Genomic DNA, 144,179 nt, shown 5'->3' with positions numbered 1-144,179 from the left:
ACGAACCAGTAACCTTTATGAATCAGGTTTTTTCCCACCTTGCCATCTCAAGGATACGAACCAGTAACCTTTTGATTACTGTCCAACACCCTACAAGGTAGCCAAATAGTCTTCCATAGGAAACCTAACAGTCTAATTTAAATCAAAGAATCTTCCCACAACTCATTCTCTGACATTCTCCAACCATAATAAAAAAAAAATGTGGGGTAGATCAGCTTTAATATTGCTGATTGATTGTAGCTTCCATCATATACATATACATACAGTGCCTTTGGAAAGTATTCAGACCACTTCACTTTTTCCACATTTTGTTATGTTACAACCTTATTCTAAAATTGATTACATAGTTTAATAAGGGGACAAATCTACACACAATAACCCATAATGACAAAGCAAACACTGATTTTTAGAAATGTTTGCAAATGTATGAACATTTACATAAGTATTCAGATCCTTTACTCAGTCCTTTGTTGAAGCACCTTTGGGAGAGATTACAGCCGACTCTTCTTGGGTATGACGCTACAAGTTTGGCACGCCTACAGTGAGGCAAGAAAGTATTTAGTCAGCCACCAATTGTGCAAGTTCTCCCACTTAAAAAGATGAGAGAGGCCTGTAATTGTATGACTATGACAGACAACTATGACAATTATGACAGACAAAATGAGAAAAAAATCCAGAAAATCACATTGTAGGATTTTTAATGAATTTATTTGCAAAATATGGTGGAAAATAAGTATTTGGTCACCTACAAACAAGCAAGATTTCTGGCTCTCACAGACCTGTAACTTCTTCTTTAAGAGGCTCCTCTGTCCTCCACTCGTTACCTGTATTAATGGCACCTGTTTGAACTTGTTATCAGTATAAAAGACACATGTCCCCAACCTCAAACAGTCACACTCCAAACTCCACTATGGCCAAGACCAAAGAGCTGTCAAAGGACACCAGAAACAAAATTGTAGACCTGCACCAGGCTGGGAAGACTGAATCTGCAATAGGTAAGCAGCTTGGTTTGAAGAAATCAACTGTGGGAGCAATAATTAGGAAATGGAAGACATACAAGATCACTGATAATCTCCCTCGATCTGGGGCTCCACGCAAGATCTCACCCCGTGGGGTCAAAATGATCACAAGAACAGTGAGCAAAAATTCAAGAACCACACGGGGGGACCTAATGAATGACCTGCAGAGAGCTGGGACCAAAGTAACAAAGTAACACTGGGACCAAAGTAACACAAAGTAACACACTACGCAGCCAAGGACTCAAATCCTGCAGTGCATGACGTGTCCCCCTGCTTAAGCCAGTACATGTCCAGGCCCGTCTGAAGTTTGCTACAGAACATTTGGATGATCCAGAAGAAGATTGGGAGAATGTCATATGGTCAGATGAAACCAAAATATAACTTCTTGGTAAAAACTCAACTCGTCGTGTTTGGAGGACAAAGAATGCTGAGTTGCATCCAAAGAATACCATACCTACTGCGAAGCATGGGGGTGGAAACATCATGCTTTGAGGCTGTTTTTCTGCAAAGGGACCAGGACGACTGATCCGTGTAAAGGAAAGAATGAATGGGTCCATGTATCATGAGATTTTGAGTGAAAACCTTCCATCAGCAAGGGTATTGAAGATGAAACGTGGCTGGGTCTTTCAGCATGACAATGATCCCAAACACACCGCCCGGGCAATGAAGGAGTGGCTTCGTAAGAAGCATTTCAAGGTCCTGGAGTGGCCTAGCAAGTCTCCAGATCTCAACCCCATAGAACATCTTTTAAGGGAGTTGAAAGTCCGTGTTGCCCAGCAACAGCCCCAAAACATCACTACTCTAGAGGAGATCTGCATGGAGGAATGGGCCAAAATACCAGCAACAGTGTGTGAAAACCTTGTGAAGACTTACAGAAAACGTTTGACCTCTGTCATTACCAACAAAGGGTATATAACAAAGTATTGAGATAAACTTGTGTTATTGACCAAATACTTATTTTCCACCATAATTTGCAAATAAATTAATAAAAAATCCTACAATGTGGTTTTCTGGATTTTTTTCTCATTTTGTCTGTCATAGTTGAAATGTACCTATGATGAAAATTACAGGCCTCTCTCACCTTTTTAAGTGGGATAACTTGCACAATTGGTGGCTGACTAAATACTTTTTTGCCCCACTGTATATTAGGGTAGTTTCTTTCTTTCTTCTCTGCAGATCCTCTCAAGAACTGTCAGGTTGGATGGGGAGCGTCGCTGCACAGCTATTTTCAGGTCTCTCCAGAGATGTTCGATCGGTTTCAAGTCCGGGCTGTGGCTAGGCCACTCAAGGACATTCAGAGACTTGCCACTCTTGCGTTGTCTTGGCTGTGTGCTTAGGGTCGTGGTCCTGTTGGAAGGTGCACCTTTGTGCCAGACTAAGGTCCTGAGCCCTCTGGAGCAGGTTTTCATCAAAGAACTCTCTGTGCCTTTCTCAGTTTATCTTTCCCTCGATCCTGACTAGTCTCGCAGTCCCTACCGCTGAAAAACAGCGTGATGCTGCCACCACCATGCTTCGCCGTAGGGATGGTGCCAGGTTTCCTCCAGATGTGAGACTTGGCATTCAGGACAAAGAATTATTGGTTTCATCAGACCAGAGAATCTAGTTTCTCATGGTCTGAGAGTCTTAAGGTGCCTTTTGATAAACTCCAAGAGGGCTGTCATGTGCCTTTTAGTGAGGAGTGGCTTCCGTCTGGCCACTATACCATAAAGGCTTGATTGGTGGAGTGATGAAGAGATGGTTGTCCTTCTGAAAGGCTCGACCATCTCCACAGATTGCTCAATTTGGCCGTGAGGCCAGCTCTAGTAAAAGTCTTGGTGGTTCCAAATTTCATTCATTTAAGAATGATGGAGGCCACTGTGTTCTTGGGGACCTTCAATGCTGCAGAAATGTTTTGGTACCCTTTCCCAGATCTGTGCCTCGACACAATCCTGTTTCGGAGCTCTATGGACAATTCCTTTGACCCGATGGCTTGGTTTTTGCTCTGACATGCACTGCCAACTGTGGGACCTTATATAGACAGGTGTGTGCCTTTCTAAATCATGCCCCAATAAATTGAATTTAGCACAGGTAGACCCCAATCAAGTTGTAGAAACATCTCAAGGATGATCAATGGAAACAGGATGCACCTGAGCTCAATTTTGAGTTTCATAACAAAGGGTCTGAATACTTATTTACATAAGGTATTTTATTTATTCTAAAAACTTGTTTTCACTTTGTCAGTATGGGTTATTGTGTGTAGATTGATGAGGGGAAAAATGATTTACTTCATTTTAAAACAAGGCTGTAACGTAACAAAATGTGGAAAAAGTGAAGGGGTCTGAATACTTTCTGAATGCACTGTACATACATATATATTCCAGTGGGTCAGTAGTTTACATGCACTAAGTTGACTGTGCCTTTAAACAGCTTGGAAAAGTCCAGAAAATTATGTCATGGCTTTAGAAGCTTCTAATAGGCTAATGGACATCATTTGAGTCAATTGGAGCTGTACCTGTGGATGTATTTCAAGGCCTACCTTCAAGCTCAGTGCCTCTTTGCTTGACATCATGGGAAAATCATAAGAAATCAGCCAAGACCTCAGAAAAAAAAATTGTCGACCTCCACAAGTCTGGTTCATCCTTGGGAGCAATTTCCAAACACTCAAAGGTACCACGTTCATCTGTACAAACAATAGTATGCAAATATAAACACCATGGGACTACGCAGCCATCATATCGCTCAGGAAGGAGACGCGTTCTGTCTCCTAGAGATGAACGTGCTTTGGTGCGAAAAGTGCAAATAAATCCCAGATTTAGCAAAGGACCTTGTGAAGATGTTGGAGGAAACAGGTACAAAAGTATCAATATCCACAGTAAAACAAGTCCTATATCGACATAACCTGAAAGGCCGGTCAGCAAGGAAGAAGCCACTGCTCCAAACCACCATAAAAATCTAGACTACGGTTTGCAACTGCACAAGGGGACAAAGATCATACTTTTTGGAGAAATGTCCTCTGGTCTGCTGAGGCAAAAAAAGAATGGTTTGGCCATATATTGAAGCAACATATCAAGACATCAGTCAGGAAGTTAAAGCTGGGTTGCAAAATGCGTCTTCCAAATGGACAATGACCCCAAGCATACTTCCAAAGTTGTGGCAAAATGGCTTAAGGACAACAAAGTCAAGGTATTAGAGTGGCCATCACAAAGCACTGACCTCAATCCTATAGAAAATTTGTGGACGGAACTGAAAAAGAGTGTGCGAGCAAGGAGGCCTACAAACCTGACTCAGTTACACCAGCTCTGTCAGGAGGAATGGGCAAAATTCACCCAACTTATTGTGGGAAGCTTGTGGAAGGCTACCCAAATCATTTGACCCAAGTTAAACAATTTAAAGGCAATGCTACCAAATACTAATTGAGTGTATGTAAACTTCTGACCCACTGGGAATGTGATAAAAGAAATAAAAGCTGAAATTAATCATTCTCTCTGCTATTATTCTGGCATGTCACATTCTTAAAATAAAATGGTGATCCTAACTGACCTAAGACAGGGAATTTTTACTAGGATTAAATGTCAGGAATTGTGATAAACTGAGTTTAGATGTATTTGGCTAAGGTGTATGTAAACTTCCGACTTCAACTGTACGTATATATACAGTACCAGTCAAAAGTTTGGACACACTTACTCATTCAAGGGTTTTTATTAATTGTACTATTTTCTACATTGTATAATAATAGTGAAGACATCTAAACTATGAAATAACACATATGGAATCATGTGGTAACAAATAGATCTTAGATTGTAGATTCTTCAAAGTAGCCACCCTTTTCCTTGATGACAGCTTTGCACACGCATGTTATTCTCTCAACCAGCTTCACCTGAAATGCTTTTCCAACCGTCTTGAAGGAGTTCCCACATATGCTGAGCACTTGTTGGCAGTATTTTGTTCACTCTGCGGTCCGAATCATCCCAAACCATCTTCATTTGGTTGAGGTTGGGGGATTGTGGAGGCCAGGTCATCTGATGCAGCACTCCATCACTCTCCTTCTTGGTCAAATAGCCCTTGCACAGCCTGGAGGTGTGTTGGATCATTGTCCTGTTGAAAAACAAATGATAATCCCACTAAGTGCAAACCTGATGGGATGGCGTATCGCTGCAGAATGCTGTGGTAGCCATGCTGGTTAAGTGTGCCTTGAATTCTGAATAAATCACTGACAGTGTCACCAGAAAAGCAACCCCACACCATCACACCTTCTCCTCCGTGCTTCATGGTGGGAACCACATGCGGAGATCATCCGTTCACCTACTCTGCGTCTCACAAAGACACAGCAGTTGGAACCAAAAATCTCAAATTTGGACTTCCACCTGTCTTCCACAGATTTCCACCTGTCTAATGTCCATTGCTTGTGTTTCTTGGACTAAGCAAGTCACTGCTTTTTATTGGTGACTTTAGTAGTGGTTTCTTTGCAGCAATTTGAGCATGAAGGCCTGATTCACACAGTCTCCTCTGAGCAGTTGGTGTTGAGATGTGTCTCTTACTTGAACTCCTTGAAGCATTTATTTGAGCTGCAATTTCTGAGGCTGGTAACTCTAATGAACGTATCCTCTGCAGCAGAGGTAACTCTGGGTCTTCCTTTCCTGTGGCGATCCTCATGAGAGCCATTTTCATCATAGCGCTTGATGTTTTTTGCGACTGCACTTGAAGAAACTTTCAAATTTCTTGAAATGTTCCGCATTGACTGACCATCATGTCTTAAAGTAATGATGGACTGTCGTTTCTCTTTGCTTATTTGAGCTGTTCTTCCCATAATATGGACTTGGTCTTTCACCAAATAGGGCTATCTTCTGTAAACCACCCCTACCTTGTCACAACACAACTGATTGGCTCAAACGCATTAATAAGGAAAGAAAATCCATAAATTAACTTTTACCAAGGCACACCTGTCAATTGAAATGCATTCAAGGTGACTACCTCATGAAGCTGGTTGAGAGAATGCCAAGAGTGTGCATCTTTTAAAAATATATTTTACCACCCCTCCCCTAATTGGAGTAAACTAATGAACATCAACACTTCAGCTTATACTTTCAGTTTATACATTTTACGGACACAATCTCTTTTACAATAGTAATCTTTTGTTTGTTTTTTCTCCTGTCCTTCCTCTACTCTCTGACCCTCCCATCTATTTCTGATGTCCTTCCTCTACCCTCTAACCCTCCCATCTATTACTGATGTCCTTCCTCTACCCTCTAACCCTCCCATCTATTACTGATGTCCTCCTCTACCCTCTAACCCTCCCATCTATTACTGATGTCCTTCCTCTACCCTCTGACCCTCCCATCTATTATGTCCTTCCTCTACCCTCTGACCCTCCCATCTATTTCTGATGTCCTTCCTCTACCCTCTAACCCTCCAATCTATTACTGATGTCCTTCCTCTACCCTCTAACCCTCCCATCTATTTCTGATGTCCTTCCTCTACCCTCTAACCCTCCCATCTATTACTGATGTCCTTCCTCTACCCTCTAACCCTCCCATCTATTTATGATGTCCTTCCTCTACCCTCTAACCCTCCCATCTATTTCTGATGTCCTTCCTCTACCCTCTAACCCTCCCATCTATTTCTGATGTCCTTCCTCTACCCTCTAACCCTCCCATCTATTACTGATGTCCTTCCTCTACCCTCTAACCCTCCCATCTATTTCTGATGTCCTTCCTCTACCCTCTAACCCTCCCATCTATTACCGATGTCCTTCCTCTACCCTCTAACCCTCCCATCTATTACTGATGTCCTTCCTCTACCCTCTGACCCTCCCATCTATTTCTGATGTCCTTCCTCTACCCTCTAACCCTCCCATCTATTTCTGATGTCCTTCCTCTACCCTCTAACCCTCCCATCTATTACTGATGTCCTTCCTCTACCCTCTAACCCTTCCATCTATTACTGATGTCCTTCCTCTACCCTCTAACCCTCCCATCTATTTCTGAAGACCATCCAGTTTCATTTCTATTTGCCATATAGTTTTAACTGTGCTCTTTCACAATAGTTCTGAACCTATATACATTTTACATACACAGTATATTTGACATGAGTTATCTTGTTGTTATTTGTCCCACCCTTCAGCTCCACTCAACCCCTCCCATCTATCTCTTAACACCATCCATATTGGATTTCTATTTGCCATGTATTTTTCATCTGTGCTGTGCTGTTTTACAACAGATCTGAACCTTTCTATTCTCATGGTTTCTACAGATTGTAAATAAAGATAACATTTGTTGCTAAAAGTATTATTATATTATTGATTGACTGACAATGACTTTTCAAATCACCCAGTAGTGCTATCTGCAGTTAGCTTCAGGTAAATGTTGCAATTCTTCAGCCATTCCTGGACCTACAACCAAAAACAAGCTACTGTACATATCCAAGGATTCTGTCTCTGCAGCAAAATCTGTAGAGCTGGGATGATTGTATCCCCCATATATATAACATTCAATGAGTTACAATAATTTTGTATAATAACTTACATTTAAAAAATTCAAAGTTTTGAATCCGGCATTGTTTTGCGTGTTTGTTCTACAATCATCTTTGTGTTACCAAATGAAAGTTAAAATGTACATTATATTCACATTTTAGTACATTTATCAGTGGTGTAAAGTACTTAAGTAAAAATAACTACTTAAGTAGTTTTTGGGGGTACCTGTTCTTATTTTACTATTTACGTTTTTGCCAACTTTTACTTAAACTTCACTACTTTCCTAAAGAAAATAATGTACTTTTTACTTGATACATTTTCCCTGATCCCCAAGAGTACTTGTTACATTTTGACGGGAAAATTGTCCACTTCACGCATTTATCAAGAGAACATCCCTGGTCGTCCCTACTGCCTCTGATCTGGCAGATTCACTATACACAAATGCTTATTTGTAAATTATGTCAGAGTGTTGGAGTGGCCCCTTGCTATCCGTCAATTTAAAAAAACAAGAAAATTGTGCCGTCTGGTTTAATATAAGGAATTTGAAATGATTTATACTTTTAATACTTCAGTATATTTTAGCAATCCCATACACTTTTCATAATTAAGTATATTTAAAACCAAATACTTTTAGACTTTTACTCAAGTATTATTTCACTGGGTGACTTTCACTTTTACTTGAGTCATTTTCTATTAAGGTATCTTTACTTTAACTCAAGTATGACAAGTGGGTACTGTTTCCACCACTGACATTTATCAGCCTTGACATGACACCCACCTGTATTCAAAAGTATGCCGCGTCTGAAGACAGGCACAACACAAACACCTCAGATGATGTCAAACAGGGTCCTAACTACAACATATATGAACATAATTTTTTTGCTGAATTTATGCGTTTTTTATATTTCCCGAAAGGTAAAAAAAATTACGCAATTTTATTTAAAAACGTATTTTTCAATACATTTTTTAATAGTTTGACAATCCGGTTGGTAAGCTTTCAAATGATGTCAAATGCCATTATTTATATGTTTAATTGATAAAGACATTGATTTTGTTTTTATTTAACTTAGGCAAGTCAGTTAAGAACAAATTCTTATTTACGATAGCCTACCCTGACACCCCAAAGTACTTGTTACATTCCAAATTCTTAGCAGGAGAGGAAAATCGTCCAAATCACACACTTTTCAAGAGAACATCCCTGGTCCTCCCTACTGCCTTTGATCTGAAGGGCTCACTAAACACAAATGCTGCATTTGTAAATTATTGTCTCAGTGTTGGAGTGTGCCTATGGCTATCCATAAATAAATACAAATCAATAAAATCAATTACATTTACTTTTGATACTTAAGTATACTTAAAAACAAATAATTTTAGACTTTTTCTCAAGTAGTATTTTTCATGTACTGGATACTATTTAACACCACTGTATCACCTGAATGTTTTGGCATTTAGATGAAAAAGAATCACTTTCTGACCACTTCTATGGAAGGTTTCGTTCAAATCAAAAGGGGTACAGTCAGAAAGTGGTTGAAATCATATGGAATGTGTGGGGGGGAGGGGACAACTTTGTTATCCTTCAAATACCTTAAATTGAAGATCATTGTAAGCCTACATAAGAATAAGCCCCTAACAAAACTCAGTGCAGACAGGCTATACATGACACGGCATTGGGCTGCCCGTTATTTTTACTGTTGAAAGTAGCTGCAAGAGATATACACAGCGAGTACAGCTCTACTGCAGGCTATTTGCGTTAATAAAACCCATTTGATAAAATGCTAAATCAATACATTGCTATGCATTTACTTACCGGTCTTTCTGCTTCTCTGTGGTCACCGCGGTCCCGTTGTTTCTCTCCGGGTCCTCTTGCTGGTCAGCATCACTCCATCCCACTTCTGTCTCCTTCTTCCGTTGTTAACCCCGCTCGGGTTTTTACCGTTAAAGGACGGACCCTGTTCTCCTCAGTGCCTATTTACCCACGCGCGCGCGCGCAATACGGACGGTGCAGAGCGTGCGCGTGCGTTGACACACACACACACACACACACACACACACACACACACACACACACACACACACGCACACACACACACACACACACACACACACACTGTTGCTCATCTCTGATTGAATCGCTCCCTTTTACTGTAAGGATAACTATAATGACTGACGAGGATTCATTGACAGGGAAGACATTATGTCAATAAATAATACTATTCTTATTCATTCAGAATAATGCTTATTCATTCAGTATTAGCGTATTGTATGGATTACATTGTGGCTTTGAAGTTATACAGGTATAGTCCTCAGTAAATTGCGCAAAGATTAACATACTGTGTGTGTCTGTTACTGATCTAGAATCAATCCTACATATCCATCCCTACATGTCACCATTGTAAACCATACTGCCCCTGGACCAGTTGCTGTGGTGGACATAATTTGCTGTCTGTTCTGTGTCCAGGCAATTGGCTCTGACCATAGCCCATAACTCAATATAATGGCTGATTGAGCCAGGAGAGAGCAGATCATCTGAGTCTGTCTGTCTGCCTCTCCTCAACAGGTCACAGTCAGACACAGGGGGAGAATATTCATTTAATTTCCTTTATTTCTCATGTCCTCTCTCCTTGCCTCCTCAAAACCCATTAGATGAGAAGGTTAGAGGGAAGAGATCTTTGACCTTCTCATCCAATGGTTTTTGAGCGGGAGGCGAGCAGAGAAGATTTGAGGAATCAATTAAATGCTATTCTCCCATGTACATTCGTACATCAGTTTCAACACTGGCAAAAGGAAAGCAGTGGCTACATCACAGTCTAAAACGGCTCCCTCTTCTCTAACTGCACTTGCTACAGGTCTATTCGGTATGGAACATGCCTGCCTGGAACGTGTTCTCACTGACCTTTACTAAGTCTGGATAGTCTGAGTTACTGTGAAGGAACCATGGTAACAGGTACAGTATGTTGGCACTGGCAGGTGTTGCACCTGTTATGATTGTTATGATTGCATTGATGTAACTTTGAGTTTTAACCTAGCCTCGTGGCATTTCGTTAGATTTGGGACGTACATTTGTATCCCTCCATTTAGTGTCATATGTTACATTACATTACGCTACCTTACGAATGGAATAGCGGCTGTAGATGAATGTGGTCAGGCTGTGAGTATAGATCATGTGTATAAGACATTATTCATCATTTAGTAACAGATAATGACACACAGACAACAGGTCACTTCAAAATATAGCACATTGAATCAAAGTTTATACACTAACTGATTAATGTGAGCAAAATACATATCATGGCTAAGATAATCGATTTTATCTTCTGTGTACATTGATTATAGATTTCTATCCCCATTGATTGGGTTTGTCTTGAAGGAAAAAATATTGATTGCAGAATTGAGGACAGCATGCCTGTACCTTGATACAAACAAGACAAAGCCTTTTGCCAAATAATCAGAAACAATTTATTTGTTCTTCCTGACTTTCCTCTACATGTTGAATTCAAAAATGCTAAATGTAGGCCTACTTCACTTTTTATTCATCTTTGTCACCATCTAGAGACAAAGTCAGGTATTGCTGAGGTTTTCTCTCACTACCGACTATAACTCAGTTCCCTCCTATACACATAGCATACAACAACACAAATATTTGTTTGTTGAATATAAAGGTTTATAAATCCATGTTAAGGTGAGGCTACTGGTCCGTCTTCTTTGAAAGACTCTCAGCATCTCTCTTTCTGATGGAGGGAAACACACTGTACTTGTTGAGGGAGCTGCAGGATACTCGAGGTACAAGGAGGGGATGTGTAGACAAGGAGTATGACTGCATCCTATTTGTATTGGACTCCACCATATCTGTGGCTGCTTGATTATGACCGGGATAAACATGACTGCCTGGCCGCTCTATACTCTTTGCGTCTGGAGCATGGTCCTCCTGACTTTGAGTTAGTACTGGGTACCGATGGTGTCCCTGTCCTTGAGTGTCGTGTGTGTTCCAAGGTTGGTCCTCCTGACTTTGAGGTTGTGGTTGTACTGGGTATCGCTGCCGTCCCTTCGATGACTTGGGGCTGATTCTCTGACCTTTCACCTCTGGGTCGTCTTGGTCAAAGGAACTGCTACTCTTCCCTCTGTTCAGGTCATCCTGAGACACATAGGGGGTCTCAGCCCCAGCTCCAGAGCAGTTGACAGAGGCTATCTTCGATGCCTGGTTCATGCGAGGTTGACTCAGAGGCAGGTCATGTGGACGATGGGTTTCCACTTAAGATTGGTTCCTCTCTGCATCTGGTGTGGGATGGGCGGGTTGTTGTTGTCGTCGGCACCCCCTGGCGGACATGGGCCTACCTACAGGGGAGGCCATGATGCCTAGGTTCCTGAGTGGAGCAAAGCTGTCTCTCTGCTGGTCCCTCTGGTGATGCCTAGATGGCACCACAGCACCAGTAGCAGCTGTGATAGTAAAGGTATTCAAGTTTGCACAATACATGCATTGTGGAGTCTGAGAGCGGTGCTGGCGCATTGACACTGACACTACCTCTGCATGTTGTTGGGTAACCACATTTACAGACGGGTCTGGGTCAGGTGGAGGATACCGTTATCTGGCCTTGGCTGATTTGGGCCTCCTGGTCAGAGCCCTGCTGACTGCGTCCTCCAAGCGATCTCTGGGACCACGCTTCATGAGCTACAGATAGAGAAAGTACTTAAGAGAGGAGACACGTGGTCAGGTTCTTCACATGCTGCTCAAATAAAGCACTGATAAGATATCCATCACGAGCATCTAACGCCACTATTATTCTCACTCCATAGAGGTGTGGCTCAAAGCCTTAATGCAAACCTCTCCGTATGCATTTGATATAAAACTGAGATTTTTTATTTCACAGCTCCAAAAATATTATGAAAGGGAATTCTTATTGAAATGTTGTGCATATCTCTATTCAAAATATGGACTATTATTGCTGTTGCATGTAATATTACAATAGCAACAGAACTTCAAATGCTGTGTAGTATAGACTTCATGTGTCTGTGAATGAACCTATGCCTGTTAGTTCTTATGGGAATGAGCTGAATACCCAGTCTGACTTTAAATCTTGTAAGGGGCTTGGGCTAATGCACCTACATTTGCAAAGTATGATTTAAAAAATGGACACAATTGACATATGGGTACAGGACTCGTGTCCAGACATTCTGGTCTTCTCAGAAACATGGTTAAATGATTATGTACATGACAAAGACATTGAAGTTAATGATTATAATGTATTTAGATGTGACAGATTACAGAAAGGGGGAGGAGTGGCCAAATACTTTATGTAAAATATAATTTCATTGCGTCCCAATCTTTAAATATTTCTGTTCGCAAGAAAGTTAAGCTCCTGGTTGTAGATATGTCCATAAACCAGAATACACATTTATTTGTTGCTGGGATTTACCGATGCCATGGCGGATGCTATTGGTGCTATATCAGAGTGTTTAACCCCTTTTTTTGTCCTTGGTGTTGGTCATATTAGGGGATTTTGATCTGGATTGGATATCCCCGACCTCAGCTCAATGTAAGAGTATATGCAATGACTTTAATCTGGCTCAATTGATCTCAAAACCCACACGGCTAAATGTGAAAAACCCTGTTAATTCCTCATTGATCGATTTCATTCTTACTAATAACCCCCATAAATATTTGTCTGGTGTAGTATTTGCATATGATCTCAGTTGTCATTGTCCCATATTATGTATTAGAGATTTGAAACACCAAAATACTAATCCTTGTTTAATTAAGAAGAGACATTTTAAGAAGTTCTCCTCAAGGGTTTCTACGTGACATGTTCTACTCTGATTTAACCACTATCTCCTGTATTCCTGACCCTGAGTTGGCTCTAGAACATTTCTCCTCCATATTTATTCCTCTGGCAGATAAACACACCTCTTTTAAACAATTCAGAGTCAAAGATAAATCTAGCGCTTGGTTTTCTTCAGCGCTATCTGAGCTCATTCAGATGAGAAATCAGGCCTGGGCCAGAGCAAGGAAAAACAGACTCTGTAGAGGACTGGCAATCTTTCAGTCAAATGAAAAACAGATGTACTATCTCAATTAAGAAAGCTAAATCATTTAGGAAAACAGTCAATGCACTGAAGTGTACAAATTCCTCTTCTTCCCTGCCGAAGCAAGTTCTGTCTGATTCTGGCATCAAAACTGAGAAGAATGGAATAAATGATGCTCTTAATCATAATTTTATCTCAGCAGGCTTTTTATTTGAGAGAAACAGTGGTTTAATTGACCCTGGTCAGTCAATCGACTGCTCTTCCCTCTGCCAACCTCTAGCTGACTCTATGGTTAACCCGTTAACTTCTGCTGAATCTGTTTTCATTTCAATAATTTCTTGTCTGTGATGTGCTAGACTCGTTGCTTAAGATTGATGTAAAATTTATTTTTTATTTTTGCTGCACTCTTTGTCCCACTGATTGCTGAATCATTTACACCTATTTTTAGCCTGCCGGTTATATCTGGTACTATCCCCAAGGTTTGGAAAGTGGCCCATGTACTCCCCCTTCACAAAGGTGGCGACCCTTGTGACCTAAATAATTATCGCCCTATTTCTAAACTTTCTTGCCTAGCTAAAATATTTGAATCCTCGATTCAGATAAAAAAATCCAATAAATGATCAGCTAAGATCATTTTTATCTTTGAAATCTATTCTAAATGTACATCAGTCAGGTTTTAGACCAGGTAATAGCACTATCTCTGCTGATAAAAAGCAACGTGCTGCCCTCTTCACTGACCTGTCAAAGGCTTTCAATACTGTTGATCACTCACTTCTAATTCAGAGGATTTCCTCAATTGGCCTAGACCAGGCTGCATGTAACTGGTTGAGACATTACTTGACATATTTACTGATGGTGTTCAATCAGGTTTCCTGGATATTACGGCAGGTCTCCTGCATGGGGCGATTCTGGGTCCTGTTTACATTAACAATATCGACTCGTCTGTAAACAACTGTAACCTGCACGCCGATGATACTGTTTGTATGCTATTGCCCTCATGGTTGACAGGCTCTATCTGAACTACAGTCTGCCTTTATCTTGTTACAGAAAAACGTTATTGACCTGAAATTAGTACTGAATGCAGATAAAACTGAGTTTGTTGTTTTCTAGAGCGTATAAAAATAACTGATTTAAGCATATGTACTTTGGATGGTGTCCATATTGAACGTGTCCCGCTTACAAATCTCTGGGCATCTGGACAGATGAAAAGCTGTCTCTTAAAAAGCATATTGATAAGTTAGTGACAATGGGCTTCTTCTATAGAAATTGGTCCTGCCTCTCGCTAAATAGTAGATAGCAGATTATTCAGTCGACGTTCCAAGGCTATGGTGACGTCATTTCCTGTACATGAACACAGCTGCCACTTCATTAAAGCCATTAGATGCAGTTGATCATGACACACTGTGGTTGATTATTTAACCTTTATACAACTAGGCAAGTAAGTTAAGCACACATTCTTATTTACAGTTTTTGATTTGTTAAAAAAGTTTGAAATATCCAATAAATGTCGTTCCACTTCATGATTGTGTCCCACTTGTTGTTGATTCTTCACAAAAAAATACAGTTTTATATCTTTATGTTTGAAGCCTGAAATGTGGCAAAAGGTCGCAAAGTTCAAGGGGGCCGAATACTTTCGCAAGGCACTGTACTATAGTATTTTTCTTTCTTTTAACCTCGAGACGGAAAAGTCTTGTTTTATTAAGTTGAAAATGTGCTCTTTATGACAAAATAAGGGCAAATAAAACATTGGCAGTCAGACCAATACACGCAGTCAGTCAGGAAAGCTAAGGCCAGCTTCTTCAGGCAGAAATGTGCATCTTGTAGCTCCAACTCCAAAAAGTTCTGGGACACTGTGAAGTCCATGGAGAACAAGAGCACCTCCTCCCAGCTGCCCACTGCACTGAGGCTAGGTAACACGGTCACCACCGATAAATCCATGATTATCGAAAACTTCAACAAGCATTTCTCAACGGCTGGCCATGACTTCCGCCTGGCTACTCCAACCTCGGCCAACAGCTCCCCCCCCCCGCAGCTACTTGCCCAAGCCTCTCCAGGTTCTCCTTTACCCAAATCCAGATAGAGAAAGAGCTGCAAAACCTGGACCCGTACAAATCAGCTGGGCTTGACAATCTGGACCCTCTATTTCTGAAACTATCCGCCGCCATTGTCGCAACCCCTATTACCAGCCTGTTCAACCTCTCTTTCATATCGTCTGAGATCCCCAAGGATTGGAAAGCTGCCGCAGTCATCCCCCTCTTCAAAGGGGGAGACACCCTGGACCCAAACTGTTACAGACCTATATCCATCCTGCCCAGCCTATCTAAGGTCTTCGAAAGCCAAGTCAACAAACAGGTCACTGACCATCTCGAATCCCACCGTACCTTCTCCGCTGTGCAATCTGGTTTCCGAGCCGGTCACGGGTGCACCTCAGCCACGCTCAAGGTACTAAACGATATCATAACCGCCATCGATAAAAGACAGTACTGTGCAGCCGTCTTCATAGACCTTGCCAAGGGTTTCGACTCTGTCAATCACCATATTCTTATCGGCAGACTCAGTAGCCTCGGTTTTTCTGATGACTGCCTTGCCTGGTTCACCAACTACTTTGCAGACAGAGTTCAGTGTGTCAAATCGGAGGGCATGCTGTCCGGTCCTCTGGCAGTCTCTATGGGGGTGCCACAGGGTTAAATTCTCGGGCCGACTCTTTTCTCTGTATATATCAATGATGTTGCTCTTGCTGCGGGCGATTCCCTGATCCACCTCTACGCAGACGACACCATTCTATATACTTCCGGCCCGTCCTTGGACACTGTGCTATCTAACCTCCAAACGAGCTTCAATGCCATACAACACTCCTTCCGTGGCCTCCAACTGCTCTTAAACGCTAGTAAAACCAAATGCATGCTTTTCAACCGTTCGCTGCCTGCACCCGCACGCCTGACTAGCATCACCACCCTGGATGGTTCCGACCTTGAATATGTGGACATCTATAAGTACCTAGGTGTCTGGCTAGACTGTAAACTCTTCTTCCAGACTCATATCAAACATCTCCAATCGAAAATCAAATCTAGAGTCGGCTTTCTATTCCGCAACAAAGCCTCCTTCACTCACGCCGCCAAACTTACCCTAGTAAAACTGACTATCCTACCGATCCTCGACTTCGACGATGTCATCTACAAAATTGCTTCCAACACTCTACTCAGCAAACTGGATGCAGTTTATCACAGTGCCATCCGTTTTGTCACTAAAGCACCTTATACCACCCACCACTGCGACCTGTATGCTCTAGTCGGCTGGCCCTCGCTACATGTTCGTCGCCAGACCCACTGGCTCCAGGTCATCTACAAGTCCATGCTAGGTAAAGCTCCGCCTTATCTCAGTTCACTGGTCACGATGGCAACACCCACCCGTAACACACGCTCCAGCAGGTGTATCTCACTGATCATCCCTAAAGCCAACACCTCATTTGGCCGCCTTTCGTTCCAGTTCTCTGCTGCCTGTGACTGGAACGAATTGCAAAAATCTCTGAAATTGGAGACTTTTATCTCCCTCACCAACTTCAAACATCTGCTATCTGAGCAGCTAACCGATCACTGCAGCTGTACATAGTCTATCGGTAAATAGCCCACCCATTTTTACCTACCTCATCCCCATACTGTTTTTATTTCTTTAATTTTCTGCTCTTTTGCACACCATGACCATCTGATCATTTATCACTCCAGTGTTAATCTGCAAAATTGTAATTATTCGCCTACCTCCTCATGCCTTTTGCACACAATGTATATAGACTCTCCTCTCTTTTTTCTACTGTATTATTGACTTGTTAATTGTTTACTCCATGTGTAACTCTGTGTTGTCTGTTCACACTGCTATGCTTTATCTTGGCCAGGTCTCAGTTGCAAATGAGAACTTGTTCTCAACTAGCCTACCTGGTTAAATAAAGGTGAAAAAAAGAAAAAAAAAGAAAAAAAAAAAAAAAAAAAAAAAAGGCAAGAAAGTGTGATTTCAAGGCCATCTTGGGGGGCCTGTAAGAGCTTTAGATGTCAGCATCCAGCCGGAAGGCGCTGTCCATGGTGCCAGACATCACGCCCATTCTCTGGTACTTCCCTACACACTTCTCAAAGAAGTTAGTCTTGCCCTCCAGTGAGATGTTCTCCATCAAGACCAAAAATGTCAAAGTTGGTCAACAAAGAAATTGACAAAACGTCTGTTTAGAGTATCAAATAGGCTGGCTTTAGGATTATGCGGAGCATCGCTTGGAGAGAAGCTGCCAGCCTGTGCCTTTCTCGCACTTTAAAGAAAGCAGAGACAGAGCCAGGCAGCTTGCTTTGCCGGTCCGCGGTTTAGGCGGTGCGCCAATTGCTTTGTGCCTCCAATAGGCTAGGGGAAGACAAGCTTTAGTAAATTGAATAGTAAATGGAAATTAGCTATAGCCTATAACTACTTGTGTCTATACAGAAATAATTCATTCAACATACTTCACAAGAGAGCATGATTTGGCCATTGATAGGTGGGAATTGTTGGTTAATTGAATGATTAGAATATTCCACCCTGAAATATATAATTTTATGGAATAGATTAGAATGTATAAAATCATAAACAATAAATGTGTAGTCCTAGTCAGAATTAGGGTAAAACAATATGTCTTTATGGTATTTTAAACACAGACTGTCTGAGCTCGGTGCCGACCTGACTAGAGATTTGGGAGAGAACGGGGAGTACGTCTCGAGGACAAGGTCACTATCTCTGTCGGCTGGGTAGTGAGACAGACAGGACAAGGTCACTATCTCTGTCGGCTGGGTAGTGAGACAGACAGTGTGTGTAGCAGGACAACGTCACAATCTCTGTCGGCTGGGAAGTGAGACAGACAGTGTGTGTAGCAGGACAAGGTCACTATCTCTGTCGGCTGGGAAGTGAGACAGACAGTGTAGCAGGACAAGGTCACTATCTCTGTCGGCTGGGTAGTGAGACAGACAGTGTAGCAGGACAAGGTCACTATCTCTGTCGGCTGGATAGTGAGAAAGACAGGACAAGGTCACCATCTCTGTCGGCTTGGTAGTGAGACAGACAGGACAAGGTCACCATCTCTGTCGGCTGGGTAGTGCGACAGACAGGACAAAGTCACCATCTCTGTCGGCTGGGTAGTGAGACAGACAGGACAAGGTCACTATCTCTGTCGGCTGGGTAGTGAGACAGACAGTGTAGCAGGACAAGGTCACTATCTCTGTCGGCTGGGTAGTGAGACAGACAGTGTAGCAGGACAAGGTCACTATCTCTGTCGGCTGGGTAGTGAGACAGACAGTGTAGCAGGACAACGTCACTATCTCTGTCGGCTGGGAAGTGAGACAGACAGTGTGTGTAGCAGGACAAGGTCACTATCTCTGTCGGCTGGGAAGTGAGACAGACAGTGTAGCAGGACAAGGTCACTATCTCTGTCGGCTGGGTAGTGAGACAGACAGTGTAGCAGGACAAGGTCACTATCTCTGTCGGCTGGGTAGTGAGACAGATAGTGTAGCAGGACAAGGTCACTATCTCTGTCGGCTGGGTAGTGACACAGACAGTGTGTGTAGCAGGACAGGGTCACTATCTCTGTCGGCTGGGTAGTGAGACAGACAGTGTAGCAGGACAAGGTCACTATCTCTGTCGGCTGGGTAGTGAGACAGACAGTGTAGCAGGACAAGGTCACTATCTCTGTCGGCTGGGTAGTGAGACAGACAGTGTGTGTAGCAGGACATGTGTATGCGTCTGTTTGTTTGCATGTGTGTGTGGGTATGTGTGTATGTGCGTCTGTTTGTGTGTGTGCGTATGGCTGTGTATGTGGGTGTGAGAAGTCAGTATAAAATGAATTGATTTGTATTATTGACTTCAGAACGTCCCGTGAATAAACCTTTTTGACCATGTAGCTGGGCCTCCGTCTGTTTCAATCGACCAGGATCTTAAAAATTCTGGTTTGCAGACTGAGAGTAATATAATTAAATTGGGTGATGTACCTACAGAACATAATTCTCTTATCAGCCATAGCTTCTTTTTAAAATGAGCTATGGATTGTTTTCAGCACACAATTTGGGCAGTGCATGGCTAATAGCCTACCATGGCTAATAGCCTACCATGTTTAATAGCCTACCAAATAGCTGATTGTTCTGTCGCAGCAGTCAGTGAAAAGCAGTTCAATCTCAATTAAAACATTTTTAAAAGTTAGTATCTCAAAAAATATGTATATATATTTTTAGAAAAACATTGTTTAGAAAGCAAATGGCTATTGCTGAAAAGAAAAGACAAAGAAAATACTTGAATCTGTCTTAAGTTATCAAAATTCTCATCCCCCAATTGTGCGACCAGTAGCCTATTTCACTGGCCATATCGTGGATGAGTGTGCTCATATTCACTCTTTATCATTGGATCAGTACCACTTTAAAGTGTTTCTGGGGACAATCACTTCCTCCTCCAGGCTAGATGGATGTCATACTGTACACAACTCCCCTTTTCGCAGGCCTAAATTAGATGGTTGCGGACAAGGTCATTTTTACTGATCTGTTTGTCAGTGTCAGCAGAGTAAGCTACTAATTTGTGTCGTATGAAAAAAGATGTTGCTTGTGTCTTCAGTCATATAAAGTGTACTAGAATTGCATGAAATGTGTTTAGAAATGGCCACATTTTTCCCATGCAAAGAAAAGAGAAGAAACGTCTCTGATTAGCCCTGCTATATGTCACGTCACTACGCGATCAGTCATGAATTGTTCAGCACTGTCTGTTTTGCTAACAGTGATTGAGTTATATTATCAGCCTAAATTATGACTACGCAATCTACTCATCACAATCGGAATAGTAGCCCAGCTAAAAAGAAACGTCCCTTTCCCGGTGCCACGAAAGGTTAAAGACGTCCTCCAGCAATTTTTGAACAATTCCTGTTGAAAAGTGATATCCCAAATATACAAATACAGTAAAGAACACTGGAATATGTTCCGGGCGCCTCTGTGGATAACATCAATGAATACACCGATTCAGTCACCGGATAAAAAAAAAAAAATGTATAGATGACGTGATGGTGATGGTGTCTTTCAAAACATACCCAAATCAAAAAGCGTGGAATGATGGCAGCATGGTTGGGAAACTGAAGGAGAGAGATGCTGCTTATGAACATGGCATGGAGACTGGGGAAAATAGTAGGAATAAACACTGCAAATACGACCTACGCAGATCCATCAAGATGGCGAGACACAAGTATAGAGACAAAGTGGAGGAGCAATTCAGCGGGTCGGACATGAGGTGTATGTGGAAGGGGCTTCTAACGATCACTTATTACAAAAAGAAAGCCAATCACGTTGCAGACTCCAATGCCTCCCTACCAGACGACACATTTCGAGCATAGCGACTCTAAGTTGCCGAGGTGCGCCCCTGAGGACAACCAGGGCTAGGTGCTTATGGTCTCCACGGAGGACGTATGGAAGTCATTCAAGGGTGTTAACTCTCTCAAGGCTGCCGGCTCAGATGGCATCCCTAGCTGCGCCCTCGCAGCATGTGCAGACCTAGCGGTTGTATTTTCAGACATTTTCATATCTCTCTCTGGCTCAGGACATTATCCCCACCTGCTTCAAGATGTCCACTATCATCCCCATGCCCAAGAAAGGGAAAGTAACTGAACTGAATATACTACCGACCAGTAGCACTCACTTCCATCATCATCAAGTGCTTGGAGAGGCTAGTCAAAGACCACATCACCACGTCCCTCTCCGACACACTCGACCCTCTCTAATTCGCCTACCACCCCGACACATCCATGGACGACGCAATCGTCATTGCCTTCCCCCACCTGGAGAAAAGGAATGACCTCATCTTCACTAGAGGCTGTTGGCTTATTAATCTCACTGCAACCCCCTCTCCGTGTCTCTGGTCACTACTTTGTTTCCCTTTCTATCCATCTCCCCTCCAACCCTACCCACTCAGCCCCAAGCCAGATTGTAATGCGCCACCGCAAACTTCGCTCTCTCCTGCTACTCTCCCCTCTTCTGTCACATCCTCTCTTTCTTCTGCTAAATCCTTCTCCCTTCTGTCTACTGACTCGTCGACCCTACTCTTCTACCTTTCTGCATCATTTGACTCTCACTTTCCCTATTCCTCCTGTCCGGTCCGACCTTCCCCTTCGGTAACCCTTCTTTCTTTGCTTTCTAAAACACTTGAGCGTACTCGGAACCAACTCTCTCGTTATCTCTCTCAGAACAATCTTCTTGACCCTAGTCAGTAGGGCTTCAAGGCAGCTCACTCAACTTATACTGCTCTTCTCTGTGTCACGGAGGCTCGCCGCTCTTCCAAAGCTGAATCTCTCTCCTCTGTTCTCATCCTCCTAGATCTATCTGCTGCCTTCAACACTGTGAACCATCAGATCCTCCTCTCCACCTCTCAGGGCTGGGTGTCTCAGGCTCTGCCTCCTCTCCACCTCTCAGAGCTGGGTGTCTCAGGCTCTATCAGATCCTCCTCTCCACCTCTCAGGGCTGGGTGTCTCAGGCTCTATCAGATCCTCCTCACCACCCTCTCAGGGCTGGGTGTCTCAGGCTCTGCCTCCTCTCCACCTCTCAGGGCTGGGTGTCTCAGGCTCTGCCTCCTCTCCACCTCTCAGGGCTGGGTGTCTCAGTCTCTACACACTCCTGAATTGCATCCTACCTGGCAGGTCACTCCTACAGGGTGGCGTGGAGAGTATCTGTGTCTGCACTTGACTCTGTCGGCTCTGTCATATCCTCACCGGGGCGGCAGGGTAGCCTAGTGGTTAGAGCGTTGGACTAGTAACCGCAAGGTTGTGAGTTCAAACCCCCGAGCTGACAAGGTACAAATCTGTCGTTCTGCCCCTGTCGTTCTGCCCCTGAACACCCACTGTTCCCAGGCCGTCATTGAAAATAAGAATTTGTTCTTAACTGACTTGCCTGGTTAAATAAAGGTAAAAAAAAAAAAAAAAAACATGGTCTCTCCTATCATTGCTATGCGGATGACACTCATCTACTGTTGTCCTTCCTCCCTTCTGACACTCAGGTGGCGACATGCATCTCTGAGTGCCTGGCAGACATCTCAGCTTGGATGAACCCAGGACCTCTGCATCTTACCAGTCAGGTCATTCCTACAATGAGCTGACCTGGCTCGTTCAATTGGCTCATTCATCCACCCTCCTATCCCCCATCAAGCTCGAGACCCTGGGTCTCGACCCCGCCCTGTGCAGCTGGGTACTGGACTTCCTGACGGGCCGCCCCCAGGTGGTGAGGGTAGGTAACAACATCTCCCACCCCGCTGATCCTCAACACTGGGGCCCCACATGGGTGCGTTCTGAGCCCTCTCCTGTACTCCCTGTTCACCCACGACTGCATGGCCATGCACGCCTCCAACTCAATCATCAAGTTTGCGGACGACACTACAGTGATAGGCTTGATTACCAACAACGACGAGACGGCCTACAGGGAGGAGGTGAGGGCCCTCGGAGTGTGGTGTCAGGAAAATAACCTCGATGATGATTGTGGACTTCAGGAAACAGCAGAGGGAGCACCCCCCTATCCACATCGATGGGACAGTAGTGGAGAGGGTAGTAAGTTTTAAGTTCCTCTGCGTACACATCACAGACAAACTGAATTGGTCCACCCACACAGACAGCATCGTGAAGAAGGTGCAGCAGCGCCTCTTCAACCTCAGGAGGCTGAAGAATGAATAATTTTGCACGCCCAATTTTTCAGTTTTTGATTTGTTAAAAAAGTTTGAAATATCCAATAAATGTCGTTCCACTTCATGATTGTGTCCCACTTGTTGTTGATTCTTCACAAAAAAATACAGTTTTATATCTTTATGTTTGAAGCCTGAAATGTGGCAAAAGGTCGCAAAGTTCAAGGGGGCCGAATACTTTCGCAAGGCACTGTATGTATATCAAAAGAATAAACTGAAATATCACATTTACATAAGTGTTCAGGGCCTTTACTCAGTACTTTGTACTGAGCCCCGAGTCTTCTTGGGTATGACACTACAAGCTTGGCACACCTGTATTTGGGGAGTTTCTCACATTCTTCTCTGCAGATCCTCTCAACCTCTGTCAGGTTGGATGGGGAGTGTCGCTGATACTGCCACCCTCATGCTTTATCGTAGGGATGGTGCCAGGTTTCCTCCAGATGTGACGCTTGTCACAGATCTGGGGAAGGGTACCAAAACATTTCTGCAGCATTGAAGGTCCCAAAGAACACAGTGGCCTCCATCATTCATAAATGGAAGAAGTTTGGAACCACCAAGACTCTTCCTAGAGCTGGCAGCCCAGCCAAACTGAGCAATCTGGGGAGAAGGGCCTTGGTCAGGGAGGTGACCAAGAACCCAATGGTCACTCTGACAGAGCTCCAGAGTTTCTCTGTGGAGATGGAAGAACCTTCCAGAAGGACAACCATCTCTGCAGCACTCCACCAATCAGGCCTTTATGGTAGAGTGGCCACTCCTCAGTAAAATGCACATGACAGCCCGCTTGGAGTTTTCCAAAAGGCACCTACAGACTCTCAGACCACGAGAAACAAGATTCTCTGGTCTGATGAAACCAAGATTGAACTCTTTGGCCTGAATGCCAAGCGTCAAGTCTGGAGAAAACCTGGCACCATCCCTACGGTGAAGCATGGTGGGGGAAGCATCAGGCTGTAGGTACATTTTTCAGCGGCAGGGGCTAGTCAGGATCGAGGGAAAGATGAACGGAGCAAAGTACAGAGAGATCCCTGTTGTAAACCTGCTCCAGAGCGCTCAGGACCTCAGACTGGCGCAAAGGTTTGTCTTCCAACAGGACAACGACCCCTGAAAATAACATAAGTTTCACTCAATAATCATTGTTTTATAATTATTTGAAGAAATAAATGAACCTTTGATGTCTTTAGAAAATCTAAATATATCTGTATACATGCATTAACACTTTGAGATATTTATGTGTATGTCCCTAACAGGGTGGAAATATCTGATGGTATTAGTATTTAAGTCAGGGCCGGCTCCAGGCAGAGGTGACATAAGCGGTCACTTAGGAACCCTGGCCGCTAGGGTCTCAACTCACTGTTGAGAGTTAGAATAGTAGAATACACAAGGTGCCATTTCAAAATGTGGTTGTGCATCAGCAGTTTTTATCTTGTGATGTCAGTCACTGACAGTCGCTCAATTAGCCATGTCAGCTAACAATTTTTTGATTGGTAAATTAGTCAAGCCAGCTATCTAAACTTGTAGTAATCATCAATGAATACCAACCAGGCACGCAGGGCACGTGGCCAGGGACACTGACCTCCAGGAAGCCCCCATTGATTTTGTAATTCACTCTCACTCAGATATCTTTAACCCCCTTTAGAGTCGATTGACGCACCGGTGTGTCAATCTACAATAAATGATATTACAAAAAAATCACCATCAATATGTATCAGTTTAAGCTAGAGGTACTGTATCTTTGTTTTGTAATGATCATGGTGTTTAATCAGCTTCTTGATATGCCACACCTGTCAGTCAGGTGGATGGATTATCTTGGCAAAGGAGAAATACTCACTAACGGCGATGAAAACACATTTCTGCTCAAAATTGGCTAGAAATAAGATTTGTGTGTGTATAGAACATTTCTGGGATTTTATATTTCAGCTCATGAAACATGGGACCAACACTACATGTTGCATTCATGTTTTTGTTCAGTGTTTATATATATATATATATATATATATATATATATATATATATATATATATATATATATATATTCCGTTTTTTTTATCCCCTAGATTTACTACAGACACTTTAAAACTTTGTTTCTTATGATGTTTTTTCCACTGTCCTGTTTTCCATGTATGAATGTGTTATTGTGTCCCCCAATGTCTTAGACTCTAAAGAATTAACATGGCATAAGTCATGGCAAACTGTGTAGAATTTATCTTGGTGTCCAAAAATCGTCTGTTCTTTCGATCAATCTGGAAATGTTAAACGTGTATTTTTCCATATATAGACACACCCTATGTGTTTTAATAAAATTAACTATATGCATTGAGCTTGTCTGATTCTTAAAGCTTATGGTTTGATGAAATAAGACAATTGCCTCCGGATGGCGCCAGAGATCTAGATAACCAGAAACATTGTATCAACTATTAAATTGGGTCCACCACCGAGCTTGCGCTAGCGAACTTGCAACATTGTATAAAATGTTCTGGACACACAGAGTTTCCACGCCAGTGAGGACCGGACAGACACAGCTGTAGCCTATTTGTGCAAGGGATAAGAAGCAGTGTTTTACTTGGGCAGTAGCTGAGTGCCGGTCCTTCAAATGTTCTACTTCTTGATTTCCTGTTCCTCTTGAGTGATGGAAAGATTTTTCAGGTCGCTTATTATATAGGCTTACTTCTATGCGTGCGCCTCCCTTCTCAACATTGACAGGAGAGCTCCACACAAAAGACAATGACTAAATTGACAAAACTCGTAAATGTAATGAAATAAATTAAAACTTGTTTCTCACAAGTGTAGGATAGGTTGTGCACTCTGCCAACAATGTGTCCACTCAGACAATGAGAACGGGAAGACAGGAATAATAATATTGAATGCATTAAAATAATTACAACAACTAAACGTTAGAATATAGAAAGTATAGGAATTAACGGTAAATGTAGTCTACTACTGGTGATATATGTAATGGGAAATTGATATACACTAACAATTCATACAATGAAGTTATGAAACAATGAATGTGCACAAATTGGTGGGAGAGAGCAAATTCTGGAGAAAGAAGTGCATTAAGCATCTGGGACATGGTCAATCCGACTTCTGCATTCGTCATGCAGCATTTACGGTGATACGAGAATCAGGTTATTCATACTCTTTGCGCATCACGGAGCAGTGCCGCGTTGTTGTCAAGGGAGTGTTTGCGTTTATACAGGATGTACCGCCCCACCTACCGTCAACCAATCATGTCAATGAAGAGCCCACCGCATTGTTACAACATTTGGGAGGCGCATGGCGTTATGGTAGAGCTCGATTTGGCCTCTGGAGGCTCCGCAATTGCTTCACCCCCATCATTTGGAGCCTCCGACCACATTTTCGGATCAAGCATAAATGGTCTTTTAGTCTAGGCCTCCGCAATGGATTAATTAGTTCACTGAGATGGGCGCAAATATACACAGTACCAGTCAAACGTTTGGACACGCCTACTCATTCAAGGATTTTTAAAATAAAAACAAACAAACAATTTTCTACAATAATAGTGAAGACATCAAAACTATGAAATAACACATGGAATCATTTGTCCAATGAGAGTGGTGAAGTGCTGCATCAGATGACCTGGTCTCCATAATCACCTGATCTCAACCCAATTGAGATGGTTTGGGATGAGAGAGATGGACCGCAGAGTGAAAGAAATGCATCCAACAAGTGTTCACCATATGTGGGAACTCCTTCAGGACTGTTAGAAAAGCATTGAGAGAATGCCAAGAGTGTGCAAATCTGTTTTCAAGGCAAAGGGTGGCTACTTTGAAGAATGTCAAATATAAAATATATGATTCCATATGTGTTATTTCATAGTGTTGATGTCTTGACTATTATTCTACAATATAGACAATAGTAAAAATAAAGAAAAACCCTTGAATGAGTAGGTGTCCAAAATGTTGACTGGTACTGTATATATATTTGTAACTGCTTGACTAAAACAATCTTGGTCGACCAACAGCCTAACGACCAACCAATCCACCAGTCGACTAATTGGGGTCTGTTTCTCAAACTATACACTCTAATGTACTTGTCATCTTGCTCAGTTGTGCATCAGGACCTCCCACTCCTCTTTCTATTCTGTTTAGAGACAGTTTGAGCTGTTCTGTGAAGGGAGTAGTACACAGAATTGTACCAGATCTTCACTTTCTTACAGTTTCTCGCATGGAATAGCCTTCATTTCTCAGAACAAGAATAGACTGACGAGTTTCAGAAGTAGGTTCTTTGTTTCTAGACATTTTGAGCCTGTAATTGAACCCACAAATGCTGATGCTCCAGATACTCAACTAGTCTAAAGAAGGACAGTTAGATTGCTTCTTTAAATCAGCACAACCGTTTTCAGCTGTGCTAACATAATCGCAAAAGGATTTTCTAATGATTAATTCGCCTTTTAAAATGATAAACTTGGATTAGCTAACACAACGTGCCATTGGTACACAGGAGGGATGGTTGCCGATAATGGGCATCTGTATGTGTATGTAGATATTCCATAAATAATTTGCCATTTCCAGCTACAATAGTCATTTACAACATTAACAATATCTACACTGTATTTCATGTTATTTTAATGGTCAAAAAAGGTTATCTTTAACATTTTCTTTCAAAAACATTAACATTTTCAAGTCACCCCAAACTTTTGAACGGCCCCATGGCAATATGAGTAAAATTGCATGAAATGTGTTAGAAAATTGCTACATTTTCTCTCCACCCATGGCAAAGTGTGTAGATTTGCAGAAAACGGCTTTAAAACTACAACATTTTATCTAAGCCCCATGGCAAAATGTGTAGAATTGCAGGAAATTTACTTAAAAACTCTCCACCATCAAGAGGGGGACCACTAAAATGTTTTGCCTGCGAGGTGCTTAGGGCCCCAAAAGGCTAGGACCGGCCCTGATTTAAGTGCCTGAACTTGACCAATATTTTCTTCTGAAAGTCAATCATGTCATTTTTCTGATAGAATAAAATATATATATATAATTTTCCTCTAAAAAGTTATGAGGTCCAAAAGGCCCAACATTGTAGGAATGACCCAGTTGGTCGGCCAACGGTGCAAGTGGCGACACTTCAGGCTGAGGAGTAAATTGCACACTTCCCGATGACCATAGACTGCTGACAGAGTAAGGAAACCAACACATCATTTTGTAATGTTGATGAAATATCCCTTTAATGTCTCCTGTAAAAGCGTGTGTCATTTGCCTAGACACGCCCCCATATCTTTCTCATGAAAACAAGTTGGCATTTAGTCAAGCAGCTCGAAACAATATTTATGACAAGATAAACAAAACCAATGTGAGTATTACAGTAGCAAATTTCGGTAACTGCCTGGGAGCAAAATTAACTTGCTAGTCAACTTTATTGCCTTGCTGTGGTTTAATATATAAGCCAGTTTGCTAGTCAGCTAAAATGACATCGCTAACGTTAGCTAGCTAGCTCTGGCTAGCTCCTCTCAGTTTTTCCTCAGATGGCTGGAGAGCCGAAACACAATAACCAGCTGGAGCAGTTCATATTGCTGGCCAAAAATACGAAAGGACCCGCTTTGATTACCCTCATAAAACAATTACTGGAAGCTCCGGGGGTATATGTCTTCGGAGAGTTCCTAGAACTGCCCTGCATTCAACAGGTAACCTAGCTAACCAGCTTCTTTTTCTTCTCAAGTGGAGTGACTTGTGTATGAATGTGGAGGGCATTCATTTTTCACTCAAATGTAGTGGCTAACTCCACAACACTAGATGTCACTGGTTTCAAGGTATATGATAAATTTTCCCCCAACTCACTGCTCTCTCTTTGTAGATGTCAAAAGGTCCCAATGAAGGCTACAGTCAACTGCTCAACATGTTTGCCTATGGCACATACCATGATTATAAAGGTAGTTGATCCTTTCATGCTTTTTTCTGCTTGTGTTATTCATTTTACACGGTAATGGTGCTACAGTATCCACGGGTTGATTTATTTACATTTGTACATTTTAGTCAATTTAGCAGACACTTCTCCAGAGCGAATAACAATTAGTGCATTCATCTTAAAAATCCTTAAAGCTGCAATATGTAACTTTTTGGGTGACTGACCAAATTCACATAGAAATGTTTTGAACAGTCTATAGATCTGTCATTCTCATTGAAATCATGTCAAATAAGAGGTAGATCTGTATAATGTGTGCTATTTCTATGCTTCCTGTTCATAAGTTTGGGTTTTGCATCTATTTAATTTCTGTTTTGTGTGCCAGCTTAAAACAGCTGAAAATGAAATATTTTTGGTTATGAAAAATATTTCACAGCAGTTTAGATGGTACAATTATTATCTACACCAGGGGTCTCCAACCTTTTCTAGCATGAGAGCTACATTTTTAAGCTGCTCATTTTTGAGCTACTAATTTTTTTCTAGCTTTCCAATAGACACAATCTTCTCTCCCCTGCGACTCTTCCCCAGGTCCTTAGTTTACAATAAAGTAGTGCACAATATTTTCAATCTTCTCTCCACTGCGACTCTTCCCCAGGTCCTTAGTGTACAATAGAAAGTAGTGCACAATATTTTCAATCTTCTCTCCACTGCGACTCTTCCCCAGGTCCTTAGTGTACAATAGAAAGTAGTGCACAATATTTTCTGGATTATATTTTTCCAGATTGTTTTCTCAGTAAAAAAAATCATTTTCAGTCTCAATTACAATTGTTCATAGAGAAAAAATGAAATTGGATGTTCTGAGTACATGTTTAAAAAAAAATAATTATAATAATTCAGGTCTGGTAGAAAACATTTTGTTGCGTAATTCTCCTTTAGTTGTGCATCTGGCCCTTTAATTATGCATCTAGCAAGCAAGGAATATGCCATCAAATGTGGGTGTCTAGTGATGGTTCTGTACAGCTGTTGCTCATTTCACAGCAAATTTTGCAATAACAAATAATAGATACTAATGAGATATTTATTCATTATATACTTCTGCAGGGTAAGCCTTACCATTTAATTGAGAAGATTTTGGGGAAAGTATTTCTGTCAACCCACAAGATGGTTATTGCATCAACTGGCTACACACCGAGTGACAGAAAAACGCATGCACCACAGAGATAGACAGGCAATATTGCTGGAATTTAATCGGCAGATATTGTGTTAGGTTTGGCTTTTTGAGCCAATAGTGGCTAACCAGGGGTGGGATAATGTCCATGTTGCATTGATTAGATAGTATCTTGGAGCTTGCAGTATCTAATACATGTCAAATTGCATGTACATTCAGAATTGTTTAGCGATTTACTCGTATGTGAGCCTACGAGCTACTGGTAGCTCGCGATCAACCTGTTGAAGACCCCTGCTCTACACTATACTTGCTTGTTTTACAGCATAAACTGAAATGATGTGAACTATTAGAATTTTAGCAAACAGAAAATGGCAGAGTGATTTCTGCACAGTGCATCTCTAAGTCTATTGCTTCAATCTAAGTAACATTATTTAAAAAATTGCCATCAAAATCAATCAGTTTAACCTCTACAGGATCGGTGTGAAAATGAAAAAAGGAGCAGATCCTTATTAAGCTAGTTGACAGTCTTTTTTTTGCCATTTATGAATGTGGTATTCAATGTGTTTCTATGGGCTATAGTAGTATAGGCCAAATTCAATATTTTTTCAAATGTTTTATATTTGCTTTTTTTAAATTATACCTAAAGGGGTCCTACAATTCACAGTCGTAGCAAGTACATCATCCCTCAATAATTATTTATCAGCTAAATCTATGCTAGTAGGAAAATACAATTATTTTTGGTCCTATTTGTCTTTTCAGCATTCAAGGATACTCTACCCCCCTTGACTGAGACCCAGAAGAACAAACTAAGGCATCTGACCATTGTCAACCTGGCTGCAAACATGCAGGTCCGTACAGGACTGTCTACTGCAACAGACCCGAAGCAACCCTAAATATTGTTTGTGTATTGTATTTGTGCAGTCAGTTTGATCAAAGAAACCGAGAGCAGTAGGCTTTCTTCTTATTCATGGTGTTCATTATTGGTCCAGCACCAGTTTGCAAATGAGTAATGTGCAGTATCACTCTCACACACTTCTGTTCATTATCATGGTGAGTGCAGGTGATCCCGTACTCAGTGCTGCTGAAGGACCTGGAGGTGGGCAGTGTGCGTGAGCTAGAGGACTTGGTGATAGAGGCTGTGTATGCTGACGTGATCCGGGGGAAGCTGGACCAGTGCAGGCAGCAACTGGAGGTGGACGCCTGCATCGGCCGGGACATCCGCTCCCAGGGCATGGGCCGCATCGCCAGCATACTGACACAGTGGTGTGGGGGGGTGTCTATGTATAGAAGAGTTCTGCATATTAATGTTTGAGATTATAGACCCGGTTATGAGTAGTTTTTTCCCCAACAAAAGCCATGTTAGAATGTCATTGTCTGTATCTGATGAATCATTAATATTGTATCATTAGTCCTGCTTTTCTACTGTATGTTTTATGCCTGTTTCTCTGTCCACATATAGATTCTGCTGATCTTTATGCGTGTCCACAGGTGTAGTGACTGTGAGAGCATGTCTGCGTCCATAGAGCAGGAGGTGGGCAGGGTGAGCCACTGCAGAGAGAGCCACCTCAAAGCTCTGCAGCACATCGAGACCGAGGTGAGGGAAACATTCAGAGAGGGTTGAGGTGGATGGTCAGAAAGAATAAGGGCTCCATTTTCAAGTGTGCTCTGTGGTGCATGCTTTTTTGTGTTGTCTCCCTGTCACTTCTCTGTCCTTCCTCCTCTTTCAATTTAAAGGGCTTTATTGGCATGGGAAACATGTTTACATTGCCAAAGCAAGTGAAATAGATATTTTTTACTTTTTTTTTTACTCACAAATGTTATGTCTATGTCCTATTATGTCTATATACAGTGTTGTGAAAATAGTTCAAGTACAAAAGGGAAAATAAATATTGGTTGTATTTACAATGGTTGCCCTTTTCTTGTGGCAACGGGTCACAAATCTTGCTGCTGTGATTGTACACTGTGGTGTTTCACCCAATAGATATGGGAGTTCATCAAAATTGGATTTGTTTTTCAAATTCTTTGTGGGTCTGTGTAATCTGAGGATAATATGTGTCTCTAATATGGTCTCTGTCTCTCTCCTGTCTCGGTCAGGTGGGTAACATCCGCAGGTTGATGTCAGCAACCACGTCTACGTCCTCTCAGGACATGGACCCTCTGGGGGAGCAGGAGGGGGAAGGGGCCATGGCAGGCTCCGGGGCCGAGCGCAGGCAGACCCCCCTACAGATAATCTCCAAGGCCAAGAGCCTCAACAACCAGAGACACTGACCACTGTAGCCTGAGATGGGCATGTACTGTTTTATTAAGACATAGGCTGCTCAATGGTCTGAAGGTGCTTCCACGCCTTGTCTCCTTCCCTCAGTCTGCACTGCCTTCAAACAACTGAAAGGGAGGAGACAAGGAGAGTAAGACACTTTTGAGATTTATTCCATGGGTTTGTGGCCTGGACTAGGAGTCTTTTGTTTAAGGCACTATCCTTTCCCCTGTTTATAAAAAGGTTGTTTCTAATTTGTCTTTAAAAAAAATTGGGATAAAGAGAGAATGTATTTCCTGTTGAATGTGCTGATATTTGTCATTTTATTTGCTAATAGCAAATATTAAAAGCTATGTTTTCAGATTTTGAACTGAACTTCATTATCACAAATGCAACATCACTTGAATAAGCACACAAGTTTCATCAGCATACTGCTATGTAGTGTAGGAAATATTGCTGATCTTATCAGTGTTATCCTGTCCCCCATCTAAATCTGTGATTATTCAAATGAAAACATTTTCCGGTTATGTTTAAGAGTTCTACTAAATGTTCAAGAATGAAAGACCCGCTCCAGCCCTACACAGACGAGATGCTTTTGCTTGAGTTATTGTCTGGGGGCTGAAGTGTATGTTTTTAGGTCTGTCTGTGCTGCCTTGTTGGGAACCCCTTCTCTCCCCTGCCCAGCCCTGCGTACCCCGCTGACCTAGTTTTCAATTGTTTTCTGCCTGAGACAATGGGAGAAAATGGTTTCATAACCACACACAATACCTGGGTGTTATTCAACAGGATTGTTGTTAAGGGTTCTCATTGTGGCGTGATTGTGTGTAGAGCGTTGTGCGCTTCCTTTATGTAACCAACTCATGCAGCCCCCCCCCATCGAGCAGTTTCAGTACCCAACGCCCTTCCACACACACACTTTGTCCTCACCCTGGGGTCTCAAAGTGATTCTTATAGAGAGATCTCAAATGTCCCTGTTGACAGCCTTTACAAAACCTTTCCTTTCTCACGCCACTTACTAACTAATTCACGTTGTGCCACTTACTAACTCATTCATGTTGTGCCACTTACTAACTCATTCACGTTGCGCCACTTACTAACTCATTCACGTTGCGCCACTTACTAACTCCTTCACTTTGTGCCACTTACTAAATCATTCACGTTGCGCCACTTACTAACTCATTCACGTTGCGCCACTTACTAACTCATTCACGTTGCGGCACTTACCAACTCATTCACTTTGTGCCACTTACCAACTCATTCACTTTGTGCCACTTACCAACTCATTCACGTTGCGCCACTTACTAACTCATTCACGTTGCGCCACTTACCAACTCATTCACTTTGTGCCACTTACCAACTCATTCACGTTGCGCCACTTACTAACTCATTCACTTTGTGCCACTTACTAACTCATTCACGTTGTGCCACTTACTAACTCATTCACTTTGTGCCACTTACTAACTCATTCACGTTGCGCCACTTACTAACTCATTCACTTTGCGCCACTTACTAACTCATTCACGTTGCGCCACTTACTAACTCATTCACGTTGCGCCACTTACTAACTCATTCACTTTGTGCCACTTACCAACTCATTCACTTTGTGCCACTTACTAACTCATTCACTTTGTGCCACTTACTAACTCATTCACGTTGCGCCACTTACTAACTCATACACGTTGCGCCACCCACTAACTCATTCACGTTGCGCCACTTACTAACTCATTCACTTTGCGCCACTTACTGATTCATTCACTTTGCGCCACTTACTAACTCATTCACGTTGTGCCACTTACTAACTCATTCACTTTGTGCCACTTACCAACTCATTCACTTTGCGCCACTTACTAACTCATTCACGTTGTTGGTCTTTTTTCCAAAATCCAGCATGCGTTTAGCAGAAAGGTTATGACCCTTATTAGACCCTTGCCTAGTGTCTTTGTAGGGCTTGTGTGTGTTATGTCAGCACCATGTGTAACCTCCGTTGATCCCTAGGGCAGGAACCACCACACACACACACCCTAAACCCAATTCTCCAAATACTGGGTTTCTTGTCTCAATGGAGATATGGACTGACAAAAGCAAATCCTGTCTAGGCTTCTGCAATGCACTTCTTGTGGCAGTGAGATGTAACCCTTGTAGCCATTTGAGACTGCTGAACTGCCCGACTAGAGGAGATGGCTCTGGTAAGTACGCCTCCAAAACCTCTCCATACGATGTGATGTCAGTCATGCCATGATCTAGCAGGACATTAATGCACTTTCAAGTTAAGCTTTCTATGGATTTGTGTGTGTTCAATTTTAAGCGTGTGGCTTTGGCTTGATTTAATGTTCTCTGATGTATTTCAGGTCTAGAGCAGCGGGTGTGCTGTCACAGCAAGAAGAGGCGAGAGAGGTGAGATGCCTGAACCACTTGTTTGTCTAGCTGTCCTCTCTCATTTTCCATTTAGTATCTCTCACTTTCCCTTCTAAAACTGCTGACCTCTCATTTTACATTTAGTATCTCTCACTTTCCCTTCTAAGACTGAATGACCTCTCCATTCTTCAACGTTGCTTGCTGGTCTAGCTCTGTGTGGTCAGTGCCACTGAGACTGGTAAAAGAGGTGTAATACTGAGCGATAGACTGTCAAAAAGAAGGGGGGGGGGGCTTCAGTACACTATGCCCACTCGAGGGGGAGGGATGGGAGGAGCGAGTGAGCGGAGGCCAGATTAATCAAAGGACATCAAAGGGGATGGAGGGATAGGATGAAAGCGTGCCGACCGTTTGTCCCATGCCATCCCGCTCTGCCTGAGCTGGCTTACAGATCTCAGGGCCATTGTGCCACGCGGGTGCATGGAGGGGGCTGGGACACGACACACATACACACTACAGTACCAACACAACACTACAAACTTAGAAACAACACAGACTCACACCATACCAGGGCTGCTAATTAGCAGGGACCTCACGACACGATATTAGATTTGTGTGTGTTGGGTATATGCTGGGAAATTGTTAGATAGAAACAAGCATTTTGCTACACCCATAATAACATCTGCTTAACACATGTATGTGACCAATACAATTTGATTTATCACGATACTTAGGTGCCAATACTATATTTATTGCGATTCTCACGATTCTATTTGATATTGCGGTTTGATGTTCCAAATATATTGCTCACTATATGTCTGCTGCAGAAAGAGAGAGAATGAGTTTTGATCAGTCATAATATCATCCAAAATAATATTGCGATATGTGACTGTTTTGATTCCCCCCCCCCCCCCCCAGTCACTACACACACTCACACACACACACACACACACACACACACAAAGTACTGAGAGCGGAAATTAGCGCTTTCTCTTCTTACACTTATTTACTGTCAGTCTCCTTTTTTCCTCCTTTCTCTCTTTCCATCCCCCAATGTGTCTCTCTCACACACCCGTTCTCTCTGTTATGCCGCAACTTCAAAGCACAGCCCTCTGATGTTGCCAAAGTCGGCCACTCACTCAAACTGCGGCACAGCCACTCATACACACAGTCACACACACTTCACACAGCCAAATCCACAAATGTGTATATATAGTCTATTTCGGACACACCTGTTCTGACAGGTGTAAAATCGAGCACACAGCCATGCAATCTCCATAGACAAACATTGGCAGTAGAAAAGCTCAATGACTCTCATCGTGGCACCGTCATAGGATGCCACCTTTCCAACAAGTCAGTTTGTCAAATGTCTGCCCTGCTAGAGCTGCCCCGGTCAACTGTAAGGGCTGTTATTGTCAAGTGGAAAAGTCTAGGAGCAACAACAGCTCAGCCGCGAAGTGGCTCACAGAACAGGACCGCTGAAGCTGGTAGCGCATAAAAATCATATGTCCTCGGTTGCAACACTCACTACCAAGTTCCAAACTGCCTCTGGAAGCAACATCAGCACAAGAACTGTTCGTCGGGAGCTTCATGAAATGGGTTTCTATGGCCGAGCAGCCGCACACAAGCCTAAGATCACCATGCGCAATGCCAAACATCGACTGGAGTGGTGTATAGCTTGCCGCCATTGGACTCTGGAGCAGTGGAAACGCGTTCTCTGGAGTGATTAATCACTCTTCGCCATCTGGCAGTCCGACGGACGAATCTGGGTTTGGCGGATGCCAGGAGAACGCTAGCTGCCCGATTACATAGTGCCAAATGTAAAGTTTGGTGGATTAAGAATAATGGTCTGGGGCTGTTTTTCATGGTTCGGGCTATGCCCCTTAGTTCCAGTGAAGGGAAATCTTAATGCTACAGCATACAATGACATTTTAGAAGATTCTGTGCTTCCAACGTTGTGGCAACAGTTTGGGGAAGGCCCTTTCCTGTTTCATCATGATAATGCCCCTGTGCACAAATCGAGGCCCATACAGAAATGGTTGTCTCGATCTGTGTGGAATAACTTGACTGGACTACACAGAGCCCTGACGTCATCCGCATCGAACACCTTTGGGATGAATTGGAATGCCGACTGCAAGCCAGGCCTAATCGCCCAACATCAGTGCCGACCTCACTAATGCTTTTGTGGCTGAATTGGAAGCAAGTTCCAACATCTAGTGGAAAGCCTTCCCAGACGAGTGGAGGCTGTTATAGAAACAAAGGGGAACCAACTCCATATTAATGCCCATGATTTTGGAATTAGATGTTCGATGAGCAGCTGTCCACATACAGTTCTTTTGGAAAATATTCAGACCCCTTGACATTTTCCACATTTGGTTTACGTTACAGCCTTATTAAAAAAATATATAAATATATATATTTTTTATCCCTCAGTCTACACACAATACCCCATGATGACAAAGCAAAAACAGGTTTCTAGAATTTTTTTGCAAAATGACAAAAAAGAAGACCGAAATATCACATTTATATAAGTTTTCAGACCCTTTACTCAGTACTTTGTTGAAGCACCTTTGGCAGCGATTACAGGCTCGGGTCTTGGGTATGATGCTACAAGCTTGGCACACCTGTATTTGTGGAGTTCCTCCCATTCTTCTCTGCAGATCCTCTCACGCTCTGGCAGGTCTTCAGAGATGTTTGATCGGGTTCACGCTCTGGCAGTCTGGGCTCTGATTGGGCCACTCAAGGACATTCAAGGACTTGTCCCGAAGCCACTCCTGCATTGTCTTGGTTGTGTGCTTAGGGTCGTGGTCCATCGCCCCAGTCTGAGGTCCTGAGCGCTCTGGAGAAGATTTTCATCAATGATATCTCTGTACTTTGCTCCGTTCATCTTTCCCTCGATCCTGACTAGTCTCCCAGTCCTTGCTGCAGAAAAACATCCCCACAGCATGGTGCTGCCACCACCATGCTTTACTGTAAGGATGGAGCCAGGTTTCCTCCAGACGTGATGCTTGGCATTCAGGCCAAAGAGTTCAATCTTGGTTTCATCAGACCAGAGAATCTTGTTTCTCATGGTCTGAGTCCTTTAGGCGTCTTTTGGCATACTCCAAGTGGGCTGTCGTGCCTTTTTTAATGAGGAGTGGCTTCCATCTGGCCGCTGTACTATAAAGGCCTGATTGGTGGAGGGCTGCAGAGATGGTTGTCCTTCTGGAAGTTTCTCCCATCTTCACAGAGGAACTCTGGAGTTCTGTCAGAGTGACCATTGTGTTTTTGGTCATCTCCCTGACCAAGGCCCTTCTCCCCTGATTTCTCAGTTTGGCCAGGCGGCCAACTCTAGGAAGAGTCTTGGTGGTTCCAAACTTCTTCCATTTTAAGATTGATGGAGGCCACTGTGTTCTTGAACCTTCAATGCTGCAGACATTTTTGGTCTTTGTCCGCAGATCTGTGCCTCGACACAATCCTGTCTCGAAGTTATATTCTAACCAAATTCAATTGCTAACATTTTGAAAAACCTGTTTCCGCTTTGTCCTTATGGGGTATTGTGTTTAGATCGATGAGGAAGAAAAAACATTTGATCCATATTAGAATAAGGCTGTAACGTAACAATGTGGATAAAGGGAAGGGTTTGTTGTTAGCAGTGTGAACCCTGCCGTCAGCATTGGCCTGTGGGGAGGGTTGCAGCGGCACACTTTGATGCTGTCCTGCTACTGTTGGAGCCGCGCTGCGTTTCATCGTTCAGCCGCTCACTTGGCTTAAAGATGACTCCAATTTGCGTCCCTCTTTTGGCTTACTTTTGTCTTTGTATCTAGACCTCGTTTTATGTGGACATCTAGCTAGTGTGTGACCATAGACCACGTTCTCTCCACTAACAGTCTGTGCATGGGTGTACAGAACATTGTGTCTGTGTTGGTGGTATGGTCTTCTGTGGTCGCCGTTAGTGTCACATTTTGTTGTCGGTTCTACAGAAGTCTCAAGAACCTGGGTGATGGGTGTCTGAACAACTTGTGATTTTCAGAGGGAAATGAAAACTTAACACTTGGAAGTCACATCTTTCCTGGCCATGTGACCTGGAAGTCACTGTGTTTAGAATCAAGGTCTGCGTTCTCCTCTTGACCTCTATTTGACTTATTTGTAAAACCTTATAGATTGGGTTAGGAGTCTTTCCTGGCCATGTGACCTGCGCAGGAAAAAACTCTGGTTCTTCTATTACAATATGCGTTAGTTCCTCTAGAAAATAACAGGTGCAAACATTTTGTCAAGTACAAATTAAGCCAGGTTGCCCTGAAGTTGGGGTTCAGTTCAAACCCACATTGCATTAAAAATGAAGATGCATACACCTTTTCCTGTTCCCAGATAGAATAGCAGAATGGTTCACAGTAGAGTAGAAATATTCATAAACTGCCCTCACAGATATTGGCCTACTAGTTTTTAGAATAAGGTGTGTGTGTGTGCACACAGGTAGTAAGTAGTTATGTTAGTAACAAAGATTTGGTTTGATTTAAATCTGGTCTTAATTACATACCGACAACACATCAAAGAAGAGCCTTCATAACGATCAATGCTGTTTTGGCTACTCATGCTGGAGCTGCAATGCATAGACATACAGCAAAAAGTTACCAAGATTGAAAACTTTTCAATTGAAACCTACTGGTTTGCTACTATAAGACACAACTTATGATGACCACCATTCTTACATTATATCTTTATATAACGATTGGTGAGTTCATCTGAGAAAGACAAAAGTGATGTGAACTGACAATATTTTAATGGGGGGGATAAAGGGCTGTAAGTGATCAATGGGGGCGGTGTCCGAGTGATTCCCGGGGGACGGCTTTGAAGTGGGCATCCTCTGAGAGACATCGTGCACAATGCCCTCTTTGACGGGCAGGGAGAATGGCAGACGCTCCTCTCTCTCTTCTCACTGTCCCTCCCCCATCTCTCTGTCCTCTGCTCTGTCCCTCCCTGCTTTCTCTCATCTCTCTGTCCATGTTCTCTCTCTCTTTCTTCCTCTCATCTCTCCGTCCCCGTCTCCCTGTCTTCCCTATCTCTCTGTCACTGATACCCTGCTTTGCTCGGCCCTTTCACAACATTAACTCTCTCACACAGCCATAGCTCCACAACTAACTCTCTCCCTCCAATGTTAATGAATTCAAACACCCCCCCCTTCTTGCCTCCAAGCCCCATCACTCCACCCCCTCCCTCCTGGCTCCCTCTCCCCCCTTTTCACAGAACCAAACCTCTTTGTAATTTCCAGCCTTGGCAAGTTGTACTCAGATTTGCTGTCACAGTTTTAATGAATTCAGCTGTTTGTGCATTGGCCATGGGAGCATCTCTCCTCCCTCCCCCTCCCTCACTCTCGCCCCTCCTCCACCTCTCTGGTGTTTCCCGAGGGACTCTATATATACCGCAGACCACTCTACTCCTTCCTATTGTTCCTCTAAGGAAACTTGCAGACAGATGCCCCGCGGCAGCACAGTGTGTGTGGGAGAGTGCAGAGAGACAGCCACGATAGAGACAAGTCTCAAGACAATAGCTGGCGCTGCTGGACAGAGACTTTTACTACTACTACTACTACAGCTAGCCCATTTCTTCTTCTCTGAGTTTTTGTTTGTTTTTTTGTTGTGATTTTTTTTTCTTCTCCACCGCTGAGTGGTGATCTGATGATCTGACGGCATGTTGCTGGTGTCACTGCTGCTGATGGCGATGGACTGCTGCCTTGGAGCGCCAGCCGGGAGAGAGGTGTACAGGATGCCTCAGAGTGCTCTGAAAGGTAGAAGGCCTTGTCTGTGTGTCATTTTAAACCGTGTCTCTTCGTGTCATACCTTTGCACACTGCGAGGGTTACGTTTCTCATGTCAACTTCTTGGCTATTCACTGAATAATATGTCACCTAGTGTGGATGATCTAGACCAGGGTTTCCTAAACACAGTCTTAGGGTCCCCCCTGGGTGCACGGTTTGGGTTTTTCCCTAGCACTACACAGCTGATTCAAATAACCAACTCATCCTTATGCTCTGATCATTTCAATCAGCTGGACACATTTTGGGAAACACTGATGTAGAGAGTACATGTACTGTATATATGCTGTGGTAGTGATGACTTTTTCTCTTTAATGATGCTTGGTTTGTCATTCACACTCTGCGCATTGAGTCTGCAGCACTATCCAAGTCTACTGTTGCCACAGTTCAGAGGAGCTGGCCTTTATCTGTCTGATCTTGAGCTTGTCACTTGAAATAAAGCAAGATTTTCCTGGTAGTGCGAGGGTGATCTATTCTATTTAGTGTTTTGATCGGAAATTCTCTTTGTCCTTGTGAAGGCACGGTAAACTATAGGCCTGTGCAGCAATTTCTCTGAGGTCAAAAGCCTAACCGATGCAGATTGGTGAACTGGGTTCACACACTGCTGTATTACATAGTGACATGTTCCAGACATTAGTGACAGCAGTAAGTCGTTTGGTGTCGGTGTTTTAAAATAGTAAATAGCATATGCCATTTAGCAGACACTTTACAATTACCGGGACCAGTAAGCATTTGATAGCAGAGTAAGCATAGGATAGATCAAACAGTTTGTCGGAGCAGGCTTCTCTAATCCTGCTCACTGCAGAGGTCATCTTGACATCTACATACCGGTGAGTGAATTAGGGGTTTATTGTTGTATCACAGTCAAATGGACCTTGCACATACAGGCACATATCCAGCCAAATCTCATCTTGATGAGTACAATCACTTACCGTACCTCCTTATAAAAGGAATGGATTGGTAACCTTGCTCACTTCCCTGAGCTTCCCCAGGGCTGTTACAGCAGCTACCCTGATCGGCATGAATCCTAAGAGTAGAGATCCCCAGATCTCTTTGGAGGCTGAGTACAGCAAAGTGATGATGATGATGGCGGCGCACAGCGCTTGTAGCGGTTTGAACCAACGGTTCCAAGAGTGCAGGGTTTCTGCCGCCCCTGTCCTGCCAGTCCGTGTCCCCTTTCCTCCATGCTTCGGGCCGTCTCTGCCATCTAATTAAGTCTTCTAATCAGCATTGTCGTTGTTTGCTAGCGGCCTGCCCTGTGATGTGGAGCGCACAGAGGAGGGGCGCGGGGGCGGCGGCACAATTGAAGTGCGTCCGCACAGCCCTCGCCAGCGTGTTTGTGCGTGAGCTCGCTCCCCTATCGCGCTGCCAAAGGGCTCAAGAGCATCATGAGAAAAATGGGGCTCCACACAGTGACACACACACACACACATAAACACTCACAGTACTCGCTCTTACAAGCACAAACACAGAGTGCGGTCAACTACTCCGACTTTCCCACACTTAAGGAATGTGTCAGTCGTGTGCATGTCCTCCGAATGTGCTTCTTATAATTATGTCTCCTCCGAGAGTACAAACCTGTCACAATGCCCGCCAGTATAAGACCATGTAAATGCAGTCTCAACTGTTCTGAGTAGTCTAAAGATTTGCATTTATGTGCCCTAGTGCTGAGAGTCACATTGCTGACTTTCTACTGTTCATTTCTGCACTGACTTTGCTGTTGGTCATACTGTTCTTCAAGTTGACATATCCCTTTCTCACTCCATCTCTCTTCTCTTCTCTTGTCTCTCTCTCTCTCTCTCTCTCTGTAGCTCTATCGGACCGGGGTACTGTGGTTCTGGAGGCGGCGTTGACCAGTGCTCTGTCGGCTCTGGAGCTGGCAACGTCGGAGCGGAGTCAGGCCGAGGCAGTCTGTAGAGACTGTGTACCCTGTCTCTTTCAGGACTGCGGACAGCGCTCCGCACCCTGCTGTAAGGAAACATCCATAGCTTTTATCTCTCCCCATCACCCATGTGACAACATGAGGCTAGGTCTTAAGAGTGTCTTAATGTCTTGTTGTACTGATTTTGTGTAAGTAGATACAGAACGTTTGGATGGAGTTAAAGAAGTTCATAACAATCACACAAGATGAGAATAAGTGTTCGTACATGGTGCCATTTAATCATTGTGGTTATAATCTTGGCCTCATCTCTACTTCCTCTTCCTCTTTACAGCCTCTCTGGATGGCACATTGGCTGAGCCCAGCTGTGACGTCATTACCAAGGCTCAGAAAGTTCCGGAGGAGGGCGAGCGGAGCTGGGCGCTGAGCCAGGCATGTGGGTATTACCGCCGGCGGTGCCCGCCGGGCGAAAAGGAGAAGGAGGCTTGTGTGAGGATCATGGGCGAGAGCTGCAGTGCCCGCGTGCTCCAGTGTAGCCTCCTGAACACCATGCAGAATCTGGAGCCTGCCACACAGACACGCACACAGGGTGGGTGAGCAACACACACAATTTGCACTATATTTGGTTGTTATTCATTAGGGCACACCAAAATGTTTTGCAATGTAAAATGAAAAATAAGTGTGTGTGCCTCCCCCTCTTTCCCAGCAGCAGTGTGTGGCCAGAGGCTGTCGGCGATGCAGAACGTGACCCAGCCCCGCTCGCGTATTGTGGGGGGTTCCCCGGCCCTCCCTGGCAGCTGGCCCTGGCTGGTCAACCTGCAGCTGGACGGAGGGCTGATGTGTGGAGGGGTGCTGGTGGACAGCTCCTGGGTGGTGACCGCCGCTCACTGCTTCGCTGGGTAAGTGTGTAAGTGTGGGTCCTTTTGTACTGGTTGTTAAACCGAGAGAGTGTGACACTTCTAATTTTGTCTCTCTGAATGTTTTCCCTCAGAGTAAAAAGTTCAGCATAATTGACCTTATCCCGCTCTCTCGCTGTGTTTCTCTACTGTAGCAGCCGCAGTGATAGCTACTGGACGGCTGTGGTGGGAGAGTTTGATATCACCAAGACCGACCCTGACGAGCAGGTGCTCAAGGTCAACCGCATCATCTCCCATCCCAAGGTGTGTTTCTCATACGTGTTTTCTTACTGTGCATCCTGCCTTCAGAGCTGCGTCTATACTACAGTTTGAGTGTTGCAGCACAGTCTGTTCTCTGAAGGTCACATGTTCCCGGCTAGAGCAATGCAATTGAATGAATCAATTAACTGCTAAATCAGTCAAACACGTTAATCAATCAACTTAATCAATCCTCCCTCCCTCTTTGTGCAGTTCAACCCCAAGACGTTTAACAACGACATAGCACTGGTGGAGCTGACATCTCCGGTGGTCCTGTCGGACCGCGTGACCCCTGTGTGTCTGCCATCAGGTCTGGAACCGCCTACTGGCAGCCCCTGTCTGGTGGCCGGCTGGGGCTCCCTCTACGAAGGTACTTCTATTATTTTAACCATCATTAATATATGATTCATTCACCAAAGACGTGTGGCGCTATGCACTAACTGTAAGTCACTCTGGATAAGTAAATGTGAGCTACAATACTCAATATTTCATGTGTTACAAAGTTGTACGTTTCTCAAGTAACATTTTTGGGCCAGGTTATAGACCTCATTTGTATAGAAAAGCAAATGCATTGACATAAGGAAGTGACTAAATTGAACTTTGTTTGAAGCCATCACACACAGTATGATATGTACTCATTAAACTACTTCCTGTCTATCACCTCAGATGGTCCTTCAGCTGACGTGGTGATGGAGGCTAAGGTTCCTCTGCTGCCCCAGAGCACCTGCAAGAGCTCCCTGGGCAAGGAGCTGGTCACCAACACCATGCTGTGTGCTGGGTACCTCTCTGGGGGCATCGACTCCTGCCAGGTGGGTGGTACTGCCATGTCAATGGACTGAGATTAAGATAATGTCATTCCCAGGTCATTTGTTTAAATGTATTCAAAATGTAATCCAGAGCTTTGCTCCTGTGCATTTATATTGTGATGAGTGAGGTCCTCTGGTGTTCAGTTGGTAGAGAGCATAGCGCTTACAATGACAGGATAGTGGGTTTGATTCCCGGGACCACCCATACATAAAACATGTATACACCACATGCATGACTGGTAAGGTGTCAGCATGAACCAAACGAGTGGGCTCGCATACTCCCTTAAATTCTATTTTCAGGAAGTGTATTTTCTAAGAAATCTGACATTCATTTTTACCGAGGAGATCTGGGTTGTGCAATTTTACATCTAACTAAGATGTTTGGTGCAAAATAAAAAAATTGCATGACAACGAGGTGTCTCTCATTGAATGACAACAGACTTATTGAAGAATCCCTACTGTTGACAAATCACTGACGAAGGGGCGTAGACTTCGGCTACTGTCTCCGGTTTGCCTCCAAAAAAACAATGTTGTGTGCTCGAACAGCCGGACAAGTCCAAAACAAACAAAAACATCACAAAATGTCGTCATAATATATGCACAAACTCTTCCGAACTGTTTTGTCTGGGAAGCATGCGGACAACCTTAAATTGCTTTGGATTAAAATGCCTGCTGAATGGCATATTTCTGAGTTCATAGCAGAGTACTTCATAGCTGTAATACTGTCTGTGTCCTGTAGGGGGATTCTGGAGGCCCTCTGATCTACCAGGACCGTATATCAGGTCGCTTCCAGCTGCACGGCATCACGTCCTGGGGAGACGGCTGTGGGGAAAAGGGCAAACCTGGGGTCTACACGCGGGTCAGCGCCTTCTCCGATTGGATACTCGCTGAGATACAGAGTAACTCATTTTTTGAAGCCACTATTATTTGCCACGCATTTAAATGATTGGTTCTAAAGCTTTTGAAGTGAAACATTTAAAACATATTACATACCCTGATGTGAATCATGATACAGTACTGAACCAGCATTCTAACATTCACTCCCTGGTTTACCCAGAGTCCTTTGGGAGTCGGGAGCCGACGTGCCCTGAGTTGCTGAAGACATCGGAGCTGTCGGAGGAGCAGCAGAGGTCGGAGTTCGTCTCTCTGTGTCGCTTCTACGCCCAGACCTGCCCCCCCAGCCAGGGGACCGCAGCCTGCAACCGCCTCGTAGAGGAGAAATGTCGCAGCCGCTTCAAGAAGTGTCGTAAGTGTTTGGCTTGTAACATTCACGGCCATTTTTTGCTGTGAAGTGAGCATGAGGACCATGAACTCTCAACTGCCCCACGTTTAGTGCATTCAAAATGAACCAACCCCTATATTGCAGGGTTATTCAACCGGGGATCTGTGTAAATGAATGTGTATATATACAGTACTGTGTAAAAGTTTTAGGCAGGTGTGGAAAAAATGCTGTGAAGTAAGAATGCTTTCAAAAATAGATGTTAATAGATTATATTTATCAACAAATATCAAATCAATATTTGGTGTGACCACCCTTTGCCTTCAAACCAGAATCAATTCTTCTAGGTACAGTTTTTGAAGGTACTCTGCAGGTAGTGTGGATTTAGGCAGCCTCGGGTGCTTCTCTCTTCATGTAATCCCAGACAGACTTGATGATGTTGAGATCAGGGCTCTGTGGGGGCCCTACCATCACTTCCAGGACTCCTTGTTCTTCTTCACGCTGAAGATGGTTCTTAATGTCTTTCGCTGTGTGTTTGAGGTCGTTGTCATGCTGCAGAATACGTTTGGGGCCAATCAGATGCCTCCCTGATGGTATTGCATGATGGATAAGGATCTGCCTGTACTTCTCAGCATTGAATTGATGATCATTTCTTAATTCTGACCAAAACCCCAACTCCATTTGCAGAAATGCAGCCCCAAACTTGCAAGGAACCTCCCCCATGCTTCACTGTTGCCTGCAGACACTCATTCGTGTACCCCTCTCCAGCCCTTCGGTGAACAAACTGCCTTCTGCTACAGCCAAATATTGGACTCATCAGTCCAGAGCACCTGCTGCCATTTCTCTGCACCCCAGTTCCTGTGTTTTCGTGCATAGTTGAGTCGCTTGGCCTTGTTTCCACGTCGGAGGCTTTTTGGCCGCAAGTCTTCCATGGAGGCCACTTCTGACCAGACTTCTCCGGACAGTAGATGGGTGTACCAGGGTCCCACTGTTTTCTGCCAATTCTGAGCTGATGGCACTGCTGGACATCTTCCGGTTGTGAAGAGAAGTAAACATGATGTGTCTCATTTGCTGCAGTAAGTTTCCTTGGCCGACCACTGCGTCTACGGTCCTCAACCTTGCCTGTTTCTTTGTGCTTCTTCAAAACAGCTTGGACATCACATCTGGAAACCCCTGTCTGCCTTAAAATGTCTGCCTGGGAGAGACCTTGCTGATGCAGTATATCTCCCTTGTGTCTTGTTGCTGTACTCAGTCTTGCCATGGTGTATGACTTTTGACAGTAAACTGTCTTCAGCAACCTTACCTTGTTAGATGAGTTTGGCTGTTCCTCACCCAGTTTATTCCTCCTACACAGCTGTTTCTGTTTCAGTTAATGATTGTGTTTCAACCTACATATTGAATTGATGATCATTAGGACCTGTTTGGTATAATTGTTTAATCATAAACCTGACTATATGCTGACAAAATCCCTGACTTTGTGCAAATGTACCTAGAGGAATTGATGCTGTTTTGAAGGCCAAGGGTGGTCACACAATATGGATTTGATTTAGATGTTTCTTCTGTTCAATCACTTTGCATTTAGTTAATTGATCAATCTAATCTATTACCATGTCTATTTTTGAAAGCATTCTTACTTTACAGCATTTTTCCCACACCTGCCTAAAACTTTTGCACGGTACTGTGTGTATACAGTGCATTCGGAAATTATTCAGACCCCTTGACTGTGGTAGAGAGTCTGGCCACTCTACCATAGAGGCCTGATTGGTGGAATGCTGCGGAGATGGTTGTCCTTCTGGAAAGTTCTCCCATCCCCCATAGAGGAACTTTGTAGCTTTGTCAGTGAGAATCGGGTTCCTGGTCACCTCCCTGACCAAGGCCCTTCTCCCCCGATTGCTGAGTTTGGCCAGGTGACCAGCTCTAGGAGGAGTATTGGTGGTGCCAAACTTCTTCCATTTAAGAATGATGGAGGCCACTGTGTTCTTGCGGACCTTCAATGCTGCAGACATTTTTTGGTACCTTTCCCCAGATCTGTGCCTCAATACAATCCTGTCCTTCGATCTCTACGGAAAATTGCACTGTCCAATTGTGGGACCTTCTATAGACAGGTGTGTGCCTTTCCAAATCATGTCCAATCAATTGAATTTACCACAAGTGGACTCCAAACAAGTTGTAGAAACTTCTCAAGGATGATCAATGGAAACAGGATGCACCTGAGCTCAATTTCGAGTCACATAGCAAAGGGTCTGAATACTTATGTAAATAAGGTATTTCTGTTTTTTGTTTTTTATCAATTTGCAAAAAAATCTAGAAACCTGTTTTCGCTTTGTCATCATGGGGTATTGTGGGTATTTAGAATTAAGCTGTAATGTAACAAAATGTGGAAAAAGGAAACGGGTCTGAATACTTTACGAATGCACTGTATGTACAGTACCAGTCATGTTTGGACACACCTACTCATTCAAGTTTTTGTTTACTTTTTACTAATTTATACATTGTAGAATAATAGTGAAGACATAAACTATGAAATAACACATAAGGAATCATGTAGTAACCAAAAAAAGTGTTTAAATTTGAGATTAGCCACCCTTTGCACCCTAGGCATTTTCTCAACCAGCTTCACCTGTAATGCTTTTCCAACAGTCTTGAAGGACTTCCCACATATGCTGAGCACTTGTTGGCTGCTTTTTCTTTACTCTGCTGTCAAACTCATCCCAAACCATCTCAATTGGGTTGTGGTCAGGTGATTGTGGAGGCCAGGTCATCTGATGCATCACTCTCCTTCTTGGTCTAATAGCCCTTACCCAACCTGGAGGTGTTTTGGGTCATTGTCCTGTTGAAAAACAAATTATACTCCCACTAAGCGCAAACCATATGGGATGACGTATCGCTGCAGAATGCTGTGGTAGCCATGCTGGTTAAGTGTGCCTTGAATTCTAAATAAATCACTGACAGTGTCACCAACAAAGCACACCTCCTCTTCCATGCTTCACGGTGGGAACCACACATGCAGAGATCATCTGGTCACCTATACTGTGTCTCACAGACTCGACGGTTGGAACCAAATCTCAAATTTGGACTCATCAGACCAAAGGACAGAATTCCACCGGTCTAATGTCCATTGCTCGTGTTTCTTGGCCCAAGCAAGTCTCCTCCTTATTGGTGTCCCTTAGTAGTTGTTTCTTTGCAGCGGTCTCTTCTGAACAGTTGATGTGGAGATGTGTCTGTCTGTTACTTGAACTCTTTGACGCATTTATTTGGGCTGCAATTTCTGAGGCTGGTAACTCTAATGAGCTTATCCTCTGCAGCAGAGGTGACTCTGGGTCTTTCTTTCCTGTGGCGGTCCTCATGAGAGCCAGTTTCATCATCGCGCTTGATGGTTTTTGCGACTAAACTTGAAGAAACATTCAAAGTTCTTGAACGTTTCCGCACTGACTGACCTTCATGTCTTAACGTAATGATGGACTGTCATTTCTATTTGCCTATATGACCTGTTGTTGCCACAATATGGACTTGGTATTTTACCAAATAGGGCTATCTTCTGTATACCACCTCTACCTTGTCACAACACAACTGACTGGCTCAAACACATTAAGAAGGAAAGAAATTCCACAAATGAACTTTTAACAAGACACACCTGTTAATTGAATAGCATTCCAGGTGACTACTTCCATGAAGCTAGTTGAGAGAATGCCAAGTGTGTGCAAAGCTGTCATCAAGGCAAAGGGTGACTATTTTGAAGAATCTCAAGTATAAAATGTTTTTGTTTAACACTTTTTTTTGGTTACTACATGATTCCATGTGTGTTATTTAATAGTTTTGATGTCTTATTATTCTACAATGTAGAAAACAATTTCTGACATAAGGCTTTGAAAAGCACCCGCGAATAGGCTACCAGTGTGCTGAAAAGCTTTGAAAATAATTAGAATTTCAGTATACATCCTGAATTGACTGGAATTTAAATGGAATTGTCCCCAACCCTATGGCTAACCTTTTAACAGCTGCTCTTAGCGATACAATTTAGAGTTAGCCTATTAGATAGAAAGGTATGTTAGAGTTTACTCTTCCTCTTCCAACTGTAATGTTGGGATGTCAAAATAATATCTAACAAATCTATTAATTTGTAAATGTTGCTCCTCGTTCACCTGAGAAGACGAGATGTGAGATGTATTTTTTTTGCTAACGTAAGATGGTGGGTTGCCAGTTTGCCTGGGATGGGGTCCGTGGGCAAGAACAGCTTGAAGTCTATCGTATAAAGCAATAATGATGATACTATTGTTGTAGTGGAGATGGATATTGGATATTGTAATGATTACTCAGATTAATCAAGTCTCTCTCTGCTCTTTATATAAAGTATCCTTGATTTCTCCTCTCTTCAGAGTTGCGTTCGTTCCTGCAGACCCTGCTGGACTTGCTCCAGAGAGCAGAGGACTATATCAGAGACAAGGTAGACCTGACCTTCTTCACCCAGACCCTGCCTCAACTGGTGGAACACATCTACAGTACAGCCTTCACCGCCAAGGAGAGGGAGAGGAGGGAGATCCCACAGGAAACAGGTACAACACAGGCAGCCCACAGTACCCTTTCTAGCCCCCTCGTACTCTCCATTCCTCCCCGTTCTGTTAATCACCTACATTAATCTAATCCCCTACCTCCACACACCCTACTACTCCACATCACAGTACTGTAAGCCCCTGCTACCCCCACAACAACCCCATTCCTCCTCAAAGCCATGTCCAAAAACACAATCTTACCCACACTGCCTACCTTTGCTTTTTTTCTATAGGTAGTAATGCTATTTATTGATAGTATGTCTGTATTATATTATGCATCCAGAAGTGTGTGTCACATGGCCATTGTAAGTGTGTAACAGGGGTATTATTTATTAAAGAACAGGTATGGGGTGCTGTCCGGTTAGGGTCAGAGGAAACTGGTCCTGGGTTGTTCCAGAAGGTAGGCCCCCTGGTGGCTGACTGGGAGAACTACCTCAGGGGCATCGCTGTGGAGTTGGACACACAGACACACGGCTCCAAACCCCTGAGCCAAGAAGAGAGCCTTTTCCTTCAGGTAGACCATAGTGTACTCAACTCTTCCAACACTTTGTAAAGGTCATTTTCAGTCACTTTGTTTATCTTGGGAACTGTCTTTACGACCCTCTCCCATGTTGACCACTGGCTTATATGAGACTGTGTTGTACTCTTTCTTTATATTCAGTAGCTATATCAACACTACAGTTTGCTTTACTGGTGTACTATGCTATACTGTTGCTGTACGTTAATGTTAGTCTGTGCTTTACTATACCCTTTTTTAACCCTCTTTATGATGTCATTTCCAGGCAGAGGACCCCTCTCTGCATCAGCTAGAGGGGAAGTACCAGACCATCATCTCAGCCTTACACTCCAAACTGGACTCCAGACCTGCTCCTCCGATCTTGCACCTGAATACAGACCTCCTCCAGGAAAACTCTCCCAACATTCATGCTGTTCCCACTGAAGAGTCACCCTCCTCATTCCCCCTTCAGGGGTCAGAGTCCCTCACAGCCCTCATCAGTGAAATCCGGAAATTTGGGACACAGGTTGAAATGGCGACAGAAGATGCAGAAATTAGTGTAACATCGTTTGAAGAGGACACATTTTCAGATCCAACACCAGTCAGTTCAATAGAGACTACTGATTGGCTTAACGAAGCTGTGACCGAACAGACAACCTTACAGCGCCTGTTCCCGTCTCTGTCCACCATCGGCAGCACCATGTCTCCCATAGCAACGACCTTTGACTCCAGACAGACTCTACTTCCTGGTTCTCCCTCCCTCCAGCTGTCCCTCGACCACCGGAGACGCAGGAGTCTCCGCAAGAGGCAGATCCCTGGGGTTAAAGGTAAGTGTCGCATCTAGTACTGCATGTCTGTACTGTACGTGTCTGTGATGGTAAGATGGAACAGCTCTGTAATCAACAGTGTCACGTTATTACGGCCCTGATTTTGTTTTTTTATTTTTCTGACCATGTGACATGACTAGGAAACACTCTGGGCCCTAGATAGACTAAACATAAGGCTTGGAGTTTTTCCTGGTCAGGTCACGTGGTCAGGAGAAACCTCTAGCCTCACTCATAGCATGTGTATATGTTAACATTATCGGTATTGGATATTAGCAACATAATAATAGATTGTGGGTGTTTAACAGCTTGTCCAGGAGTAGCAGAGTCCACCCAGCAAGTGAGTGGTATCAGAGACACATACAAGTGGATCCTGGGCATCCCCACCAAGAACCTCCACATGAACTTCCAGGAGGTGAGGTTTTCTCTGCACAGCTATATTTACAAGGTCTATTTATGCGGGATATAATTATGTAGATATTGAGATTGTGCATATTATGTCAGACAAGTCAACTCAAACCAATTAGACTTTTTCCCAACACTTTTTCTTCATTCAAGTAATTTGTTACTGTCATTATGTCCTGTGTTGTTGACCAATGTCCCTCTCTCTCGCACTCTCTTACTCCACCTCCTCCTCCTCAGTTGCTGGTGGACCTGAGCTCTAAGAACGATCGGGGTCTGTACGAGGCTCGGGTCAGGGCGGTGGTGGGGGGTCGACCTCTGACCTTCTACAGCCTGGTGGGTCTGGAGAATGAGTCCTTCTACCGTAGCATGCCGCGCATCATTGCTCTGGCTCTGGACGCTCTCAAAACGTAAACAGTATCAACTTCAACAAAACGAACACACGTCAAAGACTCAGTGGCTCAGCGAAGGTCTAGTCAGCTTGTGGTGCCAGAGACCAGAGAGGGGGAACGAACCCCGTGGGACCTAGAAACTGGCGACTACTCATTCAGATGGGAGGCGAGAGGACAGGCACTGGGCATTCTAGGAGACCTAAACATTAGGAATGTAACAATTCACCAATGCACATCAGGTCCGGTTCAAATGCTTAAGATGCTGAGTGCATCCATGTCATTTGTGGGCGAGGAGCCCTAACTGATCCAAATGACGTATGCATCAGTCAGAAAACCCATTTAAAATGTTCCAAACTGACAGTTAACTGTTTTTTACTTTATATAGTGTTATTCTGGAGGAAAAAACTGATGCTTCCTCCTTTAGTTCAGTAGCCTATCAGACTTTATCACGTAACTGCGTATGAGTGTGAGATAGCAACTGTGCGTACAGTGCTGGAGACAGCTGCTCGCGCCAACGAGAGGTTGTTCTAATGGGCTATTCGTACATCTGCATTCAGATGCTTGTAATGGCTTTCACAATGTCAAATCATAGGCTTTATTAGTTGAGTGACAACAGATGTAATTTGGGTCATTTCGGGTCATTGTTACCAAATGAGCTGTAGAAAGTGTTTTTTACTCGAGTTGTGTAGCCGACCGGAATGGATACAACTCACATCCAACTGTTGATTTGGGGTTTTCAATCATTCACATTTCATTTAATTGTTCAAGTTCACTATAAGAAATAGTTTTGGTAGTTTTGCTTTAAACAGTCCAGTGTATTTGGTCATTTCAACATGAACAGGGTATGTTCTTTGGTAGTTTTGCTTTAAACAGTCAGTGTATTTGGTCATTTCAACATGAACAGGGTATGCTCATTAAGATCAGAAATAGTTTTGGTAGTTTTGCTTTAAACAGTCAGTGTATTTGGTCATTTCAACATGAACAGGGTATGTTCATTAAGGACAGAAATAAGTTTTGCCAGCTGCACATGGTTGCATTGATTCATTGGTCGGAATGGAGAAGCTCTCTGTAAAACTCCAAACGGTCTAAACCATTCCCTTTTGAGACGGGGTAAAATACAAAGCTGCATTATATAAATTGGCTAAATGCCATGCTAATTTCTAAAGATAAATATTGACATGGCACTAGCTGGAAACATGTTTAATCTGCAAAAATGACAAGTTAATCAGTGGGCGATGGTGATGTCAGATAAAAGTGGTGGGAGAAAAAGCATACATTTCCCCACTCCTAATCTGATAGTGGGGTGGTAGATGCTCAGTCAGCTCAGGTGCCTACCCACCATTGACACACACACACACACTGAGGGCCACTCAGTTTAGAGAAGTCATCTCAGACAGATCCAGCACAGAGAGGCCCAGCTTCTGAGCTCCCATCAGCAGCAGTTATTAATTAAAAATGGAAAATGAATGTGTTCAATGCAACAACAAAGAAGTGCATTGAACCGAATTGCATCAATTAGTTTCCCTAATCAAACCAAATCGCACCGACTCGTTTCAAATTAAAATGTATCGTTCCTGTATTGTACCAATGTGTCCAAATGCGTATGAAATCGTCCGCGCAAATGGACGCAAGTGCACGCGTGCACACACACACTGCGTGACTTTGCTGGCCCACGCTGAAGAACAGACAGGAGAGTGACATTACAATATGACATGTCAACCCACCTGAGAGCCTGACCTCTATGTACACACAGCCCTGAATGTATTGGACCATCCTGCCTAGCAACCATTCATGGAGATGAGTTGTTTTTTTACATGGCTGGTGTAACGCAGTGAGACAGCCATAGAAATAGATAGAGAACTCATTTTTGTATCTGTGCCATTAAAATGGTGGAAGCCCTCATTGCCGATGGCCATGCTAAAACGGGTTATATCCATGTATCTATCTCTATGGACGCAACCCATTCTAATTTATGAGCCTGTATAAATAAGTTATTCAAAATGTCTGTTTTTCTGCAAAAGGTTGAGCCTCTTGTGAAGCAAGCAGACTGTAGGCCCCTTCATACTGTACATTGGTATATTATTTTTCGTTGCTATATTTATTTGTATAGAGAACTGCTTTGTATTTTTCTAATAAAATATCAGTAAAATTGTTATTATTCTATCTGTAGTGCTTGGTTATATATTCTATGTCTGGTGAAGTACACAGAGAATCCTTGTCCTCATTTAAACTCGGATTCATTCATTTGTAAATATATATATATATATATACAGTGCCTTGCGAAAGTATTCGGCCCCCTTGAACTTTGCGACCTTTTGCCACATTTCAGGCTTCAAACATAAAGATATAAAACTGTATTTTTTTGTGAAGAATCAACAACAAGTGGGACACAATCATGAAGTCGAACAACATTTATTGGATATTTCAAACTTTTTTAACAAATCAAAAACTGAAAAATTGGGCGTGCAAAATTATTACGTATATATATAACGTTAAGGTCCTATTGGTCAGATAATAGGTTGAATTATATTATGTAAAGGGAACACACTTATTTTGTCCATCTACACTAAAGCGGAATAAGTAATGACCCTTGACCTCAATCTTCTCTGTTGAACTCCGACTCATTAACATTAGCTTTCCCGTCAACACAGCAGCTGCTCTGGTCCATGGTGGGGGGGTTGGGTCTTAGGGTAACAATCAACCCCACTCCTCTCCACTCTGAGTCTCCTAATTCCTCACCTCTCTCTCTCTCTCTCTCTCTCTCTCACACACACCGTTATCCCTATTCCCAGACACTGGTCATAGAACTGAGATTGTCTTTCAGGTCTGACATGAAGATTTGAGGATTCTGTATACACACTATCTACAAGCAATTGTTTATGAATGACCAGAAGACTAACGTTAACTGTTTCCAGACTAACTGTTTCCAGATTAGATGTTACCCTGATGGGAGACATTTGGGTAATGATGGTGGTTGGGGAAAGGAATGGCTCAGACTCGCTTTTGTGAGGACGTTGCCTCGAGTCAAAATGGATGTTGAGCCATTCAAGATTCAACTACTAATCTATTGTGAACACCATAACTAGTTGATGGGTTGAAACAAAAGCCTGCACAGAGGGAGAGCAAAAGAGGTTTGGGGCTCCTAAATCAAATCGGGTTTATTTGTCATTTGCACAGGATACACAAGGTGTACGCAGTACAATTAAATGCTTACTTACAGGAACACCTCTCAACTATGCTACAGCTAAAACAGCTGGCCAGGCACAAAGCATAGGCCACAGCCATATCAACATACTGTAGGCCTATAGCTCTGTACCACCACATGAAGGTATAAACGCTGGTACGAATGTTAGCGTCTAATTTTCCTGTTAGCATGGCTGTTAATTGGAGGAAATTCGGTTGGTATTTGGGAGGAATGTCAAGGCGTGGATCAGTAGCCTATAGATTTTCTGAGAGTGTGGCAGACGTGTTGTGTAATAACAATGAGTTAAACGAAGCTTCAGAAATATTGCTATCAGACACGTTTTGCTCGATTCAAAGTGAATGAATAGACAAATACTTAGAATGAAAAAAGCAATGTGAGCTACAGTGTGTTGCCCTCAGGGAATCTGTATTTTGAGATGAATAATGTTTTTGTTTTTCATTGGGGAGGGGGGTGGGGGGGGGGGATACAGTATACATACATTTTTGCTTTCGCTGACAAATCAAAGTCAGTGTGTTTACCTATTGGAAGTGTGAAAGGTTCAATGCAGCTATTTTTATTTCAATATCAAATCACTTCTGGCTCACATTTCTGTATCTTAATGTGATTGTTTTCAATTAAAATACCATTTACCGAAGCGCCCGCTCCATCATCGCCAACTACTTCCTCTTCGACTGGCAGAACTTCACCATGTTCTTCCGGTGTGGGCATCATACACACTCCCAATCAGAAAAACATCCCAAGCCAAGACATACCCCCAACCTCTTCAGTGATTTGAGGCGTCGGGTTACTACCTGTAGAAGCCTCGGGGTCGATCACCACCCACTCCACAAGCTGGTTGTCCTCCTCTGAGAGAACTAGTTCGATCTCGTTAACGTTGTAGGTCTGGGAACTGAACACAGACATCCATAGACAGTCACGGTCATCCATTACTGTTTACAAGACAGCATGCTGAAAGGAGACATTAGCATGTTTGTTAGGAGTATTGTCCCTGGCCTGGCTGACAGGGAGAGATTGAAGAAGTGAATCAATAGCAATATTAAAGTACCTTCCTTTCTTAAACTGTTGTTATTTTCTGGGACTGTTTTTAAAAAAAAATAGGATCAGGTGGACGAATGCAAAAACACAGACCTTTACATATCAGTAAGCTGTCTATCATGTTGACCAACTTGGTCTTCCTCATATTTGTTGTTTAAATTACTGTGTATATATCCTCTATATATTCCCTGAAAAAACAAATACAAAGTTCTCTCAACATCCATCGCTCTCTCGTTCTCTCTCTTTTTCTAGCCAGAATTGTTCTAAGCAGCACATCTGGAAGTAATGACACTATTCATATGAACTCTAGCTCTCTACTGTTGCCAGAGAATGGGGAGTGGATCATCAAGCACAGGCCTGCTAAGAAGCTGATTAACCAGCTCTACACTAAAGATACGTTAGAGTACCAGGAAGGGGTGTTCTTCCTGATCATCCATCAACTTGACTGACTCTCTCTGTGGTTGTGGGGTTCCAGAAGTGCACCGTGTCCATCATAATCCTCCTGGCCCAGGCTGTCTTCCTCATCCTCATAGCCAAGAAGGTTCTAGAAACCTCCCAGGCTCTTATAGGAAAGTAAGGCCAATTTAACCACAGAGATCCTATTCAATTAGTTATTATGGGAAGTATTATTGACATTGTGAACCTGTATTGTCTCAATGGCTTCTGATAATATAAAGGTGAATATGTCTTTGCAGGTACCTGCTGTTTGTGATGTCTGTCAACACCATCGTAAAAATGAACTGAGTCTTGTGCAAAAGTGTACGTAAATTGGAGACAAGCAATTTAGTATGATATGACACGTTTCATATGGTATGTATTAATTTGTGGATGTCCATCAGGCATTCTATGATATGTTACTAATTACAACTCATATTATATGTTATGAATTTGCCAAACGTACAATATGTTATGAATTTGCCAAACGTACAATATGTTATGAATTCTAGATAGATGGCTAATATTAGCTAGCTGGCTAACGTTAGCTAGGTTAGGGGTTAAGGTTAATGTCAGGATTTAGTTTAGGAGTTAGGTTAAAGGGTTAGGGTTAGGGGAAAGGTTAGCTAAAATGGTTACAATTAGGGTTAGGGAAAAGGGAAGCTAACATGCTAAGTAGTTGCAAAGTAGCTAAAAATTATTAAGTAGTTGAATTGTTGCTAATTATTTAAAATGCTTTTTAAAAAAAATCTAACTCACAACCTTTGGGTTTCTAGACATTCACGTTGTACGCACACCCTTCACCCCGACCAACCACCTTAAGTAACCATCTGTCTTATCTACGGTAATCATACTAAACATAACATATCATACTAATTAGAGTGTCATGAATTGACTTTACTATGTTAAATCTAGTCTATGAGACCAGGCTGCCAATACAAACATCAAGACAAATAAAGTCAGGAAGGTAAGACTGTAAGCCTGTGATCAGCAAGTTTGTCAAAAGCTTTCATGCCTCAAATACATCTCATAATACATGGGCATTATGAGATGGCTTGTTGTTAGACCATAAAGGAAAGTTTGGCTGCTCTGGTGGTGTTGACCTTTGACCCTTGACCTTGTTGACTTCATGTCCTGCTAAACCTCCTGCCTTGGCTTCTGAGGATGCAGATCCGACACGATGCAGATTCAGTAATGGTCACAGTACCAACGGAGGGCGTAACATATTTCTAGTCCCCTGCCAGAGCTGCAGCTCCCTGGGACTCATCCCCAAGGCGGAGGAATACACCATGAATACAGCCCGGTTGGAACTCATACCCAAGGCGGAGGAATACACCATGAATACAGCCCGGTTGGAACTCATCCGCAAGGCGGAGGAATACACCACGAATACAGCCCGGTTGGAACTCATCCCAAAGGCGGAGGAATACACCATGAATACAGCCCAGTTGGAACTCATCCGCAAGGCGGAGGAATACACCACGAATACAGCCCGGTTGGAACTCATCCCAAAGGCGGAGGAATACACCATGAATACAGCCCGGTTGGAACTCATCCCCAAGGCGGAGGAGTACACCATGAATACAGCCCGGTTGGAACTCATACCCAAGGCGGAGGAATACACCATGAATACAGCCCGGTTGGAACTCATCCCCAAGGCGGAGGAATACACCATGAACACAGCCCGGTTGGAACTCATCCCCAAGGCGGAGGAATACACCATGAATACAGCCCGGTTGGAACTCATCCGCAAGGCGGAGGAATACACCATGAATACAGCCCGGTTGGAACTCATACCCAAGACGAAGGAATACATCATGAATACAGCCCGGTTGGAACTCATACCCAAGACGAAGGAATACATCATGAATACAGCCCGGTTGGAACTCATACCCAAGGCGGAGAAATACACCATGAATACAGCTCGGTTGGAACTCATTCGCAAGGCGGAGGAATACACCATGAATACAGCCCGGTTGGAACTCATACCAAAGGCGGAGGAATACACCATGAATACAGCCCGGTTGGAACTCATCCCCAAGGCAGATGAATACTCCATGAATACACCCCGGTTGGAACTCATCCGCAAGGCGGAGGAATACACCATGAATACAGCCCGGTTGGAACTCATCCCAAAGGCGGAGGAATACACCATTAATACAGCCCGGTTGGAACTCATCCCCAAGGCGGAGGAAAACACCATTAATACAGCCCGGTTGGAACTCATCCCCAAGGCGGAGGAATACACCATGAATACAGCCCGGTTGGAACTCATACCCAAGGCGGAGGAATACACCATGAATACAGCCCGGTTGGAACTCATACCCAAGGTGGAGGAATACACCATGAATACAGCCCGGTTGGAACTCATCCGCAAGGCGGAGGAATACACCATGAATACAGCCCGGTCGGAACTCATACCCAAGGCGGAGGAATACACCATGAATACAGCCCGGTTGGAACTCATGTTCTACAAGCTCAGAGAGGGACAGCCTGATGAAATCTGCACTGGAGAAGACCTGTGAGTAGGGTTACTAGGATATTTTCCAGGGGAATTGATGGGAATCTTTGGTTCCACTGTACCTACCCTGCACTTACAGTTAAGGGTTGAACCAGGATGTTGACATGAAGCTAAGGTTAGGGTTAAGGTTAGAGCTAGGGTTAGGGTTAAGGTTAGAGCTAGGGTTAAGGTTAGAGCTAGGGTTAGGGTTAAGGTTAGAGCTAGGGTTAGGGTTAAGGTTAGAGCTAGGGTTAGGGTTAAGGTTAGAGCTAGGGTTTAGGGTTAAGGTTAATGCTAGGGTTAGGGTTAAGGTTAATGCTGGGGTTAGGGTTAAGGTTAGAGCTAGAGCTAGGGTTAAGGTTAGAGCTAGGGTTAGGGTTAAGGTTAGAGCTAGGGTTCCTGCTGTCAGTACAGTGTTCCAATGAGCAGTGGCGGACTGGCCGTCGGGAGCACTGACCCGAGGGTCGTTTTGGCCTGCCATGAATAGTCAACTTGACCAGCGATAATATAGCAAGCAGGAATGAGTTGACAGAGAATCCACGCATCAGGCGCGACTCTCACTCTCTCGCTGCAGTGTCCCCACGCCAAAAAGGACATCAGGTCTCTCCGTGACGCACATAGCAACCGTCTACATGCTTCTCTACCTTTTAGACAAGCTGCATGGCGAAATGTACGGTCAGAAAAGCAAAGGTGGAGCAGAGAGGGAGAGAATAAAAAAGAGAAAGGCCCTTGCCACAGACAGCTAAATGCTGCAAAATAAGCGACATGTTCGCCAGTAAGGGACCAGGTCAGTCAAAAACACACACACTGATACACACACACAACACCCAGCATGGCTAGCTAAGTAGCCTAGCTAATAATAGTGACACAGCGGCCGGAAGGCTAAACAGTTTGCACATCTTACGTCTTCAGGAATTACATCATAGCAATGAGTGCAACATAGCGATCAAAATATGACATTGAAGGCAATATGTTTACACTAATAGTAAACCTAGACTATGGACTTGCTAGGACTCGATCATGACTCATGCCACATAAGCTGGAGAAAGTGCACATCCACTGTACAGCGAAACAGGCTACAGTAATGTAACCATAATACATCCATGAACGTAACACAGTAGCCTGTGTGACACAGCACAGGAAATGACAAAGATCATCAACACCATTAGTACCAGCATTACAAGTTACTACAATAATTTACCGCTCTGGGAAAAATTAAGAGACCACTCCAAATTAAGAGACCCCCCCCCCCTTTTTACAGAGCCGTATTAATGTAGCCTACTGATACACGAATGAAAGGTGGAGAAGGAAGCAGCAGCAGCACTAGAGTTTCAGGTGCTCCTGCAGAACTGGAGGTGGCCAGTTCAGAGTCAGACTCAGAGCAGGAACCTTCAGGTACAACTTAAGAGCACAAACCTAAACATGTAGGCTATTATTTTAGAATAAAAAGTGTTTTATTTATAAGATTATCAGGGGGACTGTAAATCGGGGGAGGCATACAATCGATGACTGCACAAGTAATACAAGTTTAAGTTTAGGTTATTTACCATGTTGATCTCGTTCAGAGCCCAGTACAGGGAAAAAAGAAAGGCACAGCGAAAGCACTGAAAATCCATTTGATTATTTTGCCCGTCCTCAGTCCAAGGATTTTGACTTATTTTTTCAGTACCACCCAAAACAAACCCCTCAAAGAGTCATTCCCAATGTATTCCACTCCAAAGATGTGAGGACAGGAGACACAGGTGGCTTGATGTAATTGGTGAAACATGCTGGTGGGCCAAAGACAAGGCCTTGAGGAAAGTATTTGGAAGCTTTGCAAAGCCTGACCGTTCACTTTACGCGGATGTGGTCATCACTATGGAAATAATTCAGCAGGATGTGACCATAAAACCTGCCATCCGAAGCAAGGCCCAAGGGTACAAGGATGCTCTCCTAAAGTTTGAAACCATACCTACAGCTGAGGTTTTTCTCATGCTTTTTGAGCAGAAGTCCCCATCTCTCTAAATACTTGCAAACAAGTGGCATGGATATCGTAACAGCACAACACTCGGTGACGAAAACAGAGGATAACCTGAGAAAGTGTGCCCGAGACATTGAGGGTGTGAAGAGGGCAGCAGATGACTTTGTTGAGTGGGCCAATGGCATTCTGGAGGAGCAGCAGGACTGTGATGCCGAAGCTCAGACTGCTCTCTCAGAGAAGAGAACAACAACAGGAAAAAGAAGAGAAAACCAGGTGAGTTGGCAGAAGACGAGCCCATTGCTTAATGCAGACATGGATTACAAAATCAAGATCCACAATGTGGTACTGGACACTGTTGTTGAATGTATTCACCTCCGTTATGCAGTAGATGCAGTGCTGTGTGCAGATGTCTCCTGCATGAATCCCAATCCATTTCCTGAGATCAGAGAATGGCACTTGACAAAGATGACATCATTGACAAGATGGCAGAGAGTAGTGAGTTGCTGCGCTGCCTACTGGTTTACTAGTGGTAATTACTTAATGGTTACTCGTAGCTATGCTATGACTCTTCCTTAACAGGCTGACAAAGTTGAAATAAAATTTGCTGTGAGTTAAAGATTTTGTACCAAGGCATGTTTTTTGGACCTTCGTATTATACTTGCAGTTATGTAGCCAATGTTCAATTTCATTGACTCAGTGTATAGATGTGTTTTTTTGTGTGTTGTTTGCTTTATGGACATCAGTTAGTGAACATTGTAATCTAATTATACTTACTTACATTGTGGTAGCTTATGTTCAAGTTCAGTGAATGTGTGATGTTTTTTGATACTTTTGATATGCTTGATGCTTGAATGTGAAGATAATCATTTGAGCTAACTCTGTATATCTCCTTCTCCTTTTAAAAAGTGTAGGCTAATAGTTTTGTGTGTATAGCCTTGTACATTTGTATGTGCTATGATTGGTATATTCCTAGTGAGTGTTTGAGGGTGCACCCATAGCCATAGCATACCTTGAGAACTCAGTATTCAGAGAGGCTACATGTTGGTCAGTCCCACATGTTTGTATTTTGTCATGTGAATAATTTTCTTCCCAGAAGAACACAGTGGCCAAATTTATAACTAGTTTTGTTTCAGTCCGCCCCTGACAATGAGTACCTACAATACTTGTTGCACTGTACTGACAGGAATAATTACACATTAATAAGGACAGTGTAATGTAAAATGTTACAACATTTTCCATTTTAGCAGCAAGAAAATTGGAAAAATATGTATCGGTTGATTCCTTATCACTATAGCTTTCTGTTTGACATTTGACCCTAGATATCGGTCTGGAGGGGGGTACGACCCAAGAATTGGGGGCCAGCCTGGCCTAGGCTTCACTGGAGGTGCGCCAGAGTTTGGCATCCTACAAACATACCGCTGAGAGTGCCCAGCAACAAAATTACTTAGAGAGTGTGAGTCTCTCCAAAGTGTTGCACCCACCCGGGTGATGCACGGCAACTATTTTGTGCCAGAAGATGTGGTTCCTGGTTGGACAGGTGATTGACAGGGTGTGCTTCATCACCATGGCGCTGTTGTTCCTCATGGGTACCATTGGAAGTGCCTTCCTCCTTTAGGGAATAACATCACCAATCCCTCTAGGAATGAAACTGGAGCAAATCTACTGGGGTAACACTATATGAAAGGGCATGACATATCCATAAACAAGGTGGCATGTAATGAATGGGGTTTAGCACCGGTTTTTGTGGCTAGAGAATGCTTTGAAAGATCTATGGTTATGTATGCACTGGGGGTCTGAGACTGAAACTAAACCATGTGGGTCTGTCACAGGTTTTGCAGTCTATGAGTTTGCTCATTCACTGAGATGAGAAGGGTTTTGGCAGTAGATACCCGTGCTGTGTACAGAGGGCTTGACCATAGGCACTGATGCCTTATATGCTAGAAGCATGATATCTGTGATTCAAAGCAATGGTTGAAGGTGTTTTTTAAACAGAGATATTACCACGGAGTAATATGCAACATTTTTATCACACTGTTAACAATTCCAAGATGGCGCAGCAGTTGGACATGTGTTTGTCTTGTCCCATGTAAATAGTCTGTTTCTTCTGGGGTTTTTTCCATATATATCTTAATCTCACTTTCCATCTACGAACTAAATATACTTTCCTGTAACCCGCCTCACCCAATGTGGTACTGATCTGCTATTTTTATACTTTATTACCGGAACCTTCATCAGCAGCTAGCCAGCTAACTAGCTACTAGCTATTAGTCATTGTTAGCCACTGCTAGCGGTCTTCACCTTTAGCTCGGACACCAGCCAGCCTTAGTTTGGGTCAATTCCTGCCAGTTTGCACAGCGCGATATCAACCCAGAGCATATCGGACTGCTTTTCTCTACCACATCGCCGGATTCCTGCCACAAGCTCTGGACCATTACACTGGATCATCGCAGCTAGCTAGCTGCAACCGAGTGGCTAATGCCTCTGTCCCGAAGCAAGCACCAGTTAGCCTTGAGCTAGCCTCGAGCTTGGCCCATCTCCCCGCTAGCCGACAAAGTATACCAGCTAATTCTTGGGCTACAATACCTCTTTTGCCAATTGGCCAGGACCCTTTACTGTCGACATGGAGCCCCGCCGACCCATCACGACTCGTCTGCCGACGTAATCGTCATATGTGGTTTCAACAGGCTTTTCCATTGCGATGTCGCCGAAGACCCATCTGCTAGCCCCGGCCCGCTAGCTTTCTGAACGCCGTGTCTCTCGCTCGCCTAGCATAGTTGCGACTAACGAATGGCTCCCTGACTCACCCATTGCTGCTCATTGGACCCTATGATCCCTCAGCTACACAGCTGATGCCTGCTGGACTGTTCACTAACAAGGTACCTCATTTTGTTTATCTGTCGGGCCTCGAACTCAGGTCCTGTGTGTAGCTAACTGACCCTCTGCCCATTCATCGCCATTTACCCGTTGTTGTCTTAGCTCTCCTGATCAACTCCTGTGATTGCTTTATTCCCCTCGCTAATGTCAATATGCCTTGTCTACTGATGGTTCAGTTAGTTCTTAATGTTTTATCTCAGTGTAAAGCACTGCTTTGCTTTATCTTGGCCAGGTCGAGTTGTAAATGAGAACTTGTTCTCAACTGGCCTACCTGGTTAAATAAAGGTGAAATAAAAATAAATATGTACTTACTTTATTGCAACCATCATTCTTCATGTTTTTTGTAAAATGGTTGACTTAATGATTTTTATTTTACTTGAAATCTAGTGTGTTGAACATACAGTGTGTTTTGTTCAAATATTAACTTTTTCTTATTAATTAAAGGTCATGGTATAACAACTTTTTGTTCACACATTCAACATAATTTCTAGAAATCAGCCAAACCTCCATGTAAGGATCAATGCCATTCATCATAACCAAATGCCAACCAATCACATTTGGGTTGTACAAATTCCGGAGGCATGGAGAGAGATGCGCCCTCTCTCACACAGCCATCCCCCGATTCTCTCCTGCCCCCCTCACCCCCACCACCCACCCCCTCTCCCAGAAGCAGGATCTCAATTACATGGGTGAGTGGTGCCTTTCTGGCCCAACAAAAGAAAAATCCGGCTGGTTGGGATGGAAACTGGACGGGGCGAGACAGAGTCAGAGAGACCAGTGGGTTGAGAACCCCCCCCCCCCCCCCCTCCATAAACACTCCTCGCAAACACACACACATACACACACCCACACACACTAGAATGTTAGATAGAAGCCTACTTCACCCATCCCTTTTTCAAAAACCCAGATGCTTGCCTGCTAGACACTTATTTCAATCAAGAGATACCAGGGAGTGGACCTTAGACGGTAAGAGCTTGACAAACGGCAACATTTGTTTAAAAACATACTTCCATCTATATTCATTGTTAACCACCAACACTGTACATAATTTGTTGTTATGTAACTTATCATGAAAATAATGTTGTGGAGGATTTTGTATTTATTTTTTACCATATGAGGAGAAAGACAGACATAGAGAGGTTGATCTCACTCCATTGAACAGCGTTGAACACTTGTTGCTTCTGGAGCGGAATACACAGGGCTTTCAAACAGAGTGTCACCACGACTGTTAAAGGAACAACTGTGCAATGTGATACACTTTGCTGTGAGTCCATGGAGTCAGACTATGTGCAGTAGGTTTCAGACATGGGTTAGATACATGCTAAATGGCTCTAATACCTCTGTAGTTACACTAAATACTCAAGTAGCAACAGAAGCAATACCTTAATAAAATGTCGTTACTAGAGTATCTACGGTGTAACTACATAGGTTTGAGAAACACGAAGTGTAAAGAGCAACTTAAAGTGTCACCAAATACGAATCGACAGTGGTATATTACCATAGAGTTGAGTGTCTGAACCAGAGGTATTGTAGATTGTGACAGGTTTTCAATAGGAGATGGATGTAGTGGTTTCAGTGATGCTGTGACGTGAATATGAAATAGCCAGGAGCTGGCCACCGTGTTGCTTCCCCATTCCGTCTTCAGAGAGGTGAGATTGTCCTAGTGCCAGGGATGTGTTGGCTGTGGAGGCAGACACATGTTAAGAGACATTTGTTTTTTTTGTAATTTTGGGGTCTAATCCTTTGGATTGTTCTGATCTAATTTGCAGATTATTGGGGTCAATATTGTGATGATATTGGGATAAAGTGAGTGATAGACAATTCCATCTCAATTGCAGTCAATTCTGAAAGTAAACCCAATTCCAATATTTCCTCATTGAAGAGCATTGATGACAATTGGAATTTCAGTGTACTTCCTGAATTGAGAATAGACTGGGATTTAAATGTAATTGACCCATAGAGAATGATAGAGGACTCTTTTTTACTTTGTATCTGTCCCATTTTGGTGTCTGTGTGCGCAGAGTCCTCTATTTATATATATAAATTATCCCCAACCTTGAACAGTACTTCCTGTCATTACTTCCTGCATCCTGTCCCAGACTATGTCAGCAGTGACCACCCAGCCCCTTCCCTTCGGCCGTCTGGAGAGAGAGAAGCACATCGAGAGGCTCTTCAGAGCCTTCCACAGTCAAAGGAGGCTCTCCACCAATCCCCAGGGTTTGCCTGGCTCCATACCCCACCACGGGGCACCTGACCTGGGCTCAGAGGACCAGCAGCTGGGCCTTGGCCCTGGAGGTCCCCCCCGGACCGGTAAAGGGGAGAATGGCCACTTGAGGCCCAGGGCTTCTGGAGGGCCAGAGATAGCAGGGGAGCAGTGGTTGAATGGTGTGGGTGGACAGGAGGGTCTGGCTCTCCTGGACGCAGTCAGCCAACTACGTATCATAGCCAGGCCAGAGCTGCAAGGTTAGTGCAACTTCATGTGTGAAATATACAGTTACATCAGATTAAAGAATGATTTTCTGCTAACAATTTGCCTATGGATTCTATTAGTGATAGTCCCTCTGACCTGGTCATGTCATGCTGCTGTGTTCCAGGTCCACAATGTGTGTCCCGCAGGACCTACAGCATTGCCACCGGGGACAGCAGTGAGCAGCTCTTTGTGGCTGTAGAAGGTACAATACTAACAGTAACATACAGCCATTACACGTATAGATCCTGAATGTGTCTGCAGACAGACAGAGCTGTGGCCATAGAATAGTATCTATAGAATATAATTTTATTGCCCACCTGGGATGGACATTTTTCTAGTTACCATTTCATTATTCAAACTGGGCCCTCTGTGTTTCTCCTTCTCAGAGAGTTCCTGTATGTGTCTGCAGTGCTGCGGTCCGGCCCGGTCCTGCTCCCTACAAGGTTTTGACCGCCAGGCCCGCCAGGTCTTCCTGTTTGAAAGACCCCTCAGGGTGGACGCGTGCTGCCTTGGCTGCTGCTTGATGGAAATGAGGGTCTACACCCCCCAACGGCAGCTCATAGGGAGCGTACGACAGCGGTAGGTCTATTCTGAAATCAACCTCTAACCTCAACCACTCTCCCAGAATATTTCTCACATTTATCCCTACCCCCACTCACTCCAGAATCAAAACGCTGTGCAACGGACAACGAAAAGAGTGTTTGTTAATGTTCAGATAGTCCCTCCATTTCAGACTGTTTCCTCTTTTTGGGGCTTAATGAATACGACCCAGGACTGTAAATAGAATGGGTGGTGCTCCTCTCTCCCGCCCAGTCTCCAGGGAGGCTAAACTGGGGGTAGTTAGCACATAGCACAGCTGTCTGGATGGATAACCTGGGTTGCTGGTGTCCTGGGTGGGGAGGAATGTGGCTTCATTCTGTCACGACTCCCGCCGAAGTCAGTCCCTCTCCTTGTTCAGTCGGTGTTCGACGATCGACGTCACCGGCCATCTCCATTTAATTTTCCATTTGTTTTGTCTTGTTTTCCAGCACACCTGGTTTACATCCCCTCATTACTATACGTGTATATTATCCTCTGTTCCCCCCATATCTGTGTGTGGTTTTGTTTGTTCGTTATGTGTGTGACGCTACAGGCTGGTTTTGCGCCGGGTATTGTTAAGCCGTGGTTTTGTTATTTTCTACCATGTTGTGTGATTTTGTGCGCTACCGCTTTTTCCTTGGGCCAGAGTTGTGACGCAGTTGCGTCCGGCTGTTTTCCTCTGCCTGATTAAAGTGTTCACTCATCTCTGCTCTCCTGCACCTGACTTCCTTCGACCAGTTGTGCCCACTCTGACACATTCCTACTCTGAAAAACAGCGGCTGCGCCTCTTGTTTTCCCTCATTACATCACCGTTTCCACACCACTCAATCAAAATGGTGGCTAATTTAGTGGAAAAAATGGAAAAGACTGTAGGCCTAGTTATTTTTGACCAAATGCCCACCCCCTCTCCATCGTTTCCTCTATTTCTCTCTCTCTCTCTGAAATGCCCAAACTCTCTCTTGCGTTACATCTCTCTTTCCCTCGCTCTCTATGAAATGCCCAACCCCTCTCTCTCCCAAGTATTTCTCTAGGGTTAGAAGAGGTCTCCTTTGTGTGTTCATTTAGTAGAGCTTGCAGACAAGGCCACCAGAATCACTGTATCTAATTAACAGAGCTCAGAGCAAAGTAGAAGTTTAAATTAGATCTGTGTTGTATCTCTATTCTACAGTATGGAGGGGTCACTCCGGTAGACCTCTTATGACACCAAGTGGAAAATGGTCTCAGTGGTGCAATGCAATAGAAAACTGACCAGCTGAAACCTTAATCATCCAACCAACCATACAACCAATCAACCCACGCTAGGAAATACAAAACAACAAGAACAATCACCACCCAGGATTGGTCTCTTATCAGCGTCTGTGAGTGGGTGCAGGAGGGGTTGTGTGTATGGAGGGAGGTGTGTGTGTTCACCAGTTCTACCTGTTAACAGATGGAGTATGTTCACCCCTCTCCTGGAAGTGTGTGATTCCGATGGAACCTCCACTATAAGAATCCAGGGATCGTGCTGCCCCTACCGATGCCTCTCTAACCAAGAATTTCAGGTCATTATCATTTCAGGTCATTACCAGCCATTATCTGATTGACTTTGATTGGTCTGATATTTGGTTGATTATCATTTTTCATTCATTTTAGAATAATTATTTCATTAGGTAATTTATGCCATATTCAAATATCTGTTTCACCACTTCCGTTCTACTGTATGCATTTTTATCTCTTTGTCAAACGTCAGGTGGTCTCAGCCATTGGTGAGAAAATTGGCTCCATATGGAAGAAATGGCCTGGGTTTAACGAAGAGTGCAACATGGATCATGAATACTTTGGGTTAGAGGGTGAGTTATCCTTTGTTTACACCCGAAGCCATATAGTTAAACCTTGGCTTAATAGCTTTACCTTCAAAACAAATAGAAGTATCTACTGTTCAAGAACACTGCAAAACCCCCTCTCCTCCTAAAATGTCTCAATCCTGCAGTTCCACAGGATATAACATCACAGACCAAACTTCTTCTGCTGGCGGCCACGTTCCTACTGGTAAGCACGAAGAAAAACTCTCCCAGAAAAAACCCCCCAGATAAAATACTGTGGGAATCAATGAATACAACGTGAACCTGACAAACTCTGTACTCCCTACATTGACCCTTCCATCTCTCTCTCTCATTCTCTCCCTCTCTCTTTAGAATTATATGTTCTTTGAGATGAGCTGAACCGGCACCAGACAATCAGAGATGAGAAAATGTAGGTAATCAAAAGTGGACCATGAGAACTGCAGAAGCCAAATGACCATCGGCGAGTTTCACAGCTTCGCCCGATGCCACGCCGCAGCACCATCAGAGATTGAACACATGGACAGTTGTTTGGGGGAGGGGTGCAAATGTTAGCGACACCAAAGATGTACTAGCCTGCATGGCATGGCCTCCTTTCCTTCATTTAGTCCTCATTTAGTTGTCCTAGTAGAAGAGATACATCCAATAAATCTTAATAGATACCTTGCATTGGCTTATGCTCCCATCACAACAATTTGACTGACTGACAATCAGTTCAAACTATCTTTGTTTGGAAAGATACATTTTCCTCATCCAACATACGCCACCGGTGACATCACAGAATAGAACACTGAAGCCATTGGTTAGCAGCAGATGCATAATCAACATTTATTGCTATAATCCATCAGGTGTATATCCATCAGACAGTACTTTCCTCGTTTTGACAAGACACCCTTTTTCCAGCACCACCCACCCAATCCTGGGCAGTATTTCATCAGGGGGGAGAAGATAGAAGGAGCCCCAAGCTCTGGTGAGGGGGTCAGATATGGTGAGGGGGTCAGATGAGCTGATTCCAGGTCAGTGTTCAGGGACTCCTTCTACCCGGGGGAAATATCACAGCAGGGCCACCATTCTAGCCTGGTCCCAGATCTGTTGGTGATTTTGACTAACTCCATGATCATTGTCAAGCCAAACTGTTTTGCATGAGGAGTTGGCAAGAGAGCAGAAACAGACTGACACCCAGGCTACCACCATTCCACACTGCAGAGATGATGTTGTCACAGATAACATTGTTACAACATTGTTACAACATTGTTACAACATTGTTACATTGTTGTTACAGTTGTATTGTTATGTCCGTCTTCATGGTGGGATCTTGAAAGACATTTTGAATGTTTCATCTGGGTTGGGTCCGTCTCGAGGCCAGGCACAGTGATATAGGCAGCTAGGCAGTCCATTCTAAAGAGACCGGTTCACGTTACCCACGGTCCCCCTTTAGGATGGGCCCCATCCTTTGGGTTGAAAACTTTCTGGTCAAAGGTAAAGAATCAAGTTCTCGATTCTCGTTAAGTAAATAGATTTTCTCAAAAGGACATAGCTTTTTCTAGAAATATATTTTTGTACGCCATAATATTTCTAGTTTAAATGACTAGAGGCATTGTAGTTAAAATACTGCACTATAATAAAATAACTTCCACCTGCAACCCTGTTAAGTTTCAGAGTTTAAAAAAAAACAGATACATTTTCTCTGCTGTACATTTAAAACTCTACCAGAGGGAACTGTGATTGTGCTACACAATGATGAATATACTGCCTATACCTATTTATGGGAAGGGTTTGGTTTAATATTCTGTTAGAAGAAGATTCCGTCAACAGTCATTGGCCAAATCACCAAATGCTTGTCGCACAGTCTCCCTCTGTTGGCAGATCAGGGACAGTGTCACTTGAAAAAAATACATCCACTGAGGTTTCATTAATCTCTGACTGACAGGCAGATAAAAAGCTCCAACCAACCAACAGCTTGGTTCCGTGTTCCGTACAGTAGATTCCATGAGCCATAGAAAGGAAGGCCACTGTCCCCCCTCTCTTTATCTCCCTATCTCTCCCTCGCTGTCGCCATGTAAAACAGTACTGATCCTTAAAGGTATTATTCCTCCGGATTTCATCCAAAAGACACTACACACAAATCTAGAGATATGAGAGAGAGACAAACATGAACAGAGACAGTTAGGTTATTGAAACACTCAGTTCCTATAATTGACTACTAGCGTACTAATGCAGTAGTACTAATAATAGTACTGACCATGACTAGTATCATGATTTCCATGCACAGAGGCACAACAGAAGTAAGAACATGAGGCAAGCCAGTGTGTGCATGTAGGAATATGAATTAAGAATTAGCCGCTCCTACCCTTGGCAGAAACTCACAGCTTTAGAGACTAGCGACCACCAACAGCGTTCACCAGACCATGGAAGTCCTCCCAGGCCCTGAGAACAGACAGAACACCCCAGGTATCACAGACGGTGTTAGCCTACTGAGCTAAAGCCTAGTAGCTCAGGCATTAGCTCTGTGTTTGTGTGTGTGTGTTTTTACTTGATGCTGTCGGTGTGTGTCTTGTACTCCATAATGGTGTTGGGGGGTAGGTTGAGGACCCTACGTAGAGTGTCTCTGATCCGGGTAATGGTGGCCTGGTCACTGGCTGTCTTGTTCCAGATGGAGATGATGTCCTCCTGGAGGAAAGACATGAGGGAAGCATGGTGTTGGCAACAATAGACACTGGAACAGTGAATGTGTGTGTGCGTGTCTGTGTGTGCGTGCGTGCGTGTGTTTGCACGTCTGGCTCTATGTATGTGTGTACCTGGAAGCGTACAGACACCACAGCGCCACAGATCTCCCCCCCCACCATGAACTGTTCCCCCAGCATGGCCAGAATAAGATTCTCCCAGCAACGAGACGCCAGGCCCTTCCTCAGCCGGATGATCCATTTCCCACCTAGCTTATTAGCATCGTCCTAGAGAGACACAGAGAGAAGATAGACAAGGCCATTAGGCAGGAAGCAAATGTGTCATATTCTTTAGGGCACACCGAAACAAAATGTTCTACAATTGAAAAGGAAAATGAGCATTCCTTATTAGTTTAGGCAGTCCCTTCCTGATCCCGTCTGTTTTCTTCTATTTGCTTCCTAATGAATACAACCCTGGTAATGGTTATCAACAGGTGAAGACTGATCTAAGATCAGCTGAGTGAGCTCATAAAGCTAAGGATAGATCAAAAGAATACAGGAAGTGAGACATCCCACTCCCCCAATGAAAAGTAGGCAAGACCCAGCTGCTATCGCATTGGTGTCTATGGGAGAGCCACCCATTTAAGTAGACAGAAACTGAAAAAGATGTTCAATGGTGAACTATCTCCATTTATCCACCATCTTTGCTACCCACCTCCCACATGGGTTTGATACCTTCCTTGAAAAGGTGGAAGTCGCTGTGGCCCGTCAGGTCGCCCGGGCGGATCATGTGACTGTAGAAACGCCAGAACTGCTCCACCTGGTGGACCGGAGGACAAATTTAGTCTAGAACCCAAGAAATATACTAAACTAGATCAGCTGAGTCTAGAAACTGCAAAGGTGAAAGGCAAAGAACAATGGTTCCCAATAGGGACTGACCGAGGCGAAGCTGCCGATCTGTTTGATGTTGGACTCGTAGCTCTGGGTGCTGGCGGGCCGGCCGGGGGTGCGTCTGGAGTACCAGAAGGAGTAGTTATACTGGAGGGGGTGCTCCCCTACCCCTGGAACTGCAATCTGAACAACAGAGCAGAGACAGACAAGATATGGTCATTTAGCAGGCACTTTTATCCTAAAGTAATTTATCCTTTATTTAACTAGGCAAGTCAGTTAAGAACAAATTCTTATTTACAATGAAGGCCTACCACCACCAAACCTGGACGACCCTGGGACAATTGTGCACCGCTCTATGGGACTCCCAATCACAGCCGGATGTGATACAGCCTGGATTCGAACCATGGACTGTAGAGACGCCTCTTGCACTGAGATGCAGAGCCTTAGACCACTGTGCCACTTATTCACACTTACAGCCTTCAGAAAGTATTCACCCCTTAACTTTTTCTATTTTGTTGTGGTGTTAGAGCCTGAATTTAGAATGGCATTAGTCATATACACACACAGTGGGGCAAAAAAGTATTTAGTCAGCCACCAATTGTGCAAGTTCTCCCACTTAAAAAGATGAGAGAGGGCTGTAATTTTCATCATATGTACACTTCAACTATCATATGTACACTTCAACTATGACAGACAAAATGAGGAAAAAAAATCCAGAAAATCACATTGTAGGATTTTTAATGAATTTATTTGCAAATTATGGTGGAAAATAAGTATTTGGTCACCTACAAACAAGCAAGATTTCTGGCTCTCGCAGACCTGTAACTTCTTCTTTAAGAGGCTCCTCTGTCCTCCACTCGTTACCTGTATTAATGGCACCTGTTTGAACTTGTTATCAGTATAAAATACACCTGTCCAAACCTCAAACAGTCACACTCCAAACTCCACTATGGCCAAGACCAAAGAGCTGTCAAAGGACACAAGAAACAAAATTGTAGACCTGCACCAGGCTGGGAATACTGAATCTGCAATAGGTAAGCAGCTTGGTTTGAAGAAATCAACTATGGGAGCAATTATTAGGAAATGGAAGACATACAAGACCACTGATAATCTCCCTCGATCTGGGGCTCCACGCAAGATCTCACCCCGTGGGGTCAAAATGATCACAAGAACGGTGAGCAAAAATCCCAGAACCACACGGGGGGACCTAGTGAATGACCTGCAGAGAGCTGGGACCAAAGTAACAAAGCCTACCATCAGTAACACACTATGCCGCCAGGGACTCAAATCCTGCAGTGCCAGACGTGTCCCCCTGCTTAAGCCAGTACATGTCCAGGCCCGTCTGAAGTTTGCTAGAGAGCATTTGGATGATCCAGAAGAAGATTGGGAGAATGTCATATGGTCAGATGAAACAAAAATATAACTTCTTGGTAAAAACTCAACTCGTCGTGTTTGGAGGACAAAGAATGCTGAGTTGCATCCAAAGAACACCATACCTACTGTGAAGCATGGGGGTGGAAACATCATGCTTAGGGGCTGTTTTTCTGCAAAGGGACCAGGACGACTGATCCGTGTAAAGGAAAGAATGAATGGGGCCATGTATCGTGAGATTTTGAGTGAAAACCTCCTTCCATCAGCAAGGGCATTGAAGATGAAAGGTGGCTGAGTCTTTCAGCATGACAATGATCCCAAACACACCGCCCGGGCAACGAAGAAGTGGCTTCGTAAGAAGCATTTCAAGGTCCTGGAGTGGCCTAGCCAGTCTCCAGATCTCAACCCCATAGAAAATCTTTGGAGGGAGTTGAAAGTCTGTGTTGCCCAGCAACAGCCCCAAAACATCACTGCTCTAGAGGAGATCTGCATGGAGGAATGGGTCAAAATACCAGCAACAGTGTGTGAAAACCTTGTGAAGACTTACAGAAAACATTTGACCTCTGTATTGAGAAAAACTTTTGTTATTGACCAAATACTTATTTTCCACCATAATTTGCAAATAAATTCATTAAAAATCCTACAATGTGATTTTCTGGATTTTTTTCTTCTCATTTTGTCTGTCATAGTTGAAGTGTACCTATGATTAAAATTACAGTATCTCATCTTTTTAAGTGGGAGAACTTGCACAATTGGTGGCTGACTAAATACTTTTTTGCCCCACTGTATATATATAGATATATACAGTGCCTTGCGAAAGTATTCGGCCCCCTTGAACTTTGCTACCTTTTGCCACATTTCAGGCTTCAAACATAAAGATATAAAACTGTATTTTTTTGTGAAGAATCAACAACAAGTGGGACACAATCATGAAGTGGAACGACATTTATTGGATATTTCAAACTTTTTTAACAAATCAAAAACTGAAAAATTGGGCGTGCAAAATTATTCAGCCCCTTTACTTTCAGTGCAGCAAACTCTCTCCAGAAGTTCAGTGAGGATCTCTGAATGATCCAATGTTGACCTCAATGACTAATGATGATAAATACAATCCACCTGTGTGTAATCAAGTCTCCGTATAAATGCACCTGCACTGTGATAGTCTCAGAGGTCCGTTAAAAGCGCAGAGAGCATCATGAAGAACAAGGAACACACCAGGCAGGTCCGAGATACTGTTGTGAAGAAGTTTAAAGCCGGATTTGGATACAAAAAGATTTCCCAAGCTTTAAACATCCCAAGGAGCACTGTGCAAGCGATAATATTGAAATGGAAGGAGTATCAGACCACTGCAAATCTACCAAGACCTGGCCGTCCCTCTAAACTTTCAGCTCATACAAGGAGAAGACTGATCAGAGATGCAGCCAAGAGGCCCATGATCACTCTGGATGAACTGCAGAGATCTACAGCTGAGGTGGGAGACTCTGTCCATAGGACAACAATCAGTCGTATATTGCACAAATCTGGCCTTTATGGAAGAGTAGCAAGAAGAAAGCCATTTCTTAAAGATATCCATAAAAAGTGTTGTTTAAAGTTTGCCACAAGCCACCTGGGAGACACACCAAACATGTGGAAGAAGGTGCTCTGGTCAGATGAAACCAAAATTGAACTTTTTGGCAACAATGCAAAACGTTATGTTTGGCGTAAAAGCAACACAGCTGAACACACCATCCCCACTGTCAAACATGGTGGTGGCAGCATCATGGTTTGGGCCTGCTTTTCTTCAGCAGGGACAGGGAAGATGGTTAAAATTGATAGGAAGATGGATGGAGCCAAATACAGGACCATTCTGGAAGAAAACCTGATGGAGTCTGCAAAGACCTGAGACTGGGACGGAGATTTGTCTTCCAACAAGACAATGATCCAAAACATAAAGCAAAATCTACAATGGAATGGTTCAAAAATAAACATATCCAGGTGTTAGAATGGCCAAGTCAAAGTCCAGACCTGAATCCAATCGAGAATCTGTGGAAAGAACTGAAAACTGCTGTTCACAAATGCTCTCCATCCAACCTCACTGAGCTCGAGATGTTTTGCAAGGAGGAATGGGAAAAAATGTCAGTCTCTCGATGTGCAAAACTGATAGAGACATACCCCAAGCGACTTACAGCTGTAATCGCAGCAAAAGGTGGCGCTACAAAGTATTAACTTAAGGGGGCTGAATAATTTTGCACGCCCAATTTTTCAGTTTTTGATTTGTTAAAGTTTGAAATATCCAATAAATGTCGTTCCACTTCATGATTGTGTCCCACTTGTTGTTGATTCTTCACAAAAAAATACAGTTTTATATCTTTATGTTTGAAGCCTGAAATGTGGCAAAAGTTCGCAAAGTTCAAGGGGGCCGAATACTTTCGCAAGGCACTGTATATACAGGTAATGAGTGGAGGTTTTCCAATGCCTCGCAAAGATGGGCACCTATTGGTAGATGGAGAAAATAATGAACAGACATTGAATATCCCTTGCACATGGCGCATGGTGAAGTTATTAATTACACTTTGGATGATGTATCAGTACATCCAGTCACTAAAAAGATACTGGCGTCCTTCCTAACTCAGTTGCTGGAGAGGAAGGAAACCGCTCAGGGATTTCACCATGAGGCCAATGGTGACTTTAGATAGGAGAAAGCTGAGACTGGATCAACAACATTTTAGTTACTCTACAATACTAACCTACTTGGCAGAGTGAAAAGAAGAAAGCATGTAAATGTAACAGTATAGCTTCCGTCCCCCTCCTCGCCCCAACCTGGGTTCCTCTGCACACATCAACCACAGTCACTCACGACGCATCGTTACCCATCGCGCCACAAAATCCGCGGGGAACAACTACTTCTAGGTCTCAGAGTGAGTGACGTCACCGACTGAAACACTATTAGCGCCCACCCCACTAACTAGCTAGCCATTTCACATCGGCCACAAAGAAAAAACATATTCCAAAACATGCATCTTGTTTGCAACAAGGCACTAAAGGAATCCTGCAAAAAAAATGGGGCAAATTCAATACAACACATTACTGAGTACCACTCTCCATATTTTCAAGAATAGTGGTGGCTGCATCATGTTATGGGTATGGTTGGAGTAAAAAAAGAAACGGAATGGAGCTAAGCACAGGCAAAATCCTAGAGTAAAACCTTGTTCAGTCTGCTTTCCACCAGACACTGAAAGATGAATTCATCTTTCAGCAGGAAAATAACCTAAAACACAAGGCCAAATCTACACTGGAGTTTTGCTTACCAAGAAGACAGTGAATGTTTCTAAATGGCCGAGTTACAGTTTTGTCTTAAATCAACTTGAAAATCTTTGGCAAGACCGGAAAATTGTTGTCTAGCAATGATCAACAACCATTTTAACAGAGCTTGAAGAATTTAAAAAAGAATAAAGGGCAAATGTTGCACAATCCAGGTGTGGAATGCTCTTATAGACTTACCCAGAAAGACTCACAACTGTAATCACTGCCCAAGGTGCTTCTACAAAGTACTGACTCAAGGGTGTGAATACTTATGTAAATTCAATATTCATGTAGTTATTTTCAATACATTTGCAAAAATGTATAAAAACATGTTTTCACTTTGTCATTATCGGGTATTGTGTGCAGATAGGTGAGAAAAAACATTTTTGAATAGATTTTGAATTCAGGCTGTAACACAACAAAATGTGGAATAAGTCAAGGAGAATGAGTACTTTCTGAAGGCATGGTAACTCCTTTATTCAGTACACCATATGAGGCAGGAGTTGTACTCATACAGCTTGAAGTTCCGATATCAATATTGTGCTCGAAACAGGGCCGGATTACCGAAAGGACACGTACCCTGGGGCCAACAACCTCCAGGGTCATAAGCAATGGCAAAATGTGTTGAATTGCAGGAAATTTGCTTTGAAACTGTAACATTTTCTCTCAGCCTCATGGCAAAATTAGTAAAATAGCAGGAAATTTGCTTTACATTTTTTTTTTAAATAGCATGAGAATATCTATAAAACAGCAAACGTTTCAATCTGCCCCATGGCAAAATGTGTAGAATTGCAGTAAATGTGTTTTAAAATGTAATATTTTCTGTCAGCCTCATGACAAAATATGTAGAATAGCATTATAAAATTGCACATTTTCAATGAAAACAACTCCCCCCCCCAAAAAATAAATAATAATAATCATATGTGACTTGTTTCAGGAAAGCAAAATTGTTTTTGTGGCAGACATTCCTTCTGGAACATGTAAACTTTCATGTGCCTTAATAAAATGTGTATGCCATCTGTAAACATGAATACAATTGTAAAATTACGAGCCTAGTTGGTTTAGCCACAGAAAAAGTCAGGAACCTTCCAGCTAGCCATGATTGGCTGAGATAATGGATAGGCTGTACATGCCGAGAGATGAGTTCGGATTGGTCTGCCATGTGGCACGTTTCTGTCTATAACATGAGCTGCTCAGCGTTTTAAAAATCTATCACGAAGAACTGCATAAGTGTTGCTAATGCTCTCCACTTTCTGCAGGACCGAGTTTTGAAATCAGTGGAATACCCGGTGGAAGCAGAGTATGATAGCTAAGGAGATGGAGAAAATTCAGGCGTTTGATTGCAAATAACAGAGGGATTAGAAAATAGAAAAGAAGAATGCTGTTGTATTGCATCTTCAAACTAAGGGCAACCATGGAATCCGTGACAGAGAGGGAGAAGCGTTCATCCATGTAACACAAACTCACTCACTTATGTACATCGCCTTGGTCCGTTCAATTGACCTTATTTTAGCGCCTAAAATACGTAATACTTCCAGATCAACTTTAATGTCAATACCATTGTAAAGCACAATTTATCCCCTTTCCAACAAAATTAATGACCCTAAACACTGCCCGTTTCTGCATAATTCAAGAAGGCAATGAGCTCCGTCGGGTCTTTTTAAAAATGGTATCTATCCCTTACCGGCCATTTCTTGTTTTTAAACGATGAGAGAAGTGCTAAACCTGGTGGAGAGAGATTGTAAGACAGAAATAGTAGCTTTATGCATGCTGTACGTTATGGCATGACACGTCATAATGTAACGGAGGGTCCGTTTTTTCAACTTTTCTCCAATACTACAGAGCCATTACCATGTCAATAGAATAGAATAGAAACATATAAATAGAATATAAACTTGAATAGAAACATAGTTCACACCCCAGATTTTGAAGTCAACACAGTCGCTACAGTCCCATTAGTTTTCTTTGCAGCCTTGTTTTGAATGTCGCGTTTGTGCACATTTGTATGGAATGGGGTGAGTTTACGTTATACAGGTATGCGAGTATAGCTAGCTATATTTTCAGATATTATACGTTACAAATTTTTTCAGAAAGTTGTTTTCCTTGAAGTTAAAGCGTACTGTTAGCTAGCTAGCTAATGGTAGCTGGCTGTCTCGCTAGCTAACGTTACGTGTATGATCTGTGTAGTAATATTATTTGTATCTCAGAGCCATTTGCATTGCTAGTTATAGCCTAATGTTAGCTAGCTAACAATGAACCTGGTTGGTTGGTTAGCTTTAGCTACCAGCGGATTCATGCAGGGTAGTAACATTATGAGTTGGGATTATAGTTCATTGTTTAGCTTGCTAGCTATCTACATGTCTAAACAAGACTCCACTATGCAAGTACTGTCGACTCACCCCATTCTGTACAAATTTGCGCAACCGTGGCATTCAAACGAGGATGCAAAGAAAACTAATGGGACTGTAGTGACTGTGTTGACTTCAAAACCGGGGAGGTGAACTGCGTTTCTATTCAAGCATTGATCGACATGGTAATGAATCTATATATATCTATATATATGAATCTATATATATGAATCTATAGTATTGGAGAAAAGACGAGACGTGTCATGTCGTAACGTACAGCACGCATAAAGCTACTATTTCTGTCTTACAATCTCTCTCCACCAGGTGTAGTACTTCTCTCATCCTTTAAAAACAAGAAATGGACAGTGACAGGGTAAGGGGGGATACCTAGTCAATTGTACAACTGAATGCATTCATTTTTTGCATCATTACTGCAAGCCATCATGACTCTCAAAAGCTGCAATAGCCGCTGTTTACTTCTGAAGATAACTTTAGCTCAGCCCTAAAAACCTGATTCAAATTTGACACAAACCTTCAAATTGTGTTTTATTTACATTTTAAAGGTGATAAGTTGGACAGATCGGGTGAAAAAAAAACATTTCCCCACACGGCTTATCTCCCCCTAACACTATCACGCAGTAGGTTTCGCTTCCCCACCTGCCATTTTTAAAAAGACGGAGCTCATTTCCTTGTTGAATCATGCAGAGCCGGGCAGCAAAAAAGAGGAGAAATTGTGCTTTACAATGGTATTCATATTACAGTTGACCTGGAAGTATTATGTTTTTGGGGAGCTAAAATAAGGTCAATTGTACGTTACAGCGCGATGTACAGAAGTGCATTAGCTTACAGTAACCATTTCATTGTACTGTTTACACCTACTGTATCCTGTGCATGTTACAAATAAACGTTGATTTTATTTGATATAATGTGTGTTTTCCAGAGACGGAATGTGAAGAACAACATTCATGCTTATATTTCCTCACACTCACAACCAACCGTAAGCTATTTTCTGTAATTCGCTCGCCATTAACGTGTAAATAGTGATCTTGTTGAGAGATTATTTTCCTGTAATAATGAATACAAATTAGCCTAAAGCTAAGACGTCAGCTATATGATGTGGTTAATGTTAGCTAGCTAACAAGCTAGAAACAAAACAAAACATTGTTCAGAAAGTTTATTTTAGTTGCCTGGTTTGCTAGATTGACATATACTGAATTCATTTTTAAACAGATGAGTTTATTGGTGTTAAAATACACCAGTTATGCTATTTTGGACCACCATGCAGCTTGTCATTTTTTTGTGTTTATACTTATTCATAACGACAAGTTTGATGTCCGACGACTATAGAACATTCACGAGGTCACCGTGACAACTGTCTACAGACATGTCGATAGACGTAGTTTAAACCAGCCTTTAGTATTGAAATCTTTGGTTGTTTAGTACACTACTCACTCTGTATAGCACATGGCATCACATGATTCCTTAAAGAGATGGGTGGGGCTAAGGTTTAAGAGGGTGTGAACGATGCTGTCTGGGTGTAGACAAAGAAGACCTCTCCAGTAGGTGTACCAAAATGTACCAAGAGACTTTTTCTCAAAAGTGGGGTTTTCAAGCTTATCAACTTTCAAAGCAGAATTACTTTTCATTGTTCCTCAACTGTAGTGTATGATATACAATTGTTTTGCTCGGAGTTTATACTTTTATCCAATGTTAAAAACACCTTTTCAATTTGTGCTACATAAGACTGAATCGAGCCAGTCGGTCACATATAGAGGTCGACCGATTATGATTTTTCAACACCGATTCCGATTATTGGAGGACCAAAAAAAAGCTGATTAATCGGCCGATTTTTATTAATTTATTTGTAATAATGACAATTACAACAATACTGAATGAACACTTATTTTAACTTAATATAATACATAAATAAAAATGTATTTAGCCTCAAATAAATAATGAAACATGTTCAATTTGGTTTAAATAATGCAAAAACAAAGTGTTGGAGAAGTAAAAGTGCAATATGTGACATGTAAAAAAGCTAACATTTGAGTTCCTTGCTCAGAACATGAGAACATATGAAAGTTGGTGGATCCTTTTAACGTTACCTAACGCAAGACACGCTAGATAAACTAGTAATATCATCAACCATGTGTAGTTATAACTTAGTGATTATGATTGATTGATTGTTTTTTAGAAGATAAGTTTAATGCTAGTTAGCAACTTACCTTGGCTTCTACTGCATTCACGTAACAGGCAGGCTCCTCGTGGAGTGCAATGAGAGGCAGGTGGTTAGAGCGTTGGATTAGTTAACTGTAAGGTTGCAAGATTGGATCCCCCGAGCTGACAAGGTGGAAATCTGTCGTTCTGCCCCTGAACAAGGCAGTTAACCCACCGTTCCTAGGCCGTCATTGAAAATAAGAATGTGTTCTTAACTGACTTGCCGAGTTAAATAAAGGTATACAATTTTTCTTTTTTAAATAGGCAAAATTGGCACCCAAAAATACAGATTTCCGATTGTTATGAAAACTTGAAATCGGCCCTAATTAAACGGCCATTCCGATTGATCGGTCGATCTCTAGTCACATATATATATATATATATATATTATTTTTTGGGTTGTGGGGTGGTGCCCCGTGGCCCCAAATGCAGTAGTCCGACCTTGGCTCTAACAAACTGAGCCATCACATCTATAATGTATCTAATTTAGAAAGCATAACAAACAATACATACTGTAGCATTATATTTGGGCGACACACACACCTTCTTCTTGGCAGTGTTCTGATCATTGTCCTCATCATTGTCATTTTTTTCCTTCTCACAGTCTTTCTGTGAGCCTTGATCCTGGTCGTGGTCACCACTGTCATCATCTTTCAGACTGAACACACAGAATCAAAATCAGAATTGCCTTTATTCGCCAGGTGCACTTACATATACCAGGAATTTGACCTTGTGAGATAATAAACTGAATGCAGACAAAATATATGGAGGATAAACAGTACACAGACAGAATATATGGAGGATAAACAGTACACAGACAGAATATATGGAGGATAAACAGGATAGATAGAACATATGGAGGATAAACAGGATAGATAGAACATACGGAGGATAAACAGTACACATACAGAATATATGGAGGATAAACAGTACACAGACAGAATATATGGAGGATAAACAGGATAGATATAATATATAGAGGATAAACAGGATAGATAGAATATAGATAAACAGTACACAGACAGAATATATGGAGGATAAACAGGATAGATAGAATATATGGAGGATAAACAGGATTTTTTATTTTTTTTTTTTTATTTCACCTTTATTTAACCAGGTAGGCTAGTTGAGAACAAGTTCTCATTTGCAACTGCGACCTGGCCAAGATAAAGCATAGCAGTGTGAACAGACAACACAGAGTTACACATGGAGTAAACAATTAACAAGTCAATAACACAGTAGAAAAAAGGGGAGTCTATATATACATTGTGTGCAAAAGGCATGAGAAGGTAGGCAAATAATTACAATTATGCAGATTAACACTGGAGTGATAAATGATCAGATGGTTATGTAAAGGTAGAGATATTGGTGTGCAAAAGAGCAGAAAAATAAATAAATAAAAACAGTATGGGGATGAGGTAGGTGAAAATGGGTGGGCTATTTACCAATAGACTATGTACAGCTGCAGCGATCGGTTAGCTGCTCAGATAGCAGATGTTTGAAGTTGGTGAGGGAGATAAAAGTCTCCAACTTCAGTGATTTTTGCAGTTCGTTCCAATCACAGGCAGCAGAGAACTGGAACGAAAGGCGGCCAAATGAGGTGTTGGCTTTAGGGATGATCAGTGAGATACACCTGCTGGAGCGCGTGCTACGGATGGGTGTTGCCATCGTAACCAGTGAACTGAGATAAGGCGGAGCTTTACCTAGCATGGACTTGTAGATGAGCTGGAGCCAGTGGGTCTGGCGACGAATATGTAGCGAGGGCCAGCCGATTAGAGCATACAAGTCGCAGTGGTGGGTGGTATAAGGTGCTTTAGTGACAAAACGGATGGCACTGTGATAAACTGCATCCAGTTTGCTGAGTAGAGTGTTGGAAGCAATTTTGTAGATGACATCGCCGAAGTCGAGGATCGGTAGGATAGTCAGTTTTACTAGGGTAAGTTTGGCGGCGTGAGTGAAGGAGGCTTTGTTGCGGAATAGAAAGCCGACTCTTGATTTGATTTTCGATTGGAGATGTTTGATATGGGTCTGGAAGGAGAGTTTAGAGTCTAGCCAGACACCTAGGTACTTATAGATGTCCACATATTCAAGGTCGGAACCATCCAGGGTGGTGATGCTGGTCAGGCGTGCGGATAGATAGAATATATGGACGATAAACAGTACACAGACAGAATATATGGAGGATAAACAGGATAGATAGAATATATGAAGGATAAACAGGATAGATAGAATATATGGAGGATAAACAGGATAGATAGAATATATGGAGGATAAACAGGATAGATAGAATATATGGAGGATAAACAGTACACAGACAGAATATTTGGAGGATAAACAGTACACAGACAGAATATATGGAGGATAAACAGGATAGATAGAATATATGGAGGATAAACAGTACACAGGCAGAACATATGGAGGATAAACAGTACACAGACGGAATATATGAAGGATAAACAATACACAGACAGAATATATGGAGAATAAACAGTACACAGACAGAATATATGGAGGATAAACAGGATAGATAGAATATATGGAGGATAAACAGTACACAGACAGAATATATGGAGGATAAACAGGATAGATAGAATATATGGAGGATAAACAGTACACAGACAGAACGTATAGAGGATAAACAGGATAGTTAGAATATATGGAGGATAAACAGTACACAGACAGAATATATGGAGGATAAACAGTACACAGACAGAATATATGGAGGATAAACAGTACACAGACAGAATATATGGAGGATAAACAGTATAGATAGGACATATGGAGGATAAACAGTACACAGACAGAATATATGGAGGATAAACAGTACACAGACAGAATATATGGAGGATAAACAGGATAGATAGCATATATGGGGGATAAACAGTACACAGACAGAATATATGGAGGATAAACAGTACACAGACAGAATATATGGAGGATAAACAGGATAGATAGAATATATGGAGGATAAACAGGATAGATAGAATATATGGAGGATAAACAGTACACAGACAGAATATATGGAGGATAAACAGTATAGATAGAACATATGGAGGATAAACAGTACACAGACAGAATATATGGAGGATAAACAGGATAGATAGAACATATGGAGGATAAACAGTACACAGACAGAATATATGGAGGATAAATAGGATAGATAGAATATATGGAGGATAGAGTACACAGACAGAATATATGGAGGATAAACAGGATAGATAGAATATATGGAGGATAAACAGTACACAGACAGAACGTATAGAGGATAAACAGGATAGTTAGAATATATGGAGGATAAACAGTACACAGACAGAATATATGGAGGATAAACAGTACACAGACAGAATATATGGAGGATAAACAGTACACAGACAGAATATATGGAGGATAAACAGGATAGATAGAATATATGGAGGATAAACAGTACACAGACAGAATATATGGAGGATAAACAGTACATAGACAGAATATATGGAGGATAAACAGTACACAGACAGAATATATGGAGGATAAACAGGATAGATAGAATATATGGAGGATAAACAGTACACAGACAGAATATATGGAGGATAAACAGTACACAGACAGAATATATGGAGGATAAACAGATAGATAGATAGACAGAATATATGGAGGATAAACAGTACACAGACAGAATATATGGAGGATAAACAGTATAGATAGATAACAGAATATATGGAGGATAAACAGTACACAGACAGAATATATGGAGGATAAACAGGATAGATAGAATATATGGAGGATAAACATAGATAGAACAGGATAGTTAGAATATATGGAGGATAAACAGTACACAGACAGAATATATGGAGGATAAACATAAACAGTACACAGACAGAATATATGGAGGATAAACAGTACACAGACAGAATATATGGAGGATAAACAGATAGATAGAATATATGGAGGATAAACAGTACACAGACAGAATATATGGAGGATAAACAGTACACAGACAGAATATATGGAGGATAAACAGGATAGATAGAATATATGGAGGATAAACAGTACACAGACAGAATATATGGAGGATAAACAGTACACAGACAGAATATATGGAGGATAAACAGGATAGATAGAATATATGGAGGATAAACAGTACACAGACAGAATATATGGAGGATAAACAGTACACAGACAGAATATATGGAGGATAAACAGTACACAGACAGAATATATGGAGGATAAACAGTACACAGACAGAATATATGGAGGATAAACAGGATAGATAGAATATATGGAGGATAAACAGTACACAGACAGAATATATGGAGGATAAACACAGAATATATGGAGGATAAACAGAATATATGGAGGATAAACAGGATAGATAGAACATATGGAGGATAAACAGACAGAATAATATGGAGGATAAACAGGATAGATAGAATATATGGAGGATAGAGTACACAGACGGAATATATGGAGGATAAACAATACACAGACAGAATATATGGAGGATAAACAGTACACAGACAGAATATATGGAGGATAAACAGGATAGATAGAATATATGGAGGATAAACAGTACACAGACAGAACGAATAGAGGATAAACAGGATAGTTAGAATATATGGAGGATAAACAGTACACAGACAGAATATATGGAGGATAAACATTACACAGACAGAATATATGGAGGATAAACAGTACACAGACAGAATATATGGAGGATAAACAGGATAGATAGCATATATGGGGGATAAACAGTACACAGACAGAATATATGGAGGATAAACAGTACACAGACAGAATATATGGAGGATAAACAGGAAAGATAGAATATATGGAGGATAAACAGGATAGATAGAATATATGGAGGATAAACAGTACACAGACAGAATATATGGAGGATAAACAGTATAGATAGAACATATGGAGGATAAACAGTACACAGACAGAATATATGGAGGATAAACAGGATAGATAGAACATATGGAGGATAAACAGGATAGATAGAATATATGGAGGATAAATAGGATAGATAGAATATATGGAGGATAGAGTACACAGACAGAATATATGGAGGATAAACAGGATAGATAGAATATATGGAGGATAAACAGTACACAGACAGAACGTATAGAGGATAAACAGAATAGTTAGAATATATGGAGGATAAACAGTACACAGACAGAATATATGGAGGATAAACAGTACACAGACATAATATATGGAGGATAAACAGGATAGTTAGAATATATGGAGGATAAACAGTACACAGACAGAATATATGGAGGATAAACAGTACACAGACAGAATATATGGAGGATAAACAGTACACAGACAGAATATATGGAGGATAAACAGGATAGATAGCATATATGGGGGATAAACAGTACACAGACAGAATATATGGAGGATAAACAGTACACAGACAGAATATATGGAGGATAAACAGGATAGATAGAATATATGGAGGATAAACAGTACACAGACAGAATGTATAGAGGATAAACAGGATAGTTAGAATATATGGAGGATAAACAGTACACAGACAGAATATATGGAGGATAAACAGTACACAGACATAATATATGGAGGATAAACAGGATAGATAGAATATATGGAAGATAAACAGGATAGATAGAATATATGGAGGATAAACAGTACACAGACAGAATATATGGAGGATAAACAGTACACAGACAGAATATATGGAGGATAAACAGTACACAGACAGAATATATGGAGGATAAACAGGATAAATAGAATATATGGAGGATAAACAGTACACAGACAGAATATATGGAGGATAAACAGTACACAGACGGAATATATGGAGGATAAACAATACACAGACAGAATATATGGAGAATAAACAGTACACAGACAGAATATATGGAGGATAAACAGGATAGATAGAATATATGGAGGATAAACAGTACACAGACAGAACGAATAGAGGATAAACAGGATAGTTAGAATATATGGAGGATAAACAGTACACAGACAGAATATATGGAGGATAAACATTACACAGACAGAATATATGGAGGATAAACAGTACACAGACAGAATATATGGAGGATAAACAGGATAGATAGCATATATGGGGGATAAACAGTACACAGACAGAATATATGGAGGATAAACAGTACACAGACAGAATATATGGAGGATAAACAGGATAGATAGAATATATGGAGGATAAACAGGATAGATAGAATATATGGAGGATAAACAGTACACAGACAGAATATATGGAGGATAAACAGTATAGATAGAACATATGGAGGATAAACAGTACACAGACAGAATATATGGAGGATAAACAGGATAGATAGAACATATGGAGGATAAACAGGATAGATAGAATATATGGAGGATAAATAGGATAGATAGAATATATGGAGGATAGAGTACACAGACAGAATATATGGAGGATAAACAGGATAGATAGAATATATGGAGGATAAACAGTACACAGACAGAACGTATAGAGGATAAACAGGATAGTTAGAATATATGGAGGATAAACAGTACACAGACAGAATATATGGAGGATAAACAGTACACAGACATAATATATGGAGGATAAACAGGATAGTTAGAATATATGGAGGATAAACAGTACACAGACAGAATATATGGAGGATAAACAGTACACAGACAGAATATATGGAGGATAAACAGTACACAGACAGAATATATGGAGGATAAACAGGATAGATAGCATATATGGGGGATAAACAGTACACAGACAGAATATATGGAGGATAAACAGTACACAGACAGAATATATGGAGGATAAACAGGATAGATAGAATATATGGAGGATAAACAGGATAGATAGAATATATGGAGGATAAACAGTACACAGACAGAACATATGGAGGATAAACAGTACACAGACAGAACATATGGAGGATAAACAGTACACAGACAGAATATATGGAGGATAAACAGTACACAGACATAATATATGGAGGATAAACAGTACACAGACAGAATATATGGAGGATAAACAGTACACAGACAGAATATATGGAGGATAAACAGGATAGATATAATATATGGAGGATAAACAGGATAGATATAATATATGGAGGATAAACAGTACACAGACAGAATATATGGAGGATAAACAGTACACAGACAGAATATATGGAGGATAAACAGGATAGATAGAATATATGGAGGATAAACAGTACACAGACATAACATATGGAGGATAAACAGTACACAGACAGAACATATGGAGGATAAACAGGATAGATAGAATATATGGAGGATAAACAGTACACAGACAGAATATATGGAGGATAAACAGGATAGATAGAATATATGGAGGATAAACAGGATAGATAGAACATATGGAGGATAAACAGGATAGATAGAATATATGGAGGATAAACAGGATAGATAGAATATATGGAGGATAAACAGTACACAGACAGAATATATGGTGGATAAACAGTACACAGACAGAGGATAAACAGAATAGATAGAATATATAGAGGAGAGGAAATGGGATATCTAGTCAGTGAGGAGAACAAGACCACAAGATACTGTACAGAACCTTATCATAAATACAATGGGACATCATGACAAGACTAATCCATCCATCCACACAAATTCTGTACTCATACACATAAGCAAAGCATGATATTGAACTGTAATTACTTACAACAATGAAGGTCCTTGTTGAGTACACACTTTGAATAGTCTTATCTAACTAGGTTATTGTAAAATATTAGTTACTACATTGAACAAAAATATAAACGCAACATGTAATGTTTTGGTCCCATGTTTCATGAGCTGAAATAAAAGACACCAGACATTTTCCATACACATAAAATCTGTAATCCCTGTTAGTGAGCATTTCTCATTTTCCAAGATAATCCATCCACCTGACAGGTGTGGCATATCAAGAACCTCATTAAACAGCATGATCATTACACTGATGCACCTTGTGCTGGGGACAATATAAGGCCACTCTAAAATGTGCAGTTTTGTGACGCAATACAATGCCACAGATGTTTCAAGTTTTGAGGGAGCGTACAATTGGCATGCTGACTGCAGGAATGTCCACCAGAGCTGTTGCCAGAGAATTTAAGGTCAATTACTCTACGATAATTACTCAACTCTACGGTTGTTGTAGAAAATGTTGCAGTACGTTCAACCGGCCTCACAACTGCAAACCACGTGTAACCACGCCAGCCCAGGACCTCCACATCCGGCTTCTTCAACTGCGAGCCACCTGGACAGCTGATGAAACTGTGGGTTTGCACAACTGAAAAAGATTCTGCATAAACTGTCAGAAACCGTCTCAGGGAAGCTCATCTTAGTGCTCATCGTCCTCACCAGGTTCTTGACCTGACTGCAGTTCGGCATCATAACCGACTTCAGTGGGCAAATGCTCACCTTTGATGGCCACTGGCGTGCTGAAGAAGTGTGCTCTTCATGGATGAATCCCGGTGTCAACTTTACCGGACAGATGGCAGACATCATGTACTGTATGGTGTCGTGTGGGCGAGCGGTTTAATGATGTCAACGTGTGCCCCATGGCGGAGGTGTGGTTATGCTATGAATAGGCTTAAGCTACGTACAACGAACACAATTGCATTTTATCGATGGCAATTTGAATGCATAGATCCTGAGGCCCATTGTCGTGCCGTTCATCTGCAGCCATCACCTTATGTCGCAAGGATCTGTACACAATTCCTAGAAGCTGAAAATGTCCCAGTCCGTCTACGGCCTGCATACTCACCTGACATGTCATCCATTGAGCATGTTTGGGGTGCAACGTGTACAACAGTGTGTTCCAGTTCCTGAAAATATCCAGCAACTTCTAACAGTCATTGAAAAGGAGCGGGACAACATTCCACAGGCCACAACCAACAGCCTGATCAACTCTATGCGAAGGAGAGGTGTAGCGCTGCATGAGGCAAATAGTGGTCACACCAGATACTGACTGGTTTTCTGATTTCACGCCCCTAAAAAATGTTTAAGGTATCTGTGACCAACCTATGCATTCCCAAATCCATAGACTAGGGCCCAATTAATTTATTTAAATTGACTGATTTCCTTATATCAACTGTAACTCAGTAAAATCGTTGATATTGTTGCATGTTGCATTTATATTTTTGTTCAGTGTACATGTACTAATTTATTACATTGTAATAATCACTATATAAATGTGAATACTATAGGTCACAGCTGAAAGTGATTGGCTTTTCATTGCTTCGTATTTGTGTATAGTAACAGGGTCTTGTCAACATCTCTCACTAGCAATGTGGTCGAATGTGCAGTGCTGACATTTATAAGCATGTGCAACATTGTAGCACTGGTGAGTGGTTCCAAAGTGGTTCCAATATACACATAACAAACGGCTGCTTGTCGCTGTCAACGTTTCCAAGCGAAATAGCGTATTAACATTTGCTAAATAAAAACCTTTCCCCATCTGTCCCTCCTAAAATAACTAAATGTGATCAGGGGCATGGGGGATAGTTTTAGCCGACTCTGCGCACACCTGCCCCTGACTTTCAACCACTTGCAAGCCGAGGATTCATCCACGGCCCGCGGGGCCTCAACGCTAAAAGGGCTATCGCAAGAAGGGGAAAGCATTCCCTATTAAACGATTGATTCGTTGTCACCGTGAATCTTATGTGAAATGCGTAACTACGATGAGACATGACAAGCACTCGCGTGTCCCCCAGTCCCTGCAAGGCATGCAGACCAGACCGGACACACCTCTTTCTCTCCAAGCAACCCACGAGCAAGGCATAGGCCTAATTGCTCAACGAATTTGCATTCACAGCCCATTGTCCACCAAATATTCAAAATAGCTTTGATTACTCACGCATCAAATTTGTTGTTCATTATTCTCTAGGTGGGGTGGGAGTCTTCAGAGTCCGACCACAGCTCCCTGAATTCCGCAGGAAAGGCGGCGCGCACGACCGAAGCGGGGCACGCGCGCGTAGGCTACAGTATCGTGCGATGTTGACGTGCCCCAGTGAGCATATTGCCTACAGATTAATGAGTAGATAAACTGCATTCTGCTACTGTGGGGCTGTCTGTTGCAGAAAACGTACTGTCCCTCATCTGTGGACACTAGAGTATATGGAGTAGTTATTGTGATCCTCAAGACATGTTGTTTGTAAAGCATTGTGTGGCATTTTGATATGGTCCAAAAATCATCATTAGATAACACAAATAGTTCAATCATGATGGTCACAGCTGAAGTGTGGTTTGCAGGATACAACTTTATTATAGTTCAATCAGCACCTGCATCTTCTGTATATTTAAACACACAAACACACTGACAACAAAAGTACAATAACACAGTAATACTCTCAGATAATAAAACCATTGTAATCAGTCAACAGTTGGAGTGGCAGTGGTACCCAAGTTAGTTACCACACCACAAACACAAACACACACACACCCTGCCTTTTCAGCCACTGCGTGCAGAGCCAAAACACTGGCGGCTTCTTCCAAAGAATCTGTTGCCTTAAGTAGTGCCGCTTCGCCCCATATCGCCCCCTGTACTGTTCATCATGCAGCCACTTCAAACAGCAGTCCGGGTCCAGTTCTATGGGTGTGAGGGTGATAGGGACGGGAGGGCTGCAGCAGAGTCTCAGGTGTGGGGGTTGTGGGGTGAGGGGGCTACTCTGTTTGTGGTCGGAGGACAAGGGCTTGATGTTGAAGCTGTCCTTAGCCACATATTTATAATCACATTCACCACACCCTTAATCCTAAACTCAAACATTAAGGGGATGACAAAATATCAATGGTTAGGGGAAACTTCTATCTACTCTGGGGGCATGGATGAAGGCAAAGTTCAGTCACAGGCAGCCCTGGGGTTTGGGTCTGAGGCTGGGTGGGTGCACTGCAGTGTGGTGAGGTCCGACCCCTTGCTTCTGCCCTCTCTGCCCCAGCAAGGAGCTCCATGAGTGGGCCCTTTGTCCCAGGCCGACGGGCCAGCGAGTGAGCATAGTGAGCGGGCCTCTTCAATGGCGGCTGTTTGTTTACACCGGCCAGCCCCGTCAGCTCCCATTAGCGCCTGGCCCAACGACAACCTGTGATGTGCTAATCGCAGCCGGGAGAGAGAGAGAAAGGGAGAGAGAGAGACAGAAAGAAGAGATGCCGATCGGCTCCCTGAGCCTCGCCAGGCTGGGGATAAAGGCCCTGAGCCCAGGCCGTGCGTGCGCACACAAACACACACAGTGTTCGGCATGGGGAGGAGGGGGGGGAGACCCGCTCCTTTCATGTGTGGCCAAGGGCCGAAGTGATGTGAGCCCACGTCAGCAGAGCGGCAGCACAGCTCCCAGAGCTAACTACGCATCACAGATATGTGAGAGACCTGTCGCCAGAGAGAGAGAGAGAGAGAGAGAGAGACCTTATAAAATCCATAAATGTATCATTCTTGTGCAGTATATATCTACAGGCTACATTGAGGTTTTTCTTTAATTATTTGAGGTCATCTGGTATTAGTATGTTATAATAAGCTGCACACCCGCAAAATAGCCTCCACGCCAATCGCCAAATGCCTTTGGGGACGAGCAAAAGGGAAACGTCCGAGTTGAATTCAATAAGAGAATATCTGCAAAATGGAGAGTTGAAAGTAAAGAGAAGGGTATGTTTGGGAAAGTCTTGGTGATGTGGTAAAAGAGGATGATAGCAGTGTTATGTGTGATGATTGTGAAGCGCAGTCACAAGATGGGGACTTCCTATAGGCCTACGGAACGTCAAGGGAACAATAGTCTACTGTTCAGATGGGTTAAATGGAAACTGACTGGACACTGACTGTAGGCCTGTAACCTCTCACATAGCCTTAATATTAACTCCTGCAGAATTAACCATTTCTTGCAACAAAATCTTGACTGGGGAACAGGAGTGGAGAAATATGGTTACTTTCTTTCAGCATCTTGAGAGAATGCGAATGCGCAGTTGCCACCTCTACAGATGATATCTATCTTTATCTGCATCATAAAATAGCATTTCAACCACATAAAATATGCACCCAACTCGAATTGAAAACTCATCAGAAACATGTTGGGTTGTTTTCACAGATTTCTATTTCCCCACAACAGCTCAAACTGATGTCATTTGGACATTTTGCTCTGCGAAAGAAGCAGAGACTTTAGATTCTATAAATTATTCTGGTGACCAAGGGTTTATTTAGTCTTCTAGGGCAACATATAATGGCAGAAGAGAAGCTGCATGTATCTAATTATAACAAATAGCCTACCAAAATGTAGTATATTAAAAACACAAACATTTCAAATCAGGCAAAATAAATCCTGCACCCCCTGTCAAAACATCGTTCTGCCGTCTCTGAATGTAGCCTACAGCGCATTTCCTATATTAGCGGGTTAGGGGCGGGTGCGGGCCTCAGATGTTCACCTTATCATATAGTCGGGCGGTTGCGGATGGGTTATTAGCAATTGCGGACGGGTGCGGGGAACACATAACTGACCCACACACCGCTAACAGACAGTGATTAAATACTGCCATTCAACACAGCTGAAAAGTGTTTGTGCACTATGGTACACTAAATTGGTTTAGGAAGTGTGTTTGTTGCAAAGTATAGGTCTTGTACACATAGCCCAACACTCACTCACCTCTTGAATGGCTCTCCCCAGTCTTTCCTGACTCTTCACCACTCTCCTGAAACACAAGTACAACACACCATCATATTATTCCATAAAATTAAATTAAAAATGAACACAATCACAAGGGCATAGGGGCTAGGAGAAGGTACAGTGCCTTGCGAAAGTATTCGGCCCCCTTGAACTTTGCGACCTTTTGCCACATTTCAGGCTTCAAACATAAAGATATAAAACTGTATTTTTTTGTGAAGAATCAACAACAAGTGGGACACAATCATGAAGTGGAACAACATTTATTGGATATTTCAAACTTTTTTAACAAATCAAAAACTGAAAAATTGGGCGTGCAAAATTATTCAGCCCCCTTAAGTTAATACTTTGTAGCGCCACCTTTTGTTGCGATTACAGCTGTAAGTCGCTTGGGGTATGTCTCTATCAGTTTTGCACATCGAGAGACTGACATTTTTTCCCATTCCTCCTTGCAAAACAGCTCGAGCTCAGTGAGGTTGGATGGAGAGCATTTGTGAACAGCAGTTTTCAGTTCTTTCCACAGATTCTCGATTGGATTCAGGTCTGGACTTTGACTTGGCCATTCTAACACCTGGATATGTTTATTTTTGAACCATTCCATTGTAGATTTTGCTTTATGTTTTGGATCATTGTCTTGTTGGAAGACAAATCTCCGTCCCAGTCTCAGGTCTTTTGCAGACTCCATCAGGTTAACTTCCAGAATGGTCCTGTATTTGGCTCCATCCATCTTCCCATCAATTTTAACCATCTTCCCTGTCCCTGCTGAAGAAAAGCAGGCCCAAACCATGATGCTGCCACCACCATGTTTGACAGTGGGGATGGTGTGTTCAGATGTGTTGCTTTTACGCCAAACATAACGTTTTGCATTGTTGCCAAAAAGTTCAATTTTGGTTTCATCTGACCAGAGCACCTTCTTCCACATGTTTGGTGTGTCTCCCAGGTAGCTTGTGGCAAACTTTAAACAACACTTTTTATGGATATCTTTAAGAAATGGCTTTCTTCTTGCCACTCTTCCATAAAGGCCAGATTTGTGCAATATACGACTGATTGTTGTCCTATGGACAGAGTCTCCCACCTCAGCTGTAGATCTCTGCAGTTCATCCAGCGTGATCATGGGCCTCTTGGCTGCATCTCTGATCAGTCTTCTCCTTGTATGAGCTGAAAGTTTAGAGGGACGGCCAGGTCTTGGTAGATTTGCAGTGGTCTGATACTCCTTCCATTTCAATATTATCGCTTGCACAGTGCTCCTTGGGATGTTTAAAGCTTGGGAAATCTTTTTGTATCCAAATCCGGCTTTAAACTTCTTCACAACAGTATCTCGGACCTGCCTGGTGTGTTCCTTGTTCTTCATGATGCTCTCTGCGCTTTTAACGGACCTCTGAGACTATCACAGTGCAGGTGCATTTATACGGAGACTTGATTACACACAGGTGGATTGTATTTATCCTCATTAGTCATTTAGGTCAACATTGGATCATTCAGAGATCCTCACTGAACTTCTGGAGAGAGTTTGCTGCACTGAAAGTAAAGGGGCTGAATAATTTTGCACGCCCAATTTTTCAGTTTTTGATTTGTTAAAAAAGTTTGAAATATCCAATAAATGTTGTTCCACTTCATGATTGTGTCCCACTTGTTGTTGATTCTTCACAAAAAAATACAGTTTTATATCTTTATGTTTGAAGCCTGAAATGTGGCAAAAGGTCGCAAAGTTCAAGGGGGCCGAATACTTTCGCAAGGCACTGTATTAAGGGGGTAGGGAGTGGAATAGAACCAGGTCTACCTGTGTATTTTGCGAGCCACAGTGAGTGTGAACTGGCCTGGGGAGTCAGGCTGGTAGGTGGAGGGCACTATGACATAGGCCCCTGGAGGAAGGCAGCAGGCCAGACTGACAGCCTGGGTGTAGCAGTGAGGAATGCAGCTGGCCACCGGTTCCTCCTCCCTGGGTACTGTCGACTCGGCCTGCTCCTGTCCCTCTGGAGTCTGGATACACAGAGGTTCACATGTAACTTGTCACAACAGAATCATCTTCATATAGACAGATTTTAAAGGAGGATAAAAACAACATATCAACAGGCTAAACCATAGATTCTACATTAAGGACATATTTTAGATAGGCTAACCACATACTGTTAATAAACCAGGGTCATATTTTATTAGGAACCAAGCAGAAGAAAATGGACTAAAACAAGGAGGGACTACTTGGACTTGGACAATAATAAACTCATTTAGTGTTTTTCATTGCAAAACATTTTGCTAGAGTATTCCCTAATGAATACAACTCAGCTCACCTTGTACAGGTGAAAGCCGATGGCCTGGAGGTCAGTGTCAGGGCAGTTCTGGTGGAGGGTGACCCTAACATTGACCCCTGTTGACCCCGCTATGTTGTCACCCATGGTGACCGGAAACCTTGGGTTCTGCCAGTGAGACAGGAAGTTCCTGCTCCCCCCGGCCGATGACCCTGTGACCCATGCGCCCCGTAAGTAGTTTGTCTCCCACTCCCCCTCTGTTACCAATGGCAAAGAGGGCCCCGGGGTCTTCACAGCACTGCAGGAGGATGGGGGAACATATATATCCAGTTTCCTAGACTTGTAAGACAACATGATCTACAAAACAAATGGAATGATATATAAACCACTTTTGATGTATGAAAAGCAAAACTTCTGATACATTTTGATTCAGTATTTGGTCCTGGCTCCCTATTCGACCCATCTCTTTATGGTCACAGTCTTCTGCTAAATGAAGTGTAAATGTTAGTCCCACTGACCTGAGTGAGGTGGGGGAAGAGGAGAAGACCCTGAGCAGGAAGCTCCCCTCACCCCCCTGGAGGAAGGTACTGGGGATGAGCAGGTGGCAGCCAGGGTCCAGGTGTGTGTGTAGTACCACCTCACGCTCGTAGGCGTGGCAGTGTGTGGAGGCACAGGGAGGGCTGTTCAGAGTCCCAGACAGGTTCAAACACTTCTTCTCTACCTGGGGATTGACAGACAGACAGATGTACGTATTGCACACACACACACACACACACACACACACACACACACACACACACACACACACACACACACACACACACACACACACACACACACACACACGGAGATAAAGATGAAATAATTAAAAGCCACACACACACATTCTTATTTTAACATCTATCAGCTACAAGGTTACAGTGCAGTACCAACCTTCCACATGTGCAAAGCGATGGCCTGGTAGTGCTGGTGTTGTGTGGTGCTGCTGCCCTCTTCTGGTGACTGTGTGTAGTGGTGTCCTGTGTTCCTGCTATACCTTCTGTGCTGTAGCAGAGACACCAGCACCTCTCCCCTCTCAAACACCCGCAGCCAGAACTGAGGGTTGCTGCCAAAGCTACTGTTGTTACGGCAACCACCTGCTGAGTGACCTTTGACCCATCGATCGCTGGTTTGGTGGCTATGAGTCAGAAGCTTTCCTATTGGACAGATAGGGGCTGTGAATCACACAATCACAACAACACTGGCTTTGCTTTTATGAAGGGATAGTTCACCCCCAAACCAAATATCGTCAGACGTTCTCATACATTCAAAACTATTCAACTTTGTCTCATGCTTGTATAATGAGGAAGTATTGAGTGAGTATACCAGAATAGATGCTCTGCAGGTGTCCCTCCTCATTGATAGGATACCCCACTGTGACATCATCAAACTGCAACAGGAATTCAGTCTCGTCCACCCAGAACTCTGCCTCCTGGGCCCGGCCCAGCAAGTTCAGAGTACAGGCCGGGTCCAGAGAGTTCCAGCCTTCTCCACTGCCAGGTGAGAGTGGCCAGTTTATTACTGAGACAGAGGTTCTTAAGAAAATAATTATAGATGGATTCAGGCTCAAAATGACACAAAAGAACACACACATGCGCGAGCCCTGCACTGGCATGAATTTTAAGCCCTACCCATGCCCGCGGTGTTCAGGCCCTGGGCCTTAAATTCTGACAAATTTAAGGCCCAGCCCTGCCCAAATGTAATTATATGTAGAGAGTTTTTTCAGACCCTTCCAGCGACTTTAAATCGTTAAAGGATTCTAGCTACACATTTCCCACTAAATTCTGCTGCAAACGAGAGTGGGAGAAGCTGTCTGTGCAACAGAAGTCACAGCAATGGCGAACACACAGGCAGAAAAGCAGAAGAGGGGGGGGGTCTAGTGGGAGAGGGGGGAACATTACCCCTGGGACCGCAGCTGTGCGGGCTCGGGTAGTACAGCTCTAACACAAACACCCTACCTCTCTCTCCATGCTCCCTCCCAGCAGCGTCTGCCCCAGGGGTTTCTGATCCTGATTAGACGTACTCCTCCCCGTTCCACCGTCCTCACGTCCACCCACTCCATCACACTCAGGGCATGGAACTGCCCCAACTCACTGGCACCTAGGGTATAAGGGGGCAGTTGGGGTAAATATAGCCCTAAACAATATTTTAGCTACTTGCCTATTAGCAGACTTGGGGGTGTGCCAGTACCTTACTTTGAAAGGTCAGTCACAAGATTTCAATAGAAGGCTTTCAGTAAGATTCTTAGAAAACTGCATTCCTTCTCCATTGGAGAACAATGGTCTGCACAGCCCAGAGCTATTTTTGTGTTTAAAATGTGAAAACAGCAGAATATTCCCAGACAAGTCATTTTTCCTCCTTACCTCCGGGGGCGCTGTGTACAGAGCAGCTGACTGAACAGCCCTCTCTGACCGCATGCAGCAGGTCCAGATCCAGCCTCCTCCTCCTGACCCAGTCACTGTCAGATGACCCCCGACCCTGGTCCTCCTCTGTCCCACAATCCCCCAGGCTCCAGCGCTCCGCCAGCCCCCCTGTCAGGTCTACCAGAGCCTCAGAGACCTGCCCCGCCCATAGGCGCTCATATGACCCCTGCAGCCTGGGGGAGGAGTAGGGACAGGAGACAACATGGGTGTATCAGAGAATGTCACAAAACCTAACTGAGTATTGTATGGTATGGAATGGTATGTGATTGGAACAGTATAGAATATTTGGAGACCCAATATTAATGACTAGATGCAGAAACGCTGTTAGTAATTTTTTTGAGGTCAATTTCAACCTTCCACCTGTCACTCACTTGGCGTAGGCCTTCTCCAGCAGAGCAACCCAAAAAGCAGTGGGGGATTGGCAGCGCGAGAAGCAGAGCTTTCCGTTGAGGCAGGGCAGCCGGTCGTCAACGGTTACCTCTGTCCAGCAGCCATGCTGCCAGAGACGGAAGAGGAAGGAGCCCCGGTACCCCCTCTCCCCCCACTGGGGCTGGGCAGGGGGCACCACCTGGGGGACAGAAAGGGTACAGGGCACTGGGTTTATCACAGTATTTTGGTGGTATTGATAAAAGTCACCAAGTACTTAACGGACTAGGTCAGTGGCAGAAGCATAGCGTATTTGCTGTAAGACTTGAATTTGTGGTATGCAATAACATATACGACTCGTTTAAGGAAACTACTTCACAGGAACACCATTTGAACGGAACCTTTTTTTACATTTTTGATCAAAATGTGTTTTTTGGCAGAAATGCCTTCTGAAAAGTGAACTTTCATGGGTCTTAATAACAAACTTGTATGCAATCTGTAAATACCAAAAAAAAATTATGTTACAAGCCTAGTTGGTTTAGCCATGGAAAGAGACAGGAACCTTCCCGCTAGCCATGATTGACTGAGATAATGAGTGGGCTGGACATACCAAGAGATGCGTTGGATTTGGTCTGCCATGTAGCATGCTTCTGTTTATAATATGAGCTGGTAATCCTGTGTAGGTAATCCTTTCTAATGCAGCTTTTTTGGAAGATATAACGTAGTAGAACTGCATAAGTGTTGCTCTCCACTTTCTAGGGGACAGAGTTTTGAAAGCATTGCAATTAGAGTGTGATAGCTAAGGAGATGGAGAAAATTCTGGCGTTTGATTGCAAATAAGCAGACGGAGTCAAAAAGAGAACACAGAAGGCTCCGGATTACATCTTCAAGCTAAGGGCAATCATGGCATCTGTGACAGAGAGGGAGAATTGTCCATCCATGTATGGGTATGAGAGTCTAGCTAGCTACATTTTCAGATATTACACGTTTCAAATTGTCAGAAAGTCGTTTTAATTTCAAGTTAAAGTGTACTGTTAGCTAGCTAGCTAATGTTAGCTGGCTGCCTAGTTAGCTAACTTACGTGTATGATCTGTGTAGTAATGTTATTTGTATCTCAAAGCCATTTGCATTGCTAGATATAGCCTAATGTTAGCTAGCTAACATTGAACCTGGTTAGCTACCTGCAGATTCATGCAAAGAAGTAACCTTATGACTTGGGATTATGGTTAATTGTTTAGCTAGCTAGCTACATGTCTAAACAAAAGACTCCGCTATGCAAGTAACTATTCCAATAGAATTTGTATGACGTCACTGCAACAACCGTCGATAGACGTAGCTGGGAAATTTGCTCTGGCTATCTAGTCCAATATCAGAGCACCCTCGTCTGAGTGTGCAAGAGCGCAGAATAACTGACAAATTTACGAACGCTCAACACCCGTTGAATATGGCCGGTGTCAGTAAACGTTGTCAAAAAAAGCGTAATTAAATTGTTGCCAGCAGCACAGTTGCAGTCATCAACACTCTGGATAACATAAAAACAGCCTAACCAGCTCTGCTAGGGTGAGTAAAATGGTCAGAGTGAGCTGTTCTCTCATTTGTGTCTGGAAGTAGCTAGCAAGCTAGCCAATGTTAGCCAGTTAGCTTGGGTGCTTGACTGCTGTTGTTAGGACAGAACGTTCGGATCAACCCTACTTTTTGGCCAGAAAGTCCAGCGTACACTTTGAGAGCGAAACACTCTGAATTTACGAGCGAATCTTACAACGCTCTGAGATTACGAACGCCAGAGAACACTCTGGCACCACTCCAGATAAAATGTACGAACACACCCGTAGTATAAACCAGCCTTTAGTATTGACATCTTTGGTTGTTTAGTACATAGCCTCACATGTGGGGCTAAAGCTCAAAAGGGTGTGAACGATGCTGTCCAGTAGGTACCAAAACATTCAAGGGCCATTTTCTCAAACGTGTTTGTTAAAAACCATTTCAAATTTTGCTACATAAGACGGAATCGAGCTGGTCGAACACATATACGTTACAAATTTGTGGAGCTTTACCTTGTTCATCAAATGCTGGTACTTCAGTAAGATTGTGCAGGCACAGAGGAACCAGCAGTCTCCCAGGAGGCCTTGCTTTGCATGGCCGTCATTGGTGTTGTCAGGGAAGAGTGCAGGAGACGGGCAGATCTCCTGTAAGGACAGAGAGAGAAATATATCACCATTAACAGACACACAGAATCATTGTGAGCAGATTGGACATGCTTGTTTCCATTATGTGATCAAGTGTTCACACGGTGTTGAGGAAAAAAGAACATGAATGGAAGGAACACAGAATATAAATCGCATATACAGTGCATTCGGGAAAGTATTCAGAACCCTTTTCACTAACGACAAAGTGAAAAAAGTTTTTTTAGAAATTATAGCAAATTTACAAATAAAAAACAGAAATACCTTATATACATAAGTATTCTGCCCCTATGCTATGAGACTGAAAATTGAGCTCAGGTGCATCCTGCTTCCATTGACCATCCTTGAGATGTTTCTACAACTTGATTGGAGTCCACCTGCGGTAAATTCAATTGATTGGACATGTTTTGGAAAGGCACACACCTGTCTATATAAAGGTCCCACAGTTGACAGTGCATGTCTGAGCAAAAACCAAGCCATGAGGTTGAAAGAATTGTCCGTAGAGCTCCGAGACAGGATTGTGTTGAGGCACAGATCTGGGGAAGTGTACTAAAAAATGTCTGCAGCATTGAATGTCCCAAAGAACACAGTGGCCTCAATCATTCTTAAATGGAAGAAGTTTGGAACCACCAAGACTCTTCCTAGAGCTGGCCACCCAGCCAAACTGAGCAATCAGGGGAGAAGGGCCTTGGTCAGGGAGGTGACCAAGAATGTGATGGTCCCTCTGACAGAGCTCTAGAGAGCTCTCGTCCTCTGTGGAGATGGGAGAAACTTCCAGAAGGACAACAATCTCTGCAGCACTCCATCAATCTGGCCTTTATGTTACAGTGGCCAGACGGAAGCCCCTCCTCAGTAAAAGGCACATGACAGCATGCTTGGAGTTTGCCAAAAGGCACCTAAAGACTCTCAGACCAAGAGAAACAAGATTCTCTGGTCTGATGAAACCAAGATTGAACGCTTTGGCATGAATGCCAAGCGTCAGGTCTGGAGGAAACCTGGCACCATCCCTACGGTGAAGCATGGTGGTGGCAGCATCATGCTGTGGGGATGTTTTCAGCGGCAGGGACTGGGAGACTAGTCAGGATGGAGGCAAAGATGAACGGAGCAAAGTACAGAGAGATCCTTGCTCCAGAGCACTCAGGACCTCAGACTGGGGGCGAAGGTTCGCCTTCGAACAGGACAACGACCCTAAGCACACATCCAAGACAACGCAGGAATGGCTTCGGGACAAGTCTCTGAATGTCCTTGAGTGGCACAGCCAGAGTCTGGAATTGAACCCGATCGAACATCTCTGGAGAGACCTGAAAATAGCTGTGCAGCAGCCAACCTGACAGAGCAGGAGAGGATCTGCAGAAAAGAATGGGAGAAACTCCCCAAATACAGGTGTGCCAAGCTTGTTGTGTCATACCCAAGAAGAGTTGATGCTGTAATCCTTGCCAAAGGCGCTTCAACAAAGAACTGAGTAAATTGTCAGAATACTTATGTAAATGTCATTCAATTTTTTTTTTTTATAAATCAGTAAATTATGGGGTATTGTGTATATATTGATGAGGGGGGGAAAAAAACTATTCAATCATTTTCAGAATAATGCTGTAAAGTAGCAAAATAAATGTTAAAGTCAAAGGGTCTGAATACTTTCAGAAGGCACTGTATATTTTGACATGCCGAAGGCCAATTCTGATTGGATAAGTTGTAGGCCCGGGTCTCACCTGTGGCCGGAGCCATGTGATGTCATCCTGGAACCTGGCGATAGGGGTGGAGTAGTCTGAGAACAGGGAGTCCTCACAGATGAAGGCAGGGTCCTCAAACAGACCCTTGAATTCTACAGCTAAAACAGTGATGGAGGAGCATGTTATCAACACTAGAAGGGATATTCAATTCTATTTTATAAAATGTAATTTCCTGCAACATATACAGTTGAAGTCGGAAGTTTACATACACTTAAGTTTGAGCCATTAAAAGTCATTTTTCAACCACTCCACAAATTTCTTGTTAACAAACTATAGTTTTGGCAAGTCGGTTAGAACATCTACTTCGTGCATGACACAAGTAATTTTTCCAACAATTGTTTACAGACAGATTATTTCACTGTATCACAATTCCAGTGGGTCAGAAGTTTACAAACACTAAATTGACTGTGCCTTTAAACAGCATGGAAAATTCCAGAAAATTATGTCATGGCTTCTGACATCATTTGAGTCAATTGGAAGTGTACCTGTGGATGTATTTCAAGGCCTACCATCAAACTCAGTGCCTCTTTGCTTGACATCATGGGGAAATCAACAGAAATCAGCCAAGACCTCAGAAGAAAAGTCTGGTTCATCCTTGGGAGCAATTTCCAAACGCCGAAGGTACCATGTTCATCTGTACAAACAATAGTACGCAAGTATAAACACTATGGGACTATGTAGCCGTCATACTGCTCAGGAAGGAGATGCATTCCGTCTCCTCGAGATGAACGTACTATGGTGCGAAAATTGCAAATCAATCCCAGAACACAAGGACCTTGTGAAGATGCTGGAGGAAACAGGTACAAAAGTATCTATATCCACAGTAAAACGAGTCCTATATCTACATTACCTGAAAGGCCGCTCAGCAAGGAAGAAGTCACTGCTCCAAAACCGCCATAAAAAAGCCAGACTATGGATTGCAACTGCACATTGGGACAATGATTGTACTTTTTGGAGAAATGTCCTCTGGTCCAATGAAACGAAAATAGAACTGTTTGGCCATAATGAACATCATTATGTTTGGAGGAAAAAGGGTGAGGCTTGCAAGCCGAAGAACCCCATCCCAACCGTGAAGCACGGGGGTGGCAGCATCATGTTGTGGGGGGTGCTATGCAGCAGGAGAGACTGGTGCACTTCACAAAATAGATGGCATCATGAGGATGGAAAATTATGTGGATATATTGAAGCAACATCAAGACTAGAGGTCGACCGATTATGAGTCTCCAATATTCCCAGGTAAGAAGTTTTAGGTTGTAGTTATTATAGGAATCTCTCTCTCTATAACATTTGTATTTCATATACCTTTGACTATTGGATGATCTTATAGGCACAATATTGCCAGTGTAACTGTATACTTCCCTCCCTCTCCTCGCTCCTACCTGGGCTCGAAGCAGGAACACGTCGACAACAGCCACCCTCGAAGCAGCTTTACCCATGCAGAGCAAGGGGAACAACTACTCCAAGTCTCAGAGCGAGTGACGTTTGAAACGCTATTAGCGCGCACCCCGCTAACTAGCTAGCCATTTCACACCACATCGTTACAACAGCCTAATCTCGGGAGTTGATAGGCTTGAAGTCATAAACAGCAGAGCTTCTGGCAAAACGCACAAAAGTGCTGTTTGAATGAATGCTTATGAGCCTGCTGGTGCCCATCATCGCTCAGTCAGACTGCTCTATCAAATCGTAGACTTAGTTATAACATGACCACACACAGAAAAACAAGCCTTAGGTCATTAATATGGTCGATTCCGTAAACTATCATCTCGAAAACAAAACATTTATTCTTTCAATGAAATACGGAACCGTTCCGTATTTTATCTAACGGGTGGCATCCATCAGTCTAAATATTCATGTTACATTGCACAACCTTCAATGTTATGTCATAATTACATACAATTCTGGCAAATTAATGCGCAATGAGCCAGGCTGCCCAAACTGCTGCATATACCCTGACTCTGCGTGCAATGAACGCAAGAGAAGTGACACAATTTCACCTGGTTAATTATTGCCTGCTAACCTGGATTTCTTGTAGCTAAATATGCAGGTTTAAAAATATATACTTCTGTGTATTGATTTTAAGAAAGGTATTGATGTTTATGGTTAGGTACACGTTGGAGCAACGACATTTCTTTTTCGCAAATGCGCACTGCATCGATTATATGCAACGCAGGACACGCTAGATAAACTAGCAATATCATCAACCATGTATATATAATGCTAGCTAGCAACTTACCTTGGCTTCTTACTGCATTCGCGTAACAAGCGGGCTCCTCGTGAGGCAGGTGGTTAGAGCGTTGGACTAGTTAACCGTAAGGTTGCAAGATTGAATCCCTGAACTGACAAGGTAAAAATCTGTTGTTCTGCCCCTGAACAAGGCAGTTAACTCACCGTTCGTAGACCGTCATTGAAAATAAGAATGTGTTCTTAAAGTACTTGCCTAGTTAAATAAATGATAAATAAAGGTGGGAAAAATAGAGAGAGAAAAATAAAAATATATATATATATATTTTTTTTATCTGCAAAATCGGCGTCCAAAATTACCGATTTCCGATCATTATGAAAACTTTAAAATCGCCCATTCTGATTAATCAGTCGACCTCTCATCAAGACATCATCACTCAGGAAGTTAAAGCTTGGTCGCAAATGGGTCTTTCAAATGGACAATGACCACAAGCATACTTCCAAAGTTGTGGCAAAATGGCTTAAGGACAACAAAGTCAAGGTATTGGAGTGACCATCACAAAGCCCTGACCTCAATCCTATAGAACATTTGTGGGCAGAAGTGAAAAAGTGTGTGAGAGCAAGGAGGCCTACAATCCTGACTCAGTTACACCAGCTCTGTCAGGAGGAATTGTCCAAAATTCACCCAACTTATTGTGGGAAGCTTGTGGAAGGCTACCCAAAACATTTGACCCAAGTTAAACCATTTGAAGGCTATGCTACCAAATACGAATTGAGTGTATCAGACCCACTGGGAATGTGATGAAAGAAATAAAAGCTGAAATAAATCACTCTCCACTATTTTTCTGACATTTCACATTCTTAAAATAAAGTGGTGATCTTAACTGACCTAAGACAGGAATTTCTTACTAGGATTAAATGTCAGGAATTGTGAAAAACTGAGTTTTAACGTATTTGGCTAAGGTGTACGTATGTAAACTTCCGACTTCAACTGTAATTGATCCTTCAACATAACAGTAAAGCGAAATAAATTCATAGGCTAATAACAGCAGTACACAGGTATAGGGGCAACGTAATGTCAAGTTACCAACAGTTGTTTACTAAAAAGAGACTGTCACCCTCAAACTTACCCCGCTCATCTTCCTCCATCGCCTCCCTGTCTTGTCTGTGAATCACCCACGATGCACTACTTCTCCTCTACTCCACAACCAAGGAGCTGGGTTTTTCATGACCCCACCATTCTTGAAGATACAGCATTATGTTTTCTTCAAAATAATCAGAACAGACTGTAATGACAAGATAAATTGGTAGCCAGCATTTGCATATCAAAACAAACAGCCAGATGAACAGATGAGCTTTGATGCAAATATAGACTACAGTTGTGGCAAAAAGTTTTGAGAATGAAAATTAATATTTGTGTCAGGGCAGCAAAGAATCCACTTCTCTCCAGGAAAAACATCAGGGACAGACTGATATTCTGCAAAAAGGTACAGGGAGGGATTGGACTGTTGAGGACTGGGGTAAAGTCATTTTCTCTGATTAATCCCCTTTCCGGTTGTTTGGACATCTGGAAAAAAGCTTGTCCGGGGAAGACAAGGTGAACGCTACCATCAGTCCTGTGTCATGCCAACAGTAAAGCATCCTGAGACCATTCATGTGTGGGGTTGCTTCTCAGCCAAGGGAGTGGGCTCACTCACAATTTTTCCTAAGAACACAGCCATGAATAAAGAATGGTACCAACACATGGTACCAACACATCCTCAGAGAGAAACTTCTCCCAACCATCCAGGAACAGTTTGGTGATGAACAATGCCTTTTCCAGCATGATGGAGCACCTTGCCATAAGGCAAAATTGATAACTAAGTGGCTCGGGGAACAAAACATCAATATTTTGGGTCCATGGCCAGGAAACTCCCCAGACCTTAATCCCATTGAGAACTTGTGGTCAATCCTCAAGGCCCGGGTGGACAAACAAAAACCCACAAATTCTGACAAACTCCAAGCATTGATTATGCAAGAATCGGCTGCCATCAGTCAGGATGTGGCCCAAAAGTTAATTGAAAGCATGCCGGGGCGGATTGCAGAGGTCTTGAAAAAGAAGGGTCAACACTGCAAATATGGACTCTTTGCATCAACTTCATGTAATTGTCAATAAAAGCCTTTGACACTTATGAAATGCTTCTAATTATACTGCAGTATTCAATAGTAACATCTGACAAAAATATATAAAGACACTGAGGCAGCAGTGTGAGCAAGACAAAGAAGCTGATTGTGGTCTACAGGAAAGGGAGGGCCGAACAGGCCCCCATTAACAACAACAGGGCTGTAGTGGAGCGGGTCGAGAGTTTCAAGTTCCTTGGTGTCCACATCACCAACAAACTATCTTGGTCCAAACATACCAAGATAGTCGTGAAGAGGGCACGACAAAAACCTTTTCCCTCTCAGGAGATTTGGCAGGTGTCCCCAGATCCGTATTCGGTATTGTGTGTAGATTACTGAGGATTTTATTTAATTAAAACCATTTTAGAATAAGGCTGTAACATAACAAAATGTGGGGGAAAAATCAATGGGTCTGAATACTTTGCGAAGGCACTGTATATGGCCAATATACTGCGGCTAAGGGCTGTGTCCAGACACTCCGGTGTTGCGCAGTTCATAAGAACAGCCTTAGCCGTTATATATTGGCCATATACCACACCCCCTCTGGCCTTATTGCTTAAATAACCTAGACTACACTTTTACATGTAGACTAATTATTTACGTATATTTATGCACAATATATGTAAATATTATTGTTGGCCATTTTAGAGGCAATTTTATGTGAATTTCTGGCTCAGTTGACAGTTGCATGTATTTCTTTTATTAGTAGGCTCTTCTTATTAGTCGTTTAAATCCCTATGAATGAATGACCTATATGTTCTAGAGTAGACCCATGTTGGCATATCAAAAAACATCAACACGTATTTGAATTTGGGAAGTTCATGTTCAGTTTGGGACAATTTAAATTGCACTTCAGGACAATTCTGGGACAGTGATGAAAAAAGTTAGTATTGAGCCCTGTATGTAGCAAGCTAGCTAGCTAACATTGGCTAGAAAGTTGAAGACAGAGGAGAGAGAGAGCAGCGTGCAGCAGTGCGAAGCACAGCGGAGGTGAGGACAGAGAGGGGCCAATTAACTTCATTACTGACTAAGTAGTCAGGGGTGACAGGTAGCTTAGTGGTTAGAGCGTTGGACTAGTAACCGCAAGGTTGCAAGATCGAATCCCCGAGCTGACAAGGTAAAAATCTGTCGTTCTGCCCCTGTTCCTAGGCCGTCATTGAAAATAAGAATTTGTTTTTAACTGACTTGCGGTAAAGGTAAAAATAAAAACGATAATAGTTGTGATTGATTAATAGTAGAATACAACTCTTGATGTGATGGATCTCCTTTCGCTCTTTTCTTTCCATTTAGCTGCAGAGGGATGGATAACTGGTACGTCAAGCTGCCTGCAGCCACACCTTAATTTTAAAAAATGTATTCAATAAAAGACAAATAGCAAAATGTTGGGGCTTTTCGGTTTTTCCCTTCTATAGTTCGTATTAAATTATTTGGTGTAAACCAATAACAAAGGGAGATATGAAGAGAACAATTTAAAGTTAGAGCAATTTTACCAGTTGTATTTACATAGATTGTCATTATAGAGACACCTTTTGGAAACATGTGCCAACTCCACATGCTGCGTGAAAAAATTGGGTGCTAGTTTAAGCTTTGTGGGCGGGTTGAGTTGTCATTGCGTCATAAAGTATTGCTCGACTTGGCAACCCTGCTGCTACTCCAAAAATCACACGTGTACGCACGCACGTACGTAGATCAACGGAGTGGAGTTTGTCTCTGGAGAACAGTAGTAACACTGATAGAACAAAGAGACAGATATTTCACCGGATGTATTAAATGTGAAGCATTCCGTTTCCGTTTCCACTCAATAACAAATACGGGGACGAGAGGAAGCCCAGTGGCCACACAGTTTTACATTACCAAAACTAGAATGTGTAACAAGCAGGGTGGACTGCGATTTGTAGACTTTACCCCTTTCCAAAGTTTCAAAAAATGGCGTTGTTTAGGAGTGCAAGCACAGAGGGGGTAACCGGGGCACGTCACATGGGGCTATAAAGATGAAGCATCGTTCAGAAGGTTTTCTAACCACCGAATGTGGTAGTGGGAGGAAGTCCAGTCGAGGGTATTGGAAGAGGATTGAACTAGGTGAAACTGCCCGACATTCTGCAAATTTTCTCATCGATGAAACATCTTCTCAAAATAAATTCGGTTCCCAAAACTACAAATATATTACCAACACAGTGCACTACGTTTTATAGACTTGGCACTTTGCCAAAGTGTAGTTATATTTTTAATTGCGTTGTTTAGGAGTGCAAGGTCGAATTAAGTGTGTGCACACACGCATTTCACAAGTGAGGCGTTCCCTAACGGATACATGCAAATCAATGATAGAATGCGCCAATAGTAGCTCACGCTTGGCTCTGCCCACCTCCTTGTTTGTTCTGCCCACTACTATGATTATTCTGCTCCCATGGGAAACGACAGGCTCTGGTCTATCTTGGGTTGGTTATAAACATATTTGGCAGTAGGCTAGCTATAAAGGTAATCCCAAGCAGAGACAATAGAGAAGAAACACAATGCATATCAGACTAGTCATTAAAGAACCCTGGGTTACAGCCTCAGAGTAAGAGGTCTAGCTAGCTCCTTGCCAAAGTCGTGCATCGTTGACTGCAGTCAGCGTTTTTTAAATAATGTGGATGATGGCTAGCTGGCTAACGTTAGTTATTTAGCGTTAGCCAGCTAGCTTGCTAACGTTAGTAAACTAGGCATGTTAGCTAACTACGTTTTACATCGCTATTAGACAATGATAAAAACTACTTGAAACGCTGAAATCACATTTTTACCATAAGAGTGCATAAATACAATTGAGAAAAAAGAAACGTAGCAGGCAAATACCTGAATATAGTCCTGCCAAATCTCTCCCGGAAGGACAGTGACAGCAAGCGGCTCATTCATTATGCGAATCCTTCCAGTTTTTGGTATTATGGTCCCACCCCGTGGCTATACATTGCATTACACAAGGTTTATCTGGAATGGACAGGCATCACATCACATGACATAGCAACATTCGCTTGCTTGGATGGACGTTTGGATATAAGAAAACAGGTTGAGGTTAAGAGGGTTACTGCTGTAGGCTACTTCGAATAATATTTAGCCAACGTTTATCAGACGCTCTTATCCAAACCGAATTACAGGAGCAATCACGGTTAAGTGCTTAATCATCTTGAGATCAATGCCCTCTCCTGTTTCTTAATATGTGTTTGCACACAATCCAGCTACTGCCCTACACATGATATTTAATTCTGATTTGTATTCTGAATCTGATTTGGACTTGTCCTTTTGTTTTTGTGTTTTCACTGAAGGAACCTGTCTAAGTGCCCTAGACAAGACATGCTCAACAGAGACCAACGACTGCTTGCTTACACCAAAGGAAATTACTCTAACACCCTTTACCAGAGACCAGAACAAAGAAAACATGGGTCAATCAAAGAGTACAGAATAAAAGATAAAGGAAGAAAGGCAAATGATATCAGATGAACTCAATCATCAGATGAGCTCAAATACTTTCCAGGTGTGGGCATAGACAAAGCTCTGCTGCAATTCTCAGGTCCTAGGTCCTTGGAGAAGCTGCTCAAACACTACAAACAAAGAGAGATGGAACCGAATGAAAATGCTGCAGCATGAATACGTCCCTGGTTATCTCTATAGTAATAGACAGATCTGTAGCTGCCATAGAGCCCCCAGAGGATAGCACAGATTATCTGCTGCATTGTATCTTTGCAGAGGCCTCCGCTGTGAGAGACCAAATGGATGAGTACCTCAAGAGACACCTCATGCACATACGCAACAAGGCAGAGTTTAAGAGTGACATCCAGCACGTGGAGCGTAACCTGAGCTTTGCCCTGACTCAGTTGAAGAACTCCTTGCTGCTGGACGGACAGATGAGCTTGTGGGCTCTGAGGATGTGGGTCAACGGAGCGTCCCTCCATGTCCAGATGCTGATTCACCTGGGCAGACTGGATGGGGCCAAAGTGGCCCAGTGCGATCAGTCATCACTACATACCAGAGCAATCTTGAAAATCTTCTATCTGGATACAAGGAATTAGTCAAACAGCATCCTTCACAGTGCCACAGTGGTTCCTATGAGACAGTCTCAGTAAAGTTCTGGTTTTGCTAGAGCTCTGAGATGACTAAATGATATCCAGAATATAGTGTTTTTTAGACATTACCCTATGGTGTGTGTTGAGGTTGGTTATAACCCTGTAGATCCATTTTGATCCCAAGGTGTACTGTCTATGTTCTGTATCATTGTTTGTGTGTCCATCATAAAACAAGTAATGGTCAATTGCAACCAACAGGCAGAACTTTTAGCGCTGTATTTCTTGAAACGTTACTAATGGAAGATTACATGCACCTGCATGTTAAAACAGACTTGAAACGTTACTAATGGGAGATTACATGCACCTGCGTGTTAAAACAGACTTGAAACGTTACTAATGGGAGATTACATGCACCTGCGTGTTAAAACAGACTTGAAACGTTACTAATGGGAGATTACATGCACCTGCGTGTTAAAACAGACTTGAAACGTTACTAATGGGAGATGACATGCACCTGCGTGTTAAAACAGACTTGAAACGTTACTAATGGGAGATTACATGCACCTGCGTGTTAAAACAGACTTGAAACGTTACTAATGGGAGATTACATGCACCTGCGTGTTAAAACAGACTTGAAACGTTACTAATGGGAGATTACATGCACCTGCGTGTTAAAACAGACTTGAAACGTTACTAATGGGAGATTACATGCACCTGCGTGTTAAAACAGACTTGAAACGTTACTAATGGGAGATCACATGCACCTGCGTGTTAAAACAGACTTGCTTGCAACCAAAAACCCACAAGAATAAACCAGCAGATCAGTTGATCTCCCGTTGTTACTGTGTCAAACAAGTTTGATATCAGACAGCTGTGTCTAGGTTCTCTACTCCAGGCCCCAATGACATATGACCTATTAGGACCATTGAAAAAAGCAAGGCTAGTATTTAATTTAAACTATTTATTGTAAGACTATAGACCCCGTGAATTGTAAGAAACTATAGTACAGTACAATTTAGTACAGTATAGTTCAGTATAGCTCCGTTCTTGTGTATTTTATTGTATTCCTCATGTTACTATTTTATTTTTAAACTGCATTGTTGGGAAGGGCTCGTAAGCAAGCATTTCACAGTAAAGTCTACACCGGTTGTATTCGGCACATGTAACAAAATACATTTTATTTGATTTTACAGGAAAGTAGAGTATAGTTAAGTACAGTTTAAATCAGTATAGAAAAGTAGAGTACCGTACTGTACTGAACTATACTGTACTGATCTGTACTGTACTTTCCTGTACTGTACTGCACTGAACTATACTTGAGTTTACTGTAAAGTACAATACAGTACATTATAGACATCTATGTTTGGGCCACATTAGAATATACTAATTTGTCATTTGACATACCTTGATTAGATTATAATTGAATGAAAACAGATTTGCCAGTATTAGTTCAATCATAATTGTCTTCAATAAGTTACCAGTTTTAGATGTAGACAATACAGGAATACTTTATTTTTCCCTTTTGATAAGAAATGACCATACTGTATTAAGGTTTTATTCATGGGTTAAATTATTTGAAAATTACAAGTAAGTATACCAACATAAGCTTTACATTAATAAAATGTGTAGAGTACATTGTCACAGTAGATTCTCTCTGGTAAATGAGGAAATACCTCATTTCACTTGTATGAAATGATGTGAAATAGTTCAATTTGGACTTAGTCTGCTCAAATATTAGGTTTCATTTATGCCGAACATATTACCCACGAGAGGCATAAATCTTGAAAAATGTTGGCAGCAACCAGGACTTCAAGTTAAACACCGACATCAACTGCAGGGAGCGATAATATGGCGGCCAATGATGGCTGCAATCGAGATCAGCACAGGGACGAGATATTACCTTGTGTTGAGCTGGTGCTCTGTGTTGGTTTCAATTGACCTGTAGCGTTCAGTGAACCACACCATGATTCAAAAAAATATAGCTACATTATAACTTCTTGTACTGAACATTTACATCTTGACATTGAAGTACTTTTTTTCCAGGCATAACTACACATTCAATGTTGTTCTTAACAGTGGACAGACAGACACCGTAACTGGGAAAGAGACGTGTGTCATGTCTGTCATCACCCAACAGATTATGTTTGTGTAGATGCCATCACGTTCAGGCTGCAGTCCTTCTGGTCCTTGGGAAGAAAAAAGAGTGTTTGGTCATTTACAACATCATATACAATTCAAAAATGTTTGTGTTACTGTTTAATAAAATGGAAAAGTGTTGCTACTGTGATCAATAAAATAAAAAACAAAGTTAATCTTACTTATGTGCTAAATGTCGTCCTGTACCCACTTGCTGTCGGGGTCAGCACAGACATGTCTGTCCTTCACAGTGGTAGACCTTTATAAAAGAGAGGAGGGGTGGATTTAGAAACGTTACATCAGATTCAACAATCAATCCAATAATGTCACTTAAACATAAAAAAATAAAAAAAACTCAATGTACTGAAACTGTTTAAAGACAAATAATATATGCTTACATCACAGCATTGATGTCGCAGATCCCAGTCTCATTCTGCACTCTTTCAGCTTTTGTCACAGGGATAGCTTTCTCTGTGTATTCTGACAGACAGCATCACAGATATTTAGACGTATTAGTAGAAAAGACAACGTAAAAATAGATTGTCATTTTCAAAGTAAAAATAAAAAATAAAGCATAGCTCAAAACAGAAGCAATGCACAACCTTTTCTCTACTAGAATATGACTAAACCCACAATAAATGACCGTTCATGTCCTACTTACTACTTTCACACAGAGTCATCAGTGCCACCAGCAGCACATGCAGAGTAGAGAGAGTCACCAGAAGCTTTGCCATCTTGTCAGGTTCAGAGTTCTAGGCAGGCAGTAAAGGTGGATAGATACATGTAACTCTAGTGTCTGAATAAGATACAAAGATAATCTGATACAATGATCTGGCATTGTAATGTAGTTTAAATACACAGTTGGAAATATGCTGCCTTTTCTGGACCGCAGACTCAGTGGTTGAAGAACAAGGTGGAAAGTTCTCAGATGGGAAGAATGGCAGGCCGCATTGTTGGTAACTTGATACAAAACCCCCTTCCACTCTGTCTGCATCAATAATTAATAGCAACTATATGTTGATGCGTGTCAGATCAAATTTAAGGAATAAGTTATTCTTGTACTAGATGATTACATAATGTTAGGATTGTGTTACATAATGTGATGTACAGTTACCTTAAAATGAGCTGGAGTGTTCAATTCATACAGAAAAAGTGTTGATCATTGTGATTAGTAAGCCTGTGTGAGTCACTTCTCCATGATGGGCAGTCCTATTTAAGCACCTGTCATTTTCATTTAGGGAGAGAAAGAAACAGAGACAAGTCAGCATGCTGCTGGATTTTGTTTGAAGGACGCTATTTGATCCAGTTAATTATTTTTGTAAATACTTGTACATTTCGCTGGCTATTATCTTCACCTTTGCTAATAAAAATCCCTCACCCTGGGCAGAAAGTCAGCTCTACCTTGTTGCCTTCTGCCTTCTCACTGTTAAAATCCAACCGCGTGATAAACCTCACACATGGATTACGGGCAACATCCGCACTGAGCTGAAGGCTAGAGCTGCCGCTTGCAAGGAGTGGGAAACTAATCCGGAAGTTTATAATAAATCCCACTACGCCGTTGACAAACCATCAAACAAGCAAAGGATCAATACAGGACCAAGATCGAATCCAACTACACGGGCTCTGTTGCTCGTCGGATGTGGCAGGGCTTGCAAACTATCATGGATTACAAAGGGAAACACAGCTGCGAGCTGTCTGGTAACGCAAGCCTACCAGACGAGCTAAATACCTTTTCTATGATCGCTTTGAGACTAGCAACACTGAACCACGCATGAGAGCACCAGTTGTTTTAGACGACTGTGCGATCACACTCTCTGTAGCCGATGTGAGTAAGACCTTTAAACAGATAAACATTCCCAAGGCCAGCATTCCAGAGTCGCCTCTTCACTGTTGACATTGAGACTGGTGTTTTGCGGGTACTATTTAATGAAGCTACCAGTTGAGGACTTGTGAGGCATCTGTTTCTCAAACTAGACACTCTAATGTACTTGTCCTCTTGCTCAGTTGTGCACCGGTGCCTCCCACTCCTCTTTCTATTCTGGTTAGCGCCAGTTTGCGCTGTTCTGTGAAGGGAGTAGTACACAGCGTTGTAAGAGATCTTCAGTTTCTTGGTAATTTCTTGCATGGAATAGCCTTAATTTCTCAGAACAAGAATAGACTGATGATTTTCAGAAGAAAGTCCTTTGTTTCTAGCCATTTTGAGCCTGTAATCGACCCACAAATGCTGATGCTCCAGATACTCAACTAATCAAAAAAAGGCCAGTTATATTGCTTCTTTAATCAGAACACTAGTTTTCAGCTGGGCTAGCAATTAGCCTTTTAAAATTATAAACTTGATAGCTAACACAACGTGCCATTGGAACACAGGAGTGATGGTTGCTGATAATGGGCCTCTGTACGCCTATGTAGATATTCCATTAAAAATCAGCCATTTCCAGCTACAATAGTCATTTGCAACATTGAGATTGTCTACACTGTATTTCTGATCAATTTGATGTTATTTTAATGGACAAAAATGTGCTTTCCTTTCAAAAACAAGGGACATTTATAAGTGACCCCAAACTTTTGAACGGTAGTGTAAGTATTCTTCTATCTTAACCTTGTTTAAGGTTAAGTTGTATGTAACAACAGCTTAACTGCAGTTTTCACATTGTACCTACCATTGTAATAACCATGCAAATACATGTTTGTAGTGCTAAAGCAACACCAACATTGGAAATGTTTCAGTATTCATATGAACATGATAAAATGTCCCAATTAAAGCATTGCGTGACATATGCATGGGTAAAAAGGTTGTGGTTGTCACAGGGACAGCTATGATGCAACAAATGAAGAAGAACTCAAAACCACTTCATAATGACCTATTTAGTTGTCACAGCATCACTTCTATGTGTTCCTCTGACCTAGAAAATAACCATATTATACCTCAAGACAACCTACATGCAACAGCCCACATCCATGCAAGTTACACACACACACACAGACATTACTATTAGATTGAACAGATAAGATATTACTTTTCTTTGTCTTTCAGTGTATTGTATTTCAATGCTGTGTAGATTTACAGCACTACCCAAACAAAGTTACACATTACATTTTCCCTCATAACTCCCCAATCCTCCACAGGCTCTAGGAGGGATCCTATAGTGTGGACAATTATTGTTTTTTGTATTTGTTTATTTTTGTAAATGTTTTATCTCTTTTTCTCCCCAGTTTCGTGGCATCCAATTGGTAGTTACAGTCTTGTCCCATCGCTGCAACTCCCCTACTCAAACCAGGATCTCTAGAAGCACAGCTAGCAGTGCGCCACTCGGGAGGCGGTAGTGTGGAATTTGGACCATACATCAGAACTCTGAGGTCATTATGTAATATTGTCTATGTAAACAGTTGAATAGCTGTCATACCTTTTGTAAGCTTATAGTTTTTGATCATCTTCAGTGCAACACTCAACCTGAATTCCTAGTTTTCTTACGGGTTCTGTGGTGCTATTATGGTTTATTTGGTTTACCGCCTCAGACCATGACGGACCCTCCACCTCCAAATCAATTCCGCTCCACGATAAATGTGAATGTGACCATCGCCCCTAGTGAGACAAAACCACGACTCATCAGTGAAGAGCACTTTTTGCCAGTCCTGTCTGGTCCAGAGACGGTGGGTTTGTGCCCATAGGCGATGTAGTTGCTGGTGATGTCTGGTGAGGACCTACAACAGGCCTACAAGCCCTCAGTCCAGCATCTCTCAGCTTATTGTGGACAGTCTGAGCACTGATGGAGGGATTGTGCCTCGTCTGGTGTAAGTCGGCCAGTTGTTGTTGCCATCCTGTACCTGTCCCGCAGGTGTTATGTTCTAATGTACCGATCCTGTGCACGTGGTCTGCCAGAGCGAGGATGATCAGCTGTCCGTCCTGTCTCCCTGTAGCGCTGCCTTAGGCGTCTCACAGTACGGAAATTGCAATTGCAGACCTCATGCCTCCTTGCAGCATGCATCTTTCTTTTGGTGTTTTTCAGAGTCAGTTGAATGGCCTCTTTAGTGTCCTAAGTTTTCATAACTGTGACCTTAATTGCCTACCGTCTGTAAGCTGTTAGTGTCTTAACGAGGTGCATGTTCATTAATTGTTCATGGTTCATTGAACAAGCATGGGAATCAGTGTTAAATAAACCCCTTACAATGAAGATCTGTGACGTTATTTAGATTTTTACGAATTATCTTTGAAAGACAGGGTCCTGAAAAAGAGACGTTTCTTTTTTTGCTAAGTTTATTTTCTGATCAATATCACAATCTCAAATTTGCCATTCACCACTTCATAGGCCACAAACAGCGGCAATCCCTTGGTATGACTGTATAGCCTTACAGAACACTTACTCACTGGGGTAGATGAACTGAAACATCTGATAAATGTGTATACACACATTTAGAAAAAATAAGATGCTATCTATAACCTTAAATGGTTCTTCGGCTGTCCCCATAGGAGATCCCTTTGAAGAAACCTTTTTGGTTCCAGAACACAAATCTCTGCAAAGGTGTGAATTTGAGACCAAAGTGTTGTTCTGTTTGAATATAGGCCTTGATTTGGTTATGAGGGCAAAAGTGCTGTGACACTTTTTTGTTGTTGTAAGACTTTGTAATTGTTTTTATGAACAATACAAAACATACACATACAAACGACACCATCATACAAACATCAACTACATCACATCTGCCCAGACCCACTAGCACACATCCCCATATCCAATGCTCACGTCACTTTACACCACATGGCCTCAAACTGCACCATTTTGTTTTTCACGGTAGCCCACGCACTTACATTTTTTAAATAATAAAGCATTTTACCTTACCATTGCGTTACTAATGGAGGATTGGTTAATTTCCTGTTTTTAAGTATACGTTTATTTAAGATGATTGACATGAGAAGTATCGTCCAAGCCATGGGGTATCTCACTGTTCCATCATATGCCATGTCTTGAAATATGCTGATAGACGGATTAAAAGTAAACTTTCTATCTGTCACGTCTGCACCCCCTCGTCTGGCGCTCATCATTACGCACACCTGTCACCATCGTTACACGTATCAGCCCTTCATGGGACTCACCTGGACTCTATTACTTTATTGATTACCTCCCCTATATCTGTCACTTCCTCAGTTTCTTCCCTGTTTCTGCATTGATGTCATTACGTTTTCCCCTGTCCAGACGCTGTCCTTGTTTGTCTATTGTCTGTTATCCATTAAATGTGCACTCCCTATACTTGCTTCTCGTCTCCCAGCATTGGTCCCTACACTAACTCCACCCATTTCTTTTGGATTTTCTAACATTCCCAGAAGGCATGGATTAGTCGAGAAGAACTACTGAATATAAGATCAGCGTCAACTCACCATCAGTACGACCAAGAATATGTTTTTCGCGACGCGGATCCTGTGTTCTGCCTTACAAACAGGACAACGGAGTGGATCCCATGCAGCGACCCAAAAAAACGACTCCGAAAAAGAGGGAAACGAGGCGGTCTTCTGGTCAGACTCCGGAGACGGTCACACCGTGCACCACTCCCTAGCATTCTTCTTGCCAATGTCCAGTCTCTTGACAACAAGGTTGATGAAATCCGAGCAAGGGTAGCATTCCAGAGGGACATCAGAGACTGTAACGTTCTTTGCTTCACGGAAACATGGCTCACTGGAGAGACGCTATCCGAGGCGGTGCAGCCAACGGGTTTCTCCACGCATCGCGCCGACAGAAACAAACATCTTTCTGGTAAGAAGAGGGGCGGGGGCGTATGCCTTATGGCTAACGTGACATGGTGTGATGAAAGAAACATACAGGAACTTTATTTGACTCTTTGCAAACTGGAAACCATTTATCCGGAGGCTGCATTCATTGTAGCTGGGGATTTTAACAAGGCTAATCTGAAAACAAGACTCCCTAAATTTTATCAGCATATCGATTGCGCAACCAGGGGTGGAAAGACCTTGGATCATTGTTACTCTAACTTCCGCGACGCATATAAGGCCCTGCCCCGCCCCCCTTTCGGAAAAGCTGACCACGACTCCATTTTGTTGATCCCTGCCTACAGACAGAAACTAAAACAAGAGGCTCCCACGCTGAGGTCTGTCCAACGCTGGTCCGACCAAGCTGACTCCACACTCCAAGACTGCTTCCATCACGTGGACTGGGATATGTTTCGTATTGCGTCAGATAACAATATTGACGAATACGCTGATTCGGTGTGCGAGTTCATTAGAACGTGCGTTGAAGATGTCGTTCCCATAGCAACGATTAAAACATTCCCTAACCAGAAACCGTGGATTGATGGCAGCATTCGCGTGAAACTGAAAGCGCGAACCACTGCTTTTAATCAGGGCAAGGTGTCTTGTAACATGACCGAATACAAACAGTGCAGCTATTCCCTCCGCAAGGCTATCAAACAAGCTAAGCGTCAGTACAGAGACAAAGTAGAATCTCAATTCAACGGCTCAGACACAAGAGGCATGTGGCAGGGTCTACAGTCAATCACGGACTACAGGAAGAAATCCAGCCCAGTCACGGACCAGGATGTCTTGCTCCCAGGCAGACTAAATAACTTTTTTGCCCGCTTTGAGGACAATACAGTGCCACTGACACGGCCTGCAACGAAAACATGCGGTCTCTCCTTCACTGCAGCCGAGGTGAGTAAGACATTTAACGTGTTAACCCTCGCAAGGCTGCAGGCCCAGACGGCATCCCCAGCCGCGCCCTCAGAGCATGCGCAGACCAGCTGGCCGGTGTGTTTACGGACATATTCAATCAATCCCTATACCAGTCTGCTGTTCCCACATGCTTCAAGAGGGCCACCATTGTTCCTGTTCCCAAGAAAGCTAAGGTAACTGAGCTAAACGACTACCGCCCCGTAGCACTCACTTCCGTCATCATGAAGTGCTTTGAGAGACTAGTCAAGGACCATATCACCTCCACCCTACCTGACACCCTAGACCCACTCCAATTTGCTTACCGCCCAAATAGGTCCACAGACGATGCAATCTCAACCACACTGCACACTGCGCTAACCCATCTGGACAAGAGGAATACCTATGTGAGAATGCTGTTCATTGACTACAGCTCGGCATTCAACACCATAGTACCCTCCAAGCTCGTCATCAAGCTCGAGACCCTGGGTCTCGACCCCGCCCTGTGCAACTGGGTACTGGACTTCCTGACGGGCCGCCCCCAGGTGGTGAGGGTAGGCAACAACATCTCCTCCCCGCTGATCCTCAACACTGGGGCCCCACAAGGGTGCGTTCTGAGCCCTCTCCTGTACTCCCTGTTCACCCACGACTGCGTGGCCACGCACGCCTCCAACTCAATCATCAAGTTTGCGGACGACACAACAGTGGTAGGCTTGATTACCAACAACGACGAGACGGCCTACAGGGAGGAGGTGAGGGCCCTCGGAGTGTGGTGTCAGGAAAATAACCTCACACTCAACGTCAACAAAACTAAGGAGATGATTGTGGACTTCAGGAAACAGCAGAGGGAACACCCCCCTATCCACATCGATGGAACATATCCTTATGTACATATTCTTTATCCCCTTACACTGTGTATAAGACAGTAGTTTTGGAATTGTTAGTTAGATTACTTGTTGGTTATTACTGCATTGTCGGAACTAGAAGCACAAGCATTTCGCTACACTCGCATTAACATCTGCTAACCATGTGTATCTGACAAATAAAATTTGATTTGATTTGATTTGATTTGATTTATTGAGTCATTATTAGTTTTACACTTCAGACATGACTCTGCCGTTGTGCTGTAGAATTTGCGAATTGTGTCTTTTGTATAATAAATTCTATACATACATTTATGCTGTATTAAACATACAGTGCCTTGCGAAAGTATTCGGCCCCCTTGAACTTTGCGACCTTTTGCCACATTTCAGGCTTCAAACATAAAGATATAAAACTGTACTTTTTTGTGAAGAATCAACAACAAGTGGGACACAATCATGAAGTGGAACGACATTTATTGGATATTTCAAACTTTTATAACAAATCAAAAACTGAAAAATTGGGCGTTCAAAATTATTCAGCCCCCGCCACCTTTTGCTGCGATTACAGCTGTAAGTCGCTTGGGGTATGTCTCTATCAGTTTTGCACATCGAGAGACTGACATTTTTTCCCATTCCTCCTTGCAAACAGCTCGAGCTCAGTGAGGTTGGATGGAGAGCATTTGTGAACAGCAGTTTTCAGTTCTTTCCACAGATTCTCGATTGGATTCAAGTCTGGACTTTGACTTGGCCATTCTAACACCTGGATATGTTTATTTTTGAACCATTCCATTGTAGATTTTGCTTTATGTTTTGGATCATTGTCTTGTTGGAAGACAAATCTCCGTCCCAGTCTCAGGTCTTTTGCAGACTCCATCAGGTTTTCTTCCAGAATGGTCCTGTATTTGGCTCCATCCATCTTCCCATCAATTTTAACCATCTTCCCTGTCCCTGCTGAAGAAAAGCAGGCCCAAACCATGATGCTGCCACCACCATGTTTGACAGTGGGGATGGTGTGTTCAGGGTGATGAGCTGTGTTGCTTTTACGCCAAACATAACGTTTTGCATTGTTGCCAAAAAGTTCAATTTTGGTTTCATCTGACCAGAGCACCTTCTTCCACATGTTTGGTGTGTCTCCCAGGTGGCTTGTGGCAAACTTTAAACAACACTTTTTATGGATATCTTTAAGAAATGGCTTTCTTCTTGCCACTCTTCCATAAAGGCCAGATTTGTGCAATATACGACTGATTGTTGTCCTATGGACAGAGTCTCCCACCTCAGCTGTAGATCTCTGCAGTTCATCCAGCGTGATCATGGGCCTCTTGGCTGCATCTCTGATCAGTCTTCTCCTTGTATGAGCTGAAAGTTTAGAGGGACGGCCAAGTCTTGGTAGATTTGCAGTGGTCTGATACTCCTTCCATTTCAATATTATCGCTTGCACAGTGCTCCTTGGGATGTTTAAAGCTTGGGAAATCTTTTTGTATCCAAATCCGGCTTTAAACTTCTTCACAACAGTATCTCGGACCTGCCTGGTGTGTTCCTTGTTCTTCATGATGCTCTTTGCGCTTTTAACGGACCTCTGAGACTATCACAGTGCAGGTGCATTTACAGTTACATACATACATACAGTTTTATATCTTTATGTTTGAAGCCTGAAATGTGGCAAAAGGTCGCAAACTTCAAGGGGGCCGAATACTTTCGCAAGGCACTGTACATTTTCCTTAACTATAATCTCGTTAGTTATGTTCCAACATTCTCTCCATCTTGTGTCAATATTAGTTATTTTCAAGTCTTGAATCCAATTGTTTATATTTTTTTCTAAGAGTCAGTTGGATAAACTGAATGCATAAGTTTTGTATAGCTTACCTATCATATGAATATCCCTTTCTGACTCAAATAGAATTCCCTCAAGATCTTATGTTGAAATTTTGGGATTTTTTCAAGTCAAAATTAGATTTAATTTGCATCTATTTGACAATTTCTACAATGGCCAATCTGAAATTGCTTTTTAAAGCTGTCATGGAAATAAATGTATTTCCATTTATCATTTCTATGCCTATAGTTTTCCATGTGGCCCAATTTAACTGTGAATTCTGAAAAGCTATTCAATGATTATTCCATAAGGTTGTGTTTTTAGGGAGTGATATTGGTTCTTGTAAAAAATAAAAATGTCTCCACGTATTCTGAAAATAATTTTAGCAAAGGGGGCATTGAGTTTCCAATATTGGTCAGGTATATCAGGAGATAATCTCTAAATAAGTTTAGTTTATATTCCCTTTTACCAATACTGATACTTTGGTTTGGGTGCTGTCTAATTCTTTCTGCAAGCGGTTCAATTGCCAGTGCAAACAGGAGGGGGGTTAGGGGACTTCCCTGTCTTGTGTCCCTTTCTAAAGCAATTTTATCAGATAATGTATTATTTGTGTATATTTTAGCTTTAGGACATGTATATCATGTTTTAATAAAATGTATTATTTCAGCTGGAAAGTTGAAAGCTTCCAAAGTTATTTAAACTTTATTTAACTGTTCTTAAGTCAGTTAAGAACAAATTATTATTTACAATGACGGCCTACCCCGGCCAAACCCTAACGACGCTGGGCCAATTGTGCGCCGCCCTATGGGACTCCCAATTACAGGCAGTTGTGATACAGCCTGGAATCAAACCAGGGTCTGTAGTGATGCCTCTAGCACTGAGATGCAGTGCCTTAGACCGCTGCACCACTCAATAGTCTATACTGTAAAAAATAAAATTGACACTTGGAAATATGTTTGGCAAGCTCATAAAGGATCATGGGATAGAGTATCAACTCATTGTACTTTGTAGTATATTTTAACCATCTAAGGATAAATGTTTGAATAAACAAATAAAAGTTGTGTTAAAGCATCCCTTGTTGTCCCTCTGTTGAGTAATGTTGTTCCTTTTTTTGATCAATGTGGGATAGTGATGGGGAAATTCTTTCGTGGGACGTTGCCATTAAGGGGTGGGTAAGAACGCCCATTTCACCTCTCAAAGCAGAAGTTTCCCCCTGCAGAAGGAGTATATATGTAGAGAGTAGGACCTCACACAGCCACTGAAGCTTTCTCTTTGAAGACAAGACAGCATCTCAACTCAGCTCATCACTAACCACAGCATCACAGAAGAAGAAATGGCCCAGATGAGAGCCCCTGTGATTGTACTGCTGGTGCTACTGGCTTTGGGACTCTTTGCTACGGAAACTTCTGCAGCTAAACGACGTAAATATTCTGCTGTGAAAGTTTAGTCTGTGTGTAATTACTGAAAAACAGAAATAAACAACTGGACAAATAGGGTAATATTTTGTGTTTCTCAACATTCCTCGTAAATCCTTTATTTGTTCCTTTTTGACAGCACGTCGTAGGAGAGGATGCTGTGAGAGTTATACTCTTCGTAAAACACCTTTCGCAGTTATCGAAGGCTATACCATACAGACCATATCAGAAACCTGCCGTATCTTTGCCATCATGTGAGTATCTTTGGAGTATCTGATTGCATTGTATGGCAAGTAATAAAGCCAGAAGAATGCCATTATAGATACTATAAATAGCCTACTATACTGTAGTTTTAGCAATCAAACAATTATATGATGCTGTACGTGTAAAAACAAAGAGTTGAATATGAACTTTATGTCTCTTCCAGGTTCCACACTGAAAAGGGTAATGATGTGTGTGCAGACCCTGACCAGAACTGGGTGATAGAGCACGTCATCCGACTGGGGTATGAATCATTCTCATGAACAGAGAACTGTAAGACTAAAAGTGTGGTTGTAGACAATACAAATGAATGATATCCATTTGACATTTTAAATCTGTTTTAGGACCAAAGCGTCTCACATCAAGACCTCACAGGCCTAATCCAATGATGTCATCACAACTCAGGATATAAAGGAATAGTACGCAGTCAAAAACTGAACTCAACACCTACTATTAATCTTTCCTCTCAGCACCAAGAACCAAATCAATGACAAGGGTGTCACAAGACCCAGCTACCCGTTTCTTCTTAGTTCTATATTTTCTGGGGTGATTTTATGTCAATATATTTTGTAAATATGAAGGATATTGTTATAATATAATACTTTTTTTGTTGTTGTTGATCTCATTGTAAGAGCATCAGAAAATTCAGACTTTGTATGTTTTTATTCATTAACTTTGGTTGCTTCTGTTACATTTTTTCATCTATAATAAATGTCTTATATTTTACTAAGAATACTTCTGTTTTCATCTTGTGTCTGGTGGAAGGAAGAGGAAGCACAGTGACAGATAACGACAGATAAAGCAGATAGAGAAGATATTGTGTCGTCCTAGTTACTGTGTGAAGTGCACTACACCATGAGAGTTCACCAGTGGATGGATCACTTATAGTGCTTCTCATAAAGATAGTCCTTGTATGTGAGAACAGAAAGACTCAAAACACCATGATGGTGTAGTGAAACCATGAAAAGTAGTGCGTCCTTACCTGAGATCTGGTGTTTGGAGGGTGTTTGAATGTAACCCCAGTGTAAGTGTTATAATACACTGAATGTATTTCGAAACAGAATAGAAGTACTCTGAAACACTGACAGCGGTCCATCAATCTGAACGTTGGTGTGTTCTTCAGTGTAAGTGTTATAATACACTGAATGTATTTCGAAACAGAATGGAAGTACTCTGAAACACTGACAGCGGTCCATCAATCTGAACGTTGGTGTGTTCTTGTTAGGACTGTGAAAACCGTTGTTGGTGTTTTAGTGCATGTAAAAGGCATCATCAAAACACAAAAAGTATGTTTCCGCAGTCTCTCATACAATCAAATGGTTATAAATTGCAAAGGATTTATAGCGTAAATATTGATTGACGATGATTTTTAAGAAAACATTTTAAGTAATTGTGGCGTACAGCAGGTCAGCCACCAGGGGAAGACTCATCGAGGCCTGGTGACAGACGGAGTCTACATCACGAGGCGATGGCTCCCTCTACTGGACATGCCAGGTCTCGATGGGCTCTCCGGCCTGGACTAATTTGGGCTGATTGAGGTTAGTGTGTAAACAAGGGGCTGATCGCTCACCAGCTGGACGAGTCCCATAAAGCTGCCGGTAGGGCAGCACACGGGAGAGGGGACTGGGGGAAGAGAGTTTACTCCTGTATAGTCAGTCGTGTGCAGTCCCAGGGATAACGGAAGGAGTTCAGTATTGTTCCCCACAGGATACAGCAAGACCCGGAGCCCAGAAGACGGTATCCCAGAGAAGGTCTCCTGGGGGAAACCTATCTTTTCTTTTTGTTTGTTACTTAAATAAACACCCCTGAAACCAAGCTAACCCAACTCTGTCTGTGTCTGATCTGTGTAAACGTCTTGACCAAACCCCCTGGTCTGCCTTAAGTGCATTTCCGCTCATTTCCGGTCACAACTTGCAGACTTGTTTACGTGTTGCTGTGCGTTTTGTTGCCAACCTTACTTTGCTACCTGACAACTTTATGTTTTTTTCTTTTTAATTACCGTTTATATTTGTAGTTTTTCCCCTCACTCAACTTTTTTTCATTCAACTTTTTGACTCCAGACGCTTTATCTGGACGTGGTTCGTCAGGACCTCCAACAGCCGAAGCTAAGTAGTAACATTAACATGATGCCTTCTAATTGCAGTCGCTGTACTCATAATGTACAGGAGAATGATCGCCTTACGGCGAGGATAGCTGTGCTGCAAGCCCAGCTTCAGACGCAATCGTTAGGCAAGGGTAATTTCAGTGTAGGAAAGGATGAAACAGTGTCTGTGCCACCAGTAAGTACAGATATTGAACCTTTCAACCGGTTTTCCCCCTGAAGCAACGAGTCGCAGTCAGAGGCCGAGCCTTCTCTTGTAGAGTAGAGACTAGAGACTAGGGAGTAGAGACTCCTCCCGTCTGAGACGCCGAAGCTTCCCACCATTAGCTTTGACAAATTGAAAACCCTAGTCATAGGCGACTCCATTACCCGCAGTATTAGGCTTAAAATGAATCATCCAGCGATCATACACTGTTTACCAGGGGGCAGGGCTAACGACGTTAAGGCTAATCTGAAGATGGTGCTGGCTAAAACTAAAACTGGCGAGTGTAGAGAGTATAGAGATATTGTTATCCACGTCGGCACCAACGATGTTAGGATGAAACAGTCAGAGGTCACCAAGCGCAACATAGCTTCAGCATGTAAATCAGCTAGAAAGATGTGTCTGCATCGAGTACTTGTCTCTGGCCCAGTTAGGGGGAGTGATGAGCTCTACAGCAGAGTCTCACAACTCAATCGCTGGTTGAAAACTGCTTTCTGCCCCTCCCAAAAGATAGAATTTGTAGATAATTGGCCCTCTTTCTGGGACTCACCCACAAACAGGACCAAACCTGGCCTGCTGAGGAGTGATGGACTCCATCCTAGCTGGAGGGGTGCTCTCATCTTATCTACCTAGCTTATCTACTTATCTCCTCTAGCTCCACAATGAGATAGGGTGCAGACCAGGCAGCAGGCTGTTAGCCAGCCAGCCTGCCAGCTTAGTGGAGTCTGCCACTAGCACAGTCAGTGGAGTCAGCTCAGCTATCCCCATTGAGACCGTGTCTGTGCCTTGACTTAGGTTGGGCAAAACTAAACATGGCGGTGTTCGCTTTTGAGCTTCTAGTCATGAAATCTATGCAGCCTACTCAATCACTTTTTATAGCTACTGTTTACAGGCCTCCTGGGCCATATACAGCGTTCCTCACTGAGTTCCCTGAATTTCTATCGGACCTTGTAGTCATAGCAGATAATATTCACATTTTTGGTGATTTTAATATTCACATGGAAAAGTCCACAGACCCACTCCAAAAGGCTTTCGGAGCCATCATCGACTCAGTGGGTTTTGTCCAACATGTCTCTGGACCTACTCACTGTCACAGTCATACTCTAGACCTAGGTTTGTCCCATGGAATAAATGTTGTGGATCTTAATGTTTTTCCTCATAATCCTGGACTATCGGACCACCATTTTATTACGTTTGCAATCACAACAAATAATCTGCTCAGACCCCAACCAAGGAATATCAAAAGTCGTGCTGTAAATTCTCAGACAACACAAAGATTCCTTAATGCCCTTCCAGACTCCCTCTGCCTACCCAAGGACATCAGAGGACAAAAATCAGTTAACCACCTAACTGAGGAACTCAATTTAACCTTGCGCAATACCGTAGATGCAGTTGCACCCCTAAAAACTAAAAACATTTGTCATAAGAAACTAGCTCCCTGGTATACAGAAAATCTCCAATATCCTCATCACTGAAGCAAGCTTCCAGAAAATTGGAACGGAAATGGCGCCACACCAAACTGGAAGTCTTCCGACTAGCTTGGAAAGACAGTACCGTGCAGTATCAAAGAGCCCTCACTGCTGCTCGATCATCCTATTTTTCCAACTTAATTGAGGAAAATAAGAACAATCTTTTTGATACTGTCGCAAAGCTAACTAAAAAGCAGCATTCCCCAAGTGAGGATGGCTTTCACTTCAGCAGTAATAAATTCATGAACTTCTTTAAGGAAAAGATCATGATCATTAGAAAGCAAATTACAGACTCCTCTTTAAATCTGCGTATTCCTCCAAAGCTCAGTTGTCCTGAATCTGCACAACTCTGCCAGGACCTAGGATCAAGAGAGACACTCAAGTGTTTTAGTACTATATCTCTTGACACAATGATGAAAACAATCATGGCCTCTAATCCGTCAAGCTGCATACTGGACCCTATTCCAACTAAACTACTGAATATCCTTCTAGTGGTGTGGGGGCTGTGCTTTGGCAAAGTGGGTGGGGTTATATCCTTCCTGTTTGGCCCTGTCCGGGGGTATGTTAAGGGATTTTTTATCAATAATGACTAATTATGCATACATTTCAATCAGGACTGACTAATAAGAATACTATTATGTTACTGTATAGATGTATGAATTTTATTTGAATCCTAGTACTGAATATAATGTGTTTAATTATAATTAAGAATTAGAACAATGACTGTCTGTTCCTTGGTAGAAACTAATTAACTTATTGTCAGACTGGCTAGAATGCTTATCTACAAAGAAAGGCCTTGGCCTGGTCATAAATTATCTATACTAGTGGGGGTCGATGTAGGAAGGCTTGAGAACTATACTGCCATTGTACCGGAGTGGAGGAGGGACAGGACAGTTTGAAACCTAATGACGTCATTTTCAGTTTAGAACCTGTTGTAAATTGTATCGTGTTCAGTACTCTCAATAATAAACGCTAGTGCTTGATTTTGAGACTGGTCTCCGGCCATTTTATGCAAATAAGTTTCTTACAAATCCTTAGAAATGGGCTGAGTGTATTAATTGAAATGAGTAATAAACATATAGGAATTTAATTCCTCTAACAATTGGTCCTTCGAACGGCGAGTCTAAATATCTGTCTCTGTCATCTGAAGGTAGTACGCCGAAAACCGTGCAACCGGTCTAGTCCCGTTATTTTAAGACCTGGCCTCTGAATTGAGGTTAAAGAACAGGCCGGTATACACCCCAGACTGACAGGGACGGTGACTAGATCCAACGAACATTACTTTTCCCAGTCGGCGACAAGGTCAGTAGCCTATATTCTCGATTCTGGGGGGAATGATTTCACTTATCTTTGATTTGATGTTCTAAAAGGTTTATAACTGATCAAGAATAGGAGCTTTGCTATTCCAAACAGATCCACTGGGTTGTGTAGGACCGATATACACTGGGTTTTGTATATACACTGGCAAGTTCGCGACAACCTGGGGTTAAGTGCACACCATAAATAAACTAGCTTAATAGATTTGGGTGCCTTGGAGGCCAGAGAGGTTATTAAGACGGGACAGGCAGTCCAAATGAGGAGGAGAGGGAAGCCAAAATCTAGAGGAATGGGATAAAAGCCAAATCTCTAGACAGGAGAGAGGGAAGCCTAATTTAGCGAAGTGAGATACAAGATATTGGTGTACTTTAAAAGTCCTATGAGGCAACATGAAATAGCAGGTTAACTAGGGATTTACGACCCCTGGGTAATAGCTTATAGTTGTAAGGGTGAGACATGGTATCTGATCGAGAGTAAAAGCTATAGACAACGTTTCCACAAAGGAGAAAACAAAGGAGAGAACTAGGTAAGGGTAAACAACACATACATAGAACATAGAAATACATACACATAGATAGTAAGTACGAACATTTCTACTAGGAGCGGCAAGGATTTATTAAACATGAGTAGTAAATCCTCAGAGGAGGCCCCGAAATTAACGGGAGATGAGAAATATATGTAGGAAGAAGATAAGAGGAACACCTATTTTAGCTAGACATGGAGGAGTAAGTACGAATTTGATGAACGTTTAAATAAAAAAAAACTGGAATCAATGATTAAACAAATAAATAGGGTTAGTGGAGACAAGACAGATAAGCAACGGGCAGAGGGGCTAAATACAGCTAGGATATGGTTAGCCGAGGCGAGGAAGAGAGCTGAGAACAAAGGAAAAGGAAGGGAGGCGTCCAAAATCTGACTCAGACAAAGACGATGATGAACCCTGAATAGAAACTGATGCTGCTAAAATAATCAGGAAGGGTTTAAAATATAACTATTTTCTGGGAATTCTCGGTGCCGGAGTTTGCGACTACAGACAACTATAATAATATAGTTATTGGCGGGGAAACTCAATCATTTCAATAGCGTTGGTGGTTCAGTGGTAAAGTTGTTGCCTACAATGCGGGAGACTGAGTTTCGTATCTCAGCTTTGACACCGATAGACTAAAATAGATTTTAGAATGTAATTCAGCTATTTATTTGTTTTGCCTGGAAAAATACGGTCGCTAGTGTTTGTATAAGATATGAACTGAACGTTTTTAATAGGTTGTTTAGGTTGAAATACGAGAATAATTCATTCAAAATAATGGCGAGGCAATTTCGATGTAATACGTTGTGTTGCCCAAAATGATCTGCTGGAATAATATATTGAGACGGGAGTCGTATTTAAATAAATGTATCATAGAAGAGAAAGTCACCTAAAGTTAAATGTAGGGAATAACGGAGAGATACGATACAGTTTTGTGCGATCAGTTATATTTTTTTATGAATCGACTGACATACGATATAAATTTAGCAAAGAACATTTACGTTTAAATTTTGGGGTATAGAAAGTTGAGAAGTTCGGTTCGTTTTACTTTTTCGATAGAATTTAAAGCAGAACTTAATCTGAATAGGGGATATACGTGTTTAATCATTGGGTGCATTATCAATAATGACTAATTATGTATACATTTCAATCAGGACTGACTAATCAGAATACTATTATGTTTCTGTATAGATGTATGAATTTTATTTGAATCCTAGTACTGAATATAATGTGTGTAATTATAATCAAGAATTAGAACAATGACTGTTTTTTTCCTTGGTAGAAACGAATGAACTTATCGTCTTATCGAATGCTTATCTACACAGGAAGGCCTTGGCCTGGTCATAAACTATACTGCCATTGTACCGGAGTGGAGGAGGGACGGGACAGTTTGAAACCTAATTACGTTATTTTCAGTTTATAACCTGTTGTAAATTGTATCATGTTCAGTACTCTCGAGAATAAACGCTAGTGCTTGATTTTGAGACTGGTCTCCGCCCATTTTATGCAAATAAGTTTCTTACAAATCCTTAGAAATGGGCTGAGTGTATTAACTGAATTGGGTAATAAACATATAGGAATTTAATTCCTCTAACAGCGTATCATCGGATGGGGCTACAGTGTTTCCCAACCCCTCCTGTCTCAACCTCCCGTATTTATGCTGCAGTAGTTTATGTGTCGGGGGGCTAGGGTCAGTTTGTTATATCTGGAGTACTTCTCCTCTCTTATCCGGTGTCCTGTGTGAATTTAAGTATGCTCTCTTTAATTCTCTCTTTCTCTCTTTCTTTCTGAGCCCTAGGACCATGCCTCAGGACTACCTAGCATGATGACTCCTTGCTTTCCCCAGTCCACCTGGCCGTGCTACTGCTCCAGTTTCAACTGTTCTGCCTGCGTCTATGGAACCCTGACCTGTTCACTGGATGTGCTACCTGTCCCAGACCTGCTGTTTTCAACTCTCTAGAGACAGCAGGAGCGGTAGAGATACTCCTAATGATCGGCTATGAAAAGCCAACTGACATTTACTCCTGAGGTGCTGACTTTCTGCACCCTTGACAACTACTGTGATTATTATTATTTGACCATGCTGATCATTTATGAACATTTGAACATCTTGGCCATGTTCTGTTATAATCTCCACCCGGCACAGCCAGAAGAGGATTGGCCACCCCTCATAGCCTGGTTCCTCTCTAGGTTTCTTCCTAGGTTTTGGCCTTTCTAGGGAGTTTTTCCTAGCCACCGTGCTTCTACACCTGCATTGCTTGCTGTTTGGGGTTTTAGGCTGGGTTTCTGTACAGCACTTTGAGATATCAGCTGATGTAAGAAGGGCTATATAAATAAATTGATTTTATTTGATTCTGATAACGTGGTCAGATCAGGGTTGTTGTGGCTTCCTTTCCTCTTTACCATAGCCACTGCCCAAGCCTGAAGCGGGGTTGTTTGGTACACATACAGTTCACACTGAAGGTTTCTAAATGGCCAAACATTCAATGACATCCAGTGATATGGTGCAACAAAAATGTTTATTCTTCTTATATCAAAGAAATGATTATTCAATCAACTTAAAGCATAGATTACTTGATATGGAAAATACATAATATGACCTGTTTGTATGTATGTCTGTATGTCTGTATGGTCAAAAAACTATACCGCTCCCGCTTCTAGCACGAACTCCCTCCCCCGAAGGCCCAACTTCCTGGCTTTATCCTAACACACTTACCACAATACAACGAATGGGCAAGAGGGGGGGCAAAAACTGAGTTACACTAACAACAAATGAATACATCTCAATAGGGTAAATATAAATCATAAAGGTACGTACCTAATATTTAATCATGTACATTAATATTTAATATATTTACACAAATGTACATGGAGCTCCGTATGTTCAGTCTTTTATACAAATATGTCCAAATCGGCTCATCCACCTCGTTGAGGAAATCAGGAAGCTCCAAGGAGGAGCGCCTACTGAATCACATCCAAACCATTTTAAATCAAGCTAACGGAAGACGACGACATCGAAACATACCACTGTATGTTTGAACGGACAGCACTACGGGAAGGATGGCCAAGGCCAAAGTGGGCAAGTCTGCTGGTCCCACTCCTCTCCGGGAATGCCTAAAAGGTATGTTGGGACCTTAACGACGAACAGGCGGCTAACTATGATGGACTCAAATGGGAGATACTCAGCCACTACGGGTATAGCCTGGCCCATCGGGCCCAACTCTTCCACCACTGGAGGTTCGTGGCTGACACATCCCCCCCAAGCCCAGATGAGAGGCCTACTGAGCGTAACCAGGGCATGGCTCCTAACCAACATATTCACCCTCTCCATCCTAGACAAAGTGGTCCTGGATCGCGTCTTAGGGGCGCTACCCCACAATATGAAAAGAGCAGTGAGTCTATACACGCCCCAGACCTTGGAGGGCCCGCTGGGAGCAGTGGAGACGGATCAGAACACTGAGGCCGATTTGGGGACCCGTCCGAGGGGACGGAAGGACAGCCCCACCTCTGTATACCCAGAACCGACCGCCGGCGGGGCCAAAGGGCTGCAGACCCGTGGAGAGATGGCTGGGGGAGAGCTGACCCGCCCCCGACGACCCCAGGTAGTTGGAGACCAAAGGACGTGTTTTGAGGGTGGCCTGGAATTGTCCGGTTCGAGAAGAGTCGATGCTGTCAGCACGCCCCGGAGGCGAGGTGGGTCCCGCAGTGAACTACGTCATCTCCTGTTGGGCGCACCACAAACCAACGGCACCCATGGTCCCGGTGAAGGTTGACGGACACGACACAGAAGCTCTATTAGACTACGGAAGTGTGGTTACGCTCGTAACCACGAGCCTGCTGAACCAGGGGACCGAATGTGGTAGGGAGATGTCCATTTCCTGTGTCCACTGTGACACAAAGCGGTATCCAACCGTACGAGCTAATATCGTGACACCACAAGGGAGCTGCAAGATGATGGTGGGTGCTGTACCGGTGTTGCCGGTACCCCTCCTCGCGGGACGAGATTGTCCGCTGTTCGCGGAACTGTGGAGGCACGAGCTGAGGAAAAAGGTACGAGCCGGCCGGAGACAAGAGCGAGGACAACCCGAAGCAAGCGGTTGACAAACGCAGATCTGTGTCTGGAGTCGGAGTCGGAAGGGGGCGCCAGAGCCCGACCCCCCTGGTGAACCACTGGAGGAGGAGCCCATTCTCCCTCTCCTCGATTTCGAGGGACCAGTCGAGACCCATTGGGAGGATACAAACTTGAAAGCCGCCGCAGCCCAAGTGATGCTGGTGGATGGACAGCTACTTCTGGGGGTGAGTGACTGGCGATACCCCCGTTTCCAAATCAAGAATAACCTCTTGTATCAGCTGTTGCGCCAACAGGGGGAACTTCGAGAGGTACTGTTTTTCCCCGAGGGTACGTGGGAACCGTTCTTCAGTTGGCCCACACCCACCTGTTGGGTTCGCACCTGGTAATGGAGAAGACCCAGGAATGGATCGCCGTCCGGTTCCACTGGCCCGGGATGAGGAGGGCCGTGGAAGACTATTGTCGCAGCTGCCCGGAGTTTCAAATCAGAGAGAATCCAGAGCGTTGTCAGATTGTCTGTTTGTAAGTTCAGAGTCTTTCACTCTCAGAGCGTTCATAGCACACAATGGACGCTCTGGCCAAGGAGTTATGGAAACCCAAAAAGTTCAAATCGTCTTACCCGGAACATATCTTAACATATTATAATTATATTTTCTATTGCTTTTTTCAAGTGTCAAATATCATTTTCTTTACATGTGTTTTTTTCACTTGTCCATTGTGTGTTGACAGGTGATTTAAACACTAGTAATGCAAGTTTTTCACTTGCTTTATTCAAGTGTCAAATGTTTAATAAAAAAAAAATGTAACCTTTATTTAACTAGGCAAGTCACAAATTCTTATTTACAATGACGGCCTACCCCGGCCAAACCTTAACTCGAACGATGCTGGGCCAATTGTGTGCCGCCCTATGGGACTCCCAATCACGGCCGGTTAAAAAAAATGTGCACGTGACTTTTTTCACCTGTCAAGTGTGTGTTTACAGGGGATTAGAAAGCTTGTCTTGGTCATTTTACACATGTTCATTACACCTGTCCAGTGTGCATTTACAGGTGATTAGAACGCTTATGGTCATTATATCCACCTAGCTCCCTGCACTAGGGAGATCGAGGGATGGGAACAACCCAGGGAGAAGGGGGGCCAACACTCAGAGAGTGGGTGTACTTTGTTCAAGCGATTACAGCAATTACAGCCTTGAGTCTACTTGGGTATGATGCTACAAGCTTGGCGCACTTGTATTTGCAGATCCTCTCAAGCTCTGTCAGGTTGGATGGGGAGCGTCGCTGCTGCACAGCTATTTTCAGGTCTCTATTTTCAAGTCCGGGCTCTGGCCGGGCCACTCAAGGACATTCAGAGACTTGTCCCGAAGCCACTCCTGGGTTGTCTTGGCTGTGTGCTTAGGGTTGTCCTGTTGGAAGGTGAACCTTCACCCCGGTCTGAGGTCCTGAGCGCTCTGGAGCAGGTTTTCATCAAGGATCTCTCTGTACTTTGCTCAGTTCATCTTTGCCTCGATCCGGACTAGTCTCCCAGTCCCTGCCACTGAAAAACATCCCCACAGCATGATGCTGTCACCACCATGCTTCACCGTAGGGATGGTGACAGGTTTCATCCAGATGTGACGCTTGGCATTCATGCCAAAGAGTTCAAGCTTGGTTTCATCAGACCAGAGAATCTTGTTTCTTTAGGTGCCTTTTGACAAACTCCAAGCGGTCTGTAATGTGCCTTTTACTGAGAATTGGCCTCCGTCTTGCCACTCTACCATAAATGCCTGATTGGTAGAGTGCCGCAGATATGGTTGACCTTCTAGAAGGTTCTCCCATCTCCACAGAGGAACTCTAGAGCTCTCTCAGAGTGACTATCGGGTTCTTGGTCACCTCCCTGACCAAGGCCCTTCTCCCCTGATTGCTCAGTTTGGTCAGGCGGCCAGCTCTAGGAAGAATCTTTATAGTCGCAAACTTCTGTGCCGGCCCCACGCATCTGTGCCGGCCCCAAGCATCAGGCCTCCAGTGCGCCTCCCCAGTCCGGTATGTCCTGTGTCTCCTCCTCGCACTCGCCCTGAAGTGCGTGTCACCAGTCCGGTGCTACCTGTACAGGCACGGTGCACAATTCTACAGATGCACAATCGAGAGCATACTGTCGGGCTGTTGGAAATCGTTGCCTCTAATTGGGGATCATATTTAAGTAGCCTTTTTTCCAACCTGTGTTTTGTGGGATATTGTTATGAGTTAGTGCATGTGGCACCTCTGATGTCACAGTTCGTTGTTTGTTTCTTTTTGTTTGGAAGTTTTGCGTAAATAAATATGTGGAACTTTAATCACGCTGCGCCTTGGTCCGTCTCTCCACACAACCTTGACAGCTCAATCAATTTCCATTATTGAAGTGAGCTGGAGTTGAGTCAGTACGTTGGCAGCAGCCACTCAGTGTTAGTGGTGGCTGTTTAACAGTCTGATGGCCTTGAGATAAAAGTTGTTTTTCAGTCTCTCGGTCCCTGCTTTGATGCACCTGTACTGACCTCGCCTTCTGGATGATAGTGGGGTGAACAGGCAGTTGCTCGGGTGGTTGTTGACCTTGATGATCTTTATGGCCTTCCTGTGACATCGGGTGGTGTAGGTGTCCTGGAGGGCAGGTAGTTTGTCCCAGGTGATGGGGTGTGCAGACTTCACTACCCTCTGGAGAGCCTTACGGTTGTGGGCGGAGCTGTTTCCGTAGCATGCGCCGAAACAGCCCGACAGTATGCTCTCGATTGTGCATCTGTAGAATTGTGCAGCTGTAGAATTTCTTCAGCCTCCTGAGGTTGAAGAGGTGCTGCTGCGCCTTCTTCACAACGCTGTCTGTGTGGGTGAACAGGGAGTACAGGAGAACTCCCTGCTCAGAACGCACCCTTGTGGGGCCCCAGTGTTGAGGATCAGCGGGGTGGAGATGTTGTTACCTACCCTCACCACCTGGGGGCGACCCGTCAGGAAGTCCAGTACCCAGTTGCACAGGGCAGGGTCGAGACCCAGGGTCTCGAGCTTGATGACAAGTTTGGAGGGTACTATGGTGTTAAATGCCGAGCTGTAGTCAATGAACAGCATTCTCACATAGGTATTCCTCTTGTCCAGATGGGTTAGGGCAGTGTGCAGTGTGGTTCCGATTGCGTCGTTTGTGGACCTATTTGGGCGGTAAGCAAATTGGAGTGGGTCTAGGGTGTCAGGTAGAGTGGAGGTGATATGGCCCTTGACTAGTCGCTCAAAGCACTTCATGATGACGGAAGTGAGTGCTATGGGGCGGTAGTCATTTAGCTCAGTTACCTTAGCATTCTTGGGAACAGGAACAATGGTGACCCTCTTGAAGCATGTGGGAACAGCAGACTGGGATAAGGATTGATTTAATATATCCGTAAACACACCAGCCAGCTGGTCTGCGCATGCTCTGAGGGCGCGGCTGGGGATGCCGTCTGGGCCTGCAGCCTTGCGAGGGTTAACACGTTTAAATGTTTTACTCACGTCCGTAGGTTTTGGTAGCGGGCCGAGTCAGTGGCACTGTATTGTCCTCAAATCGAGCAAAGAAGTTATTTAGTCTGTCTGGGAGCAAGACATCCTGGTCCGGGCTGGTTTTCTTTTTGTAATCGGTGATTGACTGTAGACCCTGCCACATACCTCTTGCGTCTGAGCCGTTGAATTGCAACTCTACTTTGTCTCTATACTGACGCTTAGCTTGTTTGATTGCCTTGCGGAGGGAATAGCTACACTGTTTGTATTCGGTCATGTTTCCGGTCACCTTGCCCTGGTTAAAAGCAGTGGTTCGCGCTTTCAGTTTCGCGTGAATACTGCCATCAATCCACGGTTTCTGGTTTGGGAATGTTTTAATAGACGCTGTGGGTACGACATCGCCGATGCACTTTCTAATGAACTCGCTCACTGAATCAGCGTATTCGTCAATGTTGTTGTTGGACGCAATGCGGAACATATCCCAATCCACGTGATCGAAGCAGTTTTGAAGCGTGGAATCAGATTGGTCGGACCAGCGTTGAACAGACCTGAGCGCGGGAGCTTCTTGTTTTAGTTTCTGTCTGTAGGCTGGAAGCAACATAATGGAGTCGTGGTCAGCTTTTCCAAAAGGAGGGTGGGGGAGGGCCTTATATGTGTTGCGGAAGTTAGAATAACAATCCAGGGTTTTACCAGCCCTGGTTGCACAATCGATAAACTGATAGAATTTAGGGAGTCTTGTTTTCAGATTAGCCTTGTTAAAATCCCCAACTACAATGAACACAGCCTCAGGATATGTTGTTTCCAGTTTACATAGAGTCAAATGAAGTTCGTTCAGGGCCATCGATGTGTCTGCTTGGGGGGGAATATATACAGCTGTGATTATAATCAAAGATAATTCTCTTGGTAGATAATGCAGTCGACATTTGATTGTGAGGAATTCTAAGTCAGGTGAACAGAAGGACTTGAGTTCCTGTATGTTGTTATGATCACACCACGTCTCATAAGGCATACCCATACCCCCCCCCCGCCCCTCTTCTTACCAGAAAGATGCTTGTTTCTGTCGGCGCAATGCATGAAGAAACCAGCTGGCTGCACCGACTCCGATAGTCTCTCGAGTGAGCCATGTTTCCATGATGCAAAGAATGTTACAGTATCTGATGTCTCTCTGGAATGCTACTCTTGCTCGGATTTCATCAACCTTGTTGTCAAGAGACTGGACATTGGCGAGTAGTATGCTAGGGAGTGGTGTGCGATGTGCCCGTCTCCGGAGCCTGACAAGAAGACTGCTTCGTTTGCCCCTTTTACAGCGACGTTGTTTAGGTTCGCCTACAGGGATCCGATCCATTGTCCTGGGTGGAAGGCAAAACACAGGATCCACTTCGGGAGAGTCATATTCCTGGTCGTAATGATGGTGAGTTGACGTTGCTCTTATATTCAGTAGTTCCTCCCGACTGTATGTAATGAAACCTAAGATTACCTGGGGTACCAATGTAAGTAATAACACGTAAAATAACAAAATACTGCATAGTTTCCTATGAACGCAAAGCGTGGCGGCCATCTCTGTCGGCGTCGGAAGTCACATTATTACGCATACCAGCCAACATCTTTATGTACACCTGCGCCTTATGAGACTCACCTGGACTCCATCACCATCCTGATTACCTCCCCTATATTTGACACTCCCCTTGGTTCTGTCCTGAGGCGTTATTGTTTCTGTTTCATGTCTGTACGCTACTCGTGTTTCTTGTTTTGTTCCATGTTAGTTTATTTATAAAATTCGCTCCCTGTACATGCTTCCCGATTATTAGCGTACAAGCTACAGAATAACGGCTCCCCAATGGGAAGGAACAGAATTGTTTTATTTTTTTACTGGTGACATCGGGTCCAAGGGCGGCTGCCGAAGCAAACGGGGATGCCTCAGCTGGCTCGATTGGTTCACAAGCCTCGGTTGGCTCGTCAGGCTCCCTCGCCTCAGCCGGGTCTACAGGTTCCCGCGCCTCAGCCGGGTCTACAGGTTCCCGCGCCTCAGCCGGCTCTACAGGTTCCCGCGCCTCAGCCGGGTCTACAGGTTCCCTCGCCTCAGCCGGCTCTACAGGTTCCCTCGCCTCAGCCGGCTCTACAGGTTCCCGCGCCTTAGCCGGGTCTACAGGTTCCCGCGCCTCAGCCGGCTCTACAGGTTCCCGCGCCTCAGACGGGTCTACAGGTTCCCTCGCCTCAGCCGGCTCTACAGGTTCCCTCGCCTCAGCCGGCTCTACAGGTTCCCTCGCCTCAGCCGGCTCTACAGGTTCCCTCCCCTCAGCCGGCTCTACAGGTTCCCTCGCCTCAGCCGGCTCTACAGGTTCCCTCGCCTCAGCCGGCTCTACAGGTTCACGCGCCTCAGCCGGGTCTACAGGTTCCCTCGCCTCAGCCGGCTCTACAAGTCCCCACAATCTTAATTAGCTGGCTTAAGTTATACTGCATCTAAAGTTAATTTGGCGACATCACAATCATAAGAAAAGGGTTTTCTACTAATTATTTTCCTTCTTGTGCAATGTTATCATGTTTCCAAGCCAAATCTAAGTCATATTGAGGCAGGCTAATGTTAGCCAGCTAGCTAGTCTCAAATGTCCGTGATCCTTTGAACGCGTTGGAAGGGGGAGATGAAAGAAAGGATCCCCATTCAATGAAGGGAAGCGAAGTGGGCAGAGGGGCAATTTGCACTTGGAGCTTGGCAAAAAGGAGCATGATTTGTTGACACAACTGTAATCCAAACCCAACCTTAATTTACTTGTTGTGACACACTTAGGTTCTAAACTCCATTTTAGACAATACTGACTTTGTGACTATAATTATCCTATTTAAACTTTGTAGTCAATTTTGACTCGTGAATCAATGTTTCTGACTCATATCGATGCCACAAGCCTGTTTCAAAATAATTAATTGATTTATAGGGGCAGTCGCTCCTAAACATTGGTGGCAGCTTAGTTGCCACTAGTTCCATTTCAGTCTGTCAACTTCATTACAACATACTACATACTACATACTTGCGACTTCGGTTGAAAGATCTACAATCACACAGGTGATAAGCATGAGGCTCAGATTCATTCCTTCAATTATTCTACTCTTCACCTCGTTGCAAACAGGAACGATTCACACTACTAAAACAAACAATTAGTTATTATTCAATTTGCTGGTGCAATGAGTAAGATGGCTAAGAAAACACCCGAGACGGTGTTGCCTAAGACGGGTTTGGGGTTAAGCACATGCCCCCAGTCATGTGGTTATAGCATTTCTCTGAAAGATACTCCCAATCTATGAGCAGTTTGTCTTGGCTTGGATCACGCTCAGGTGGTCCTCGCTCGAACCAGTCCTGTGCACCAGTCCATGTGCCCATTGCCACGCACTACATGCAAACTCCCTGGAAAGACGTGTAGCATTCTTGAGGAAGCTTGTAATTACCAATGGCCACTTTCACCAGATGCCGGTACCTCGGCTGGAGCAAATATCTGGTCTGCTTGGACGTGGGGTTGTTTGGCCCCGCACCACCCGTTCCTGTGCTTGGTGAAGAGCGGTAATAAATTGAAGGAATGAATTGGAGCCTCATGCTTATCACCTGTGGAAGGCAGGGCTTCCAGCGAGGCACGGATTTCATTGGCCTTGTCAGGTGTGATAGTTGATCCTTCAACCAACACTACATATGTTGTTTCTGTCTTTCAGGGTAAAGTAATTATAGTCATAACGTTACGTTTTAGTGTTACAAAGCAATTCATTCTAACAGTGTGGCATACATTATATTCAGTTTATATCAGTCAATATACATACAAATCCTACATTTTTTTATGTACATTGAAATCTACATTGATCTGGTCTTGATGGTTATATATTACTTATACCTGGCCAACTAGAGAAGGATGGGACCCCTCAAAATCTTCCTTTTTGAGTAGTTTTTCCTTGAAGTCTTCTTTGCTTGCTGCTTTGGGTGTTTGGGCCAGAGTTGCTTATAAGCATGTTGTTATAGATGCATTTGAAATGGAAACATTTAGATACAGTATATTGTCATTTACAATAGCTATCTAAAGATTGCAAAATGAAGAGCAGCAAACGACAACAGCACTGAGATATAGGGCCCTGCACGAGCACAAATTTTAATGCCCCTGACACCCCAAGCCCTACCCTACCCAGCCACGATTGCTTCTGACAAATTTAAGGCCCGACCTGAAGCCCAAAATCAAAAAGTTAGTAAATCTATTAACTGCTCCTCTATATCTGTCACTTGCTCCCTGACTCAGCTCTTGTCAGCTCTGAGTATATAAGTATCCATAGCAACGGCTGCACTTAGGCTGCTCAATTAAAAGACATGGGACAACAGTAAACAGCTAGCTACATTTCGTCACTCTAAAGTCAGACAAAACTCAAGGAACCATATTATTTTCGGTGAAATCATTTATCCTGTCTTATTTTTGACGAGGTTGAAGCACTTCTGACACCATGTTATGATCTTAGCATCAGGAATCAAGGTAAGACCCAGACACGTCGAATTGACAATGGTTTAATATTCCAGCAGGGGCAGGCAATAGACAGGTCAAGGCAGGCAGGGGTCAGTAAACCAGAGGTTGGGCAATGGTACTGGATGGCATGCAGGCTCAGGGTCAGGTTAGGCAGAGTGGTCAGGCAGGCGGGCTCAGAGTCAGGACAGGCAAGGGTCAAAACCAGGAGTGCAAGAAAAAGAGAGACTGGGAAAATAAGGAGCTGAGAACAAAAACACTGGTTGACTTTTCAAACTAGAAGAGCTGGCAATGAACAAACAGAGAACACAGGTATAAATACACAAGGGATAATGGGGAAGATGGGCGACATCTGGAGGGGGTGGAGACAATCACAAGGACAGGTGAAACAGATCAGGGTGTGACACTTAGTCAGCTATGACTGTACTGCGCAGCAGAGCACACGTAAATGGCTCAGGTTCAAAATGTTAGTGATCAATTTAGTGATCTCTGAGCCCTGCGTGTACCCCAATTATTGATGAAAAACAGGCCCAACACGGCCCTAACCCGATGTACAATGTCTTGGATAGCAGAGCTCTACTGAGATGTCAATCACTGGTTAATTCCCATATTTCCAACTGTCACAACACCAACTATTATTTCTATTATCGAAGCTGTAAAATTTCAGTTCATGCAGGACCATGGAATTCCCTCACTAAAGATATTTTTTTGTTGTTGTCATGCCCAAGAGGTGCAAAGTTTATTTGAAGGTTTTACTAAAATAATAGATGCCAAGAGAATTAAGGGAGGTGAAGGTGGACACCTTAAAGAGACAGTATAAATTATTATTATCTCGCCTTCTTTACTGACTGCTAAGATTTTTCAAGTGGATATAAATGACGCTGCCATATTGATTTATCACCACGTTTCATTATTGTAATTTAACCAGACTACTGCAGGACTGTGCAGGGCATAGCTGTAGTACAGGCCAACAACACTAGATGGGAGTATAGTACCATTGCATTAGGCCTGATAGGTTGGCCATGTTGGATTCAGTACTAACCCTCAGTCATTTTTTGTATCAAGTACCAACTTCACAAAATGGACTGTATTCTATTCATGCCCTGGTTTCCTTCTAGCAGTCCCCAATGTTAGAAAATAATATGTGAATGATTGTGGATAAAGGATCAGTCTGATGAATAGGGAGCTGCTCAACAATTTTTTAAAAATGTATTTATTTAACCAGGCAAGTCCGTTAAGAATAAATTATTATTTACAATGACAGCCTACCTCTGCCAAACCCTAACGACGCTGGGCCAATTGTGTGGCGCCCTATGGGACTCCCAATCACAGCCGGTTGTGATACAGCCCATAATTGAACAACGGTCTGCAGTGACGCCTCTGGCTCTGAGATGCAGTGCCTTAGACTGCTGCGCCAATCAGGAGCTCCAAATCACTTCCATCTTCATCTTTGGACACATG

The 144,179-nt window shown here is 43.0% G+C and overlaps 6 protein-coding genes across 15 annotated transcripts; 4 read left to right on the top strand and 2 right to left on the bottom strand.

The window, feature by feature from the left end:
- The first annotated feature begins 28,393 nt into the window (after positions 1-28,393).
- Positions 28,394-32,823, top strand: LOC139377422 (COP9 signalosome complex subunit 7b-like). Of its 4 annotated transcripts, none has more exons than XM_071120452.1 (7): positions 28,394-28,488; positions 28,650-28,819; positions 28,990-29,065; positions 30,965-31,053; positions 31,266-31,468; positions 31,694-31,799; positions 32,300-32,820. In XM_071120452.1, exons 2-7 carry the CDS (start codon positions 28,661-28,663, stop codon positions 32,471-32,473), a joined length of 807 nt encoding a protein of 268 aa, XP_070976553.1. In that variant the 5' UTR covers positions 28,394-28,488; positions 28,650-28,660; the 3' UTR covers positions 32,474-32,820. The 4 variants fall into 4 exon arrangements, with proteins under 4 accessions (XP_070976553.1, XP_070976552.1, XP_070976551.1 ...); XM_071120451.1 differs by having other exon boundaries at positions 28,398-28,488; positions 28,630-28,819; positions 32,300-32,823; XM_071120450.1 differs by having other exon boundaries at positions 28,421-28,488; positions 31,266-31,486; positions 32,300-32,668.
- A 1,897-nt stretch (positions 32,824-34,720) lies between these two features.
- On the top strand, positions 34,721-53,173 carry LOC139376348 (serine protease 56). 2 transcript variants are annotated; one of them, XM_071118781.1, is made up of 15 exons: positions 34,721-34,853; positions 40,459-40,578; positions 42,416-42,574; positions 42,818-43,072; positions 43,193-43,382; positions 43,535-43,643; positions 43,851-44,007; positions 44,304-44,446; positions 45,183-45,342; positions 45,501-45,689; positions 50,039-50,215; positions 50,551-50,726; positions 50,995-51,535; positions 51,841-51,947; positions 52,175-53,173. In XM_071118781.1, the coding sequence occupies exons 2-15, from the start codon at positions 40,482-40,484 to the stop codon at positions 52,346-52,348; spliced, it is 2,634 nt and encodes an 877-aa protein (XP_070974882.1). In that variant the 5' UTR covers positions 34,721-34,853; positions 40,459-40,481; the 3' UTR covers positions 52,349-53,173. The 2 variants fall into 2 exon arrangements, with proteins under 2 accessions (XP_070974882.1, XP_070974881.1); XM_071118780.1 differs by lacking the exon at positions 34,721-34,853 and having other exon boundaries at positions 36,115-40,578.
- Positions 53,174-63,728: 10,555 nt separating this feature from the next.
- On the top strand, positions 63,729-69,652 carry LOC139376346 (phospholipid scramblase family member 5). The gene is made up of 8 exons (XM_071118773.1): positions 63,729-64,337; positions 66,435-66,798; positions 66,930-67,007; positions 67,192-67,384; positions 68,814-68,925; positions 69,114-69,213; positions 69,354-69,412; positions 69,559-69,652. Exons 1-8 carry the CDS (start codon positions 64,311-64,313, stop codon positions 69,583-69,585), a joined length of 960 nt encoding a protein of 319 aa, XP_070974874.1. The 5' UTR covers positions 63,729-64,310; the 3' UTR covers positions 69,586-69,652.
- A 355-nt stretch (positions 69,653-70,007) lies between these two features.
- On the bottom strand, positions 70,008-91,917 carry LOC139376347 (eukaryotic translation initiation factor 4E family member 2). 5 transcript variants are annotated; one of them, XM_071118777.1, is made up of 8 exons: positions 91,803-91,917; positions 82,520-82,634; positions 72,807-72,941; positions 72,583-72,687; positions 72,003-72,155; positions 71,738-71,874; positions 71,555-71,631; positions 70,008-71,331 (listed from the first exon to the last, which is right to left on the bottom strand). In XM_071118777.1, exons 1-7 carry the CDS (start codon positions 91,820-91,822, stop codon positions 71,583-71,585), a joined length of 714 nt encoding a protein of 237 aa, XP_070974878.1. In that variant the 5' UTR covers positions 91,823-91,917; the 3' UTR covers positions 70,008-71,331; positions 71,555-71,582. The 5 variants fall into 5 exon arrangements, with proteins under 5 accessions (XP_070974878.1, XP_070974876.1, XP_070974879.1 ...); XM_071118775.1 differs by having other exon boundaries at positions 82,490-82,634; positions 91,803-91,914; XM_071118778.1 differs by having other exon boundaries at positions 71,572-71,631; positions 91,803-91,905.
- Positions 91,918-92,185: 268 nt separating this feature from the next.
- On the bottom strand, positions 92,186-110,813 carry LOC139376345 (calpain 10). Of its 2 annotated transcripts, none has more exons than XM_071118771.1 (14): positions 110,742-110,813; positions 106,883-107,038; positions 103,551-103,669; positions 101,713-101,844; positions 99,664-99,860; positions 99,233-99,465; positions 98,828-98,969; positions 98,196-98,362; positions 97,764-98,026; positions 97,349-97,551; positions 96,873-97,128; positions 96,365-96,564; positions 94,567-94,612; positions 92,186-93,305 (listed from the first exon to the last, which is right to left on the bottom strand). In XM_071118771.1, exons 2-14 carry the CDS (start codon positions 106,899-106,901, stop codon positions 93,276-93,278), a joined length of 2,007 nt encoding a protein of 668 aa, XP_070974872.1. In that variant the 5' UTR covers positions 106,902-107,038; positions 110,742-110,813; the 3' UTR covers positions 92,186-93,275. The 2 variants fall into 2 exon arrangements, with proteins under 2 accessions (XP_070974872.1, XP_070974873.1); XM_071118772.1 differs by having other exon boundaries at positions 106,883-107,017; positions 110,742-110,782.
- A 13,879-nt stretch (positions 110,814-124,692) lies between these two features.
- On the top strand, positions 124,693-125,722 carry LOC139377420 (chemokine (C-C motif) ligand 20a, duplicate 3). Its single transcript, XM_071120448.1, has 4 exons — positions 124,693-124,828; positions 124,962-125,076; positions 125,250-125,327; positions 125,428-125,722. The coding sequence occupies exons 1-4, from the start codon at positions 124,741-124,743 to the stop codon at positions 125,462-125,464; spliced, it is 318 nt and encodes a 105-aa protein (XP_070976549.1). The 5' UTR covers positions 124,693-124,740; the 3' UTR covers positions 125,465-125,722.
- The last annotated feature ends 18,457 nt before the right edge of the window (positions 125,723-144,179 follow it).

This window comes from Oncorhynchus clarkii, chromosome 20 (assembly GCF_045791955.1).
Source record: "Oncorhynchus clarkii lewisi isolate Uvic-CL-2024 chromosome 20, UVic_Ocla_1.0, whole genome shotgun sequence".
NCBI lineage: Eukaryota > Metazoa > Chordata > Actinopteri > Salmoniformes > Salmonidae > Oncorhynchus > Oncorhynchus clarkii.
This window is presented reverse-complemented; position numbering and strand designations above follow the sequence as displayed.

What these genes read in the sequence shown, in the direction of transcription:
- LOC139376347 (XM_071118775.1), bottom strand. Translation starts at nt 91,822, where the DNA reads ATGAACAACAAATTTGATGC. An exon ending in AGATCGGCAGCTTCGCCTCG is followed by an intron (nt 72,688 to 72,806) that starts GTCAGTCCCTAT and finishes CCGGTCCACCAG; the next exon opens with GTGGAGCAGTTCTGGCGTTT. An exon ending in TGGTGTCTGTACGCTTCCAG is followed by an intron (nt 71,875 to 72,002) that starts GTACACACATAC and finishes TCTTTCCTCCAG; the next exon opens with GAGGACATCATCTCCATCTG.
- LOC139377420 (XM_071120448.1), top strand. Translation starts at nt 124,741, where the DNA reads ATGGCCCAGATGAGAGCCCCTGTGATTGTACTGCTGGTGCTACTGGCT. An exon ending in TGCCGTATCTTTGCCATCAT is followed by an intron (nt 125,077 to 125,249) that starts GTGAGTATCTTT and finishes TGTCTCTTCCAG; the next exon opens with GTTCCACACTGAAAAGGGTA. An exon ending in GAGCACGTCATCCGACTGGG is followed by an intron (nt 125,328 to 125,427) that starts GTATGAATCATT and finishes AATCTGTTTTAG; the next exon opens with GACCAAAGCGTCTCACATCA.
- LOC139376345 (XM_071118771.1), bottom strand. An exon ending in TGTACACAGCGCCCCCGGAG is followed by an intron (nt 98,970 to 99,232) that starts GTAAGGAGGAAA and finishes CTTATACCCTAG; the next exon opens with GTGCCAGTGAGTTGGGGCAG. An exon ending in TCTTCCCCCACCTCACTCAG is followed by an intron (nt 97,129 to 97,348) that starts GTCAGTGGGACT and finishes ATCCTCCTGCAG; the next exon opens with TGCTGTGAAGACCCCGGGGC.
- LOC139376346 (XM_071118773.1), top strand. Translation starts at nt 64,311, where the DNA reads ATGCCTGCTGGACTGTTCACTAACAAG. An exon ending in CTGGACTGTTCACTAACAAG is followed by an intron (nt 64,338 to 66,434) that starts GTACCTCATTTT and finishes ATCCTGTCCCAG; the next exon opens with ACTATGTCAGCAGTGACCAC. An exon ending in TGAATACTTTGGGTTAGAGG is followed by an intron (nt 69,214 to 69,353) that starts GTGAGTTATCCT and finishes TCAATCCTGCAG; the next exon opens with TTCCACAGGATATAACATCA.
- LOC139376348 (XM_071118781.1), top strand. Translation starts at nt 40,482, where the DNA reads ATGTTGCTGGTGTCACTGCTGCTGATGGCGATGGACTGCTGCCTTGGA. An exon ending in GCCTCAGAGTGCTCTGAAAG is followed by an intron (nt 40,579 to 42,415) that starts GTAGAAGGCCTT and finishes CTCTCTCTGTAG; the next exon opens with CTCTATCGGACCGGGGTACT. An exon ending in GGAGATCCCACAGGAAACAG is followed by an intron (nt 50,216 to 50,550) that starts GTACAACACAGG and finishes TATTTATTAAAG; the next exon opens with AACAGGTATGGGGTGCTGTC.
- LOC139377422 (XM_071120450.1), top strand. Translation starts at nt 28,661, where the DNA reads ATGGCTGGAGAGCCGAAACACAATAACCAGCTGGAGCAGTTCATATTG. An exon ending in CACATACCATGATTATAAAG is followed by an intron (nt 29,066 to 30,964) that starts GTAGTTGATCCT and finishes TTGTCTTTTCAG; the next exon opens with CATTCAAGGATACTCTACCC. An exon ending in TGCAGCACATCGAGACCGAG is followed by an intron (nt 31,800 to 32,299) that starts GTGAGGGAAACA and finishes TGTCTCGGTCAG; the next exon opens with GTGGGTAACATCCGCAGGTT.